The following is a 144,179-nucleotide window of genomic DNA, read 5'->3' as shown; positions in this document are numbered from 1 at the left end:
CAAGGGATGTATCTTTTGAACAGAGCCCCTTTTCTTGAGATAATTTGAGGGGGATTCTGTTCCTTCCTTCCAACCAGATGTGTCTTGGCTACGTCAAAAAGCTGATATGCCAGCAGTTAGAGAAGAGCCCACTGGTCAGGCCTGTATGGGGTCCAGTCACCGGGCATTGCCTCTCCTTGGCTATGGTTCCGCACATTTCCCCTGCTGCCTCGTCACTCCATCAGGGACAACAGGTCTGTGCGTTTGTGGCAAGACCTTGTTCTGACCCTGTTAACTTGTTCATTCTTTTACTGCCACCTTCTCTAGTTAAGAGATGAATTTCAAAAGAGAAGTATTTCCAATACCGCAAACTGAAGAAGGAAGAAGATTTAGCTCTCTGATATAAAAACAACCAGAAAATACAATAAATGAATCAACGGTTGGAACACTAGAGTATATTTGTTTGCAATGTGAATGGCACATCAATTGTGATTTGTGTGTGGCCCACAATAATTTCCAGTTATATATCCACACTAAATAGAGACTAACGTGTTCTATTTAACATATTCATAAAGTGGGGAGAAGTCTAGGAAGAAGTGAATATTAATATGTGACTGTTTAGGTTGTTTTATTGCTTTGGCCTTGTATGGCATCCACACTCAGTCTGGCTCAGGAAGTGAAAATGAAATGGGCAAATATATTCGGTGACGTAGATAACAATAAAGAGAATAGATTCTGCTCAGCACTTGGCGTGTGGAAGTAAAAGAAATCCAAATCCTTTGGGTAATATGCAGTCACACAAGACATACTTACTGAGCACCCATTTTTGTGCAAGCCACCATGGTAGGTGAAGTGAGGGTTCAAAGGTGAGCAAAATGCTGTTCCTTCCTTTGATGCTCCTATAATCCAAAAAAACAAACAAACAAAAAAGCCCTACAATTAAGAAATGGTTTCTTCTTCTTCCTCTGTGTTCTATTAGCTGACTGCTACATTGGCCTTTTTTTTTACTTAAGCCAATGGAATACAACTCTAATGGTGAAGTTTTAGTCCCAGCATCAGGCCAATGAGAGAGGTATTTTTAAAAATTTTTATTTTATTTATTTATTTATTTATTTATTTATTGCCGCATTGGGTCTTCGTTGCTGCACGCAGGCTTTCTCTAGTTGCAATGAGCTGGGACTACTCTTCATTGTGGTGCGTGGGCTTCTCATTGTGGTGGCTTCTCTTGTTGCAGAGCATGGGCTCTAGGCACGCAGGCTTCAGTAGTTGTGACACGAGGGCTCAGTAGTTGTGGCTCACGGGATTTGTTGCTCCACGTCATGTGGGATCTTTCCGGACCAGGGCTCGAACCTGTGTCCCCTGCCTTTGCAGGCAGATTCTTAACCACTGCACTACCAGGGAAGCCCCGAGAGAGGTATTTTTTTTTTCTTTTTTAAAATTTTATTTACTGATTGATTTTTGGCTGTGTTGGGTCTTCATTTCTGTGCGTGGGCTTTCTCTAGTTGCGGAAAGCGGGGGCCACTCTCCATCGCGGTGCGCGGGCCTCTCACTGTCGTGGTCTCTCTTGTTACGGAGCACAAGCTCCAGACGTGCAGGCTCAGTAGTTGTGACTCACGGGCCTAGTTGCTCCGCGGCATGTGGGATCCTCCCAGACCAGGGCCTGAACCTGCGTCCCCCGCATTGGCAGACAGACTCTCAACCACTGTGCCACCAGGGAAACCTGAGAGAGGTATTTTTAATGGACGTTTCCAGTGCCTCTCAGCTCTTATGATGCAGGTGACAGTCCACTCTTAAGGTTAACCCTGTGTCCATCCTTCCACAGTCAGAGCCATTCTGTGCTCAGATAATCACAGCTAACTCTTTTGGCTAAACAATCCCTTGCATACTCCATCAACCCTTACAACCTCCCTGAGGAACTTCTGTCTCAGCCTCTGCAAGGGGCCACATGGAGAAGATATTTCAGGAGCCAAATGGCAAAAATGATACAGCTGGTGAATTGGGTGAGGCATGCTACCCACCAGCCAATCTCCCCACACAGTGTATTGGTGATTAAGAACATCAATGTGGGGCCTCCCTGGTGGCGCAGTGGTTGAGAGTCCGCCTGCCGATGCAGGGGATACGGGTTCGTGCCCCGGTCTGGGAGGATCCCATATGCCGCGGAGCGGCTGGGCCCGTGAGCCATGGCCGCTGGGCCTGCGCATCCGGAGCCTGCGCATCCGGAGCCTGTGCTCCGCAGCGGGGGAGGCCACAACAGTGAGAGGCCCGCATACCACAAAAAAAAAAAAAAAAAGAACATCAATGTGCCAGGCCAGGGGTGGTATGGACTGAATTGTGTCCCCCTCTCATTCATATGTTGAAGTCCCAACCCCCGTGTGACTGTATTGGACACAGGGCTGTTAAGGAGGTGATTAAGGTTAAATGAGGTCATAAGGGTGGGGCCCTGATCTGATAGAACTGGTGCCCTTATAAGAAGGGGAAGAGACATCAGAGGTCTCTCTTCACCATGTGAGGACGTGGCAAGAAAGCGGCCATCTGCCACCTGAGGAGAGAGCTCTTGCCAGAACCCAGACACGATGGCACCTTTGTCTTGGACTTTCAGCCTCCAGAACTGTGAGAAAATAAATGTCTGTCATTTAAGCCACCCAGTCTGTGGCAGTCCAAGCACACTAATACAAGGGATGATTCAGTGAATGGGAGGCAAGATGAGATGGGCAGGGGAGAGAGCTAGTGACTGTGTGAGCCGACGGTGCTGAGGTTTGGTGACCAGGACAGTTCCCAGTGAAGATGAGCTTTATCCTTTTCTTCAAAGAGTTTAAAATCCACAGCTGGGAACCATGACTTCACTTCTTATGGATGGGTAGCAAGAAAAACTGCTTGAGACAAGATGTATATTTAATTTTGGGTGTATTGGCAACAAGATTATTTTACTCTAAACTGCAGAGAAGATGTAATCTTATGACACAGATAATGAAGGAGTCACGTAAAAATAGGTCTTTGGCCTCAGAATTTATGGAAGTTAAAGTTTGAATCCTAAATATTTCTTAATTTTTGACAGCCCCAATAAACTTCACATTAAAATTACAGCTTCCAATCTACTGATCTGATCATTAGGGTTTCCATTTCTCAGGAGTTATTAGGAGGAAAAACAACTCTATCCCAGTTACTAGGAGATGCACAACCACCGATAATTAGAAATAAATAAAATTGATGACTAAATGAACGTACAGTTTACATGCAAAGGTAACCTTTTATTCTTTCCAATTAGGATGTTATTTCTCTGTAGATTTGGCAGATCAGGCTGTATTATAAATAGAAGTGATATTTTGTAGGGTTCTTCTAACTGAAATGTGCATGAGGTCAAATTATAATCAAAGTAATATGTATAAGTAATGAGCTGAGCCCACATTCCCAGGCATTTATCCATTTAGTGGTAATAAATGAGCAAAGATGAAAAGAGTGCTTCCGGACAAACACAGCAAAATAGTTAACTTGTGTGGTTAAAGCACAGCAACTTATCTCTTTGTATTGAATGCTTGCCAGTGATAATCAACTTCATTTGTTAATTGTATTTGTGATATTAATGAGCTCATTAACATAATAGTCACATCCTGTTCTCTTGTGGCCTGAGTCTGGGGAGTCACAAGTTTTGCACACCTTGTTGCTATAGATATATTTATGCATCCTAATTATGTACAAATTCAAATGCCATCTGTATTCACTTTACACAAGGACACCCTCAAATCACTCCTTGCTTGGTTTTAAGGGAGCTCTCTGAGAATTTGGTAGAGATCTTTTCTTCTCAGAGTAATGAGGTTCATCTTTATGATAAAGGTTCAAATTTAGCTCTTGTTATTGGTAAGAATGATCTTTTTCTCTCCTGAATTCTACTCTCCAGTAAGCCTTAGCCATGAACCTGGAATCTGGAAGGAGAAGAAGAAAGTAATGATGGCAAGTCCCAGCAAGCAACGAAAGGGAAATAAATGAAAATTCACCTCTTCTGGCTTGGAGGATTGCGGGGGGAAAGAAAGGAGGCAGGAGGGAGATGGGTGTGTTGGGTAAGACCTTCAGGATGAGGAGCGGTGGTTTGTTTCAATTTTGTTTTGGAACTCTGGAAGGCGACTGGATTATCTTCTTCCCCCAGGCAATCCCTGCACCAAGTTATGTGGTGTGGAGGAGACCCAGAAGTGTCCACGTGTTTCCCCACACCCCAGGGAGGATGGGAAAGGGGACTGAATGAGAGCCACAGGGCCTGCCTTGGCATCTGGCATGGCAAGATGAAGGTGACCCCCTTGGGCCACATAGACCGTCAGCCAGAGGAAGGATGAGGCAGAGCTCAAGTGAGTCAGCCAGGAAGAATCACCAGGCCATCATGGAGCTGCAGAAGGCCAGCCCAGCTCAGCACTGGTTGGGGCTTTTTCTTTCTTTCTTTCTTTTTTTTATAAAGTAAGCAGAATTTAGCTCCTTTATATAGATGACGAAACAAGTTTAGAAAGGACAAGTTATTAATTAGTAGAGTTAGGAAGGAACTGGACTTTTAATTTTATTTATTTATTTATTTATGTTTGGCTGTGTTGGGTCTTCGTTTCTGTGCGAGGGCTTTCTCTAGCTGCGGTGAGCGGAGGCCACTCTTCATCACGGTGCACGGGCCTCTCACTGTCGCGGCCTCTCTTGTTGCGGGGCACAAGCTCCAGACGTGCGGGCTCAGTAGTATGGCTCACGGGCCTAGTTGCTCCGCGGTATGTGGGACCTTCCCAGACCAGGGCTCGAACCCGTGTCGTCTGCATTGGCAGGCAGACTCTCAACCACTGCGCCACCAGGGAAGCCCCCTGGTAGGGGCTTTTGCAGGAGAAACTTGCACCCCTCCAGAAGCTGGCTGCTCCCTAAATGTTATCAGTCCAGAAACAAGCCCAGGCTAGGCATTTTGCAGCAGGGGACACCATCTGGAATGAAGGACTCCTTCCTTTTCTTGAATGTCATCTTGGGGAAGAGAAGAAGCAAGGACATCTGATAGACTGAACATTTATCCAAAAAACATCAAGTTATCTAAGGATTTTGTTCAGTTTTTGGGATTGGACTGAGATTATAAACTTGAACTAAAATGTCTAGTTCCCTCTTCCTGATTGCAAGGGGAGATGGGAACTTGTAAGAGGGATTAATTAATAAGACAATAATGAAGCTTCATTTTCTTGGGATTTATGAGGGTGATGTAAGTCAACTTGGAGCCCTACGACAGATGAAATTGCTGTGAGGAGGCAACTAGTTTTTGTCCTGCTCACCCTCCAGGTCCGTTCTAGTTACTTAGAATGACAGCTCAGTATAACTACAGAAAAGCTAGCAGAGTTGTACATGGTTGTGGCTGTCCTGTTACCATGATCCAAGCTCTTAGGCACAATCTGAAGTTCCTGAGATGTGACCTTCCCCTTGATTATCCCTGTGGTGTCTCCTCACCTGGACCCTTTCTTCCTGATGCTTTTTGGTACCTGGGATTCCTCTGTTTTCCCCTATGACCTTGACTTGGTGGGAAGCCATGCCGTGTACTTCAGCTGGCTGGAGGGGCCCATAGGTCTGCACTGTTCTTGCTGGTGCCATCCCCATTTTACAGGTGGAGCACAAGGAAGCTAGGCAACTTAACCAAGGTCAGACAGCTAGTTGCTTAGCCAGGGTTTGAACTCACATCAGTGTCCATGGACTCTGTGCTTAACCTTACCCTCTACTATCTACTAGCGCACATAAGTCTCCAGATTACTGTACCCAGCCAGGCCCAGCTTTTCCCACCTCTCTTTGGTTAGAAAAGAAGACAGGACACTGACAACTTGGCTCCATATTTCTACCCACAAGGACACATTTTACTTTGAAGCCAATTTCATTGTTACCTAAGTCATTAACTGTTTTGATTGGAGTCTAAATTCAGGGCAGTTTTCTCAGACAGTGAGTAGAACTTCCTCAGGTTGTGGCCACACAATGACAGGCAAGTCTCTTGTGTGATCCCCTGGCTCCATGTGGGAAAAAGGGACAGAAGGAGGTTGTTGTTCTCAGAGTGTTGAGGACTTAAGGTAAACAACTCCAGATAAGGTGCTGTTTCCATACAACTCTCCCTATACTCTTGGATTGATGGTCCCAAAGAGGAGGTGTTTATTCCAGTGCCCAAGGTCACACCCTCCCACAGCTGAGGGGAAATCAAATAACACTTCATAGTAGTTCTGCAGCCCCAAGCTCAGCGTGGTCCATTGAGCCAAGGGTGCCTCTTCCCAACCTGAGGAGTTCCTGACCAAATGGTCCTTCAGCTGGTGGCTGTAAGACTCTTGATCTACAGATAGGAAGGCACTCAGAAATTAGATGTAGTAGGATAAGCCTGGGAGAATGTGTGGGCCAAATGAATCTGCTTGTTCCCTTTTTTGGCTTTCTTTCACTAGGTACTGAATGTGTTTACTGGGTCCTAGGCCCTCTCCATGGTACCTCTCCAAGGCTATTTCACTGGACTACCCTGTATCCAAATGCTTTCTAGTCCTTCCATTAATACCACCTTCCCTGGGCCTTTTTGGCCAGTGTTTTGATGGATGGATGCTGTGATGGTTAATTTTATATGTCAGCTTGGTTGGACCATGGTGCGCAGATCTGTGGTCAAACATTATTCTGGATGTTTCTGTCAGAGTGCTTCTGGATGAGGTTAATATTTAGATCAGTAGACTTTGAGTAAAGCAGATTGCTCTTCATAGTGTGGGTGGGCCTCATCCAATCAGTTGAAGGCTTGGCAAAAGACTGACCTCCCTCCGTCAGCAGGTGACCTTTGGATGTGAACTGCAACATTCTTGGATCTCTAGCCTGATGGCCTTGAACTGCAATATTGACTCTTCCTGGGTCTCCCGGCTACCTGTCCACCCTGCAGATTTTGGACCTGGCAGCCTCCATAATGACATGAACTAGTTCTTTAAAATCTCTTTCTATGCTATTGGTTCTTTTTCTCTGGAGAACCCTGACTAATACAAATGATGATAACTTAATGGCTTTAAAATAATTGCAGTTCATTGTAGGGGTTAAGAACATGGGCTCTGCATAAAAAAGAATGAAATAATGCCATTTTCAGCAACATGGATGGACCTAGAGATTATCATACTAAGTGAAGTAAGTCAGACCAAGAAAGACCAATACCATATGATATCACTTATATATATAATCTAAAGTATGATGCAGATGAATTTATTTACAAAACAGAAACAGACTCACAGACATAGAAAACAAATTTATGGTTACCAAAGGGGAAAGGGGAAGGATAAATTATGAGTTTGGGATTAGCAGATACAAACTACGACATATAAAATGGATAGAAAACAAGGTCCTGCTATATAGCACAGGGAACTATATTCAATATCTTGTAATAAACCATAATGGAAGAGAATGTGGAAAAGAATATACAGTGAGTTCCTTACATACAAACCTTCAAGTTGTGAACTTTCAAAGATGCGAATGTGCATTTGCATGTCCAATCACGATAGTTTACGTGCCTGGCATACATTGTCACATGTGTGCATCCTCTAAAAGTAGTTGTGTTTTTGTGTACTTTACTGTACAGTACTATATAGAGTACAGTAGTACAGTATCTTCATTTCAACCCCAGGATGTCCAGAAGCAAGCGTAAAAGCAGCAATGATGTAGCTGGTACTACTGTACTTTTCAAGGAACTGTAAGATTTAAAATGTTTTCTTGGGCTTCCCTGGTGGCGCAGTGGTTGAGAGCCCTCCTGCCGATGCAGGGGACACAGGTTCGTACCCCGGTCCGGGAAGATCCCACATGCCGTGGAGCGGCTAGGCCTGTGAGCCATGGCCGCTGAGCCTGCGTGTCTGGAGCCTGTGCTCCACAACGGGAGAGGCCACAACAGTGAGAGGCCTGCATACTGCAAAAAAAAAAAAAAAAAAAAAAAAAAAAAGTTTTCTTTATTTTTTGTGTTTGTTTTTTATGTATTATTTGTGTGAAAAGTATTATAAACCTATTACAGTACAGTACTATATAGCTGATTGTGTTAGTTGGGTACGTTGGCTAATTTTGTTGGACTTACAAACAAATTGGACTTACGAATGAGCTCTCGGAATGCAACTCATTCATATGTAGGGGACTTACTGTATATATATGTATAACTGAATCACTTTGCTGTACACCAGGAACTAACAAAACATTTGTAAATCAACTATACTTCAATAAAAAAAGAAAAAGAGAGAAAAAAGAACATGGGCTCTGAAATCAGATGCTGGTGTTCAGATCCCCGCTCTTCTGTGGGATCTAGAATGAGATATTCAACCTCTCTGTGTCCTCTGATGATTAACTGAGACAATACATGTAAGGCACTTAGCACATTGTTGGCAGATAGTAAGTGCTTAATAAATTGCATAGCTGGTTAGTGGTGGAGCCAGAATTTGAACTCAGGCAATATGCTCCAGGATATATGCTCTGTCCCTTACATGATACCTCCTCTCTCTTATTATTGTGATATTATTATTCTTCCCTTGGGAACTTCTTGGCAACTTGAACTGGTTGGGGTCCACTTTCTCCTTACTCCCCTCAGTTGCAGTAGTTCTATTTTAGTCTGTTTTGGATTTCCTAAAATATTTAATTTAAATAAAATTTCTGTGGCTAAAAATATTTGAAAAATGCTGGCATAAAATATTATCCTCTTAGATGACATAGTTGCATTTTAAATTTTTACCAGTTTTCCTGACTTCAGTTACCTCTATTGCAACCTACAAAACATAAGACTCAGTGGGGCAGGTTAAGACCAATCAAGGCTGAACTTCCATGGGCTGAAACTTAAGGGCGTTGCTATGGATAAGCCCCCAGCTTTGCAGGCATGGACCACCTTTTCTATCCCTATGCCAATCAAATAAATAAAAGAAATTTGTTATTATATAACAATACATGTTCTTTATAGGAAAACCAAAAATAGAAACATTTGCAAAAATCTCACTAACACTAATATTTTGGCATGTATCATTCCAGACTTTTTAATTTAAAAAATGGAATCATACTATATATGCTGTTTTGAGACTCACTTTTTCACTTAATAGCTTATAACCATCCTCCAAAATCAATAAACACAGCTCTTCATAATCATTTTAAGGTCTTTATGGTATTCAGTTACATAGGTGTTCCATACTTTATTTAACAAATGCGCTTTTGAGACATTTAGATGGTTTCATTTTTATGTTATTAATTAGGACAATTTAATGATTTACATTGGCTGTTACTTTTCCATCCCCTTTCCTAGCTTTTCCATCTCCTTTCCTAGCTTTTCCATCTCTAACTAGCCTCTAATTACTGGAGACTCCTGATCCTTGGTCTTGCTCTTCTTTCTTTTCTCTCTATATCCCTCCCTTAGGAAGAAAGTGGGAGAAGTTTTAGCATAAACTATAATTATTTTGGGGCCAATAAGACACAGGGAACAGAGGTTAAATAAGAAAGGCCATTTTCAGCCATAACAGTAATATACAGAAGTAGAAAGTCAGTGTGTTTTAGCAAGAATGAATTATTTTCTATGGAATTTAAAATATGGACTATAATGCATAAAAGTATCCAAATCACTGAAGGTTTGTGAGGAATCCATTGAACCTGGAAATTGAACTAGGTTCTCTGCATTTAAAAGTAGAGTAAGCACTAAACAGGCTAAAAAAATTATCCTGGCCCCCTGCCTTCTGTTAGTCTTACATGAAGCTTTTAAGGAATACTCAACTCCACAAAAGCAACATCTGCCTGACAGATTTCCTTTTATCCTGGAGCCCACTATCCTGTTCTCTCCCACTGAGCATGTTTATCTGAAAGTATGAGTGAATTCCAGAGGAAACACAGATGCATTTATTTAACCAGAGCCTTGCTTCTTTGGACTTGCCTGTTCAGATGAAGGCAACCATCTAGGACTGGACATGATGTGTGGTAATGTCCACTTGGGGGACATGTTGAATGATGGATAAAGCAACAGCTGCAATGAGTATTTGGCAGAATGGGAAATATTCTAGATTTAACTCTCTTGCATGCAAGGCCAGATTATGTTCGGCACTTCAGCATGATGAGGTCAGAAGGTCATTTTTAGCCAAAATACTTATGAAGGTCAGAAAGTGAATTTTTGGTAGTCATTGTGTTTTTAAGGGCTAGCACAGGTGTTTGGTTTTTCCTTTTGAAGGTCACTTTCTGAATTCATGGATTTCTGATTGTGTATATGGCCCAGGATAATGGATTTTAGTGAAAATCAAGAAGTTTACATTTTAAAAAAGACATTTATTGATTTTTTTCAATAACTATATCAATTGTTAAGACTCTTTTCTTCTCGCAAATTGGCAGCATTTATTAGGTTAAACATACGTAACTGCCAATATTTGACCATTTTGACCTTAAAAAGGCAATTTTTTTTAAAAAATTTATTTTTACTTTATTTTATTTTTGGCTGTGTTGGGTTTTCGTTGTTGCGTGTGGGCTTTCTCTAGTTGCGGTGAGCAGGGGCTACTCTTGTTGCAGTGCCTGGGCTTCTCGTTGCGGTGGCCTCTCTTGTTGTGGAGCACGGGCTCTAGAGTGCAGGCTCAGTAGTTGTGGCGCACGGGCTTATTTGCTCCGTGGCATGTGGTATCTTTCTGGACCAGGGCTCGAACCTGTCTCCCCTGCATTGGCAGGTAGATTCTTAACCAGTATGCCACGAGGAAAGCCCCAAAAAGCAATTTTATATGGTTCAATTGAATATATATTAGATTTCAATTCAATTCAATTCAATACCTTAACAAATATTTACTAAGTTTCTACTGAGGCACTATGCTATGTGTTGAAGTTACAAGGATAAACAAAATAGTCATGTATTTTGTCCTCACAAAGCTTACAGTCTAGAGGGGGTGGCAGACAATTACCACAGCTTTGATAAGGGAACAACAGTTACAAATTTAGAGCAAGGGAACCTAATCCATTCTAGAAAGGTCAGAAAAATCTTCCCAGCAGAATGAAAGCTAAGGTGAACCTGAAGGGTGAGTAAGGGTTAGGTGAGTGGGATGGGAATGAAGAGATTTAAGGTAAAGGGAATAGCAGGATATGGAGTAAAAGCAGGATACAGTGGGTGTGTGTGATGTGTCAAAAACTGAGCGACATTCATTGTGGCTGAAGCAAAGAGTGGAGGGAAGCTGTGTAGAGAGATGATGCTGGAGGGGGAAGGAGGACGACAACGGTGAAGAGAAGAATCTGGTAATTCTATGGTAAAAGGTTAACCTCTTTAACAAGAAACTGTTGCGCAGGGAGTGACATGATCATAACGGTGCTGTATAAAAAAGACCACACACAAAGGATTACTTCCAGTGGAAAATAGACTGGAATCTGGGAAATCACTTAAGAGGCTGTTCTTGGAATCCAGGTGATAAAGGTGGTGGCTTGTACTGAGGCAGTGAGTATGGGGATGAAATGTGGAAGATGGAAGACTCTGAGAGCTGTTTAGGAAGCAAATCGGCAGGTCTTGGTTATTGCGGGGTGACCGAGAGGTGGGAGGGAGGATTGCCCTTCCATATGAATGTAGGACTGATTTTGGGACACTGGATTTTCACTGGCCTCACCGTCCATTTCACTGAACGACCCAGTGGGCTGCAGTATCACAGTTTGCCAGCAGGTGCCGCTCTCTAACATCTTCTGAATCCCAGATTAAAAGTCTCCAAGGTTTCAGGCTATGTAATAGCTATTAGTTTTTTAGCTTTATCAATTCAAAAAGGTGTGTTTGGAGTATACTTAACGCTGAGGAATACCAGCAGAGTTTTTTTTTTTAACTTAAAACTTGATGATACAAGTTTCAGTTTGTAGTTCAGTCCTATGCACATGGTAAGACTTTGTTGGATTTTTAACTCAGTTCTATTCTGCTTTGGCATAGTCTGGACTTAATTCGGTAAAGACAGACAAGGGGTGCAGCTGGTCCATTAAAAAGTTCTGGATTTTCATTTCACCAGTATCAGCTCAATTGCATCACTGCGTTCAAGATGGATATTTCCCCTAGACAGGGATGATATATGAAGTGAACATTCACTTATTGAGTGCCCCCTCCCCCTCCCCCACTTTATTGTGTCATCTCTGCTACTGCTATTGTGTCATCTCCCCCACACTCACTGCATGTCTTCATGAAAGACACATGATTAAAAGGAAGCTTTTTGATAACTAAAAAAGATTTAGATATCAGTCAGCTATCTTCTACGACATTCATTTAATCACTTATGGTAGCTATCTTATTTAAGTAAGATTAGTAGATTCATGTTGATAATAATCTTGATAAATGAGTTGATAAAAGCATACTATTTCAACTTAAGACATTTTGAAGAGGTTATTTGCATGCTTTAATGGATAAAAAACTACTGTTAGTACAGGACCTTTTTTGGGGCCTTGCTACTCATAGCAGATGGAACCTCATCAATGCAGCTTTCAGACAATGATAATTTGGCCACCAGAGATAAAGGAGCAATGCTTACATTCATAATATAGTGGATGTAGGCATAATATATTGCTATAGGGCCACTGAATGGAAGCTTGGAGGAGGAAAATCTGCTCTTGTGGCAAAGGTGATTATTTGAAAGTGCCTGCAAGGAAAATCCACCCCTAATTCATTTGGAAGCTATCATGCTGTAGCAAGGGGAAAAAAAGGTGCTGGAGTCATTTGGGCCTCCTGAAAAAAGAGACTGGGACATGGCTACCACTTTCAATTCCTTACATAGACTGATAACTATAATAAAGTTCACAGAATCAGGAAAAGATGATATAGTTATAACAAGTAAGACAAAAGAGACTTTAAGAGAAAGAGTATTATTAGAGATGAAGAGTGTTGCCACATAGGGACTTCGGTGGTCCAGTGGTAAAGAATCTGCCTTCCAATGCAGGGGATGTGAGTTCGATCCCTGGTCGGGGAACTAAGATCCCACAAGCCGTGGGGCAACTAAGCCTGCGTGACAACTACTGAGCCCGCTCACCATAACTAGAGAGAAGCCCGCACACCACAACTAGAGAGAAGCCTGCGTGCCGTAACAAAGAGCCTGCGTGCTGCAACGAAAGATCCCACATGCCACAACAAAGATCCTGTATGCCTCAACTAAGATCCAATGCAGCCAAGAATAAAATAAAAACAAAATAAATAAAATAAATATTAAAAAAATTGTATTAGTTAAAAAAAAAAAGAGTGTTGCCACATAATGACAAAGGTTCAATTCACCATGGATATATGAAAATTCTAAGCTAGTATACACTAATAACACACTTTAAAATATATAAAGCAATAATTGACAGAGATGCAAAGAGACAAGAAGTGGAGCTTCCAGGCATATCTGGTAGCTGAGTGGGAGATTTTAACCTATCTCTCCCAGTAATCAATAAATTAAGCAGATAAAAAAAATCAAAAGGATATGGCAGATTTTAGTAACATAATTGACAATCTTGGTCTAATGGACATAGGTAGAATACTGTACCCACAATATTAGAAAAATTTAAAACATAAATCTAAATCTAAATAAATCTAAAAAAATAAATACATCTAAAAAACTTATGGATTAGAGGAGAAATTATAATAAAATAAAAATACTAAACAATAATATAAAGCAAATAATTTGTAAGATGAAGCCAAAATAATACTTTGAGGAAAATATATAGTCATGAATGCACACATGCTATAAAAATAGAGCATATAGCATGTATTAATGAAACAGAAAACAAAGATATCATAGAAAGTATCAAAAGAGACAAAAATTGTACTTTTGAAAGATTAACAAAATTGAGAAGCCTTTTAGAAGAATGTTAAAACAGGAGAGAAGGCACAAATAGCAATTATTTGAAAGGAAAAAATAGACCATCACCACAGATGACGTAGAGATTAAAAAGAAAATTTAAGAATATGATGAACAACATTTTACCTATAAATTTTTTAGCAGAAATAAACACATTTCTTGAAAAATACAAATTCCCAAAAGAGTCTCATGAGAAGATAGAAAACCTAAATGATCTTATAATGATTTAAGAAATTAAATCAGTAGTTTAACATTGTCCCTTAAAGAAAACACCATGCCAGGTGGCTTCACTGGCAAGTTCTACTGAACATTCAAGTAAAAGATTACTAATCATATTCAGACTATTCAAGGAATAGAAAAAGAGGGAATATTCTCAACTCATTTTATAAAGCTTGTATATCTTAATACCTCTGAGTGAAGACACCTTCTGGCTCATAGGGGGTCCATACAGCCAGTGATTGTGAGGTGGTGCTGCAGAACGAGTGCTTTGCTCACTGAGGGGGCACCCTGGGGTTTGGTGCTTGAGCTGTCAAAAGTCTTAGGTAGATGAAGCTGTTTGTCTCTGTATGAGGAATGTCAATAGGAGCTAGAAAACAGGAAGTCCCATCTCCCCTTCTCTTGCCTTCCAATCTCCCATCAGTATCTTTCATTGGCAGAATCTAACAAGAAGCTGGTATCTGGGAAATGTAATATGTAGGTTCCCAGTCTTGGCATCACAAAGCAGAGTATGAAGGGGTGGATCTAGTGAAGAACTGACACAATATTTAATGATGAATGGTTAAAAACATTCTGTTTAAAAGACAAGAATTATGCTATTACACTTCTACTCACCTTTGTACTAGGTATAGTATCCAGTATAACAGGCCAAGAAAAAGAAATGGAAAATACAAAATTTGAAAGGATGTAGGAAAATTGTAATTATTTTTAAATGATATGAATTTTTAACCTCCAAGAATCTATGGAAAATTATTAGAGTTAATAAGAGAGTTTTATAAGGTTGCTGGATATAAAACTATTATATAAAAATCATATGTGTTTCTAGACATCAACAGCAAACAGTTAAAAAACAAAGTTTTAACATCTAACATTTATATTAGCTAACAAAATAAAAGGTACCTAGATATGAACCTCACCAAAGATATGTGGGAATTTTATGGAGAAAATCATAAAACTTTATTGAAAGACATTTAAAAATGAAGAGTCATATTATTGTCAAGGATAGAAGGAATATCATTAAAATGTAATTTATCCCCAAATTGATCAATAGATTCAATAAAATTCCAGTAAAAAACCTAAAAGGAGTTTATGTGAACCTTGAAAACTTACTCTAAAATTTAAATTGAGAAGCAGAGAGTCAGGAATGGCCAAAATATTCCTGAAGAACAATGAGCTGGGAACAGATTCTACTAAAAAACTTATTGTGCAATGTATAGTATTTAGACAACGTGACATTGGTGCATGTGCAGATAAATAGGTTAATGAAACAGAAGAGTCCAGAAACAGACCCATCCATACATGGAAGGATATAACAGAAATGATATATTTCAGATCCATAGTGAGAAATGGAGTATTCAATAGAAAGTGTTTGGAAATTGGCTGTCTTTATTGGAAAAAAATGGATCACTACTTATATCATACACAAAAAATCAATTCTAGAAGAATTAAGGACTTAAACGTTGAAGGTAAAAGTTTCAAACTTTAGAAGAAAATATTGGAGAATATCTTTATGTCCTCAGATTTGGAAAGGATTTTAAAACAAAACACAAAGAGCATATACTACAAAGGAAAAGAAAACACAAAGAGCATATACTACAAAGGAAAAGACTGATAAGTTCAACTCCCTTAAAAATAACTTCTGTTGGGCTTCCCTGGTGGCGCAGCGGTTGAGAGTCCGCCTGCCGATGCAGGGGACACAGGTTCGTGCCCTGGTCCGGGAAGATCCCACATGCTGCAGAGCGGCTGGGCCCATGAGCCATGGCCGCTGAGCCTGCGCGTCCGGAGTCTGTGCTCTGCAACGGGAGAGTCCACAACAGTGAGAGGCCCGCGTACTGCAAACAAACAACAAACAAAAACTTCTGTTTATCAAAAAGCACATAAATAACATGAAAAGATAAGCCACAGCCTGGGAGAAGATATTTTCAATCTGTATAACTGATAAAGGCTTAATTTCCTGAACATATATAGAATTCCTAAAATCAATAAGAAAAAGACAAACATAGGGCCCAGCTCATTCAATGGTTCTGGAAGTGTCCTTGGCAGGCCCCATATACATAAATACTAGAGCAGACTTCGGGTTTCTGAGCAAAGCTCTGCCATCCTCTCCAGATCACTATTCCTTGAGAGAAATACCTTCTGGCCTGCTAGTCAACTGTAATAGAGACTGAACATTGAACATGACCTGAGGTGCCCAGCATGCACACTATAAGGAAGAGGCCACACTTTTGCCATTTCTGTTATTTTTTTCCTGGCAGCATGGTCCTGTGGGTGGAATTTTTTCCCTCATGGTAGCTGTAGTGGAGACTCTTCCCAAACTTGGTGGGTGTTGAGAAGCAGGATGTGGTGGCTTACACAGGTGGTTCTTTGAACACAGCTGTTGAGGTGGGGTCTACCCAATTCCCTGACTTCCTGATCGTGGCAGCTGCGTTCCTTTTGGTGGACCACTTTTGTTGCATCGTTCTGGGAGCTGTTCCTGGAGGCCCAGAGAGTCAGTTCAGGTAGGCTGGGAAGCAGGTGGCAAGATGGAGTTAAATGTGTTAGAGATTTACTGGGGGAAGTGCTTGTGAAGAACCAAGGGTGAGGCAGCCGGAGTGGGCAGGGAGAGCTTCAGACCATGATGAAGTTCTGACATCTAGAGGGAAGGAAGGGGTAGCTTTAGACTGCAGCATAGCTCTGAGAAAGTCTCGGCCAGGCCGATGGGGCGTCCCTGAGCAAAGACCGCTCCTTAGAGGAACCAAGACTGGGCAGGAGGAGCCTAGTCTAGAACCCCACTGGGCTCAGTCAGGGGCTGGGAGCAGCCTGGAGAATGTGTGGCCTCCTGTGCGCACTGCGGTGGACCCTGCAAGTGGCAGCTGTCAGCTAACTACGCTCCTCCAAGTCAGTTTTTCTCAAAGAGACATCTGAGCACACACTCCCTTGGCTGCCTTGCTCAGCCTGGAGCTTTGCTCCAGCTTTGCTCTCTTGTCTTTCCGATGATGTTTTAGGGGAGCATCTAAATTCTTATAAAAATTATTCTCTGCTTAAACTAGCTGGTATAATTTCTGTTATTTGAAGTTTTATACCCTGACCAGTACAACCCCCAAGCTTATCAGAGTATCTGGCGTATTGTAGATGATCAGTACGTATTTCTTTATGAACGAATTTGAGTGGAGTGGCTAATAGTCTTTTAAGAACAGGATATTTAATATTTAATAGCCGACTGTTTGGGTTATTGCAAACAATCCTTTCAGCAGAATGTGATAGACTTGTAGAACCAGGTTTAGGGGTGATGCGAGGGAACAAAGGGGTGGGCATCAAAGGGAGATGTGGCTGTCCCCCTCCCCAGTCCACTGCTGCTGTGTTGAGCAGCAGGTCCAGGGCTGCAGGCTGTGTCTGGCAGTGAATGACAGTTGCTCCTGGTGTACAGAGCAGCTGCAGCTTGAATTCCATGCAGGAGCCGATGAAAGGAAAATTATACTGGAGGGAGGTCACTTTCGAGTGGGTGGGCGGGTGGCAGAGACTGATATCTGGGTTTATATGCAAACTCATGAATTCCGCACATATCTAAGTACATAGCTCTTCCTCTGAGATTTAAAAAACCAACAATAAGAGCCACCTCCTGTTCTCTCTTTTGCTGCCATCCCAAGGGATCTTCCACTTTTTATCACGGCTGAGCAGCCCCCTTAAAAGGAAGGATTAGGGAAATCACCCCGGTTCAGTCTGTCCTTGGGAAGGCTTGATGTGTTTATAAAATCTCAGCTATTTCCTGAGAACTACGTTTAGTAAACTTTGATTTCTACTCTCAGATTCCCAAAGAACAGTGAATATCACACAGAAAAATGTTTCTGAAAGAGGTAGATGTCGACGACGTTTTGCTGAAAAATTCCTGAAGAAAGGTGAAAACATACTTAAAACACTGAGACTTCTAAAATTAAAATTTAGTCAGCACTTGCCTAAAAACACTCACCTTTTTTGCTGAGAAAAACCACAGGAGACTTAGGGGGAAGTTGTAATTTGTCCAGATAATCAACACTTAAGAACAGGAGTGGTAATCGAAGTTTCTCCTCAACCATATCTCAGGCTAATGGAGCAGAGTGTTTTCTATTTGGACATTCTTCACTCCTGCATACCTGGAACCACCCAGGCTGATGAAAGAAACCGATCTAGTATTTAGCTTTGCCAAGTGTTTCATATTTCAACTGGGGAGCTGTGGAATCTCACTGGAAGAGGAGGACAATTTTAAGCCGGTGTCTAATTCTCAGCCTTCCTGTTTTCTTTTCCTTATGGTGACCAGGTGCTCCCTGCAGGCCAGGGCTTTTGTTCATTATTGTGTCTAATTACCACAATTCAGGGACTGTGCCTTCTGTACAAAAACACTTAATTTAAACACTTAGGAAGATGCCATTAATATACTTCAATAAAAGTATTATACATATAAAATTTGGACTTTTATTTATTTATTTATTTTAGAGTTAACATTAAAAAAAATCATAAGATATCCCATGAGTGTTAAAGCCCAATTATCTCTTAAATCCCATAGGATTTTTAGTCTTACAGTTTGTTCAAATCAGGATCTAGATAAGGTCCATGCATTGCGATTGGTTGATGTGTCTTTAAGGCTCTTTTTATCCACAGATTCCCCCCATCCCTCTGTCTGTGTCTCTCTTTGCAATCTATTTGTTGAAGAAATGGAATCATTTGTTCTGTAGATCTTCCATTGTCTGGATCTTGCTGATTGCACCCCTGTGATATATCTCAGCCTATTCCTCTGCTCTTTATTTTCCTATAAATTGGTTGTTGGATGGAGGTTTGATCACATTCACAGCTGCCTTTTGGCAAAACTCATTCATGGATGGACTTATGCTTCCACTAGGACAAGTATGATATCCAATCATCTGTCTTTTTGTGATGTTAGCAGCCATTGGGGATCCCTGACTAGATTCATTAATTCATTAGGTGGACCTGAGTTTTATTTTGAAATAATTATAAACAGAAAGTTGCAAAAATAGTATAGAGAGTCACATGTATCCTTTTTTTTTTTTTTTTTTTTTTTTTTTTTTGCGGTACGCGGGCCTCTCACTGTTGTGGCCTCTCCCGTTGCGGAGCACAGGCTCCGGACACGCAGGCTCAGCGGCCATGGCTCACGGGCCCAGCCGCTCCACGGCATATGGGATCCTCCCGGACCGGGGCACGAACCCGTATCCCCTGCATCGGCAGGCGGACTCTCAACCACTGCGCCACCAGGGAGGCCCCACATGTATCCTTTATCCAACTTCCCTTAGCTATTTAAGTAACATATAAACTAGTTCAATATCAAAACTGGGATATTGACACCACCACAATAATAATACACTTTTAAATGTGCTCTGATAAGAATATTTTTCCTTTAAAAGTCTAGTGAAAGAATCAAAATCAAAACTGTTCATTATTTGGTTAATTATATATGAGTTTCACAGTTTTGTTTCAGCTCAAAATACAGGTTTTTCTCTGAAAGTTAATTTATGAACCTAGGTTAAAAATACATCACAGCTAGCTTTATTTTGGGCTGAAGATAGCATTGGCACTGTCTGATCCTGTTCCAGGAGATTTATTTGTAATTCAACAGTATAAATTTGGATTTTGGGTGTCCAGGAAAAAAATGCCAAAGGCTCACTTTCTTTCCATTAGAGGCAAGAGAAACAGCTTTTCAGAGGTGAGATCACCTTCCTTTCCCTTGAAATTCAGGGAGTGCACTTATGTAATGACTTCATGGAAAAACAGCACACAGTTAACAGGAATGACAGAAATGTTTTTTAGTGCTTTCTAATTTACAAAGGACTTTAGTTAAATAAAGCTACACCTTAATTAGGTGTTGGAGTTTAATAGTCAGCGGAGGGCATATCTTGCTTGGAATCTGGATCCTTTCGTGATGGCAAAAGAAAACTTGGCAATTTTGACATGTTCACAGTGCTGCTTACAATAGTTTAATCATCACTAATTGTTGGGACATTTCTGAGGACTCTTTCTTCTCTACTTTGGCAATTTAAAAGTATTCTTCAGGTTTATAACTTGCAAGAGTTGAGAGAAATTTTAGAGATCACGTGGGCTACCTAGTCATGTTACAGATGAAGGACTGAGGCCTGGAGGGGTGAAGTGATTCCCTCAAGCTCACTCATAGCCATTGCCTGGGTCAGCCAATGACCCAGGGCAGATGAGGAAGCAGGTGTGGAGGTACAGAGGCCAAGGAGAGTGTGCTTTTTTCAGGCTCCTGCAAGGGCACTTTAAGTTCTGTGAGGACTGGGCCATGCCCTCTGGTTCACTCCTGTATCTCTGCGCCTCACTACAGCATTTGACCCAGCAAAGGAGCACATGGTTCTCAGAGTTAGAATACGTGTCTAGGATAGGATTTGTGCGTAGAGAGTGACGGGACATGAGACCAAAAATCCTGGCAGAAACAGATCATCACACACTTTGTTCACCGTGTTAAAGGGTTTGAACTTTGTGTTGGCAGATAATAGCATGGAAGAATTTTAATGTAACATAATCAAATGGCCATTTTAGAAAGGGCATTCAGAAGTAGTAGAAAGATGAACAGCTAGAGGCTGATGAGACTGGAGCAGAGACACCACAGAGTGCTATTGCTAAGGATCTGAACAAAGGCAGCAACAGGGACCGTGGGGTTTGCAGAGTTGCATTTGAAAGATGCTCAGTAGGTAGAATTGGTCAAACGGGGACTCACTGTACAGAAGTGAAGGCTGACTCCCCTGTTTCTGGTGAGGGTAAAGTGGCTGATGGTGTTTTATTTGCTAAGATAAGGAAGGCAGATTTGCTGGGCGAAGATGAGGAGATTAACTCTGGTGATGATGGATGTAGGTCTGGAGCTCAGTAGAGAAATGACAGCCCCACAGGGAAGAGATATAGTGGAAATTCACAAATCTAACTTAATGCTTTTAAAAAGTATTTTGTCTACATATTATGGACTTCAGTGTGTTTCTAGCCTTAACAAGAAACTCACTTAGTTTGCAGTTCCTTTGCAGTAATGATTAAAATAAAAGTGCTTCTCAGCAAAAGACACCATAAACAAAATGAAAAGACAACCTACATACAGAATGGGAGAAAATATTTGTAAACTATGTGACCAACAAGGGTTTAATTTCCAAAATATACAAACAGCTCAAAAAAACAACCCAATCAAAAAATGGGCAGAAGAACTAAATAAGCATTTCTCCAAAGAAGACATGCAGATGGCCAACAAGCACACAAAAAGATGCTCAACATCACTAATTGTTAGAGAAATGCAAATCAAAACTACAATGAGATATCACCTCACACCGGTCAGAATGGCCATAATTAAAAAGTCTACAAATAACAAATGCTGGAGAGGGTGTGGAGAAAAGGGAACCCTTTTCTCTTCGGGTGGAATGCAAATTGATGAAGCCACTATGGAAAATAGTAGGGAGGTTCCCCGAAAAACTAAAAATAGAGTTGCCATATGATCCAATAATCCTACTCCTGGGCATATATCTGGACAAAACTATAATTAAAAAAGATACCTGCACCCCTATGTTCATAGCAGCACTATTCACAATAGCTAAGACATGGAAACAACCTAAATGTCCATCAACAGATGAATGGGTAAAGAAAATGTGAGATATATATATATATATATATATATATATACACACACACACACATGCACACACACACACACAATAGAATACAGCCATAAAAAAGAACAAAATCGTGCTATTTGCAGCAACATGGATGACACTAGAGATTATCATACCAAGTGAGGTAAGTCAGAAAGAGAAAGACAAATATTGTATGATATCACTTATATGTGGAATCTAAAATATGACACAAATGAACTTATCTATGAAACTGAAACAGACTCACAGACATGAAGAACAGACTTGTGGTTGCCAAGGGGGAGGGGGTTGGGGGAGGGATGGATTGGGAGTTTGGGGTTAGCAGATGCAAACAATTATATATAAGATGGATAAACAACAAGGTCCTACTGTATAGCACAGGGAACCATATTCAATATACTGTGATAAACCATAATGGAACAGAATATAAAAAAAGAATGTATATGTATGTATAACTGAATCACTTTGCTGTACAGCAGAAACTAACACAACATTGTCAATCAATTATACTTCAGAAAAAAATAAGTAAACCAAAGTGCTTCTACGACAACTCTCTCTCCTGATGCTTTGTCCCCATAGTTTGGAGGAGAGGCTGAGCTGCACAGAGAGGAGAGCAAAAAGGCAGGACCACCAGGGGACAACATCTTCAATCACACACACCACTGAAGGAGACCGCAGCGCGGGTTAGGGGGTGGTTAGCAACTCACCGCCTGCCCGCAGTCAAGTTGCTTGCTCCAGTTCTCATCTCCTTCTTTCCCTAACCCCCTTACTCTCCCAAGTCTGTCTTCCAACCTTACATATTAACCTTGAGAGGAGTTCTGGAAAATACAGTTTTCTGTCTCATTACATTTCCACCCTTTTAAAGCTGGTTATCCATTTGATTAAATTCATCTATTTTTACTTCTGTATTTCTTACCAAATTACAAGCTTTTTGTGGGGAGGAAGTGCAACTTACTCATCTTTTTGGAACCCAGCTTCCAGTTTCGTTCCTAGTTCATCTCTTAATAAATGGAATTGAAATGAAAAGTATTTTATAGTTTCACGTTTATAATTATTTTTACAAAATAAAGAAGTTTCTATAAGAATTATTTTAAGGACTTTTATAAAAGAAACAAGTTCCCTACTCTTTCTCATTTATTTCATATAGAAAATTTTCTTACATTGTAAAGAATGCTCAGAATATAGAAATACATTCTATAAAAGCTATTTTCTGAACTATACTGTCTATTTTTCCAGTGATCTTTAGATTTGGTAACATCTTTGATTTTATACACATGGTTTTTAAAATAAAGAATGATTACATTTGAGGCAGATTGAATTTATACAAAAGTGCCTAGGTCTCTCATGGGTGTTGGCAAGGGTGAGTATAAGAGAATGCATTTACAACAAACAATTCAAACAATAAATAAGCTGGCCTCTGAGTTGCCCAGTTAGGAAGGCTGAGGTGTGTGGAGATCAATGCTGTGTAGTCTAACATTCTTAATGAAACTTGTTAACAAGAGAAATAGGACTTTACAAGGATTTTCAGTTTTAAAGGCATGGCAATGGCCAAGCAAAGTATCTTGTCTGAGTGGTTTTGTTTTCTTCCTAGGAGCCAGAAATTGATTGGATTATAGAGAAAAATCTTTTTTTCTCCCTTTGAATAAAAAAAAAAATACAGACCTTCTTCTAGCTCATATTCTCTTTCAGTGTTCAGTTTTCTCACTTATACAGCTTTTATTTTTTTATGAAAAGTAAATTTTTAAAGAAGTAATCCATAAATTATTGTGTGTTCTTAAGAATTCAAACAATTCAGAAATAAGTTCATAGAGCAACTAGAGAAGGTCCTTTTAAACACAGCCTCTTTCTAAACCACCTCTTCCTCAGCAGTGACTGCTATGAAAGAGTTTGATGTATATTTTACAGACCCTTTTCTGTGTATTTATGTATATACGTATGCACCCAAACTTGAATTTCTTATTTTTTAAACAAGTGAGAATATTATATGTATTGTTTTGCCATTTGCTATTTGTTTTGAATGATCATCTTAAATTTTTTTTCATGTTACTACATATAAATCTGCCTTATTCTATTTGATCTTTGCCCAGTATTACAGGGCAAACTGTGTGGTAGACAACACAGTTATACATGCCTTGCCAGTAACCTCTTGATTTGTCCATGTAGAGGGCAGGTATCTCTTGATCTCAGGGAAAGTAGACATTTTCTCCAGCCAGTGTTGGTCCCCTTGGCAGGTATTTACTTCCTGCCCTTTGTAATAGCTAGAGTGACCATGTGACACTGTCTGGACTATAAGACGTAAGGGGAAGTTGACAGAGAGGCTTCTGGGAAATCTCTTTATTCCTTGATAAAAAACAAAAGCATCGGGCTTCCTTGGTGGCGCAGTGGTTGAGGGTCCACCTGCCGATGCAGGGGACACGGGTTCGTGCCCCGGTCCGGGAAGATCCCTCATGCCTCGGAGCAGCTGGGCCCGTGAGCCATGGCCGCTGAGCCTGTGCGTCCGGAGCCTGTGCTCCGCAACGGGAGAGGCCACAACAGTGACAGGCCCGCGTACTGCAAAAACAAAAAACAAAAGCATCACAAGGAGGTTACTCTCTGCTCTGGCCACCCTTATCACATCCCCAACTTCCTGCTTTGAAGACGACTGCAATTTCTGCAGCTTGAAACTAACTTGAGACCACAAGGCCATGGGCATAAGGATGGAAAGTCAACATGCCAAGTTTATTAGTTAATTTTTCTGTCTAAAAACAACCTTGAAATCTCAGTGGATCACAAGGATAAACATTTGTTTTCTTGCTCATAGGTATGCGAGGTATCTCTGGCTCTGCTGGGCTCACCTGAGATCGGCTGGGCGTGGCTCCAAGCTGTGTGTTACATTCAGGTCTGTTCTATGCATTTCCTCATTTTTCTTGCATCACTGGCTCTCTGAGGTAGTTCTTCTTATTATGGATCACAGGAGTGCAAGAGAGTGAGTAGAAACATGAGATAACTCTTAAGACCTTAGCTTAGAACTAGCACACACAGAGTTATTTCCACCCACATTCAACTGGCTGATCCAGGTTGCAAGGCCAAGTCCTACATCAGCCCTTTCTAGCACACTGCAAGGTTATACTACAGAGGAAGAGAATGAAGAGCTGAGAACAATAATCCAATCGGCACTCAAAGGTGGAGGAGCAGAGGGATGAAAAGATGCTGCGTCCTTGGTGACAACATGGAGCAGCTGAGCAAACAATGGCATGAGTTTTGTTTTTTTTTTTTTTTTCTTTTGCGGTATGCGGCCCTCTCACTGTTGTGGCCTCTCCCATTGTGGAGCACAGGCTCTGGACGCGCAGGCTCAGCGGCCATGTCTCACGGACCCAGCCGCTCCGCGGCATGTGGGATCTTCCCGGACCGGGGCACGAACCCACGTTCTCTGCATCGGCAGGCAGACTCTCAACCACTGCGCCACCAGGGAAGACCTGGCATGAGTTTTATTCAGAGCTTGTTATGTGATTAAAAAAAGAGCCCCTATTTATTTAAGGCACAGTTTCTGCTTGTACCTGAAGACATTCCAAAATGATAAAACGCAGTTGTGTTCTAAATAAACTATTTCTTTATTGATGGGCATTTAAGCTGTTTCCAATTTTCCATTATTACAAAGAATGCTACAGTGAACATTTTATATACAACGTGACCAAAATGTATGTGTATTTCTATCAGATAGGTTCTTAGATACAGAATTGCTGAGCAGAAGAGTATTTACATTTAAAATTTTGATAGATAATATCAGATTGCCCTCCAAAAGACTTTGTCAGTTCATTCTTCATACCTTACTAATCCTGCTATTATCACATTTTAAAAAATGCTTCCAGTTTGATGGGTGAAATATAGTTCTGTTTCATTTGCACTGGTTAGTGAAGTTAAATGTCTTTTCGTATATTATTGGCCATTTGTATTTCTTATTGTGTGATCTGCATGTTCTTATCCTTTGCTCATTTTTCTATTGTGTTTTCATTTTCTCTTAGTAATTAGTAGAGGATCATTTTATTTCGTTTTTAAATTTTTTCTGTTTTACATGTGATAGATATTTTCTGTCATTTATTTGCCTTTTCTTCTTTAAAATTTTTAAAATTAAATATTTCAGAGATATAAAACAGTATATATGAAATATGTTTAAATGCCAAAGAATGACAATAGAATAAATTCCCAGGAATTCATGACCCAGTTAAAAAACTTGTACTTTCTCATTACTCATGAGGTCTCCTGTGTGTCCCTTTCGTTCCACCCCCTTCTCTCCACATTCAGAGTGATCACAACCCTGAACTTTGAGTTTATCATTCCCTTGTTTTTCTTCATTTTTAAAAATTCTATAAAATTCTTTTTTTAAAAAAATTTTTCATTGGAGTATAGTTGATTTACAATGTTGTGTTAGTTTCAGGTGTACAGCAAAGTGAATCAGTTATACATATACATATATCCAGTCTTTTTTTTTTTTTAAGATTCTTTTCCCATATAGGCCGTTACAGAGTATTGAGTAGAGCTCCCTGTGCTATACAGCAGGTTCTTATTTGTTATCTATTTTATATATAGTAGTGTGCATATGTCAGTCCCAATCTCCCAATTTATCCCTCCCCACCCTTATCTCTTGGTAACCATAAATTTGTTTTCTACATCTGTGATTCTACTTCTGTTTTGTAAATAAGTTCATTTGTACCCCCCCTTTTTTGATTCCACATGTAAGTGATATCATATGATATTTGTCTCTCTGTGACAGACTTATTTCACTCAGTATCACAATCTCTAGGTCCATTTTTTATGGTTTTACTACATAAATCTCTGTCCACAGATAATATACTATTTAGTTTACATGTTTCTGACTTGTATATAAATGGAATCATAAGGGTAAGCATACTCTGATGACTTCTTATATCCAACATGTTTCTAAAGTTCATCCACTTTTTTGCACGTAGCTGTAGTTCATGGCAGCACAGAATTCCATTACATGAAATAGCATAATATATCCATTCCTCTGCTGATGCCCATTTGAGTTAGTTCTGGCTTATACCTCAGCAAACAGTGGTGCTCTGAACATTCTCGTATGTGTTACTTGGTGCCCATGTGCAAGAGTTTCTCAAGTTTATCTAGGAATGAAGTTGATAGGTCCTATGTTGTGTATACCTTCAGACAAACTAGGTAATGCCACAGTGATTTTTTACCAATATACACTCCTACCAGCAGATATAACTGTTTCTGTTATCCCACATCTTTGCCAACACTTGATAACATAATCTTTAAATTTTTGCAAATCTAGCAGGAGTAAAGTCATATATTATGGCTCTAATTTGCATTTTTCTAATTACTAAAGAGACTGGTATCTTCTCCTGTGCTTGTTGAAGGTTCTTATCTTCCTCTTCCATGAAACCTCTGTTCATATCTTTGCCTATTTTTCTATCAGATTGTTTGTCTTTTTCTTATTTATTTGTAATAGTTCTATGTATAGTCTAGATCTGAGCACCTCGTCATTTTGTCAGTTTCTTACTCTATGCCTTGCCTTTTCACTCTCTTAACGGTATCTTTTGGTGAACAGAAGTTCTTTTTAATGTACTCAAACTTATCCATCTTTATGGTTAGATGTGGGTGTGTGTGTATGTGTGTGTATACAGGTTTATGTGTACTTTACTTAAGAAATCCTTCCCTACCCTAAAGTCATAAAGATAATCTTTGAGACTTTCACCTAAATATTTTATGGTTTTGCCTTTTACATTTAACTTTTTAATCCATGTAGAATTGAGTTTTGTGGGTGTGGTAAGATTCCTCACCCCCTTTTTAAACATGGATAACTAATTGTGGCGGCATAATCCAACAGAAGACCAGCTTTCTCACACTGCCCTGTGCTTCCGCATCTCTGCTATAAATCACATTCCAAACACATGGGTTTTTTTCTGGGTTTCTATCCTGTTCTAGTGGTATATTTGTCTATTCCAACACAAATGTCACAATATATCAATTAATATAGCTTTATATGTAACTTAAAAAACAACTTCTCCCACCCAGTTCTTCTTCAGGCATACCTGAGGCTTTATGGGCTGTTTTCTCTTCCATATGTATTTTAGAATCAGCTTGTCAAGACTCATAAGACTCTCCAGAGTTTTGACTGACTTGAATCTATAAATTAATTTGAGGAGAACTGACACCTTTATAATAATGATTCTCTTTATACATTAACATGGTCTCAATTTATTTAAGTATTTTCAATGTCTATTAATAAAGTTTATAATTTTTTCTCATAAAGATCTTTTGGTATACTTATTCCTAGGTTAGTCACATTTTTAAAAATTTTTATTTATTTATTTATTTTTGGCTGTGTTTGGGTCTTCCTTGCAATGTGCAGGCTTTCTCTAGTTACAGTGAGCAGGGGCTACTCTTTGATGCAGTGCTTGGGCTTCTCATTGCGGTGGCTTCTCTTGTTGCGGAGCATGGGCTCTAGGTGTGCGGGCTTCAGTAGTTGTGGCTCGCGGGCTTAGTTGCTCCGTGGCATGTGGGATCTTCCCAGGTCAGGGCTCGAACCCATGTCCCTTGTGTTGGCAGGCAGATTCTTAGCCACTGCACAACCGGGGAAGTCCTATTCACGTTTTTAAATGCCGTAAGTGATACCTTTTTCAAAAAGTACACTTTAAAATTCTTTGCTGTTGTTGGTTTAGAAGGACAACTGATTTTACATTCAGATCCCATGTTAAGCTCTACTATTTATTCAAAAAATCTATTGATATTTTTTGAGAGGTTTCTATATAGATAATATATCATACGCAAATAAAGTTATGTTTCTTCCTTTCTAGTACTTAAATTTATTTCTTTTTCTTGCCTTACTTCACTGGCTTAGATCTCCCACTGTATCTCACTTTATCCTCTTTGTTTTTTTAACAGCTGTTTCATATTTTCCATTTCTTTGTCTCTCTGTTCTACATTCTCGCTAATTTCTTCAGCATTATAGTCCATTTCATGAATTCTCTTTTCAGTGGGTCTAGTCATATAGTAAACTTGTTCACTGAGTTTTAAATTATGATATTTTTAATTTCTAAGGATTCTATTAAAATTTTTTCTAAAGTCTTTTTCTTCCCTTTTTTTTGAATGCAGAACACTTTATTATAGCAAGATATAAAACAAATATAACTTTAACCTCATTTTTTTTTTTTTTTCGGTACGCAGGCCTCTCACTCTTGTGGCCTCTCCCGTTGCAGAGCACAGGCTCTGGACGTGCAGGCTCAGTAGCCATGGCTCACGGGCCCAGCCACTCCGTGGCATGTGGGATCTTCCCAGACCGGGGCACAAACCCGTGTCCCCTGCATCGGCAGGCAGACTCTCAACCACCGCGCCACCAGGGAAGCCCAACAAATATAACTTTAAATGTTCATAACCACACTAGGCATTATCATGACCGATGGTGTTATTTGGCTTGCTCAAATCTGGGGGAATAGTTATAGATAACTCTTGAAAGTCACTGGCCATCATCATAAAAACATTATGAATTGGGAAGTTTCAGTATGGTATTGAAATGCATGTACATGTTTTTGTTAAGATATATAAATTTTCTCTTTCCTGACTTTATTCACAATCTCAACATTTTCATACATCCTCAGTGAATTAACCAAACTCGAGGCCTTTTATTACTAAGAGAACCAGCACAGTTCTATGTGCCAGTGGCAACATCCTTAAAGGTTAATCAATAACAACTGATAGGTCACCAACAGGTTTTGACCTAGTTCCTCCTTCCTTTAGAGCAAAGTAAACTTTCACCTCGGTGTAAATATCCTTCAAACAACTCCTTTAAAAGCACTCTAAAATAGCATTGACATATACACACTACCAAATGTAAAATAGATAGCTAGTCAGAAGCAGCTGAATTGCACAGGGAGATCAGCTCGGTGCTTTGTGACCACCTAGAGGGGTGGGATAGGAAAGGTGGGAGGGAGACACAAGAGGGAGGGGATATGGGGATATATGTATACATATAGCTGATTCACTTTGTTATACAGAAGAAACTAACACAACGTTGTAAAGCAGTTATACTCCAATAAAGATGTTAAAAAAAAAAGCACTCTAAAAAACAAAAAAAAAACCCAATCAAAAAATGGCCAGAAGGCCCAAATAGACACTTCTCCAAAGAAGACATACAGATGACCAACAGGCACATGAAAAGATGCTCAACTTCGCTAATTACTAGAGAAACGCAAATTAAAACTACAGTGAGGTACTACCTCACACTAGTCAGAACGGCCATCATCAAAAAGTCTACAAAGAATAAATGCTGGAGAGGGTGTGGAGAAAAGGCAATCCTCCTACATTGTTGGTGGGAATGCAAATTGGTGCAGCCAGTAGGGAGAACAGTATGGAAGTTCCTTAAAAAATCTAAGAATAGAGTTACCATATGATCCAGCAATCCCACTCCTGAGTGTATATCTGGAAAAGATGAAAACTCTAATTCAAAAAGATACATGCACCCCATTTTCATATCAGCACTACTTACAATGGCCAAGACATGGAAGCAACCTAAATGTCCATTGACAGATGAATGGGTAAAGAAGGTGTGGTATATATATAATGGAATATTACTCAGCTACAAAAAGAATGAAATAATGCCATTTGCAGCAACATGGATGCAACTAGAGATTATCATACAAAGTGAAGTAAGTCAGAAAGAGAAAGACAAGTACCATATGATATCACTTATATGCGGAATCTAAAAAAATGATACAACTGAACTTATTTACAAAACAGAGGGGACTTCCCTGGTGGCACAGTGGTTAAGAATCTGCCTGCCAATGCAGGGGACATGGGTTCGAGCCCTGGTCCATGAAGATTCCACATGCCGCGGAGCAACTAACCCTGTGTGCCACAACAACTCTCTAGAGCTCGAGAGCCACAACTACTGAGCCTGTATGCCTAGACCCCGTGCTCCACAACAAGAGAAGCCACCACAATGAGAAGCCCACGCACTGCAATGAAGAGTAGTTCCTGCTCACTGCAACTAGAGAAAGCCCGCGTGCAGCAACGAAGACCCAACACAGCCAAAAAAACCACAAAAAAAACAAAAAACAAAACAAAACAAAAAAACAAACCAGAAATAGACTCACAGACATAGAAAACAAATTTATGGTTACCAAAGGAGAAAAGTGGGGGAAGGATAAATTAGAAATTTGGGACCAACAGATACAAACTACTATATGCAACATAGATAAACAACAAGGGCTCACTGCACAGCATAGGGAACCATATTCAACATCCTGCAACAACCTCCAATGGAAAAGAATCTGAAAAAGTATACACAACCAAATCACCCTGCTGTACACCTCAAACACTGCAAATCAACCATACCTCAATAAAAAAAAATAGCACTTTAAACAGCCATTTCCATTTTAATAGTGGGATGGGGACTGTAGCCTTCAATCTGAAAGTCTTCAGCCTTGAAGTCATAAATTTTCTCAACTTTTCCAAGGATTTTGAGCTTTGGGAAAGGCCTTGATTCTCCCTGAAGCTGCATTTTCAGCAGCTCAATGTGATCCAGGTAAATATGTGCATCTCCCAAAGTGTGTACAGAGTCACCTGGCTTCAGGCCTGTGATGTGTGTGATCATGTAGGTGAGCAGGGCATAGCTGGTGATGTTGAAGGACACACCCAGGCCCCTATCTCCTGACCTCTGGTACAGCTGCAGGACAGTCATGGTTCACCATGTAGAAGTGTCAAAGGGCATGGCACAGGGGCAGGGTGGTGGGGTATGAGAGGAAGATCTTTTGATTCCAAGCACATAGAATGATTCTTCTGTCTTCAGGGTTGGTTTTGATTGTGTCAATCACCTTTTGCAGTTGGTCTACTCCTTGGCCTGAATAAATTTAAATCCACATCTTTGTGTTCGGCCACCAAAAGCCTCCACTGAAAGCTATAAACTAGGCCTAAATCCCCTTCTTCTCTGGTGGAGAGTACCAGGCTGTCCAAGAAGTCTCGGGACCCGTAGGCATCCCAGATTTTCACTCCCTTGGAAGACAGCTCCTTAGCATTTGTGGAGCCCTTGATCAACCACAGCTCGTCCCAAATATCCTTCCAGAAAACACTTTTCTGTCAGCAGAAGAAATTCATCTCTCAAGCTGTAGTGCGCCTGTGAGAAGAGCATCGTCAGGGAGCCGGTGTGGGTGTGGTCATCCTTCGGAAGCCGCAGCGGAGGACGTGCTAAATCTGACCCCGGTACTGCAGCTCCCTGAGGGTGGGGATGGCAGCAACTCAGAGCCTGGGGGATGCGGGGACCCAACGGTGACAGCGGCGGGCAAGGTGGCCCTGCCCTTTCCGGTGCCTGTTTTCCCTCCGTCTCTCAGGAGACCCCGGCTCTTCCTGTGACCACTGAAGTCTTTTTCTTCTTAGTCACAGTTTCAGTCTCCCCTTTTATTTATTTCTTTTTTTTTGCAGTACGCGGGCCTCTCACTGTTGTGGCCACAGGTCCCCTGCATCGGCAGGCGGACTCTCAACCACTGCACCACCAGGGAAGCCCTCCCCTTTTATTTCTTAAACATAGTAAACATACTTGTAGGTTTCTTCCAGTATCTGAAGTTTATAGGTTAGTTCATGTCACCTGCTGTTTCTGCTGACTCTTTCACGGTGAGTTAAATCCTTCCCGTGGTTTGGGATTTTTGACTCCGACTTTGTAATTTTTACCCATGGGAATTTTTTTTTTTTTTTTTTTTTTTTTTTTTTGCGGTATGTGGGCCTTTAACTGCTGTGGCCTCTCCCGTGGCGGAGCACAGGCTCCGGACGCGCAGGCTCAGCGGCCATGGCTCACGGGCTTAGCCGCTCTGCAGCATGTGGGATTTTCCCGGACGGGGGCACAAACCCGTGTTTCCTGCTTCGGAAGGCGGACTCTCAACCACTGCGCCACCAGGGAAACCCTCAAACATTTTGAAAATCTTCGGAATAATAAAGTCACGTGGGAGAAGAGCGTCAAGATGGCGGAAGAGTAAGACGTGGAGATCGCCTTCCTCCCCACAAATACATCAGAAATACATCTACATGTGGAACAACCCCTGCAGAACACCTACTGAACACTGGCAGAAGACCTCAGACCTCCCAAAAGGCAAGAAACTCCCCACGTATCTGGGTAAGGCAAAAGAAAAAAGAAAACTGAGACAAAAGAATAGGGCGGGACCTGCACCAGTGGGAGGGAGCTGTGAAGGAGGAAAGGTTTCCACACACTAGGAAGGCCTTTCGCGGTGGAGACGGCGGTGGGGGTGGTGGAGGGCGGGGAAGCTTTGGAGCCACGGAGGAGAGCGCAGCAACAGGGGTGCGGAGGGCAAAGCGGAGAGATTCCGCACAGAGGATCGGTCCCGACCGGCACTCACCAGCCCGAGAGGCTTGTCTGCTCACCCGCTGGGCGGGCGGGGCTGGGAGCTGAGGCTCGGGCTTTGGTCGGAGCGTAGGGAGAGGACTGGGGTTGGCTGTGTGAACACAGCCTGAAGGGGTTAGTGCGCCACGGCTAGCCGGGAGGGAGTCCGGGAAAAGGTCTGGAGCTGCCGAAGAGGCAAGAGACTTTTTCTTGCCTCTTTGCTTCCTGGTGCGTGAGGAGAGGGAATTCAGAGCACCGCCTAAACAAGCTCCAGAGACGGGCGCGAGGCGCGGCTATCAGCGCGGATCCCAGAGACGGGCATGAGACGCTAAGGCCGCTGCTGCCGCCACCAAGAAGCCCGTGTGCGAGCACAGGTCACTCTCCACACCGCCCCTCCCGGGACCCTGTGCCGCCCGCCACTGCCAGGGTCCCGTGATCCAGGGACAACTTCCCCGGGAGAATGCACGGCGCGCCTCAGGCTGGTGCAACGTCACGCCGGCCTCTGCCGCCGCAGGCTCGCCCTGCACTCCGTACCCCTCCCTCCCCCCGGCCTGAGTGAGCCAGAGCCCCCAGAGCAGCTGCTCCTTTAACCCCGTCCTGTCTGAGCGGGAACAGACACCCTCCGTCGACCTACACGCAGAGGCGGGGCCAAATCCAAAGCTGAACCCCGGGAGCTGTGCGAACAAAGAAGAGAAAGGGAAATCTCTCCCAGCAGCCTCAGGAGCAGCGGATTAAATCTCCACAATCAACTTGATGTACCCTGCATCTGTGGAATACCTGAATAGACAACGAATCATCCCAAATTGAGGCGGTGGACTTTGGGAGCAATGATATATATATATATTTCTCTTTTTCCGTATGGATGACAGGGTCTTGGTGCTCTGGCCTGGCATCAGGCCTGTGCCTCTGAGGTGGGAGAGCCGAGTACAGGACATTGGTCCGCAAGTGACCTCCCAGCTCCACGTAATATCAAACTCCGAAAATCTCGCAGAGATCTCCATCTCAACGCCAAGACCCACCTCCACTCAATGACCAGCAAGCTCCAGTGCTGGACACCCTATGCCAAGCAACTAGCAAGACAGGAACACAACCCCACCCATTAGCAGAGAGGCTGCCTAAAATCATAATAAGGTCACAGACACCCCAGAATACACCACCAGATGTGGACCTGCCCACCAGAAAGATAAGATCCAGCCTCATCCACCAGAACACAGGCACTAGTCCCCTCCACCAGGAAGCCTACACAACCCACTGAACCAGCCTTAGCCAGTGGGGGCAGACACCAAAAACAATGGGAACTACGAACCTGCAGCCTGTGAAAAGGAGACTCCAAACACAGTAAGTTAAGCAAAATGAGAAGACAGAGAAGAACACAGCAGATGAAGGAGCAAGGTAAAAATCAACCAGACCAAACAAATGAAGAGGAAATAGGCAGTCTACCTGAAAGAGAATTCAGAATAATGATAGTAAAGATGATCCAAAATCTCGGAAATATAATGGAGAAAATACAAGAAGCGTTTAACAAAGACCTAGAAGAACTAAAGAGCAAACAAACAATGATGAACAACACAATAAATGAAATTAAATGTTCTCTAGAAGGAATGAATAGCAGAATAACTGAGGCAGAAGAACGGATAAGTGACCTGGAAGATAAAATAGTGGAAATAACTACTGCAGAGCAGAATAAAGAAAAAAGAATGAAAAGAATTGAGGACAGTCTCAGAGACCTCTGGGACAATATTAAATGCACCAACATTCGAATTATAGGGGTCCCAGAAGAAGAAGGGAAAAAGAAAGGGACTGAGAAAATATTTGAAGACACTATAGTTCAAAACTTCCCTAATATGGGAAAGGAAATAGTTAATCAAGTCCAGGAAGCACAGAGAGTCTCATACACGGTAAATCCAAGGAGAAACACTCCAAGACACATATTAATCAAATTATCAAAAATTAGATTCAAAGAAAAAATATTAAAAGCAGCAAGGGAAAAACAACATATAGCATACAAGGGAATCCCCATAAGGTTAACAGCTGATCTTTCAGCAGAAACTCTGCAAGCCAGAAGGGAGTGGCAGGACATATTTAAAGTGATGAAAGGGAAAAACCTACAACCAAGATTACTCTACCCAACAAGGATCTCATTCAGATTTGATGGAGAAATGAAAACCTTTACAGACAAGCAAAAGTTAAGAGAATTCAGCAGCACCAAACCAGCTTTACAACAAATGCTAAAGGAATTTCTCTAGGTAGGAAACACAAGAGAAGGAAAAGACCTACAAAAACAAACCCCAAACAATTAAGAAAATCATAACAGGAACATACATATCGATAATTACCTTAAATGTAAATGGATTAAATGCTCCCACCAAAAGACATACACTGGCTGAATGGATACAAAAACAAGACCTGTATATATGCTGTCTACAGGAGACCCACTTCAGACCTAGGGACACATACAGACTGAAAGTGAGGGGATGGAAAAAGATATTCCATGCAAATGCAAATCAACAGAAAGCTGGAGTAGCAATTCTCATATCAGACAAAGTAGACTTTAAAACAAAGACTATTACAAGAGACAAAGAGGGACACTACATAATGATCAATGGATCAATCCAAGAAGAAGATATAACAATTGTAAATATTTTTGCACCCAACATAGGAGCACTTCAATACATAAGGCAAATACTAACAGCCATAAAAGGGGAAATCGACAGTAACACAATTATACACCCCACTTTCACCAATGGACAGATCATCCAAAATGAAAATAAATAAGGAAACACAAGCTTTAAATGATACATTAAACAAGATGGACTTAATTGATATTTATAGGACATTCCATCCAAAAACAACAGAATGCACTTTCTTCTCAAGTGCTCTTGGAACATTTTCCAGGATAGATCATATCTTGGGTCACAAATCAAGCCTTGGTAACTTTAAGAAAATTGAAGTCATATCAAGCATATTTTCCGACCACAATGCTATGAAACTAGATATCAGTTACAGGAAAAAATCTGTAAAAAAATTTTACACACGGAGGCTAAACAATACACTACTTAATAACCAAGAGATCACTGAAGAAATCAAAGAGGAAATCAAAAAATACCTAGAAACAAATGACAATGAAAACACGATGATCCAAAACCTATGGGATGCAGCAAAAGCAATTCTAAGAGGGAAGTTTATAGCAATACAATCCTACCTTAAGAAACAAACAACATCTCAAATAAAAAACCTAACCTTACACCTAAAGCAATTAGAGGAAGAAGAACAAAAACCCCCCCAAAGTTAGCAGAAGGAAAGAAATCATAAAGATCAGATCAGAAATAAGTGAAAAAGAAATGAAGGAAAAATAGCAAAGATCAATAAAACTAAAAGCTGGTTCTTTGAGAAGATAAACAAAATTGATAAACCATTACCCAGACTCATCAAGAAAAAAGGGGAGAAGACAAATCAATAGAATTAGAAATGAAAAAGGAGAAGTAACAACTGACACTGCAGAAATACAAAGGATCATGAGAGATTACTACAAGCAACTCTATGCCAATAAAATGGACAACCTGGAAGAAATGGACAAATTCTTAGAAATGCACAACCTTCCGAGACTGAACCAGGAAGAAATAGAAAATATGAACAGACCAATCACAAGCACTGAAATTGAAACTGTGATTAAAAATCTTCCGAAAAACAAAAGCCCAGGACCAGATGGCTTCACAGGCAAATTCTATCAAACACTTAGAGAAGAACTAACACCTATCCTTCTCAAACTCTTCCAAAATATAGCAGAGGGAGGAACACTCCCAAACTCATTCTACAAGGCCACTATCACCCTGATACCAAAACCAGACAAAGATGTCACAAAGAAAGAAAACTACAGGCCAATATCACTGATGAACAGAGATGCAAAAATCCTCAACAAAATACTAGCAAACAGAATCCAACAGCACATTAAAAGGATCATACACCATGATCAAGTGGGGTTTATCCCAGGAATGCAAGGATTCTTCAGTATACGCAAATCAATCAATGTGATACACCATATTAACAAATTGAAGAATAAAAACCATATGATCACTTCAATAGATGCAGAAAAGGCTTTTGACAAAATTCAACACCCATTTATGATAAAAACCCTCCAGAAAGTAGGCATAGAGGGAACTTACCTCAACAGAATAAAGGCCATATATGACAAACCCACAGCCAACATTGTCCTCAATGGTGCAAAACTGAAACCATTTCCTCTAAGATCAGGAACAAGACAAGGTTGCCCACTCTCACTACTATTATTCAACATAGCTTTAGAAGTTTTAGCCACAGCAGTCAGCGAAGAATAGTAAATAAAAGGAATCCAAATCGGAAAAGAAGAAGTAAAGCTGTCATTGTTTGCAGATGACATGATACTATACGTAGAGAACCCTAAAGATGCTACCAGAAAACTACTAGAGTTAATCAACTTTCTTTCCTTGTTTCAGATTTAAAAACCAAAACTATATAAACGGGTGAAATTTTCTGCCTCGAGAACTGATCAAGGCTATTTAAAATGGTGGGTTAGATCCAAGGCAATTTGCTTAATATTCTCATTATCTGTATGAATTGCTGGTCTTTCTTCTGTAGTTGAAGTTCCTGTTACTTTTGAATGTTAATTATTGAGATTGCTTCAGTTTGTGTATGTGAATGCATATGTTAGATACATACGTGTGTGTATTATTTTGGGGTGGTATCCATTCTGCCCTCCTATATTTCTTTCTTAATCTTGATTACAAGCTGCAAGACAGATCACCTGGGAGCAGTTTCCATCCATCTTCCTCTGGTTCATTCATTCGAAAAATATTGGAGTTCCTTCCTTGAGCCCAGTGCTGTGCTATGTGCTCCTTCAAATTTATTTCGGTCAATAATTATTGTACACTCTATATTTGGTAGATACTACCTGGATGAATAATGCACCCTCCCTGGACCCAAGAAAATCAGTTTTGTTAGATAGAAACATTTAAATTTTAGGAAAAATCATTTGGCAATTTTGCATCGATAAAATATGGAGATAGCTTCTTTAACTTGCTGCTTGTGAAAACCTCATCTTGTGTATTTATAGATTCTATTTAATCCAAGTGAACTAGGAAAATGTTACTTTTTTGCATTTTTTTAAAATTTTACCTCTTTCTGAAACACTTTAGGGTCTAATGTCTCCTTTCCCTTTAGCATTTAGCAAATAAAACATAAGTATGATTTCCCATATACATAAGTGATCCATGCCAAAAATGAAGGAATTTTATCTTGTGTCCTCATATTGGGGAATGTTGCAGGTAGTCATATTTTCCAAGATCCTGTAAGGATTTGACAGGACATAAAGGAACAAGGCCCAGGTATTTGCTGGATAGCTTAGGTTTACTTTAAATATAGAAAAATACCACCAATAGAAAATAAGTGGGGAAAACTGAAATCTAGAAATTTTTTTTTTTTTTTTTTTTTAGGACTGCAGTGTTCTTATTTTCAAAGATACTTAGTAATGTGAATGAGGCAACATGATACTGCCTGCTCGAGGTTGTAAGGAAATCTGCTGGAGTGATCGAGATAGAACTATGAGCAGTTCATAACTTATTTGTTTTAAAAAAAGGATGCTTTCAGATTATAATACCAATAGTAATAATAAGTTGTACCACTGAGTGTTTAGTGTGTGCCAGGAACTTCTCTAAGTACATTGTTAACTCTAATCTTCATGGCAATCTACTATGAAGTGTGTATTATTATGATCTGCATTTTACAGATAAGAAAATGGAGGCACAGTAAGGTTAAGTAATTTGTCCAGGTCACAACAATGGTGAGACAAGATTCGAACCCAGAAGGACTGACTCTATAAAGTCTGTGGTCCTAAGCTTTACTACCTCCTGTTTGCCTTTTGATTACAACAGTATGCACATTTGCGCTATCCATCTTGTTTTCCATAATATTTTTAATCTTTTAGTTCACTTAGAAAATCTTATTTTTTTAATAGATTGTGAAAATGCCACCCAAGACATTGCCCAATATATTAAAAGATAAGTGGAGTCCAAATTTACAAGTTGCAAGATGGGATGTTTTTATTGATGGTGATTTGCATTCTGAAATAGTTATACTGTTTGCATATATCTAAAAAGTATTATTAAAAAAGGAGAAAGAGAGAGAGAGGGCTTCATATACACACAAAACTCCACAGTGATAAATTGGATAATTCACAGTGATGTCTAATCTTCTTAGGGAATGGACTGTTTTCTTCTAGTCTTTGAATGTTCATACTGATATTTAGAGTAGTATATCCTCATTAACCCCTTCCATTAGATGGTGGTCTAAAATTATGCTTCCGTTGTGCTTCTGTCCTCCCTCGGGAAGCGAAAGATGATGAATTCAGCATAAAGCTGGACCTTACTGTATAAGTACGTAGCCTGACTGCTGGGCACATCAGGATAACTTTCATGATACATAGAGGTAACACAATGGAAATCACAGTTTAGAAATCCAATTTATCTTGCTGGGAATAGAATTGCCTCCAATCCTGATGACAATTAGTTTTGTTCCATAACACTGTTATAGAAATGTGACATTGAAAAACTACTTGTAATCTACTGAAGCATTCGTCTACCATGAGTTCATGCCATGGAGGGAAAAAAATCCCCATATAAGTGTTAATTCCACTTATGAGAAAAAACATAAAAGGGTTTTTCACAAAGAGCGGCCACAAGGTCAGGGTATGACTGCTGAGGTAATGAAGTGAAGGCTTCCCTGAAACTTTTAGTTGCTTATATATTCTATTAAAGCTGCAAAATTCTGCTGATTCTTTTTTCTCAAAATCACTGGGGTTGTGGCTCAGTCACATTATAGATTAAGCGGGGAGTGATGCCAGCCTTTAATGTTTCCTGGAACTGCATAGAGCCTGCCACTGATGCTCTTGGCTGGCCTTGACTTTCCTCTTTGGTTCCAGCATGCTCTTTCTCTTCTTCTGACATTGCCGGTCAAGTCCATTCAGTACTTATACTATTGTGTTGAAAATCCTCAAATTGCACTTTCACATTCACTGTGAGAATAAAACGCCCCCTGGTATAGAGTACTCTAGAAAAAAAAACCCTGAAATATGGGTAACTTATTTGCCTCTGTAGGCAAACATGCATCAAAAGAAAAATCTGTAGTTTGATAAGATTGGACTCAGACATCTTACAACTCAACTGTATGTGTGTTTATTGGTCACTACAGGAGCTTGGAGAGATCTGGAGCGGGGCTGACTTGGGTGGGAATCCAAGTGCCACCATTTACCAGCTGTGTGGGCTGGTGCATATACTTATTTGGCAAATATTTCTGAATTTGAGTTTCTTCGTTGGTAAACGGGGGATAATAGCTATCTTGCATGGTTATTGTGGAATTAGATGTTATGTATACAGTGTGCTTAGTATATCCTAAGTGTTAAGTGCTAGCTGTTATTATCAGGCTATGTGACTTTGTTCCCACCCTTAAGGAGATTGTTCTGGAAGAAGAGAGAAAGCATGTGCATAAATATCTATGCTTCAAGGCAGAAGGGGTGAAGGCCATGAAGGAGCCTCAGAATGTCTTGATGTGGGTGCTATGGAGAGAGCCTATTGGCTGGGATATGGCAACAACCTCTTAACTGGTCTCCCTGACTCTTATCTTGCCCCCTCCAATTTACTCTTCATAAAACAGCCAATGTGTCCTTTCTTAAATGCAAATCCTCCCATGGTTTCATATTCCCTTTGAGATAAAGTGTTCAGTATATGAACTCTGCTTAATTCTCCAACTTAGTCTCTTTCCCTCTACCTTTCTCATTCCCAAACATACATTTCATCTGCTAGCTCTACTAAGTTTTTTTTTAGTTCTGTATTAGCGTTCTCCAGAGAAACAGAACCAAATATGTATATACACATACTCACACACATTTATTTTTATATACACACACATACATGCAACATGCAGTTGACCTTGAACAATGCAGAAGTTAGGGGCACCGACCCTTGCACAGTCAAAAATCCAAGTACAACTTCACAGTCAGTTCCCCATATCCTCAGTGCCAAATCCCCAATTCAAGCAACCTCGGACTGTTTAGTGCTATAGTATTCATTGAAAAAAATCCCGATATAAGTGGACCCATGCTGTTCAAACTCATGTTGTTCAAGGGTCAATTGTGTATGTATGTGTGTATATATATAAATATGTATATATATAATAAATGATGATGATGATGATGATGATGGATTGGCTCACATAATTATAGAGGCTGAGAAGTCCTCAGATCTGCAGTCATCAAGCTGGAGATCCAGGAGAACCAGTGCTACAGTTTCAGTCTGAATCAAAGGCTGGGGAACTAGGATAGCTGATGGTGAAATTTCCAGTCTGAGGGCAGGAAAAGAGTAATGTCTCAGCTCAAAAGGTCAGGCAAGTGAAATTCTCTTTTACTCAGCCTTTTTTGTTCTATTTAGGTCTTCAGTTGATTGGATGAGGCTCTCGCACATTAGGGAGGGCAGTCTGCTTTACTCAGTCTATCAACTCAAATGTCAATCTCATCTAGAAACACCCTCACAAACATAGTAATTTTGGCCAAATATCTGGACACCTCATGGCCCAATCAAGTGGACACATAAAATTAACTATCACAAGTTTTAAGAACATGGCTTGTTCTCATTTACTGCTGTTCTTTTGCACTTGCTGTTCCCTATGCCTGGACTACGCTTGGTCTCCCGACCCCTAGCTCATTCCTACTGGATCTTCAGGTCTCAGTGCACAAGTCACTCCTTCCAGACTGAGGTAGGTCCCTCTCCTGTGGTACTCTCCAGCTTCCCTATCATAGCTTGCTTCTCTGTGCACTGTAATTTCCTGTTTACTTGTCTCTGTCACAGAGAACTTGTCAAGAGCTTGTCTTTATTGCTTCTATAATATATCTCCTGTGTCTAATGCAGGATCCAGCACATTGAAGTCACCCAATAGTTGTTCATTGAATGAATGAATAGATTTAGTGAAGGAGGTGGAAGTTGGTTTGAGTCTTAGGGGAAGGAAGATTTCATAAGAAGTATAATGTCCAATTTGGGAAAAACAAGTACAGGGAATACCAAAATACTCACCAGGGAATTAAGACTTCAGATGTTTGTAGAGAGATTCTGAAAGCCAGCAGTCACTTTCTATACCCAAAATAATTGTAGTCATCATAAAGTAGTCTCCAGGAGGCAAGGGGCTTTGTTTTTCATCATATTTTAAGAAACTTTACTCTTAAATTTTTATGTATGAAAAATTAGGAGATACAGAAGTTGAAAAATAGTATAATGAAGCTCTGTATACTCACCTTAAACAATTAATAACATTGCCACATTTGCTGCTGCTTCTTTTTTTTTGGATGAAGAATTTTAAAGCAAATCCTGGACAATCTGATATTTTTTGCCCCTAAATATTTAAATGTATTTATAAATATTTTTATTATTTATTTATTTATTTATTTTTGGCTGCACTGGGTCTTCGTTACTGTGCCCGGGCTTTCTCTAGTTGCGGCCAGCGGGAGGCTACTCTTCATTGTAGAGCACTGACTTCTCACTGCGGTGGCTTCTCTTGTTGTGGAGCCCAGGCTCTAGAGCGCAGGCTCAGTAGTTGTAGCACAGGGGCTTAGTTGCTCTGCGGCATGTGGGATCTTCCCGGACAAGGGCTTAAACCCATGTCCTCTGCATTGGCAGGTGGATTCTTAACCACTGTGCCACCAGGGAAACCCTAAATGTATTTATACATCTTTAAAAATAATATCTTCTTCTTTTAAAAAAAATTAATTAATTAATTTTTGGCTGCATTGGGTCTTCGTTGCTGTGCACAGGCTTTCTCTAGTTGCAGCAAGCAGGGACTACTCTTTGTTGTGGTGCATGGGCTTCTCATTGCAGTGGCTTCTCGTGTTGTGGAGCCCGGGCTCTAGGCACGGGCTTCAATAGTAGTGGCACGTGGGCTTCAGTAGTTGTGGCTCACGGGCTCTAGAGTGCAGGCTCAGTAGTTGTGGTGCACGGCCTTAGTTGCTCTGTGGCATGTGGGATCTTCCTGGACCAGGGCTCGAACCCATGTCCCCTACATTGACAGGTGGATTCTTAACCACTGTGCCACCAGGGAAGTCCCAAGCATATTTTCTTAACCACTGTATCACATAATAATGGCATATATAATGGCATTATAGCTCCCCCCCCAAATTAGCATTATTTCCTTAGTGTCATTTAATATCCAGTCCATGTTTGAATTTCTCAAAAATGTCCTTTTTTATTTTAACAAGTGGTTTGTTTAGGTAGAATGCAAATAAGGCACACACATCTGATTGTTATGTCTCTTGAGTCCTTTAAAATCTTTAACAGTATCCTTACCCACCCTTTTTACTCATGTCATTGACTTGTTGAAAAGTCCAGGTTAGTTGTCATGGAGAATAGCCCTCATTCTGATTTGTTTGATTGTTTCTGAATGGTGGCTTTTAACCTGTTCTTCTTTCCCTTGTATTTTCCATAAACTGGAAGTTAAAGTCTTACGTTCAGATTCAACATTTTGACAAGAATATGTCATAGGTGGAGTTGGGTACTTCATATTATATCAGGATGTACATATTGTCCTCTGGTTTTAGGGATGCTAAGAGTGATCATCTGATCCTTATAATCGGTGAGGTGTTACTTTGGTACCCCATGGATATCTGGTTATCATTATCCTTTTACCTAATTGTTTTGCCAACTATTGATGGTTGCCTGAACAATAATTCTATTAAGGGTTACAAATGGTGCTATAATTCTAATGCTATAATTCCTGCTATATTTATTAGTTGGAATTCTTCTGAAAAGAGGAGCTTTCTCTCATCAATTAGAGCTATTTGATATTCCAAAATAAAGTCTTTTTTTTTAAGACAGGCAAGATAAATTCTAAATTTATTCTCTTCAAAGGTCTTCTTAAAAAGTTTGATCATGGATTTTTATATATTCATTGTATTTCAACCAATTGCAATCATTATTCTCTTTGATGTTAAAATTGTCCCATTTCTGGCCAGAGTTCCCTTAAGTTGGTTTCTGTGACTTGTTGACAAGTCCCTTTAAACTTTGATGGTTTCCTCGCTTTCTAGAGCAACAAAGTGTTCCAAACTCATCTTGTATTATTTCCTGCCCTAGGCCTGGAATCCGCTTTTCTCCAAGGAGTCCTGGTTCTTTTTAGTGGTTTGTAATATTTGAGTCCCAAATACGGTCGGTAGGGGTGCTCATTACTGGGCTGTTGTGGCTTTCAAGCCTTTTCAGTAGACAAGAGCTGAGTAATGTGCATTGAAAAAGCCCATGAGTTCATTCTGAAATTTCCAATTCAAATTTAACTTTGTAGAGTTTTTACTTAAAAAATTACACATTTGGCTCTTTTCTGAAAACCTTGATTCTTAATAACAGCAATATACTTTTCTATAGCATTATCATACTACATATATGAATAGTTAAAAATAACTACACCAATATTACTACCAGCAATTAGATTACTAAATAGAGGTTAAGGGATTTTTTTCTTTTTGTCTTTAGAATATATTTCATTAAATAAGTATGGCCAAATACTGTGTTTTAAAGCCATTTAATTATTTATTTTCTCTGGTGGTAAATTATCTTTCCTAATGACTTATACACCACTACTAATGAGTCTTCATTATACTTGAATTCTAATAGAATTAGTTCCTGGGGGGAGGGGCACCGGAGATTAGAGTTGCATTCTAAATCAGTTAGAGCAACACAAAAGCAGAGAAAAAATCTGTTATGTAAATATGTGGTCACACAACAGATTCAATCTTACCGAGCCTTGTCAGGGAGTGGAGAACAGCAGATGTAGAATTTTCCTGCCAATGTGAATTATTTGGCTTCCTGGGTAATATCAGACTTCTGCAGGTTTCTTAATACACACCAAACTATGGATACTACCAGATTTCCTTTCACCTACTTGGTTTCCAGGTCATGTTGGTGTAAGCATGTACTGAACAAAAGGTTGGGAATGTGGTTAGGTTAGAAGCAAAGAAGGCAGTTGTCTTTCACTAGTGTTGAAAGTGGGAATGAAGAAGATGCCTGGTGATTTTGCTGCTTCAGTGGTGTACCCTTTGAGTACAGCTAGGGTAGGAAGAATGAGAGAGAAGTCAGATTAATTTTAGGGAAAAAGAGATGGAAAGAAAGGAAGGAGGTGTAGGAAGATAAAAATTACAATAGTACTTCTCTACTGTACCAGACACTGGCTAGACAACTTAATTAGTTTAAGTAGTTCTCAGAACTCAGATCACTTTCACACTATCTCTTTAAAATGGACCAGAGGGTGTATATTGCCAATACCATTTTAGCAAAAGTTTTTAGCCTCTTCTTGGGTCTGGTATAACATAGTGATCTTTTGAATTAAACATTTTCCTAGACTAGATGTATACTTTGGGTTGAGGCTGAGACCAAGTCTCTCATTCAGTGTTTTTGCAGAGAAATAATTAGGAACATCAGTATTATAATCACTTTCATTTTATTTTCCCAAGCCCCTAGCCTAGGGTCTGGCACATAATAAGTGCTCAATAAATGTTTGTTGAATGATTGAATTGCCCAAGTACTTTTAAAACCCTTCCAACCCCAAGATGGAAGGGGGAACTAAAAATATACTCATGAAAATTTTATCCAGGCACACAATTAGATAAAGAGATATACCGATTGGAAATGCTGTAAACGTTGAAATAAGTGTATGCTCTCTACTAAAGTAAAAGGAAATATCACAAAAATCTGTGGATAATATAGTAAGCTTTCAGTGCTAAAAGGAGCCTTGGAAATCATCCAAATCCTCATTTTGTAGATAAGGACCCTGAGGATCAGACATGATTGTGACTTGTGCAGGGCCTCACCCTGGTAAGGGGCAGAGTCAGCTGGACCTGGTTTTCTGATTCCTCCATTCAGGCACATACTCCAGCCTAAGATCACGCCTAATGTCCAGGCGAGGACAGAGAGGAAGAACTGACTTTCACATTCACTGAACTCCATATAATTAGCTTGAGAACCCTCGGAGAAATCTGGCCATTTCCCGAGATGAGAATTAAGTCCATAAGTTATGCATTTCAGAAAATAAATGAGAAAATACAGCAGATCAAAATACGCCGGTTTAAACTGAGAACTACATAGAGAATGGTCTCTCAGTAGACCAAATAGAACCTGCAATATTAGAGACATTTTTGCAACGATGACATAAAACTATTGGGATGTCTGGGAGAGAGTTAGTCTTCCATCCCACCAAGAGGTTGAATAGAATGACTGGTTCTATTCTCAGTTTCCCTCATTTTCATTATGTGTTTGGGATGGACAATCACAATCTTAATTATTTCTGTTTTGGGAAAGGGTGGAGGACAAAACTAATGATGTCATCAGAGGAAGCACACAGAGAGTATTTACCATCCTGGAGCTCAGTCAACTGAAAAATTTGCTAGCACATCACTCCTAGGGTGACGAGCTTGGTGGGAGCTGAGAGTAGCAATGAGTTGTGCCAGCTACCCACTGAGGGTGACAGTTTAAAAACAATGGACTGAAAAATGTCATAAATTTGAAAAACAATGAACTGTCTGGTGTCAGGGTTTAGAGATTGATGGGACTGGTGCCTGGAAAGCCAGAAAGAAGGAGTGTAGAAATTCACACCATTTTAACATTCAAAATGTCCCTTGCAAATGGTTCACTAACAGCCATGTAGATATATATGTATGTATGTATATATACACGTATACACACATGCATACATTATTTATATTGTTTTCTATCTGTGTTTAAAATGCTCAGGAGCTGAAACTTGTTTGGAAATGTTCAGTCAAACGAAATGGTTCCTTCTGCAATATGCAGTTAGTTTTAGTAGCTCAAACTGCCTTTAACTTTCCTTTCTCTTTCTCCCTGTGTAATTAAAGGTGAAGGGCAAGCAGGAGAGACAGGGTTTTAACTTATTCTGGTGCTCTCCCAGCGGTACTGCTGCATGCAGCCATAAAGGCTCTGCACTGCACGACATAGATTATGATGTGATGGTGCTCCCACCCCTCAAAGTGGTGCAGTGGGGCTGCCCGTCTAATGTAGCCGGAGGGGGATTTGGGGTTTGGAAGTGTATCCGTTAGCTATTGCTGCTTAATAACTCCAAACTTTGTGGTTTCAAACAAAAACCATTTATTATATTTCATGAATTTGGTGCTGCTGATCTTGATTATGTGATCAGCTGGTGGGTAGGCTGGTGGCTGGGGCGCCTAGGATGACCTTGACAGGGACAGTTCATCTGTCCTTCCTGTGTTTGTCACATTCCTCCAGCAGGTTAGCTCAGGCTTGTTCTCATGTTAGTGGCAGTTCATGTATAAGTGGTTTTTTAGCTTCTGCTCAGTCATATTTGCTGCTTTCTCGTTCTCCAAAGCACATCACATGGCCAAGTCCAGAGTCAATGTGAGAAGGCAACTACCAAATGGTGTGGATACAGGGAGGTGTGAAAAATTGGGACTCAATGCAATCAGTCTAACGAAGTGAGTTAGCAAACCAAAGGCTCAGGAGAGACTATTGTGGATGCCAACAGTCATTAATGTTCAAGTCAGTCATGTATTACTTTGGAGTTTGTGTTTATTCATTTATTCATCCATCCAACATTGATTAGGGGACTATCATGTTTAGACACTGTTGTAGAGGCTGGAACAAACTTTGTATTTAAAATGGTTACCTGACAGGACAGGATTTTCTTTGCAGCTGTCACCTTCTATTTCTTTTTGCATCTTAGGTATGAAGGGGATCTTTTGTAGATTGGAATAAAGAGGTAGAGATTTTATTAATGTGGTAATAAGTTTGCTCTAAGATATTGTCAATGTAAACCGAGGAAGATTTGAAGGTCCTGAAGTCTCTTTACACAGGAATGTTGGCCCACTTGTGTGGAGCTGGGACTTGGAAGGAGGGGAAGGGGGTAGAAAAGAACCAATGAGGTGCAGTGGGGCAGAGAGAGAGGGAAGAGGGAGGAAATCCAGAGAGAGAGAGTGGAACTTTAGATGCTTATCTGAGGTGGACTGAATTCACTGAAGGATGACATTATGGGAAAGCAAAGATGTTTTGCATCTTCCTCTGGTTTCCGTGTGTGTGCATACTCAGCAAATGCTTTTCTGTAATGTGTTGTCTTAATGTGATCTCCCAGACACTATGGGGATAACTAAGGCATTTCATTATGTGGGAATATTGAAGAGTTAATCATTTAGCTTGCTCTGTTCTTCCACTCACATCCCCTTACACCTACTGAGACTTCCCTTCATCCTTATCACTTGTCAGTCACCATCAACTTTCTTTGGCTTTAGGGGTCTCCCCCTTAACCAGGACCTTGATTATTAGTCATTTTAATTTGCCTCTGTAGAATTCTAGAATTCTCATCTACTTGATCTTTATTCTTCAACAACCTTCACACATCCTAGCTTCCAGCAGATTATCTTGATTCTGATTTCATTCTTTCATGGGACATTTAGGGAGCTCCAATGATCATGTGAGGCAGGGTGGCTACAAACAATACTATGCAAATAATAACAATTGAGTGCTTATTATGTAAGCACTCAGTAATCATTACTATTCTAAGCACTTTTGCTTGTATACACTCAACCTCACAACAATGATGATTATCCTCATTATAGATGAGGAAATGGAAACACAGAGAGGTCAGATAACTTGCTCGAAATAACGGAACTGGTGGCAGAGCTGGGATTTGAATCCAAGTGGTCAGGCACAACCACACTCAATAAATAAGGGCCACTCCTGACTGCAGGGAGTGACAGTGCCTTCATTTTCTCTTCCTTTTTTCTCTCACCATAACCTCTCATTGCTTCCAACATTTTCTGCCTTCATCCATTCTTAAGAAAAGCTCCGTTTAGGGCTTCCCTGGTGGCGCAGTGGTTGAGAGTCTGCCTGCCGATGCAGCCGACACGGGTTCGCGCCCCGGTCCGGGAAGATCCCACATGCCACAGAGCGGCTGGGCCCGTGAGCCATGGCCACTGAGCCTGCACGTCCGGAGCCTGTGCTCTGCAACGGGAGAGGCCGCAACAGTGAGAGGCCCGCGTACCGCAAAAAAAAAAAAAAAAGAAAAGCTCCATTTATATATGTGATGTTTTAATTCCTGTCTCTACCATTTCCTTCCCTCCTGTCCTCACCTCCTATGAGACCTCGCTCTTTTCATTAGCTTGGCTTTTACTTCTATCTTCTCTCAATTCATCTCTGCTAGTTCCTTCCCCTCAGTCAGCAAATAGACTTAGCATTAGAAAACAAGCTATCCTCTAACTTGTTGCTTTCTTGAATGACAAAATAAAAAAAATTGAACCTTTAATAATCCACCACTTGATGGAATCTCTCTCCTGGGGCCTCTGAAGATGACATCAAAGCTGACCATCTTTCCACAGTCATGCTCCCTCCTTCACGTCTCTGAATATACATTCCTACTTCTCTGATTGTGTTTTCCTGTTTCCATAACTGTTTTTATTCCTTCTCTTCTTACCTATCAGTGGGCACTGCCCAATGTTCTGTGCTGTGAGCTTTTCCCTAATCTTTTTACTTTCTCCCTCAGAGATAAGTATCCATTCAGCAAGCCTGTGTCTTTTGGTTGGAGCATTTAATCCATTCACATTCAATATGTATGTTCCTATTACCATTTTCTTATTGTTTTGGGTTTGTTTTTGTAGGTCCGTTTCTTCTCTTTTGTTTCCCACTTAGAGAAGCTCCTTTAGCATTTGTTGTAGAGCTGGTTTGCTGGTGCTGAATTCTCTTAGCTTTTGCTTGTCTGTAAAGCTTTTGATTTCTCTGTTGAATCTGAGTGAGATCCTTGCTGGGTGGAGTAATCTTGGTTGTAAGTTTTTCTCTTTCATCACTTTAAGTATATCATGCCACTCCCTTCTGGCTTGTAGAGTTTCTGCTGAGAAATCAGCTGTTAACCTTATGGGAGTTCCCTTGTATGTTAGTTGTCATTTTCCATTGCTGCTTTCAATAATTTTTCTTTGTCTTTAATTTTTGCCAATTTGATTACTATGTGTCTCAGCCTGTTTCTCCTTGGGTTTATCCTGTATGGGACTCCTTGCGCTTCCTGGACTTGAGTAGCTATTCCCTTTCCCATGTTAGGGAAGTTTTCGACTCTAATCTCTTCAAATATTTTCTCGGGTCCTTTCTCTCTCTCTTCTTCTGGGACCCCTGTAATGCGAATGTTGTTGCGTTTAATGTTGTCCCAGAAGTCTCTTAGGCTGTCTTCATTTCTTTTCATTCTTTTTTCTTTATTCCATTCCGCAACAGTGAATTCCACCATTCTGTCTTCTAGGTCACTTACCCGTTCTTCTGCCTCAGTTATTCTGCTATTGATTCCTTTTAGTGTAGTTTTCATTTCAGTTATTGTAGTGTTCATCTCTGTTTTTTGTTCTTTAATTCTTCTAGGTCATTGTTAAACATTTCTTGCATCTTGTAGATCTTTGCCTCCATTCTTTTTCTGAGGTCCTGGATCATCTTCACTATCATTATTCTGAATTCTTTTTCTGGAAGGTTGCCTATCTCCACTTCATTCAGTTGTTTTTCTGGGGTTTTATCTTGTTCCTTCATCTGGTACATATCCCTCTACATTTTCATCTTGTCTCTCTTTCTGTGAATGTGGTTTTTGTTCCACAAGCTGCAAGACTGTAGTTCTTCTTGCTTCTGCTGTCTGCCCTCTCTGTGTCATATTTTAGATTCCACAAATAAGTGATATCATATGGTATCATATGGTATTTGCCTTTCTCTTTCTGACTTACTTCACTTAGATGATAATCTCTAGTTGCATCCATGTTGCTGCAAATGGCATTATTTTGTTCTTTTTTATGGTTGAGTAGTATTCCATTGTATATATGTACCACATCTTCTTTATCCATTCATCTGTCGATAGAAATTTTGTTTGTTTCTGTGTCTTGGCTATTGTGAGTAGTGCTGCTGTGAACATAGGGGTGCATGTATCTTTTTGAATTATAGTTTTGTCTGGATATAAGCCCAGGAGTGAGATTGCTGGATCATATGGTAATTCTATTGTTAGTTTTTTGAGGAACCTCCATACTGTTTTCCACAGTGGCTGCACCAGCTTACATTCCCACCAACCATGTAGGAAGGGTCCCTTTTCTCCATCCCCTCTCCAGCATTTATTATTTGTAGATTTTTAAATGATGGCCATTCTGACTGGTGTGAGGTGGTACCTCATTGTAGTTTTATTTATTTATTTATTTGGCTGCATTGGGTCTTCATTGCTGCATGTGGGTTTTCTCTAGTTGCAGCGAGCAGGGGCTACTCTTAATTGTGGTGCATGGGCTTCTCATTGCAGTGGCTTCTCTTGTTGAGGAGCATGGGCTCTAGAGAGCAGGCTCAGTAGTTGTGGCACACGGGCTTAGTTGCTCCATGGCATGTCGGATCTTCCTGGACCAGGGATTATACCCGTGTCCCCTGCATTGGCAGGTTGGTTCTTAACCACTGCACCACCAGGGAAGTCCCTGTAGTTTTGATTTGCATTTCTCTAATAATTAGCAATGTTGAGCATCTTTTTACATGTCAGTTGGCTATCTGTATTTCTTCTTTGGAGAAATGTCTATTTAGGTCTTCTGCCCATTTCTCAGTTGGGTTTTTTGGGGTTTTTTTGTTGAGTTGTATGAGCTTTTTGTATATTTTGGAAATTAAGCCCTTGTCTGTTGCATCGTTTGCAAATATTTTCTCCCATTCTGAGTGTTGTCTTTTCGTCTTGTTTATGGTTTCCTTTGCTGTGCAAAAGCTTGGTAAGTTTGATTAGGTCCCATTTGTTTATTTTTGTTTTTATTTCTATTGCCTTGGGAAGCTGACCTAAGAAAACATTGGTGCAATTTATGTCAGAGAATGTTTTGCCTATGTTGTCCTCTAGGAGTTTTAGGTGTCATGTCTTATGTCAGTCTTGAAGTCATTTAGAGTTTATTTTTGTGTATGGTGGGAGGGAGTGTTCAAACTTCATTGATTTACATGCAGCTGTCCAACTTTCCCAACACCACTTGCTGAAAAGACTGTCTTTTTCCCATTGTATATTCTTTCCTCCTTTGTTGAAGATTAATTGACCATAGTTGTATGGGTTTACTTCTGGGCTCTCTTTTCTGTTACATTCGTCCATATGTCTGTTTTTGTGCCAATAGCATGCTGTTTTGATTACTGTAGCTTTGTAGTATTGTCAGACTGGATAGTTTCAAGGCTTATTGTCAAGGTCATGGATTCTTTCTTTTGTATACTCAAATATGCTAAATGCTTTACTGAATTTTTCATTTCAGTTATTGTACTTTTCAACTCAATAATTTCATCTTGGTTCTTTTTTATAATTTCTGTCTATTGATATTCTCTCTTTGGTGAGGACATTGTTCTTCTACTCTTCTTTAGTTCTGTAGATATATGTTCCTTTAGTTCTTTTAACATCTTTATTTAAGTTAATTTAAAGTTTTTGTCTAGTAAGGTCAATACCCAGCTACCTTAGGAACAGTTGATATTTATTGCCCCTCACCACCCACATCCTGTATAAGCCTTATTCACTTGTTTCTTTGCATGTCTCATAATTTTTTGTTAAAATTGGGACATTTAAAATAATATAATATGGGAATTCTGGAAGTCAGATTCCACCCTGTACTCACCCTCGCCTGGGTTTGTTATTGCCCTTTGTTTTTGTTGTTGCTGCCGCTTTTTTTTTTGTTTGTTTGGTTTGTTTGTTTAGTGACTTTCCCGAACTAATTTTGTAAAGTCTGTATTCTTTGTTGTGTGTGGCCACTGAAGTCTCTGCTCAGTTAGCTTAGTGGTCAGTTAATGATTGGACAGAGATTTCCTTAAATGTCTTGCACTGATAAGTCTTTCAGCCTCTGCTGATGGAGTGTATGTTTGCGTGTGTCAGGGAATGTCTTCAATGCTGTGGCAGACAGTTTAGAACACTACATTAGCCTTCACTTCCTGCTTGTCCAGAGCTTCATGGTCACCAGAGGAGAGAATTATACTCAGCCCTGCAAAAGGCCTTCTAAATATCAAGAAATAGTCCACAACCCTTCAAAGTCCCCTGTGGACATCCTCTTCTCCAGTTTTTCCTTTTACATTTTTTGGTTCGCTTCTCATTTGTCCCAGCTGTTATTGCTGCCTCAGGTAGCTAATATTAAACAGTTGCTGCTTACTGTTTTTGAACAATGACTCAAGGGGAAAAGCCTTTTTTTGCTGAATGAGCTATGAGTCAGGAGAAATAAAGATGAACCTTGGAAGTGGGGGTTTTCAGGGAAGTGCCAGATAGGTTAAATAGTGGGATAGGACTTTTGGGGAACCCTAAATTCATTCTACCCCTTCTAGTCGTTGCTAGGCTGCTGGTGTTCATGACTATTGTGATTGCAAGGCTGTTTTTAAGATTACTGCAGAGCTTGGGAGAGAGGGATGGGAATAGGGCAAGTTAAACAAAACTCCCTGTTGCTTATGGAGATTCAGCTACTCTTTGAATAATCACGCCTTGGATTGTTAAAAGCCTTTGGCTAATTTCTAGAGTTCCAAAAAAGATGATTTTGACAATTTTTGCTAGTATTCTCATTGCTTTTATGGGAGGACTGGATTTTTAGAGTTCTTTACTCTGTCATTCAGAAGTCAGAATCCTTGCATAAAATGCTTTGAGTTTCAGTTTCCATGTAATGAAATTCTATTAATTCATTCTGAATTTCTAAACCTCTCCCTGACCATAGCAGCTAAAAGAGACTTTTTCTTTTTAAAATTTCTGCAGTACATTGCATATATCACTTATACCATTCTCCTGAAACTTTGGAGTTCATACAAAGAACTTACAGAGATCTGGGTTCAGGAGAGTAGAGAAAGACTAGAGCATCTACATTTTAAACAAGTCCTAGGGAATTGGGGTGCTCACTAGCTCATGGACCAAATTTTAAGGAACACTGACCTAAATGGCATTCTTAGTACTTAACATCTATCTATCTATCTATCTATCTATCTATCTATCTATCTATATTTTTTTGTGGTACGCGGGCCTTCACTGTTGTGGCCTCTCCCATTGTGGAGCACAGGCTCCGGACGCGCAGGCTCAGCGGCCATGGCTCACGGGCCTAGCTGCTCCGCGGCATGTGGGATCTTCCCAGACCGGGGCATGAACCCATGTCCCCTGCATTGGCAGGCGAACTCTCAACCACTGCACCACCAGCCCCTCAATATATATTTTATATATATTTATTATATTATTTTATTTTTTGCATATCTGTATCTCCTCTACTAAAATGAAAACTCTTTGTGTATGGTAACAATGTCCTGCACTCTCTGAATCCTCAAAGATTCAATATTATAGGCATATAATACTGAATTCTAAAACTTTGCTGAATGAATCAATAAATAAGAGCATTGTTTTCATGGGCAATAAGCTCTTAATTCCACACTAGGACTGACCAAGTAAAACTACTGGAATTTGGAAACTCATTGGTAAATTGAAAATTGCCAGCAATTGCTTTCTTAATTAAGAAAGCAGTTAGTTTTGTAGAGATTTGAACCTAGAAAAATGACTCTAATTGTTTTCACAAATTATTTTCTTGAAAAGTGCTAAGTAGTAAAACCCTAGTGAAATGTGTAAATGAAGAAACTTTCATCTTAGATGCTTTGGGAGAAAGGAGGGAAAACATTGAACTGCAGAAAGATACATGTGCTGTTAGTTATTCATTTCTTTTTCACTCGAGATGATAGTTTTAGGTGAAATGTCAGCAGCTTTGTCATCATTCATCTCTTGAGTCTCAAAGCTGATAATTTACAGACTTTCTACTTTCCCTGGCATATGACCATTTGCCTCTTGTGCATATAACAGGCATGGGTTGCCAGGACTGGTGACTCTGGCTCAGACAGATGGTGAAGTTATCCCTGGTCTTATCCCAAAGATGGTCTTTATGGTCTGTGGTGTGAGGTAGTTTCCTGGTTGGTAAATTGACATTCTCTTGCCCAGAGAAACTATGAGATGTTAAAGGAGTCTTGTGGGAGAGAAAGGTGCTATAGGATGTTAAAACATATGGGCACCACTCTAGTTCTCTGCCAGAGAGAAATAGATTAAGTGAGCTCAGCAAGTTTCTGTTCGAATTCAGTTAATTGTCCTGCCCCACATGAAAGAAGCTTATTAGAAATTTGTTAGGTGATCATAGATTCTCTCTCTTAGTGCACTGTATAAATAGAGATTAGTTTTGGCTTATTTGAAAGGAGGTCTTTTCCAAACTTGTTTAACTGTTGGACCATATTTTCTTGGAGCATCTCTTGGGGTTGGTGTTCCACAGACTACATGTTAGGAAATGCTGTGGTAGAGATACATACAAACGCAGAGTTTAGGTTACTTTCTAGAACACTCCACCAAAAGCCTTTCAAGCCAAGATCCAGGAAATTTTCTTTTCCTCTTTATTTCCTTTTCTAATTTTCATCTCTAATCATTCTTCAAGTCCTTGCCGAACAGAAATTCTGATTCAAGCACTTGATAAATACCATGACAGTTAAAGAGAAGTAAGACAAGTTATTTGTTTGGTCTGGGCCTCAGTTTATTCACATGTAAAGCAAGAAGGTTGGATTATGATTATTAATGTCTCTGCCAGCTCTTTAATTCTGTGCTTTTTTGATTCAGAAAGCACGATCCCTGACCCCAAGTTACTAACTATCTAGCTTGGGATACAAGGCTAATGCAAATGACATAACTAGCAAGCAATTCAAAATGGCACATATCTCTATGCCAAATAGTGTGGTGCAGATTAGAGGGGCTATACAAGCGCAGACAGGGGAAACCAGTGAGGCCAGAACACTTCTAACTCTCTCTGTTTTTTTCTTGCTACATTAGGCACTCAACAGAGCCCCTAAAACAATGATTTAATGAGAATGTATTCGTTTATGGAGATATAAAATGCATTTACTACATGGAAAGCCTTTGTTCCATGTCTACTTAGGCTCAATTAATAACAGTGCAGAGATTAGCTACAATGTGAGATTAATGAAAACACCTCTGTTGATAATTTAATACTTATTAAAACAATCATTAGGTCACCAATGCTTTTTGCAGAACCTGAAGACTTGAACTAAAAGACGTTCTAGGCTGAAGGCATGAATAGGATCCTAGAATGTTAGAGCTAGAAGAGTCCTGAGGGAGCACCAAGGTAAGGGGTCAGCAAACTTTTTCTGTGTAGGACCAGACAGCAAATGTTTTAGACTTTGCAGGCTGTTAGATCACTGCTGCAACTATTCAGCCATACTGTTGACGTGCAAACTCAGCCATAGACAGTATGCAAATGATTGTGCATGGCTGCATTCTGATAAAACTTTATACACAAAAACAAGAAGCCTGTGGGCTCTAGTTGAAGATGAAGACCAGAGTAGTTAGGCGTTTGATCAAGATCATATGGACTGAATTGTGTCCCCCACCCTCCAGTTCATATGTCGAAGCCCTAACTGCCAATGTGACTATATTTGGAGATAGGGACTACAGGGAAGTAATTAAGGTTAAATTAGGTCATAGGGTGGGTCCCTGACACAAAAAGTTTAGTGTCCTTGTAAGAAGAGACACCAGAGAGCTTGATCTCTTTCTCTCTCTTTTTGTCTCCACCATGTGAGGACACGGTGAAAAAGTAGCTGTGGAGTAAGAGAAAATATAGTTGTGTCTGCCCCTGGTTCCTGTCACAGAGCTCCTGATATGCCTTGGAAGTTTTCCTGGTGATAGGAGCATCTTTTGTTCTAATGAGGCTACTCTTGGTGGGCTCCTGGATGGGAACTTGTCACCAGAAAGAGCAAGCCATGATTAGAAGCTTGGAACTTTCAGACCCATCCCTCATTCTCCAGAGAAGGAACAGGGACTGGAAATTGAATTAATAAGCTATCATGCCTATGTGATGAAGCCTCCATAAAAATCCCCAAAGTACTGGGTTCATAGAGCTTCCAGGCTGGTGAACACATCCACATGCTAGGAGGGTGGCACAGCCCGACTTCACAGGGAAAGACCCTTGCAGATCTCACCCATGTATCTCTTCATCTGACCGTTCATTTGTATCCTTTAAAATATCATTTGTAGTAAATTGGCAGTAGTAAGTAAACGGTTTTTGGAGTTCTGTGAGTTACTCTAGCAAATTCTCAAACCTGAGACAGGGGTCATGGGAACTTCCGATTTATAGCCAAGTCAGACAGAGGTCGTGGGTAACCTGGGGACCTACTACTTGTGATTGACATCTGAGGTGCAAGGCAGTCTTGTAGGCCTGAGTCTTTATCCTGTGGGGTTAGTGCTAGCTCCAGTTAGTGTCAGAATTGAATTGTATTGAACTGTAGGACACTCAGCTGGGGTTGGAAAATTGGTCAGGGAAAATCCCCATGTATCTGGTATCTGAAATGTTGAGAACATGAGAGTAAAGGAAAAAACAGTGAATTTCCCTGACAGTGGCCATCTACAGGCCAGGAAGAGAGCTCCCACCAGAGCCTGACCATGCTGGCAACCTGATCTTGGACTTCCAGACTCCAGGACTGTGGGAAAATAAATTTCTGTTGCCTAAACCACTAGGTCTGAGTATTTTGTTATGGCAGCCTGAGCTGACTAACACACACAGCAAGTTTAGAGCAGAGTGAGGGCTGGTGTTGAGATCTGATGGCATTCCAAGCAGCTTTGGGTAGAGAAGAAAGAATATATTGGCTTAGGTTTGAAAAGGAAAGTGATAATTTTTTTCCATTTCACCGTTTTATACTTTGGTCCAGTATACAAATCAATAGATTAAAGAATTAGATCTTCATTTTGGAAAGCTGAAGTGTTGAGTAGGATATAAAATCTGTTCGGAGATTGAAGAAAGCATGAATGAGGATTTAGACCACATTTCCTAACTTTGCCTCCGAATTAATCTCTCCCTTCTCTGGGTACTTCTGTTATTCATGTGCTTCTCACACCTTGTCTGTTACTACATGTCTGTTTTCATCTCCAAATCTTCTTGATGCTAGGGTCACATTTAGTTACTTTACATTACCATAGCACCTAGCTTGTGCTATGCATAGAATGTGAATGCAATAGAATAATCATGGGTGTTGCAACACATTCATTCAGTCAACAAATATTTGTTGGACATGTATTAGGTGCCCAGCTCAATATTAGATGATGACGGTGATGGTTAACTAAGAAGACACCACCCTTACCCTCATGGAGCTCGTAGACTGGTAGGAAAGCTTGATCCAATAATATAAGCATTCAATTTAAAATATATTCACAAACTTTGATGAATTATATAAAGGAAAGGTACAATGCAGCAAAGCTATAAAACAGGGAAACCCCCTAAACTTGACAGCTATGTGCAAAAGAATCATACTGGACTACTTTCTCACACAAGATACAAAAATAAACTCAAAATGGATTAAAGACTTAAATGTAAGACCTGAAACCATAAAACTCCAAGAGGAAAACATAGGCAGTATGCTGTTTGACATTGGTCTTAGCAACATTTTTTGTATCCATCTCCTCAGGCAAGGGAAACAAAAGCAAGTAAACAAATGGGACTATATCACAGTGAATAGCTTTTGCACTGTGAAGGAAACTATCAACAAAATGAAAAGGTAGCCTACTGAATGGGAGAAAATATTTGCAAACGATATATCTGATAAGGGTTAATATCCAAAATATACAAAGAACTCATATAACTCAACATCAAAAAAAAACAAAGAACAAAAAACTTGATTAAAAAATGGGCTGAAGAGCTGAATAGATGTTTTTCCCAACATCCTTACAGATCGCCAACAGACATGTGAAAATACGCTCAACATCTCTAATCATCAGGGAAGTGCAAATCAAAACCACAATGAGATATCACCTCACACCTGTCAGAATCTCTATCACCAAAACAGACAACAAAAAGCAAGTCTTGGTGAGGATGTGGAGAAAAGGTAATCCTTGTGCACTGTCGGTGGGAAAGTAAATTGGTGCAACCACTATGGAAAACCGTATGTAGTTTCCTCAAAAGATTAAAAATGGAACTACCACACGATCCACTGGGTATTTTTCTGAAGAAAAGAAAAACACTAATTTGAAACGATATGTACACCCCTATGTTCATTGCAGCATTATGTACAATAGTCACGATATGGAAGCAACCTAAGTGTCCATTGATAGACAAGTGGATAAAGAAGACATGGTACATATATATAATGGAATATTAGCCATAAAAAGGAATGAAATCTTGACATTTGCAGCAACATGGATGGACCTAGACAGTAGTATGCTAAGTGAGACAGATAATAAGTCAGACAGAGGAGGACAAATATGGTATGATTTCACTCATATGAGGAGTCTAAAAAATAAAACAAATGAACAAACATAACAAAACAGAAACGGAGTCATAGATACAGAGAACAAACAGGTGGTTGCCAGAGGGGAGGAGGGTAGGGGATGAAAAGAAAAAAAAAGTAATTATGTGAGGTAATGAATGCTTGATTGTGGTGATCATTTCAGTGTATACTTATATGAAACTATCACATTGTACACCTTCAATATATACAATTTTTGTCAATTATACCTCAATAAAGCTGAAAAAAGATTAAAAATTTTTTACAAAAAGGGAAGGAAATCCTGACATGTACTACAACATGGATGAACCTTGAAGACGTTGTGCTAAGTGAAATAGCCAGTCGCAAAAGGACTATAAGATACTGTAAAAAACCTCTATGATTAGATCATATGAAGTACTTAGAGTAGCTAAATTCATGGAGACAGAAAGTAGAATGGTGGTTGCTAGGGACTTTGGGGAGGGGAAAATGAAGAGTTTGTGTTTAATGGGAATAGAGTTTCAGTTTTTCAAGATAAAAATAGTTCTATGGATGTTTGGTGGTGATGGTTGCACAGTGATGTGAATGTAGTTAATGCCACAGAACTGTAAGAATGGTTAGTATGGTAAATTTTATGTTACATGTATTTTATCACAGTTAAAAAAAAGAAAGTTATACCTATGACTGAGGAAGCAGGGACCACCCACAGCCCTAAGATATGGTATGTCCCTTGCAATATTTGGGATGTACTTATACTAAAAAATGGTTTGTTATTTATCTGAGATTCAGATTTTAATTGTCATGCACTTTTTATTCGAAAACTCTGGCAACCCTACCCAAGAAGCCACACTTCCCATTTGAACCAGAACTTGCTTTGAGTGATGAAAGCTAGCAATAGCATTCTAAGAAATGTAAAATACCAGAGAACTCTATCTTGTCCTTTTTCACCTGTGTTACTTCCCTGCGTTAGCCAGCTACTTACACTGAGAATGATGACATACATAAAAGGAAAGACCAGGCAACCTAGAGTTCCTATTCCTTTCAGTCCTTCCTTAGTCATCAGTTAGCCTAAGGTAGAGGGTTGGTTGCTAGAATATGCATGTATCAAGAAGTGAAATAAAAACAATTGAATTAGTTTTGTGCAGTGTTTCCACTGTTTTCATAAGAGTTAAATGAATATACAAGCTATGAGAAAATAAAATAGGGAAACCCAAGAAAACTTTCCTAAGGAAATGGTGTTTGTGGTGAGATCTGAAAAATGAGTAGGCATTAATCAGGTGAAGGCAAGATATGGGGTGTAAAAATAAGGGCAGAGACCTTAAGATGAAAGGAAGCATGATGATTTGAGGAATTGATTGGGGCCGGGATGGCTGGAGCACAGATATACAGATGAGTCTGGAGTGAGTAACATGGCCTGGCCACTCAGAACCCCGTAGGCTGGATTAGTGGTTGTCCTAAGCATATCGAGAAGCCACTGCAGAGCTTTAAGCACCTTTAAGACTGTTCAGGCTGCAGTGTATCGCAGGAGAACAAAAGTGACTGTGAGAAGGCCAGTTCAGAGATACTTGCTGTACGATGGTGCTTTGAATCAGAGATCTCAGTGGTGGTTGAGCTGGAGAGAAGCAGATGGAATTGAGGGTTTTAGGAGGACTTGATGAGGGTTAAATAAGGAGCGACAGTGTGCAAGGTGTTGGATAATTCCTAAGTACCTGGCTTGTGAAACTTGAGAAGTGAGGGTGTTGGTCCTTGGGTGGAGGACACTAGGAGAGAGCTGGGTTTCAGAGAGGACAGGTGGGAGTGGGTTGTGATTGAGTTTGGGGCACTCGTGGAGGTATTGGTTAGGCAGCTGGGAATGTGGACCTTGGTTACACTCCCCCTAACCACAATTAAAATTTGTGATACCTTTCAAAGGTAAAGGGAAAGCAAAAGTATTTTGGATGAAAAATGAATACAGAAGGACTAACTCGCCTGCCTCTGATTTATGATCCTGGGCAGATACCCCGGAGCTTTGCCTGATAGGAAATCCCAGTGCTGGGGGTGGCTTGAAGTAAAATGATATAGACCAGGATCATCTTTCGTAAGTTTTATAGATGAGACGGTAGCTTCTTCAGACTGTGATACCACATGCTTTGGTATCTTCCCATCCATGTTTAAAAATCTGAGCTTCCTTCTTACAAGATCTTGCAGGACTTGGCCTCAGTCTACGTCTCTAACGTCATCTGGCTTTCCTCTCCCTCGATTCTAGCCAGGCTGGCTCCCTGCTTGTTCCTTTCACGAACCAAACTTGCTCTGCCTCAGGCCTTTTGAACTTGAGTTCTCTTCTTGGTGTGCACCTCCCTTGCTCTATTAATGACAGCTCCTCCTCTGCACGAGATTTAAGCTTAAATTCCTCCTCCTCAGTGGAGCCTTCCCTGTTCATCCAACCTAAACACTTGTGCTCATCACTTTCCATTCCATTACCCTGTTTTATTTTCTTCATTTATCTCACACTCGCCGAAATCGGGTTTACGTATTTTCTCATCTATTTCTCCCTATTGAATGAACTCTTATGAGAATGGCAACTGAGTCTACCTTGTTCAGTGCCTTCAGACCTATCACAGTGTCTGTTAAGGTGGAGGTGCTCAATACACTTTTGCTTAGGGCATGAGTTCTATTAGGCATTGGGAAAACACAGATAAATGTTGAGTAGGAATCTAAGTCTTGAGGGCTGCAAGTGTCAGACTTTGGAGAAACATTGGTGCTCTAGAGAAGGGTAGGGTGTGGGGGACAAGTTCTGTGCAGAGATACTAAGGCCAAATAGTTCTGAAAAGTCCACTAGAAACATTCTTAGCCCTCCTCAGACTCACTGACCTATATTAACCCAAATCCCCTTCCCTATGAAAACGTAGGGAAGCACCTCAAACACCACAGCTTGAAGGTTACTGTCAGGTATACCTGGTACTGCTGTTGCCAGCAGGTACACTGTATATAGAAACAATGTAAGCTCCCTCTTTGAGAAAGAAAATATAAAATCAGAAGCATGAGTTTCCTTTAAGAGGAAAATCATCTTTAATTAAAGGAAAGCTAGTAAACAGTCTGCTTGGACCTAAAATTGCTTAGTTTCTGTATGCTATTAAATTGGATTTATGATCTAATAAAATAAACAAAGGGCTTTGGATAGCTGAACAATAAACTAAGATGAAAATTTTTGAGAAAGATTAAAATCTTTCTCAAAAAATTAAAACCCTCTGTTCTCTACAATAAGGGACAGATTTCTTCGCTGGATTTTTCTTCCATGCAATATAAAGAGATAGGGACTGTCTTGCTGTCAAATTGTCTTGCTACAAGACTACACTTCTATGCTTGTAAAGCTTATTTTAATCACTGCAGAAAATCATAAAACATGGCCAGTTTAGGAAATAATCACAGGTTAGAAATTTTACCCACTTAATCAACTCAGTTATAACTGAACCTAAAGTAAACTTTCTAGCAACAATGTAGAGAATGAGGGCCTCCCTGGTGGCGCAGTGGTTGAGAGTCCGCCTGCCGATGCAGGGGATACGGGTTCGTGCCCCGGTCTGGGAGGATCCCATATGCCGCGGAGCGGCTGGGCCCGTGAGCCATGGCCGCTGGGCCTGCGCATCCGGAGCCTGTGCTCTGCAACGGGAGAGGCCACAACAGTGAGAGGCCCGCATACCGCAAAAAAAAAAAAAAAAAAAAAAGAGAATGAACCCCCAAAATGAAGAGTTGGTTCTGATCTGAATCCTGAATAGCATCAGTCAGTGACAGCCCGCTGCACTTGCCCCTAGTATCGGCTGGGGTCATCTCCAGGGTCATACCCCAGATGGAACTTGGAAGGTCACTGCCAACGTCTGCCTCTCTGATCTTCTAGCTCATTTTTTATATGCTTAAGTCCTTGATCAACCCTCTTATGATTGAGATATTCTTTTAAAAACACCATTATTTTTCTGAACATAAAAGTTACATGTATATATTGTAGGAAGTACAGAAAAATATAAAGGAGATAGAAATCCCTGTATCATATCATCAAAGGGAAAAAAAGGTTAATATTTTGGGGTATTTTTACCTGGGCTAAGTTGTTTTATTTTTTTAGAAAATTTTTCTTATAATGTGTTATTTCCTGCTTTTTCTTTTTACTTAACATATCATGAACATTTCCCCATGACATAAACTGTTTTTTTGTGAAAATAATATTAATGGCCCCATAAATATTCCATTGTATAGATTACCATTCCCCTACTTTTATTTATTTATTTAATACATTTATTTATTTATTGGGCTGCCATGGGTCTTTGTTGCTGCGCACTGGCTTTCTCTAGTTGTGGTGAGCGGGGGCTACTCTTTGTTGTGATGTGCGGGCTTTTCATTGTGGTGGCTTCTCGTTGCAGAGCAAGGGCTCTAGGCACGTGGGCTTCAGTAGTTGTGGCACACGGCTCAGTAGCTGTGGCTCACAGGTTCAGTAGCTGTGGCTTGCAGGTTCAGTAGCTGTGGCTCGCAGGGTCTAGAGCGCAGGCTCAGTAGTTGTGGTGCACAGGCTTAGTTGCTCCACAGCATGTGGGATCTTCCCAGACCAGGGATCGAACCTGTGTCCCCTACATTGGCAGGTGGATTCCTAATCATTGTGCCACCAGGGAAGTCCCTCCCCTACTTTTATTTATTTATTTATTTATTTATTTTTAAAACTTTATTAATTTATTAATTTATTTTTGGCTGTGTTGGGTCTTCGTTTCTGTGCGAGGGCTTTCTCTAGTTGCAGCGAGCGGGGGCCACTCTTCATCACGGTGTGCAGGCCTCTCACTGTTGTGGCCTCTCTTGTTGCAGAGCACAAGCTCCAGACGTGCAGGCTCAGTAGTTGTGGCTCACGGGCCTAGTTGCTCCGCGGCATGTGGGATCTTCCCAGACCAGGGCTCAAACCCGTGTCCCCTGCATTGGCAGGCAGATTCTCAACCACTGCACCACCAGGGAACCCCCCCTCCCCTACTTTTAGACGAGTGGATTGTTCCCAGTCTCTTCCCTCTCTATCTTGTTCCCTCCCTCCCTGCCTTCCTTGAATTTTGTAAACCTCAATTAAGCTGTTACTTCTTTTCAAGATGGCAGATTGAGTTATATAGTTAAGTCATAACTTGATAATCTTTAGTAACATACCACATTTAATTAATTATTAATAGTCACAGAAAAATGAAAAGAATGTAGAGTTGGGAGAGATGGTTGAGTAAGTATTGCCAAATACCAAAGTTTTATTTTCAGTGAAGGCAAGGTTTAGTTTTAGGACCAACATTATACAGAGAAAGGTTTCACTGTCATATAGACTAGTTTCCATTCAGACTACAAACTGCTTCCTGCTCTCTCACATAAAATGAGATGCATTTATGGAAACTTCTTTGTTTGCAGCTTCAAATCTGAGTTGCTCTTGGCATTTGTCTCCTTTCCTGCCAGGCAGAGGTGCTCTGCACAGTTTCTGCTCCACACCACTGGCTACGTGACTCTGTTTCTCTCAACATGTTATATATTCTACATCAAGTTCTGGTAGCCCATGTGATTCTTTGCTTCCTTGTATTCTTTTTTTTTTTTTTTTTTTGCGGTACGCGGGCGTCTCACTGTTGTGGCCTCTCCCGTTGCGGAGCACAGGCTCCGGACGCGCAGGCTCAGCGGCCATGGCTCACGGGCCCAGCCGCTCCGCGGCATGTGGGATCTTCCCAGACCGGGGCACGAACCCGTGTCCCCTGCATCGGCAGGCGGACTCTCAACCACTGTGCCACCAGGGAAGCCCCTTCCTTGTATTCTTTATCATGGTGCCATTTTGGGCAAGAATCCTTCAAGACCGTGAGGAATATTTTTCTTATGGACATCAAACAGATAGTGGGGCATCTGAACCGAGGCCTGTTACTTTTTCCCAATCAGTGAAATCCTGGATGTGCTTATCGAAGCGAGCTTCACTCATCTAGCTAGGTGAATAGTTGCCCACTGGATTTAGCAGCTGATTCTCCTAGAGATGATCCATATTCTTTTAGTTACAGGGATAAGCAACAGAATGTTGTGTTGGTGGAGAAAGTGGTTGCAATAACGACGGGGATATTTTTGAGTAGAAAATATACGATGAACCCAGTGTAAAGCATGCAAGGTCTGTATTCCAGGTTTAGGATGAAGCTGGGAAAAATTCTCAGGGTTTCCTCGTGAAGAACTTTTCTTCCATGTTCAGGAAGAGGTGATAAAGGATCAGATGTGATACCCCCTTGGTCTTCTTTACTCCTTTTCCAGGGAGAGCTGCATTCTTCAGAGAAGGAGCTGCAGCAGCAGTGGCAGGAAGTGCCAGGTAGGTCAAAATAGTGAGAGTCCCAGCAGTGAGTAGCCTCAGTGCACTGTGGTCCAGATGGCAGAACTAGTCAGCTGTACTGCTAAGAAGGTGGCTTCTAATTTGTTTTTATCAGTAATTTTTTATGAACAGCTTTGTTGGATTAGAGTTCTAGAAGTATTTGGGAAGATGTAAATGCTCAATCATTTTTCGTATGAAAACTCAGTTTCTTTTCTGTTTCTTTTTTTAAGCTGTGTTGGTGGAAGTCACACAGTCAGTCCTTGGAAGAGTCTGGGAGAGTTCAGGTCACTGGCCGGAGTTCACAGAGTCTCTGAGGATGGCACTGGGGTCCAGGCTGCTTCTCTGCATCAGTAGTGACATGCTAGGCTGAGGTCTCTGCTTACACCTAACATTTCTCTTTAGAAAACATCTTGCCTCTCTCAGGATTTCAGGTCTCACTGCTGCGAGTTCAGGAAGAGGCAGTGTAGTCAGGGTGGAAACAGGTACTTGGGGTCGCCTCAGGAGTGAGCAGTAGAGGGCTGTGTGTATGGTTGCAGGTGATGGCATTCTCACAGGATTGATTCTGTATATTGATGGAAGTCCTGGCTGACCACGTTATTATTCATGGCAACCATTTTAGGTAGTTAATTATTTATGACATCCTTTCCCCCTAGTGGATGTAATGGAACAATTATCTTTATACCAGGGCTACACAAGTGTTGTCCTTCTACCTTTTGTAATGGAAGGCACTTTTGCCAGTTTAAAGATAATTGCTATCATTAAATATTGATAGAGACCTTTTTTTTTTTTAAGTTTCTAGAAGTAAAAATGAAGGGAACAACTCTGGGAAATACAATCCATGTGCCCTGGACTTTTCATCCAATGAGACCTGGACCTCAAGGAGGAAGAAAATTATGTGGAAGGAGGATGCCTTCCTATTTGTTTTTTAACAGCAGACCTCCCACGTTCTAATTATTGCCTGAGATGTGAGCAAAAGGAGACATTTTACAAGGCAGAATATAAGAAAGAACTAGCACTTTACTACTGTTATCAAACCATAGTATAACTGTGTGTCTTCTATAACCGAGGGCGTGCTGCACCGAAAAGAGTTCAGAGGGAAGTTGTTAAGTGTAAATTGGCCTCAGCAATAGAAGCAAGGCTAATTAGAAGAAGGCAAAGGCCTCTGACATCACTATGCAGAATGGAGTCTCAGGCTTGAACAACTGAAACAATGGCAGGCTCTGGACAGATGAAAGCAGAGGAGATTGTGAGCGGGAATGGACCTTGTCTTTAGCAGTAGAAGGAACAGAGCAGTCAAACCCTGGAGCCCTGTCCTGTAGGGCTTTGGCTGCCTTGAGAAACGCACATGCTCTACCTTTTTCCTCCTGTCCCAGGTTACCCTCCAATGGTATTTACTTTTATACGAATAAAATGAAGTTGCTCATTCACTTTCTCTTTCCAAAAAGGATTTGAAGAAGTTAATGGAACATCAAGGGTGAACTCAAATAATTTACAAATAGATAATGTGGAGTCTCAAGCGGGAGATTGTGCCTGTGGGATGAGGGAGGGGATGGGTTTGCCTAGTAGCAATGACGATGGCATGCTATGGTGGCTGTGCGGAGCTCTTTAACAGAAGATTGCTGCGTGTGTGTGTGTGCGTGTGTATGTGTGTGTGTGCACGTGCGTATGTGTGTTTGTGTATGTGTAGGGTGGTCATTTTAACCTCCTACTACTGGGTCAGCCTGCAGCCACTGTTGAGGCTTCACAGATTTGGAGGGGACGTGTGTTTCATTTGGGGAAATTTAAAGGTCTCCCTTAACATTTAGCCACCCCTGGAGCCCCCAGTCTGGTTATGAATGTTTCAGTGGGTGAATGGCAGAGCTCTTCGGCACTGGCCGCTGGAACCTTGCACACACACACTTCTTCCTTCCTCTGATTGTGTTAAGTCAGCGTAGACCTCGGACCCCATGGCTGGCAGTCCGGGGACGTCCCCCCGTTGGTTTTGTCAGGGCAGTATTGGGATTTTTTGGTGGCATCTTTTACCAGCTCTCAAAATTTTCTCAGATACATCTTGATGAGATGAGACCTAGAAGAAAAAGGGAAATCTTATTGGGATTGAACAAAAAATACAACATTTGAAATAACATTTTGAAATAAAATTGGCTGTAGCAATGGAGAACTTAGGACTGTGGATAGTGGTATGTTAAAATTCACATGCCTCACACAGATGGGCAAAGCAAATGGAGTTTCTTTGTTTCCTAAAACCGATGTGATCTTCCTTTACCAGACCACACTCAAGCTGGGTGGGGGTAGGTAGTGGGAGGTGTGGAAATTAACTTTAAACTTGTCAATTTATGCTATCTCTGTACCTTTGGGTTTAAATAGTCTCTCTTGGTTGACTAAGTCCCCTTTGGGTAAATATTCAGTCTTTTAGATGCCCATCCCCCCTGCCTCTCCCACTCTAAAATGGTACCTAGATAGATGGAAGGGTAGGGTGTGTGTGACCTCGTGTGAGCAGGGGAGAGATGGGAGTTTCAGACCCATGCAGTGTCCTTTGGTTCCTCATTGATCTTCACCGGGCCATGGCTGATCTGCCTGTTCCCTGTGCTACTGTTGGAGAGGGCCTACCTGCTCATTTGGAGGTCAGATCCCCAATATTGAGTTCTTGCTTTAGGCTCTGATCATGAAGCCCTTGACTGCAGCAACCATTTTGTCCTAATTGCAGCCCCTCACAGGTCCCCTCTGGTCTCTGAACCCCTGTTCCGGAGCAGGTGAGAGGTCCCAGATCTCTTGGATACCTTCTTTTTTTTTTTTTTTAAACTTAAAAAAAATTAATTAATTAATTTTTGGCTGCGTTGGGTCTTCGTTGCTGTGTGCGGGCTTTCTCTAGTTGTGGCGAGTCGGGGCTACTCTTAGTTGTGGTGCGCAGGCTTCTCACTGTGGTGGCTTCTCTTGTTGTGGAGCACGGGCTCTAGGCACGCGGGCTTCAGTAGTTGTGGCTCACAGGCTCTAGAGTGCAGGCTCAGTAGTTGTGGTGCACGGGCTTAGTTGTTCCGCGGCATGTGGGACCTTTCCGGACCAGGGCTCGAACCCGTGTCCCCAGCACTGGCAGGCGGATTCTTAACCACTCCGCCACCAGGGAAGCCCTTGGATGCCTTTTTAAAAAATTTTTTTTAAATTGAAGTATAGTTGATTTACGTTGAATTAGTTTCAGGTGCACAGCAAAGTGATTCAGTTATATATATATATATTTTTTTTTTTTTCTTTTTTTTTCAAATTCTTTTCCATTCTAGGTTATTCCAAGACACTGAGTATAGTTCCCCGTGCTATACAGTAGGTCCTTGTTGGTTGCATGCCTTGCTCAAGCCTAGGGCAGCCAGGAGCACTGCCAGGGCTCCTCTGTCTGGGCTCCTCCCTCTACCAGGGCTACACTTTTTTCCCATGCTGCTTAGGATGAAGCCCTCCCTGTAGCCTCCCAGGCTTCCCAAGCTCTGCCCAGGAAAGCACACCAAATCACAAATCCTACCAAAAGCTCCAGTGCTTCTCTGTGTCTGTCTGTGTGGATGTTTCTAACATGCCTCCTGCTCCCAGAGCCCCACTTCAGAGTGGACAGTGAAATCACGGGCATTTGATCTCTCCTCCCCGTATTGCACTGGGATTTGGAAGTGGAAAGCTTTCCAGTTTCTCTTCCTGTCTGGAAGGGCCTTTCTCCACATCACATTCCCCTCCTTCCTGATGTGGCATTGACTTTCGCCTCCTGTTGCACCATCATAACGGAGTGGCTGCCAGGGAACAGGAACCATACATCAGTAATAGTTTCACAAATATTTTCCCAGTTATGTGCATATTAGGAGACAGTGGGGAGCCCCTGGCATCCTTACAGTTGTTGTGGAAGTTTTCTGTTGTAACAGTTGTTGGGAATGGAAGAGGAGTGGTGGTTGATCAAATACTATGTATGGTTTTACTAAACATTAAAATCATACATGTGGGAACTGGAAACCTTTTGCCTCTGCAAATTGAGCATCCACAGTTTTGTGTTAGAAACTGCTCTTAAAACTCCCTGCTTTCAGAACTTGGATGCTGTAAAGGTCCTGAAAAAAAATTGCAGTTTGCCTGGAAATGTTCATGCTTGGTTTCAGCACATTCACAGAACATTCACAGGAAATAAGGGCAAGTTCACACAATATGATCTGTGTGGGTGTGATTCAGATCAGCTCTCAAGAGCACAGAATGAAGGCACTCAGCCATTTATGCAAAGAAACATTAAAATAATGATAAAAGGATCCAGTATGATTGAGGGGAGTGGAAAAGAATTAGATATTAAGGCACAGGTTTTTATCTTTTTGGGAATCAAAAGCTGCTGGGCACACCAGTGGATTTGAACTTCTATTGAGAAGTACTCTTAGGGTTTTAAGGACTTGAGTCGTGTTAGTTTTGTTTGCTGAATCCTGGTCATAATAACATTTCATTTTGTGGGGGAATAATAGGAGGCAGGAACAATGAAGGAGCACAGAAGGGGGCTTAGTCTTTATAAAAGAAAGTGTGAAAGATTTGAGACTTGACTCTCACCAAATGGGGAAGAAAGTATCTTTGTGCAGCCAATCATGTGTCCTGAGAGACCTCTGAGTACCGAACCTTGATCTGAACACTGTGAGGGCTAAGTGGAAAGGTGGAAGATGGGACCTGACCTTGAGATTCATATAACCTATTCTGGGAGGTAGAACATTCTTACATGGAAGTATGGCTTCACAAAACTACATACAAGTTAACACCAATTAAGAGGTGCCCAAATGAAAACAGAAATCTGAAAACATGAACCTGGAAGACTAGAATCATGTATATAAAACAGCTCTATGTATGACTAATGATCAAATATAGGATAAAGACATAAATATATAGTTCAATTTAACCATAATTACAGCTCACATCTGAGTTGTACTTGACAGTTTTCAGAGCATTTTCAGATACTTATTTTCACATTTTTCACATACAGTTGTTACAGCATGGACTCACCACTGCTGTTCTCCACCACTGGAACCATGCTTAACATGTAGTGGGCACTCAGTTTTTTTTTTTCTTAATGACTTAAAACAACAAACATTATCATCTCACACACCTTCTTTGTGAGAGGCCTCACGACAGCAGCTAGCTACCTCCAGGGTGAGCAGTGCAAGAGACAGCAATGATTATTTGTTGAATGAATGAACTATAGAGTTTCAAGGAGCCTCAGAGGTATTCTGGATCCTCCTCCAACTCAAGCAAGTCTCTTCACTGACACTGTTTAAACATTTCCAGTGATGGTGAGCACATGGCCTCTTCAGGTGGCCCATTCCATCGTCAATAATGAAATCAGCTACCACGCTGGACATTATGCTAGGTCATCTTCCTACCACACTGTGCTCCCTCTTGTCAAATACCTCTGATTATAAGAAAGCTCTTTCTTGCTTTGAGTTGAAATCTGCCTCTTACCACCTTACTCCACCTGTATTCATTTTGTTCTCCTAAGCTTTAGATGGGGTGCCCATCAGGACACTTTTGAGAAAAATTAAGAGTTTTGAAAGTGAAAGGAGCTACAAATAATTAAAATGAATGTGTTTTGATGTGTTTTCTAATTCATTAGCAAAATTTTTTTTGATTATACACCAACTTTATTAAAAAATTTTCAATTACTGTAACCATGTATATAAATTAAAAAATTAGTAAATTTTACCATTGTAGTTACATTTTTATTGGTGGAATGTTGCAACTTATTTGGACATAATTATAAATTATGTTGTACTGTAACCAATGCCAAGTCATTTCTGCTCCATAGGTTGTACCTATATATATATTTTTTGTTTGTACTAGGAAATATATCAGACTTATCAGAACAGCCATTGACACAGCATGATTAGAACACATGGATTTTAATCAAGGTTTTCTTTTCGGCTGTTCTCTCCATGGGTTCCTTAATTTAGTAAGACTATTGCTTTGACCATGACACTGTGCTCTGAAAATTATATTTCCACCATAGAAACTTTAATATCCACTGTTGAACTTCTTCGTGAGATGAGTAGAAATACTGAAAATATTAGAGCTATTTTTGGAATTAACTGATTTTCTCTTTGAAACTTCAGTGCTGATCCTAATAGAAAACTGACAGTTTTTAACTGTGAAGTTTTTCTGCTTACAGAGTCAATCCATACAGCCTTCTCTTTATTTTTGGTATATGCACAGAAACATTTGGAATATAAAATAAGTGAAATTAATTTAGAAGAACAGTCATTTGATCTAGATCAAAAGTTGTGTCTCAGTGTGATATATAAATAAATCTTGTGCAGTTGACAGTGTTAAACCTTTATCTTTGGGCACAGTCTTCTGAAAATAACTTTTGAAGTAGACGCTGACTCTTTTCAGAGATTCGTGTCTTCAGGTTTTCATGTGGTCAGTGACATCACTATAGCCCCCATGGTGGATGGTAACTCTTAACATTCTTGAAAAATAGAAATTTAGTACTTATTATTTTATTAATAAGCACTTAAAAATCATTGCTGCGAAAGGTTTATTACAAAATAAAAAAGAATTACCAAATAATAAAACTCCCTACACTAAATGGCAAAAACACTGGAGTAGGGTGTTTAGACTACTTTCTGTGTTGTAGTCTATGGCGGGACAGGCCAGAGTCCACTTTAAATTTCCCACATTTCCCACTCTTTGGTGCGGTGGTTCCCAGCCTTTTTGGCACCAGGGACCGGTTTCGTGGAAGACATTTTTTCCACTGGCGTGGGTGCGGGTGGGGGTGGGGAATGGTTCGGGTGGTGATGTGAGCGATGGGGAGCGATGGGGAGGGACAGATGAAGCTTCGCTCGCTCGCCTGCCCGCCGCTCACCTCCTGCTGTGCGGACCCTTCCTAACAGCCCCAGGGTCCAAGGCCTGGGGCTTGGGAACCCCTGCTTTGGTGAACTGGGGGGTGTGCCGTCTTTGTGCATCCAGACATCTCAGGGGCCAGTCCCCCAAGCTGCCAGTAGAGGGAGCAATACTGAATCTGTCTTCCACACCTGAGATGGGTAGTTTCTCCTGTGTTTGTATATGAATGTCGTTTATCATATGGGTGAGTGAGCACCCTGCATGCAATTCTTGAAAGGGAGGTACTGGTTACATTGTCTCTGGAAAGAGTCTGGAAAAGAGAGATGGGTTGTTAATCATCTTTCAGTTGGAAACAGTGTGTAAAAGTTAGATCTCTGTTCATTGCATATAGGTCTTACACAAAGTTAAATGAGAATTAAGGCAGAAGGCGGAAGTACAAAGTGGAAGTCTACCAAATCCATTCTGAGTTATCTTAATGCAGCTTTAATAAAAATGTTTCCAATAGGACGAAGGCTAAACTGGCCCTGGGTCAACAGACAAAGCCAGTACCGTCCTAGGGACAATGAGAGATATGTTCATTCTAGTTAAGGAGAAGTAACTGCTTTCCTTCACCATGGCTTAGCCCTTCTCATGTTCGAAGCTTCCTTCTTTGCTTCAGTTGACCTCTTCTCTAAGCTAAGCATCCTCAGTTCCTTTCTCTGTTCATCCTATGAAGGAGATGCCTGTATGTCCTCTCTCTGGGTGAAGGGTAGGACTATTCAGTGTCCTTACTTTTACTTCATGTTTGATGAGCTGATCAACCACCTATTCCCACCTATGTGGGTCAACTCCTCTGGCACTGCCCTTGGACATGATGGGCTATGTGCGGTATATAGGAAAAAAGAATTCCCGGACAAGATAGGCAGCCATTTCATGCTCCCAGTTCTGCCCAGAGGACAGACTGTGTTTCTCTGCTTCCTTCCCCCCACCTCCATTCATTTTACCTGTCCTGTGTTGTCTTCTCTGCCAGCCTCTTCTATGCCACTTGCTTCTTTAGAAGCTCGGCTTTGAATCTGGGTCTGTCCTAAGTTATCTAAAAGCCATTGGAGAGGATGACGAGTTGGCCTCTTCTGTCTTATCACAGTGGTCTATTCTTCCTTTAACCTATGACATTCACATGCTTACTACACCTGGCAGTTCTTATAAAATTCGTGTGTACATAACTTGTTACCTTAAATGAGCACTTTTTTTTCATGGTAGAGGAAGAAGAGGAACACATTATCCTGGAGTCAGAATTGAACTCAGTTCTCAGACTTTGTCTACTGCTTATTTCTGCCAAACACATTATGTGCCCTTATAGAACTGCTGGTTGCTCTTTAATTTAGATGCCTATTGTGTAAACCATCAGGCATGAGGAACACACCCTCAAGTCTCCTTCTAGAGAACCTCCCTAGATCTCCTTTTCCTACCTCACCTGTGCTCATTACATTCCTGCCCACATTGCTCCAGGCAGAGGGTGAAAACATTGGAGGGCGATATCAAGGCAGTGAGCGCAAGGCTGGACAACTTTACAAAGTGATCAGTCAGAGCAGAAGACTGTAGATTGTGGTGTAAGTGATTCCTGTCCCACTGTTCACCCATAAAAATGGTGCAGGGTTTAGACTTGCTAAGGGGCTCACAGAATGCTATTGCTGGTCAGAATCTTTGCAATCATATGTGTCCAATCCTTTCATTTTACAGAAGAGAAATCAGAAGTTCAGGGAGATGTCAGTCTGCGAGTAGAATATGCGTCTCTTGACTCTGCTCATCACAGGGTCTTCTTATTCATGGGTACCTGGCATAGTAAGAGTTGGGGGACAGAAGAGAAAAGACCAGGGATTTTGGAAAAAGCATTGGTCTGGGAGTTAGGAAATTTCTGTTCTAATACCATTTCTGTCATCAAATATCTGCATGATTTTAGGAAGTCAATTTCCTTCTTTAAGCATCAGTAACCTTATTTATGAATTGATAATGTCTAATGTCTCTTCCATCTCTAAAGTTCCACTGTGTGGTTGCTTTTCTTCTAGCATTTGCTGAGACTTACTATGGGTTAGATCCTGTGCTAAACACATATTTAACCTGTAAACGATTCTGAGGTACGCTCTGTTATTATCCCATTTTACAGATGAGGAATCTGGAAAACAGAGGTTAAATAAATTGCTCAAGTTTCCAGAGCTAATAAGTGGGAGAGTTTGGAACATAACTCCAAAGCACACCCAGTGAGTGGAAGATAAATGTATGCGTGTGTGTGTGTGTCTCTGTGTTTGTGTGTGTGTGTGTACCAGTAAAGGAGTTCCTGAATCTGCTGTATTTACTGGGGCACCAAGGAGGTGTTTAGTATTAAAGGCTGAGAAACATTGAATTGAGTCCTAGGAGCAAATGTAAGATAATAGGTTTTGGGTAAATGTGTTGCCCACTGATGTCAGTTGAAGTCTTTGTGCAGATTGTTGAAAATGAAAGCATTTTCTTATTGAGCTACCGGACACGTGCCTCATAGCTCTTAGTTCATTGATCTCAAAGCACTTACCAGTCATTCTGGCTTCATAAAATGCCTTTGTTCGCTGTCATTTGCAATTACATTTCCCTGATTGCCTCCTCAAGTTAAAATATTTTTCTCCACTTTTCATAAAAAAGAGGCTAAAAATAATAGGCAATATTATAATAGTCAATTCATCATCAGAGAATTGATTTAAGATCTATTATGACAGGCAAGCAAAAGTGAAATTTTAATGAAGACTCTTGAACAACACTTTTTCCTCTTTGATTCTTTAATAGACTGACAGTTTGTCATTTTTAAAAGGGTTTGTATTTTGCACTGTCGTTATGCTGGGTATAGCACCATATATTCTCTCTTATGAGGTGACGTCTCGAACAGAGCAATACTCCAGTTTTCCCATCTCCCAAGGGAAAATGTGTATAACATTACTTCTTGAAGTGCATGGTTTTTATATAGCAGTAATCCTCAAACTTTTTTCTTTATTGAAGAATAATTTACATGTAGTAAAATGCACAGATCTTAAGTTCAATGATTTCTGATAAATACGTACACCCGGGTTATCATTCAAATAGAGATATGAAACATTTTTTTAATCTTTGAAAGTTCCCACGTGCCCCTTTTTAGTCAAATCCTCCCACCCAAGACAACCACCGTAGATACATTTTTTCCAGCCTATTGTTTGACTTCATATAAATGGAATAATTAGTCAACATATTGTTTTGAGATTCATCCATGTTGTTCCATGTATTCATAGCTTTTCCCTTTTTATTGCTGGGTAATATTCATATCCCATTGTATGAACATACCACAGTTTATTTACTTGCCTGTTGGTAGATGTTTGGGTTGTTTCCAGTTTTTGAGTATTATGAATAAAGGTGCTAGAAATATTCACGTGTAACTGTGTGTCATGCATGTTCATTTCCCTTGGGTATAAACCTTGGAGTGAAATTGCTGGGTCATAGGGTATGTAAGTATTTAACAGTCCTCAAACTTTTGAATCCTGGTCCTACCAATGAAAAATAGTCTAAGAGATTTGCTAATGTAATATGTATCTCTCTGGGGTATGATGTTCCTGATACTCAAGAGCTGATTTATTTTGGGGGGAGGTTAACTTCGAGTCTGCTCAGATCATGAAGACATCCCTTTACCTAGACAGCTGTTTACTTTTTGATTAAATGATAATTAATAAATTTATCAGTAACTTGTTTAGAGTCTAAGATATCTAAGTCCTGAATGCTAGGAATACAAAGATGTGTGATCCCTACCCTGCAAGAGCTCACGGTCAGGTGGGGAAGACAATCATGTGAACAAACAATTGCAGTCTCACGAAAATGCTGCAATGGCTAGTGTGTCGGAGGAGCATTTATCTCTATCTGTGGAGATCATGAGAGGATTTACAAAGGAGGAGACATTTGAGCTGAGTTTTGAAGGATGTCTGGAGGTCCAATAGGTGGCAGGGATGTGAGCCATTGCAAGGGGTGGAACATACAGCTTGACACACGAGGGGAACTGCACATTCGAATGACTTATATGGACTTCCAAAGGTGGGCAAAGGTCAGATTCTGAGAGGTTTTGCAAACTCTTTGGACTCATGATTATAGAAATAGTGATTTTTTCAAAGGAAAACAGTATCACAAATTACTGTTGGCTGCACTGGTAAAGAGAACCCTTTACAAACCCAGACTTTTGAATTTCCACCACGTCACTTTGGATTACCCAAGGTGTCAAGAAACCTTATGTTCTATGGCCACATTGGGGGCTCAGGAAAAAGGTCCCCTCTTTTGGGATCACTGGTCTCCATGAGGACAATCCTGCCTATGTCTCCTCCTCCAAGGAGCCTTTTCCTCAGTTATCCTCTCCTACTCACATCCTTGGTATTAGCACGGAGTGTGAATAAGGGGGATCCTTGTCTCCAACCCCTACTGACACTACCACAATTTTCCTTTCTTCCCTACCTTCTCCAGAACAATAATAGCTCCCTTTCCCCCTTGCCAACTAAGGAAGGACAAAATCTCTTTCCAGGTTATTTTCTTTTTCCATTTTCTTGTGCTCAGTCATTAAATCTGGCCAACCTCCCACTCTCAGCCCCCAGGAGGTGTGTTCATTTCCCAGGTTTGCCAGGCCACTCGAGAAGTCGAGTCTCTGCAACAATTCACTGGGAATTATAAAGACAAAACCCACAGCTCATTAGCAAAACTGCTACCCAACTCCTATTGGGTTCTTTTGGTGACACCTTCCTCTCTGCTTCTGCCCTGTCCCCAGTGCATTAGCTGCCAGTTTGAGAAAGAAAGGGTGTTAAAGGGTGACCTCTGAAGTGGACATCCTTCTTATTGCCTTTCCTGGGGTGACCATTCTACAGCCTGAAGCAAACCTGGGAATCTTCCACAAGGTCAATGAGGCATAGATGGTGCTGACTTGTTCTCTGTCTTCACTGAGGACCCAACAAAGGGAAGTGGCTCAAGTTGTTGTAGAAAGTGTTAAGTCAACCACATATAGGGCCATGTAATCATCTACCCAAGAGCAGGATAAAATTACCTTCTCAAGGGAATCCTGGAGCTTAAAAATACATTTCAATGATAATTGCAGAGCATTTATTTACTCATTCATTCATCAGATATTTTTTAAGCTCCTGTTGTATGTCAAGGGCTTTTCTAAAAAGGAAACAGAAATCAGTAAGATTTGATTCCTGCTCCCAGTCTAGCTGGAGACACACATGCACACACAGGTAATACCTCACAACATGTTGAGTCTTATTACAGAGTCATGTACAGCAGGGGTCCCCAACCCCTGGGCTGCAGACTGGTACTGGTCCATGGTCTGTTAGGAACCGGGCCGCAGGGCAGGAGGTGAGCGGCGGGCAAGCGAGTGAAGCTTCATCTACCGCTCCCCATCGCTCCCCATCTCTCGCATCACCTCCTGACCCATCCTCCCCATCGCTCACATTACCAGCTGACCTATCTCCCCTGCCCTGTCCGTGGAAAAATTGTCTTCCACAAAACCGGTCCCTGGTGCCAAAAATGTTGGGGACTGCTGATGTACAGGGTACCTGAGAAGCAGCACAAAACTACCTGGAAGGTTTAAGCAAAGTCTCCCAGAGATGGTGATACTGAGTTGACCTTGAGGACGGGTAGGAGTTCACCAGGTGGGCCTTAGTGCAAAAACCCTTTATCCTTATTCTCCTGATGTCAGAGGCACTGAGGCCTACGATGGAAGAGGTACCATTAAAGGTGGGAAAATGGGAGAGAGAGGACACAGTTTTTCTCATTAAACACTTGTGACTGATATTACTCCAGGTGAGAGTGAAGTCAGTTACCTGTCGTGGGCAGAAGTGGCAGGAGATTTTGTTCAAAGTAAAAATCAAGCTGATGCAGAATCTATATCGTGCCAACTCTGGTGAGAATTTCGGCGGCCATTGCTCTTCACTTAGGGCTCAGAACTCCACTTGAGTTCTGAGGTTCACGGTACTGATCATTGACCATGATGTTGGAAAGGATGTCAGCAAGGGATTTTCTAGTTCTCCAATTTCTTTTGTCACTTTAATTCATTAGTTTAATTAATTAATTAATTTTCTTAGTTCTGTTTAGATGTAATTGATATATGTCTCCAACTTTATAGTTGAAGAAACTGACTTGTTCAGTGTCACACTACTGAGGTGGCAGTGGTGTGCATGTCTTCGTGGCTAACAGTCTGAACTGAAAGCAGCAGTAATAAAGGCAGATGACTAGCCATTAGGTCTATGGCACCTCCAGAGGGTGAGGGAAGGCGGGAGAGGGGCCAGATTTGATCATCACTACTTAGGATAGGGTTGAGAAGGGTGAATCTGGCAGGGACTCACACGGACATCAGCAACACACAGGGCTGTGCTCAATGTGGGCAGGTGGGCTGTAAAGCTGGATCCCTGCTCTGAGCCAGAGGGTGACGAGAGTTACCTCTTTGAGATCTCAACCACACCTTTTGTCTGGCTAATGCCCTTTATCTCCAAATAGTAAAGCCATATCTGGAGCCCTGACCCTGCCTGGCTCCACACTGCTGCAGCCTTCCTCTTGCAGCTGGTCTTAGGGAGTTTTTGCTGCATTTCCTGGGGTGGTGACCTTAAGCCTCCCTGGTGGGTGGACTCTTATTCTGAGCTCACATTATGTGGGGGCAACAATAGGACGATAGCATTTTAGAGCTGGAGGCCGGACCACATGAATGTAGATACACAGGAAAGGAAGAAGCTATAGGTTTACAAGATGGGTCGCTCAGGGTACATTTGAGAAGAACCTGGTTTGCTATCTGTTTGCTGAGCTGCGACGACAGAATTATATAGAAAACCAAAGTATACCCACGAATTACACAAGATAGAAGCTTGTTTGCCTTTCTGGTAAAGTCTGGGCGGCTGGATCAGGAATGTGTCACTCTGTAGTGTCAGAGACCCCTCCTTCTGTCTTTCTGCTTGACTGCGTGTGACCACAACTGCATGGTCCAACATGGCAACCTGGCCATCTAGCTTGCAGGAGAAAGGGATAAAAAGAGGCAAAACCTGCACTCGTGAGGATGACTGAGTTAAAGGTGGTGAATGAAAACTACCACATGCTACAGCTGTCTGCTTCCCATTGGCCATAATGTAGTCCATGCCCACACTTAACTGCAAGGGAGTCTGGGAAATAGTATTTATTCCAGGTAGCCAAGCATCTACCTAAAAATTGGGAGTCCTTATAGCAATCTCTGCCACATATACATTATCTTACTTGATCCTTGCAGTGACTCAGATGGGTGTCATTTGACCCCTTTTTACAAAGGGAAGTAAACATCAAAAGGCCACACAGGTGGAGGTATCAGCACTAGACCCCAGGTTGTCTGATTACTAATGCTGTGTCTGTCTCAATATGTTACGTCCCACCAATGTTTAGCAAGTGCTTCACACATAGTAAGTTCTCAGTAAATGACAGTTATTTCTATTTCTGCAACCATACGTAGTATAAAATAGAGCTCTGCTATTTCTTTGGATGATTTTAGGCTGCCTTTTAGTTCCCAGGGTCCCAGTTTTCTGCACTGTGTACCCTGTCTTGTACTGCAGGATGATTTCAGCCCTGTGACAAGACCATTTTTCTCCCAGGGAAAAGAGTCTACTGAAATATTTGAATTGCTTGGATCTGTATTGCTTTCCAAAGTGAATCAAGCCAATGGTGTATGAAGGGCAGTGGATACACCCAATTCTTAATAACTGGATGGGTCTTCTCATTTTGGTCTTGTTAGTCAATTCAGTGCAGTCCACTTAAATCAGGAGAGAGGGGGCATTCGGTTAAATGGCTTTGTTCCCAGCCTTTAGCATCTCTCTTCTGCCCTGGAACATTGTTGGATGAGAGATTTTCTTTTTTTTTTCTGCCTGAGGTAGCCAATGTGAAGTGGCTTAATTGATTTGTATAAGTTCCATTTCTCTGGGGCCAAAGGTTATGAGATCATATGAGGAAAAGCGTTCATATAGGTGGTTGAATTATTTAATTAATAGACTGATTAACTAATGTAAATCCGGCCCTAGAGGTAGCTCACAACGATTGAGTGTTATGTGAACTGTGCTATCTCCTTATTTTTATTTTATTTTATTTTTTTAATCTCCTTATTTTGCTTTTAAAAATCATCTTGTCCTGTGCCTGAGAATGTACCATGGACAGCAAATTAAATATTAATTGTCTGCAGTTCAAATGCATCGTCTTACACTTGTTAATCTTCCTATAGCAGTTATATATTATCTGACTAAAAGAAAGGCCTTGAGGTCTATATATATTTAAAAAGTCACTTTATTATGGTCATAACATTTTCTCACTAAGATTTTTCTCTCCTCTTTATTTCCCCTCTAGGTCTTACCAAAGAAAATATAACTCTAGAGTGTTTTGTACAAAAAAGTACACGAGCATACAAACAGAACGTTAATTTATTGAATTGGATAATTTATCTCTACATCCCCAAACACTTTGCTAAGAAGTGTGTTATTTCCAAACCTCAGTTAGTAAAGCTGCTTCCAGAAGCCTTGGTCATTGCTCTACTCAGAGACAGTGGGAGATGTGAAAACAAGAGCCTGGTCTCTGAGAGGGGGTTGGTTGTAGGTGGTGGTTGGGACCCAGCCCTTGTCACTAGCCTGTCTGCCTTTAGATCTCAGATTTTCTATTTGCCAGCCATGTCACCTTAGGCAATTTACTTAATTTCTCTGTTTTAAATTACTATCTGTAAATTTGGGCTGACAGTAATAATACCTAATGTGTAGGCTTTTGAGGATTAAAAATAAACATGTATTATATTTATACAGTGCCTGACACATATAGTAAATGCTACATTAAGTGTATACTATAAACATTTGGTCTTTTTCTCTAAGGCATGGTTTTTACTTGACATGAACATTAATAGGAGACATATAGCATCTCCAAGATGGCCTGAAAGACACACAACACCACTGCAAATGGCCTGATGCAGCTTCTGATTTGGCCATTTATCTCTCAGGATGGCTCAGGCTCACGTGAGTTGAGGCCAGAGTGGAGTTGTCATGAGCAAAGGCTTTTGGAGTTTAACAGGTAGGGATTAAATCTTGGCTCTGCCACTTGTCAGCTGGGTGACCTTAGGCAGGTCCCTTATTTCTTCTGAGTCATGGTTTCTTCACCTGTGAAGGATCACTGAGGAGGGATTAAAAGAGGCGAAGTATGGAAAGCACTTTGCACAGTACCTTGTTGGTCCATGGTAAGTGCTCAATAAAGGCTAGTTTTTTTTAACCTTTAATATTTTATTTTTAAAATTTTACTTTTACATTCTTTATTTTTACACAGTTTTAAAGGTTATTTTCCATTTATAGTTATTACAAAATATTGGCTGTATTCCCTATCTTGTACAATACATCCTTGAGCCTATCTTACACCCAGTAGTTTGTACCTCTCACCCCCATCCCTATATTACTCCCCCCATCACTAGTAACCACTAGTTTTTTTTCTATATCTGTGAGTCTGCTTCTTTTATGTTATATTCACTAGTTTGTTATATTTTTGAGATTCCACATATAAGCGATATCACACAGTATTTATCTTTCTCTATCTGACATATTTCACATAGCATAATGCCCTCCAAGTCCATCCATGTTTCTTCAAATGGCAAAATTTCATTCTTTTTTATGGCTGAGTAGTATTCCATTGTATATATTTACCACATCTTCTTTATCGATTCATCTATTGATGGACACTTAGGTTGTTTCCATGTCTTGGCAATTGTAAATAATGCTGCTGTGAACATTGGGGTGTATTTATCTTTTCGAATTAGTGTTTTTGGTTTTTTTGAGTATATACCCAGGAGTGGAATTGCTGGGTCACATGGTAGTTTTATTTTTCGTTTTTTGAGAAACCTCCATAATGTTTTCAACAGTGACTGTACCAATTTACAGTCCCACCAACAGTGTACAAAGGTTCCCTTTTCTCTGCATCCTTGCCAACATTTGTTATTTGTAGACTTTTTTTTTTTTTTTTTTTTTTGTAAATTAAAGCAGAACACATTTATTTCCACAAGCTAAGTAGAGCCATTATAGAAGCCAAGTTACATTTGATCTTATCTAAAGATATTTTATAAATAACCTTATGTACTTTATTTGTTTATTTATTAGTAACTGTTTTATTTATTTATTTTTGGCTGCGTTGGGTCTTCGTTGCTGTGCGCGGACTTTCTCTAGTTGTGGCGAGTGGTGGCTACTCTTCGTTGCAGTGCACGGGCTTCTCATTGTGGAGGCTTCTCTTGTTGCGGAGCACGGGCTTTAGGTGTGTGGGCTTCAGCAGTTGTGGCTAGCAGGCTTCAGTAGTTGTGGCTCGTGGGGTCTAGAGCGCAGGCTCAGTAGTTGTGGCACATGGGTTTAGTTGCTCCGCGACATGTGGGATCTTCCTGGACCAGGGCTTGAGCCCACGTCCCCTGCATTGGCAGGCAGATTCTTAACCACTGTGCCACCAGGGAAGCTTGATAACCTTATGTACTTTAAACTATTGTGTTCACAATACTGTAGAGAACTCCTTACTCTAGCATATATAAATATTATAAATGGAATCCACTCTTTAGTTTCTGAGTCTGAGTTTTACTGCCTGAAGCCTTTCCCTGGATAATTTTTTTTTTTTTTTTTTTTTTTTTTTTTTTACAAATTTAATCAGTTATACATATACATATGTTCCCATATCCCCTCCCTTTTGCGTCTCCCTCCCACCCTCCCTATCCCACCCCTCCAGGCGGTCACAAAGAACCGAGCTGATCTCCCTGTGCTATGCGGCTGCTTCCCACTAGCTATCTACCTTACATTTGGTAGTGTATATATGTCCATGCCGCTCTTTCACTTTGTCACAGCTTACCCTTCCCCCTCCCCATATCCTCAAGTCCATGCTCTAGTAGGTCTGTGTCTTTATTCCTGTCTTACCCCTATGTTCTTGATGACATTTTTTTCTTAAATTCCATATATATGTGTCAGCATACAGTATTTGTCTTTCTCTTTCTGACTTACTTCACTCTGTATGACAGACTCTAGGTCCATCCACCTCATTACAAATAGCTCAATTTCATTTCTTTTTATGGCTGAGTAATATTCCATTGTATATATGTGCCACATCTTCTTTATCCATTCATCCGATGATGGACACTTAGGTTGTTTCCATCTCCGGGCTATTGTAAATAGGGCTGCTATGAACATTTTGGTACATGTCTCTTTTTGAATTATGGTTTTCTCAGGGTATATGCCCAGTAGTGGGATTGCTTATTTGTAGACTTTTTGATGATAGCCATTCCGATAGGTTTGAGGTGATACCTCATTGTCGGTTTTTTTTAAAAGATAAATTTATTATTTATTTATTTAATTCATTTTTGGCTGCGTCGGGTCCTTGTTGCAGCATGTGGGATCTTCATTGAGGCATGCGGGATCTTTCGTTGTGGTGTGTGGGCTCTATGTTGCAGCATGCGGGCTTCTCTCTAGTTGTGGTGTGTGGGTTTTTTCTTCTCTAGTTGTAGTGCATAGGCTCCAGGGTGTGTGGGCTCTGTAGTTGTGGTGCGCGGGTTCCAGAGCTTGTGGGCTCTGTAGTTTGCAACACACGGGCTCTAGTTGACGCGTGCAAGCTCAGTAGTTGTGGCATGTGGGCTTAGTTGCCCCGCGGCATGTGGGATTTTCCCTGACCAGGGATCGAACCCGTGTCCCCTGCATTGGAAGGCGTATTCTTTACCACTGGACCACCAGGGAAGTCCCTCTCATTGTGGTTTTATTTATTTACTTATTATTGCTTCAGTAGTTGTACCACGCGGGCTCAGTAGTTGTGGCTTGCGAGCTCTAGAGTGCAGGCTCAGTAGTTGTGGCAAACGGGCTTCTCATTGCGGTGGCTTCTCTTGTTGTGGAGAACGGGCTCTAGGTGCGTGGGCTTCAGTAGTTGTGGCTCACGGGCTCTAGAGCGCAGGCTCAGTAGTTGTGGCGCATGGGCTTAGTTGCTCCGTAGCATGTAGGATCTTCCCGGACCAGGGCTTGAACCTGTGTCCCCTGCACTGGCAGGCGGATTGTTAACCACTGCGCCACCAGGGAATCCCCCTCTCACTTTGGTTTTGATTTGCATTTCCCTGATGATTAGCGATGTTGATTTAAGTGCTCAATAAAAGCTAGTTTTTTTGTTTTTGTTTTTTTAATCATTGTGACTAAGTCCCAGAGGGAGACAATCCAAAAGCTTAGATTAAGAAGGGCCGAACAGCATTTTCTGCCTTTATGTCTTTATTTTCCCTCGGTGTAAAGTTAAAACAAATCCTTTGCTCAAAAAATGTCTCCAAAAGCTACTAATGTTAGCTGCATGTTGACTAGTTAAATTCAGTTATTCAGGATAGGTGGGAAACCTTTTGATAAACTGGACCAAATTACCGCTGAACTTTCCAATTCATAGCACATATCGAAATTTCACTGTAGGGCTGTGTCTGTGTACGTAAAATTAAAAAACCTACATTCTTCTCAATCACCATTTTGATGGAATTTTTAAACTTTTCAAACAGTTGTTTTTCTGCCATGTTATAAGAGAAGGAAAAAATTAAGCTATATACACATTTAAATGCAAAAATCACTACTGTTGATAATTTGCCTCCAATATTGTACAATACAGTTGTAACTATTGTGAGGTGGAGCATAATTATATGAATGGTGTTGAATACAGCTGGCTTGTAGCTGTAACAATCACTGTTTGCTATTATAGTTTTCATATTTTGGATAACATATCACATCAACAAACATTTATTGTATTTTATAAGCAAAGGAGCATGATAAACTCAGAAAGAAACTTAAAGCAAAGCCTTGAAAACTTGTCTTAAATAAATGGCTTTTTATTTCAACCCAGTTCTAATATTTACCCAAGAGTGAAAGAAATTCTCTCTGATGGGACATGATGTGAAAAGTGATGGGGAAAGTAACTGAGTTCCAGAAGCCTGGGAACAAAGCTGTGGCCCTCGCCCCTCCCTTTGCTTCCCTGGGTACCATCAGTTCCTGTCCTGGAAGATACATCAGCTTCTTGGAGAAACCACCTGTTCACTCTTAATGACTCCGTGGTTTGCTGGTGGTTTGAGAGAGACGTTAGTGCCAAGAGTTTGTTCAGTCCATCTAGGCTGTTCAATAAATATCAATTAATGATCAGAAGACTTTATTAAAGAGATCCCAGCTTTCAAAATTGACTTCACTGTAACTCTTTTTATTTAAAAAATAGATCTTTTTATTAAAAAATATTTACATAAAAACTATTCAAAATAAAACAGATTAAAATGGTTTATAGTGAAAAAATTAGAAAATATTACTATAGTACAATCACTATATTGTACACCTGTACATTTAATATTATACATCAACTATACTTCAATAAAAAATAAAGTAAATTGAAAAAATAGAATAAAAAAATAGAGGGCCTCCCTGGTGGTGCAGGTGGTTGGGAGTCCGCCTGCCGATGCAGGGGATGCGGGTTCGTGCCCCGGTCTGGGGGGGTCCCATGTGCCGCGGAGCGGCTGGGCCCGTGAGCCATGGCCGCTGGGCCTGCGCGTCCGGAGCCTGTGCTCCGCGGCGGGAGAGGCCGCAGCGGTGGGAGGCCCACATACCGCAAAAAGAAAAAAAAAAAAATAGAAAATATTATAAACATAAAAAGGTAAATAAGACCCAGCGTCACAAATTGATTTGTAAATCCTATTAATATCATGGTGTATATCTTATTATAAGGACTTTAAAAAACATATAGTCTGGGAACTAAGAAACTAAGGAAACCTGGAATGAAACTATATTATTTTAAATGAAAAGTGCTGAAACGGAGCACTCAGGATTAACTGGTCTCCAGTTCTAGCCTTTTCTGTTCTCCAGTACCCTTTTCTTCACATCACTTTGTTCATGTTGCTTTCCTTACTGTCTCCCAATTAAACATTTTAAGTTTAAATCTAACTTGCTATCATGACATAATAGGAATAGTAATAATAACAGTTACTGTTTATTGTTAGCCAACTATATACTAAGCACCATGTTGGGTTTTCTAACATTCCATCCTCACAACTACTATATGAGGCATGTACCCTCGTTTCACAGATTAAAAAAAGATGAAATGCAAGGAATTTATTATCTTGTCCAAAGTTGCACGTTAAGTGGCAGACTGGCAAAATCAAATTGCCACCTGACATTTAAGGTCTTCTTTCATCTGGACCATACTTCTATTAAGTGTTTCTTAATAGAAATAGTAACTATAGGTCTATTTACTGCCCTCTAAACTCTCTGTCAGGGTTCTGTGTACTAATGTTCCATTCCATGAGAGCCAGTTAAGTCCTATCTTCATTTATCCATCCATCCATTCATTCCTTTAACCTTTATTGCACACCTCAGTATGCCAGGCATTGTGCTAGGTGCCACTGTGGATCATTTCCCAGTTTTTGTTGACTGGTCCCTGATTGTTAGGTCGTGTTTGTATATTTTGTATATTTCTCCCCAGCTAGATTGTAACCAACTAGCAGTGGGAACCTTTAGGGAACATTTGAGAAGGGAATGCCATCTTTGTTATTATAATGACTGTGATGTATGTTATAATGAAGTGCCACTGGTATTAGTGCCTGGAGGCCTGGGATATTAAATATTGCACAATGTATGGAATAGTGCTGCACAGTAGAGCATTGTCCCACCCAAAATGACAGTAGAGCCCTCCTCCAGAAGCACTGCTGCAAGTGGATCTAAGGGCATATGTCTTTCTTTTAATAAGTTCTCTGTATCTTTATCAAGCCTGGTATACTACTCATTGAAAGCATTGGTTTTCTGTAATGACAGTGTTCTCTTGATTAACCAAAAAGTTTAAGTGAGACATTCAGAGAGATGAATTCATGGAGACACGGAATGTGATGATTTCTAGGACTGATTTATTTTTTTATTTTTGCTTTAAAAATAATTTATTAGTTTTGGATCACAAAATATAGGGAAGACACAAGGGCAATGCCTGTGACCCCTTGGGCCATACTTCCCTTCCATAAACACCTTTTAAAACCCCAGACTCGTGCTGCCCAAGCATTCTCTCACATCCTGTGTCCGCTGCATTAGCACACAGATCCTTAACCACTGCACCACCAGGGAAGTCCCAGAAGAAGGAGTATAGTACCTGACCATGTGCGAAGCTTAAATAGACTCTCTAGGACTGATTTAGACGAAAGAAAATTATGCTTTCTAAAGCAAATAGGAAATTTCTCTTCACCCATATGTGAAAACTTGAGACTATAGGAATGTAGAAACTCCTTCCTTGACTCATGAAACATTCCCCTCAAATATTTTTATGTACCTCCTAAAGAAGATGGTAGAGTTCACTGCTGTTACTAAGGTTACTTGTTTTCTAGTCACCAGGCTGTGAGCCAAGGCCACAGCCCCTTCAAGATCCATTGATTTTAAGCAGACTAACAATATGCTTTGATAAATGGTATTTGAGAGAAACAATATCCTCATCTGTAGTGGATATTTGTCATTTTTGTTTGGTGCCCCAGTATTTAAACTTCTTTCTTATTCTTGGGGAGTCCTTGATCAGGTGTAGTCTTGGTGGAAGGCAGGATTTCCATCTCACCACTTCGTAGCTGCCAGGACATGAGCACGGGATTTAGCGTGGATGATCAGGTACTGCGGCCCGGACCTTGGCTCTCAAGTAAGTGACTCAAAGACGAAAGGTCAGCTAGAATTTATTCCTGTCAGTAGGAAGCGATGCCTGGTGTTGGTGGTGGCGGTGCTCTGCAGCAGGGGTGGTGGTAGCCTAGCTGACTGTTCTCGTTTGGAGATAATGTCTCTTCTGCTTCTTGTTCCTCTAGAGCTTCCTGGGGTCTTTGTCTGTTTGGGCTGCTCTAACAAAATACCATAGACTGGGTGGCTTATAAACCATAGAAACATTTCTCACAGTTCTGGAAGCTGGAAGTCTGAGATCAAGGTGCCAGCATAGTTGAGTGAAGGCCTACTTCTGCGTTCCAGACTTCCTGTATCCTCACATGGTGGAAGGGCCTAGGGATCCCTGTGGGTCTCTTTTATAAGAGCATTAATCCAAAATTCTGGAGGGCTCCACCCTCATGACCTAATCACCTCCCAAAGCCCCTGCCTCCTATTACCATCACATTGGGCATTAGGACTTCAAGATATGAATTTCAGGGAGGACACAACCATTCAAATCATAATACTGGGTTACTGTGGCAGAGACTACCAGATTCCTCAATATCCTTTCTCTCTTTTTTTATTTTAAGAAAAAGACCCCCTACATCCTAAATTTTAGCTTGGTATTGAGCTACCTAGCTGGAGACTAGATTTTTCCAGCTTCTCTTGCAGCTAGGGGTGACTAGGTGACTGATTTTGGCCAGTTGCCAGTAGGTGGGAGTCATGTGCACAACTTTCAGGTCACATCTTTAAAGGAAGCTGTTTATTCTTTATTGCCTCTTTCTCCTTGGCTGGAGCCTGGATGTGGTGCTGGTAATGCCACCTTGCAGATTAAGACAGTGTCTTAGAGAATGGAAAGCCAAGTGGAAGAAGCCTGGGTAGAGCAGCCTACACTCCTGTTTCCTTCTCCCTACACAGGAAAGAAACAAATTTTCTATGTTGATTAAGTCACTGTTGTCTGGCCTGTGCTAAAGAAGAAGGATCCGAATCCTAATTAGTAGAGAGACTGCCCATTTTCTAAGCCTAGTCCACCAACCTCCTGTTGTTCCATAAGCCCTCAGTACTTTCCAACAAATTCCCTTTTGTTTAGAATTGTCAGAATCTATTTCTGATTTTTTGCAACTGTTAATAGGAATATTTTAGATAGATAACACCTAAAAAGGTGGAATTGGCTGATCCCAGGGAGCTGAGTGGAGAGAACGAGGTCTCACTATCCAAGTCTGGAAAATCATCTGTTCTTACTACTAGTAGTGGAACATCTGGTTGACCTAAAGCCTGACCTATAATTTAGTTCTTCGCTCTTTTGCCTACAGGGGCAGCAGCATTAGGAAACAGTAGAAAAAATTAAGGATGTTGGCGTATTTTGACTCCTTCTTGCAAACTTTAGTAAGGTCTTACTGAAAGGAGTTTGCTTACCTGTAATTGAAAAGAGAGGGAAAAACCTGGCAACTTTGCAGAGAGGCCTTTGATGTAGTGATCTATAATCCAGAGTGGTTTAAGGTCTAGCAGGTTTCAAAAATCTCTTTCCCAAGCTAAAGTTAGTACAAGCAAAAGCAAGGAAGTAAAAGACTCAGCTGCAGATAAGGTCAGAGCTGAGAGAAGCATGATTCCCCCAGACTCCTCCCAGGCACCTCCTGCTATGTACTCCCTGCTGGAGAGCAGAAACAGATACTGCTCTCAGGAAGGCACAGCTGGGACTGGACCCTTGGAGAGGAGTCTATTAATGGTGCCTTCCTTGCACAGTCTGCTTGGAATTGCCCCAAGGTAAAGGCCACTAAATCAAGGGCAGATCATAAGAAGAAAAAAGTTCTTAGTCTTAGACTTAAAGTCTACAATATAACAAGATATATGTCTTGCTTACTAGTCACATTGATTGGCTCAGGGATAAGCACAGGATTCCCACAATTGAGAGTTAAGGAGATGTTTCTAGAATCTTCTGGAAAGGGAGATTTCCTGAGGTTCCTCGGGTGGTACTAGAAAACTGCCCTTTGCCCCTGAGCTTGAATAAGGAAGCATGTAACCCTGGGACCTCCCTGTGACTATGAGAGAGCCAGGCCTAGGATAAACCTGACCCTCTGGGAGGCAGAGAAGAGAGATGGAAAGACATTTTTTTGTCTAATACGGTTGAGTGGCACATCAAGTCTAGCCTGAAGTCTCTTTATCTCTGGACTTTTTAGTTAATGGAGCTAATAAGTCTACTTGGCTATTTAATCCAGGCTAAATGGAATTTTCTTTTAGTTGCAACAGAAACTAAAAGTGATATCTTTTTCTCAGTCATCTAACTTAGCAGTTTGGCCTTTTAACATTTGAGAATCTGCAGGGTCAATACCAGTATTACTGAAACTAGTTTATGACAGGTCTTGCCAGTGAGAGATTCTTGTAAGTGCTGAATATCTAACACTAAGTTCAACCTTCTTCTGGGACTTCCCTGGTGGCGCAGTGGTTAAGGATCTGCGTGCTAATGCAGCGGACATGGGTTCGAGCCCTGGTCCAGGAAGATCCCACATGCCGCGGAGCAACTAACCCTGTGTGTCACAACTACTGAGCCTGTGTTCTAGAGCCATCGAGCCACAACTACTGAGCCTGTGTGCCACAACGACTGAAGCCCATGTGCCTAGAGCCTGTGCTCTGCAACAAGAGAAGCCACTGCAATGAGAAGCCTGCGCACTGCAACAAAGAGTAACCCCTGTTCGCCGCAACTAGAGAAAGCCCGTGTGCAACAACAAAGACCCACCTCACAAAAATAAATAAATAAATAAATAAAGAAGTTCAACCTTCTTCCAAGAATTCAGTACCATCTTAGTTAAGATCTGAGTGGCTCTTCCAGACATCGCTAAAACCCCAGGCACCTCTCTTCCACCTTTATGGTTAGTCCAGTCAACTGTGTCAATAATATTCCAATTTTACGTGGTACCTGGGGCAGAGCACTTCCCAAAGATTTGCCTCAAACTTTCTACTTGCAGCAGGAGCTTTTGTCATCATTTCTTCCAGCCTTTAGTGAAGTCATCATAACAACCACCATATTTAATGTTTCTCTTCCTTTGCCTTGGGCAAGATTTGGAGATAACAATTTGTTCTTGCATAAATAGCACCAAAACTGGTATGCACCTTTCTCAGAAGACAAAGTTTACATTATTGCACCAAATGGGATATTTATTCATGCAAAATTGCTGTGAAAATTATTGTTTCAAAAATGGAGCCAGATTGTTCTTTACTGTGGTTAGTAAAGGTCAGTGAGGAACCTGCTCATTTAATAATTCTTGAATGGGGTATTTGAGTGATGACTGAATTTCATCATAGCCAATCATTTCTGTCCAAAAAGATTACAGGGGCACTGGGTCATTTCCTCTTTAAAGCAGTCACCTGTCTGAGGGCCAAACCTTCTACGTTTACTTACCAGGGTGAGAGGTCCAAATCTGCATTGTTCATATGAAAAAAGAATCTGCCTCATAAATGACCCAGAAAAGAGCAGTAACACCTGAATGCTGCATTTTTTGTGTTTTTTGTTTCTTTTTCAGTAGACAATTAAGGACAGAATAACTGATGACTCTCTCTAGGTCTTTGGTCAGTTTAGAGATTTTCTCCTCATTGCATGTTTTTAAGGAACCTAAAATTAGGTCTAACCGAAACAAGGAAATTACCCCAAGTTGTCGCAAGTGCCTGTTATGCTAGTGAAAATCCTCTGGCAGTGGAGGTGATGCTCTTTCCTAATCCTAACAAGTAAACAATGAACCACGGATGCTGTTTACTTTCTTTTGGGGCTCAGCAAAGTTAGTTTTTATCCAGTGATTTCAAAATGACGTGATGAGAATACTCTTTGGAGTAAGTCATAGGATGTGCAGAAAGGAAATATATTTTGCTTTAACGCCCCTTCTGTTCAGAAACGATGATCTGTGCCCTAGGCTATCAAACATCGTGCACAAAATTATTCACAAAGGGTTTATGGTTCAAGTGGTAAATTCAGGCATTTGCAAAATGTTGACCCAAGTGAGTCAGCATGGAAAGCTTGATCTTTCAGTTTGATGAAAATGTAATTTTATGGACATCAAGTTGAAGTTCAAAAGTGACATATCATGTCACACAGATAAATCGTTTTGCCAAAAACAATGCCATAATTCATGAGCACTTGTCTGGCAGTGGTACCTATCTGGCTGATAAAGCGAAATACTTGCTAGTAAATACAATCTTTATCCCATATTATACATTTAGTCTTTTCTGAATAATAAAGATTGTCCTATTTTTTTGATTTTTCAAATTGTTAATTCAATTTTTTTTATTGTTTGAATTTATATTTTATTTTATTTTATACAGTTCTTATTAGTTATCTATTTTATACATATTAGTGTGTATATGTCAATCCCAATCTCCCAGTTTATCCCACCACCACCACACCCCCTTGCTCTCCCCCCTTGGTGTCCATATGTTTGTCCTCTACATCTGTGTCTCTATTTCTGCCTTTCAGACAGGTTCATCTGTACCATTTTCTAGATTCCACATATATGCGCTAATATACAATATTTGTTTTTCTCTTTCTGACTTCACTCTGTATGACAGTCTCTAGGTCCATCCACGTCTCTACAAATGACCCAATTTCGTTCCTTTTTATGGCTGAGTAATATTCCATTGTATATATGCACCACATCTTCTTTATCCATTTGTCTGTTGATGGGGATCTAGGTGGCTTCCATGCCCTGGCTATTGTAAATAGTGCTGCAACGAACATTGGGGTGCATATGTCTCTTTGAATTATGGTTTTCTCTGGGTATATGCCCAGTAGTGGATTGCTGGGTCATATGGTAATTCTATTTTTAGTTTTTTAAGGAACCTCCATACCATTCTCTCCATAGTGGCTGTATCAATTTACATTCCCACCAACAGTGCAAGAAGGTTCCCTTTTCTCTACACCCTCTCCAGCATTTGTTGTTTGTAGATTTTCTGATGATGCTCATTCTAACTGGTGTGAGGTGATACCTCATTGTAGTTTTGATTTGCATTTCTCTAATAATTAGTGATGTTGAGCAATTCTTCATGTGCTTCTTGGCCATCTGTATGTCTTCTTTGGAGAAATGTCTGTTTAGGTCTTCTGCCCATTTTTGGATTGGGCTGTCTGTTTTTTTTAATATTGAGCTGCATGAGCTGTTTATATATTTTGGAGATTAATCCTTTGTCTGTTGATTTGTTTGCAAATATTTTCTCCCATTCTGAGTGTTGTATTTTCATCTTGTTTATAGTTTCCTTTGCTGTGCAAAAGCTTTGAAGTTTCATTAGGTCCTAATTGTTTATTTTTGTTTTTATTTCCATTATTATAGGAGGTGGGTCAAAAAAGATCTTGCTGTGATTTATGTCAAAGAGTGTTCGTCCAATGTTTTCCTCTAAGAGTTTTATAGTGTCCAGTCTTACATTTAGGTCTTTAATCCATTTTGAGTTTATTTTTGTGTATGGTGTTATGGAGTGTTCTAATTTCATTCTTTTACATGTAGCTGTCCAGTTTTCCCAGCACCACTTATTGAAGAGACTGTCTATCCTCCATTGTATATCCTTGCCTCCTTTGATATAGATTAGTTGACCATAGGTGCGTGGGTATATCTCTGGGCTTTCTATCCTGTTCCATTGATCTATATTTCTGTTTTTGTGCCAGTACCATATTGTCTTGATTACTGTAGCTTTGTAGTATAGTCTGAAGTCAGGGAGTCTGATTCTTCCAGCTCCATTTTTCCCCTCAAGATTACTTGGCTATTCGGTGTCTTTTGTGTCTCCATACAAATTTTAAGATATTTTGTTCTAGTTCTGTAAAAAATGCCATTGATAATTTGCTAGGGATTGCATTGAGTCTGTAGATTGCTTTGGGAAATATAGTCATTTTCACAATATTGAGACTTCCAATCCAAGAACATGGTATATCTCTCCATCTGTTTGTGTCATCTTCGATTTCTTTCATCTGTGTCTTATAGTTTTCTGAGTACAGGTCTTTTACTTCCTTAGGTAGGTTTATTCCTAGGTATTTTATTCTTTTTGTTGCAGTGGTGAATGGGATTGTTTCCTTACTTGCTCTTTCTGATCTTTCATTGTTAGTGTATAGGAATGCAAGAGATTTCTGTGCATTAATTTTGTATACTGCAACTTTACCAAATTCATTAATTAGCTCTAGTAATTTTCTGGTGGCATCTTTAGGATTCTCTATGTATAGTATCATGTCATCTGCAAACAGTGACAGTTTTATTTCTTCTTTTCCAATTTGTATTCCTTTCATTTCTTTTTCTTCTCTGATTGCTGTGGCTAGGACTTCCAAAACTATGTTGAATAAGAGTGGTGAGAGTGGACATCCTTGTCTTGTTCCTGATCTTAGAGGAAATGGTTTCAGTTTTTCACCATTGAGAATGATGTTTCCTGTGGGTTTGTCATATATGGCCTTTATTATGTTGAGGTAGGTTCCCTCTATGCCCACTTTCTGGAGAGTTTTTATCATAAATGGATGTTGAATTTTGTCAAAAGCCTTTTCTGCATCTATTGAAGTGATCATATGGTTTTTATTTTTCAATTTGTTAAAAATGATGTATCACATTGATTGATTTGTGTATATTGAAGAATCCTTGCATCTCTGGGATCAATCCCACTTGATCATGGTGTATGATCCTTTTTATGTGCTGTTGGATTTTGTTTGCTAGTATTTTGTTAGGATATTTGCATCTATATTCATGAGTGATATTGGTCTGTAATTTTCTTTTTTTGAAGTATCTTTGTCTGGTTTTGGTATCAGGGTGATGGTGGCCTTGTAGAATGAGTTTAGGAGTGTTCCTTCCTCTGCAATTTTTTGGAAGAATTTGAGAAGGTTAGATGTTAGCTCTTCTAGAAGGTTAGATGTTAGCTCTTCTCTAAATGTTTGATAGAATTTGCCCGTGAAGCCATCTGGTCCTGCACTTTTGTTTGTTGTAAGATTTTTAATCACAGTTTCAATTTCATTTCTTGTGATTGGCCTGTTCATATTTTCTCATTCTTCCTGGTTCAGTCTTGGAAGGTTATACCTTTCTAAGAATATGTCCCTTTCTTCCAGATTGTCCATTTTATTGGCATAGAGTTGCTTGTAGTAGTCTCTTAGGATGCTTTGTATTTCTGTGGTGTCCATTGTAACTTCTTTTTCATTTCTAATTTTATTGATTTGAGTCCTCTCCCTCTTTTTCTTGATGAATCTGGCTAATGGTTTATCCAATTTGTTTATCTTCTCAAAGAAACAGCTTTTAGTTTTATTGATCTTTGCTAATGTTTCCTTTGTTTCTATTTCATTTATTTCTGCTCTGAGCTTTATGATGTCTTTCCTTCTACTAACTTTGGGTTTTGTTTATTCATCTTTCTCTAGTTCCTTTAGGGGTAAGGCTAGATTCTTTTTTGAGATTTTTCTTGTTTCTTGAGGTAGGATTGTATTGCTATAAAATTCCTTCTTAGAACTGCTTTTGCTGCATCCCACAGGTTTTGGATCGTCGTGTTTTCGTTGTTATTTGTCTCTAGGTATTTTTTAATTTCCTCTTTGATTTCTTCAGTGACCTCTTGGTTGTTTAGTAACATACTGTTTAGCCTCCATGTGTTTGTGTTTTTTACTTTTTTTCCCCCGTAATTGATTTCTAATCTCATAGCGTTGTGGTCGGAAAATATGCTTGATAAGGTTTCAATTTTCTTAAATTTACCAAGGCTTGATTTGTGACCCGAGATGTGATCTATCCTGGCGAATATTCAGTGTGCATTTGCGAAGAAAGTGTAATCCGCTGTTTTTGGATGGAATGTCCTGTAAATATCAATTAAATGTATCTGGTCTGTTGTTCATTTAAAGCTTGTGTTTCCTTATTAATTTTCTGTCTGGATGATCTGTCCATTGGTGTAAGTGAGGTATTAAAATCCCCCACTATTATTGTGTTACTGTCAATTTCCTCTTTTATAGCTGTTAGCATTTGCCTTATGTATTGAGGTGCTCCTATGTTGGGTGCATATATATTTATAATTGTTATATCTTCTTCTTGGATTGATTCATTGATCATTATGTAGTGTCCTTCCTTGTCTCTTGTAATATTATTTATTTTAAAGTCTGTGTTATCTGATATGAGTATTGCTACTCCAGCTTTCTTTTTTTTTTTTTTTTTTGTGGTACGCGGGCCTCTCACTGCTGTGGCCTCTCCCATTGCAGAGCACAGGCTCCGGACATGCAGGCTCAGCGGCCACGGCTCACGGGCCCAGCCGCTCCGCGGCACGTGGGATCCTCCCAGACCGGGGCACGAACCTGCGTCCCCTGCATCGGCAGGCGGACTCTCAACCACTGCGCCACCAGGGAAGCCCTCCAGCTTTCTTTTGATTTCCATTTGCATGGAATATCTTTTTCCATCCCCTCACTTTCTGTTTGTATGTGTCCCTAGGTCTGAAGTGGGTCTCTTGTAGAAGGCATATATATGGGTCTTGTTTTTGTATTCATTCAGAAAGCCTGTGTCTTTGGTTGGAGCATTTAATCCATTCACATTTAAGGTAATTATCAATATGTATGTTCCTATTACATTTTCTTAATTGTTTTGGGTTTGTTTTTGTAGGTCCTTTTCTTCTCTTTTGTTTCCCACTTAGAGAAGTTTCTTTAGCATTTATTGTAGAGCTGGTTTGGTGGTGCTGAATTCTCTTAGCTTTTGCTTGTCCATAAAGCTTTTGATTTCTCTGTTGAATCTGAATGAGATCCTTGCTGGGTAGAGTAATCTTGGTTGTAGGTTCTTCCCGTTCATCACCTTAAATATAGTGCCACTGCCTTCTGGCTTGTAGAGTTTCTGCTGAGAAATCAGCTGTTAACCTTATGCGAGTTCCCTTTTATGTTATGTGCTGTTTTTCCCTTGTTGCTTTTAATAATTTTTCTTTGTTTTTTGATTTTTGTCAGTTTCATTACTATGTGTCTCAGCATGTTTCTCCTTGGGTTTATCCTGCCTGGGACTCTCTGCACTTCCTGGACTTGGGTGGCTGTTTCCTTGCCCATATTAGGAAAGTTTTTGACTATAACCTCTTCAAATATTTTTTCGGGTCCTTCCTCTCTCTCTTTTCCTCTGGGACCTGTATAATGCGAATGCTGGTGTGATTAGTGTTGTCCCAGAGGTCTCTTAGGCTGTCTTCATTTCTTTTCATTTTTTTTTCTTTGTTCTGTTCTGTGGCAGTGAATTCCACCATTCTGTCTCCAGGTCACTTGTCCGTTCATCTGCCTCAGTTATTCTGCTATTGACCCCTTCTAGTGTATTTTTCATTTCAGTTATTGTATTGTTCATTTCTATTTGTTTGTTCTTTAATTCTTCCAGGTGGTTTTTGTTTAATTCTTCTAGGTCTTTGTTAAACACTTCTTGCATCTTCTCAATCTTTGCCTCCATTCTTCTTCTGAGGTCCTCGATCATCTTCACTATCATTATTTTGAATTATTTTCCTGGAAGGTTGCCTATCTCCACTTCACTTAGTTGTTTTACTGGGGTTTTATCTTTTCCTTCATCTGGCACATAGTCCTCTCCCTTTTCATTTTGTGTATCTTTCTGTGAATGTGGTTTTCGTTCTACAGGCTGCTGGATTGTAGTTCTTCTTGCTTCTGTTGTCTTCCCTTTGGTGGATGAGGCTATCTAAGAGGCCTATGCAAGTTTCCTGATGGGAGAGACTGGTGGTGGGTAGAGCTGGCTGTTGCTCTGGTGGGCAGAGCTCAGTAAAACTTTAATCTGCTTGTCTGCTGATGGGTAGGCTCACTTCCCTCCCTGTTGGTTGTTTGGCCTGAGGCGACCCAGAACTGGAGGCTACAGGCTCTTTGGTGGGGCTAATGGTGGACTCCTGGAGGGCTCATGCCAAGGAATACTTGCCAGAACTTCTGCTGCCAGTGTCCTTGTCCCCAAGGTGAGCCACAGTCACCCCCGCCTCTTCAGGAGACCCTCCAACACTAGCAGGTAAGTCTGGTTCAGTCTCCTATGGGGTCACTGCTCCTCCCCCCTGGGTCCTGATGTGCACATTACTTTGTGTGTGCCCTCCAAGAGTGGAGTCTCTGTTTTCTCCAGTCCTGTCGAAGTCCTGCAATCAACTCCTGCTAGCCTTCAAAATCTGATTCTCTGGGAATTCCTCCTACCATTGCCGGACCCCCAGGTTGGGAAGCCTGACGTGGAGCTCAGAACCTTCACTCCAGTGGGTGGACTTCTGTAGTTTAATTGTTCTCCAGTTTGTGAGTCTCCCACTCAGTGGTTATGGGATTTGATTTTGTTGTGATTGCGCCCCTCCTACCATCTCATTGTGGCTTCTCCTTTGTCTTTCTCGATGTGGGATATCTTTTTTGGTGAGTTCCAGTGTCTTCCTGTTAATGATTGTTCAGGAGTTAGTTGTCATTCCAGTGTTCTCACAAGAGGGAGTGAGCGCATGTCCTTCTACTCTGCCATCTTGAACCAGTCCTTCTCCAAGATTGTCCTATTTAAGAACTGAAATCAGAGCTAGAAGTCAATATCTAACATAAAAACACATTTGTTTCTTTTTTTTTTTTTCTTTGCGGTATGCGGGCCTCTCACCGCGTGGCCTCTCCTGTCGCGGAGCACAGGCTCCAGACGCGCAGGCCCAGCGGCCATGGCTCACGGGCCCAGCCGCTCCGTGACATGTGGGATCCTCCCAGACCGGGACATGAACCCGTGTCCCCTGCATCAGCAGGCGGACCCTCAACCTCTATGCCACCAGGGAAGCCCCTGTTTCTTTTCTGCTTCTTTTGCCCTCACAAAGATTAACTTTAGAACAATATAAAACCATAAATTGTGAGTATCTGACAGTACTTCTCTCCTTATCTCCCCACAGACCAACTGGATAACAATGCTGGGGGTAAAAAAAATGTAAAATAAATAAATAAATAAAATAGCTGTTGTTCTTGAAGTGCATTTAGTGCTGAGGAGGAAATGGAAGTCTTGTACACAAAAGACTTTCTTTACATTCTGGCCCAGATCTGCTTTCAATCAGATCTTCTGTAGTCCCTGACACTCTGATCTCAGACTCTGGAAAGCCCCTGCTCTTTTCTACCATGGAGCCCTGCAAACTTTGCCTGGTTATTATGCCTGGTGTGGCCTTCTCTCCCACTCATCTCATGGAGACTTTGTTCCTCTCTCAACACTCAATTCATTTTCTGCCTTTTGAAAACATCTTTCACTTGCCAGGTAGAAGTGTTTTTCTGTTGTAACTTTATTACACTGTTACCACACTCATTACATTATTTTTTTAAATTGAAGCATAGTTGATTTATAATATTATACTAGTTTCAGGTCTACAGTATAGTGATTCAGTATTTTTACAGTTCATACTCCATTAAAAGTTATTACAAAATATTGGCTATAATTCCCTATGGTATACAATATAACCTTGTTGCTTACCTATTTTATAAATAATAATTTATATTTTTTGATCCCATACCCCTAATGTGTCCCTCTGCCATCCCTCTTCCCAGTGGTAACCACTAGTTTGTTCTCTGTATCTGTGAGTCTGCTTGTGTTTTGCTACATACACTCATTGGTATTATTTTTTAGATTCCATATATGAGTGATATCATACAGTATTTGTCTTTGTCTGACTTATTTCACTAAGCATAGTATTCTCTACCTCCATCCATTTTGCTTCTAAAGGCAGAATTTCATTCTTTTTTATGGTTGAGTAATATTTCATTGTATAAGACATAGAGAATGGACTTGAGGACCCGGGGAGGGGGAAGGGTTAAGCTGGGACGAAGTGAGAGAGTAACATTGAGATATATACACTACCAAATGTAAAATAGATAGTTAGTGGGAAGCAGCTGCATAGCACAGGGAGATCAGCTTAGTGCTTTGTGACCACGTAGAGGGGTGGGATAAGGAAGGTGGGAGGGAGATGCAAGAGGGAGGGGGTATGGGGATATATGTATGCATATAGCTGATTCACTTTGTTATACAGCAGAAACTAACACAACATTGTAAAGCAATTATACTCCAATAAAGATGTTAAAAAATTTTCATTTTATATATACCACATCTTCTTTATCCATTCATCTGTTGATGGACACTTGGGTTGTTTCCATATCTTGGCTATTTTAAGTTATGCTGCTATGAAACTTGAGGTGCATGTATCTTTCCTAATTAGTGTTTTCATTTTTTCCAGATATACGCCCAGGAGTCTCTACTGGAGAGCATATGTCTCTACTATTCTCTCTGAAGACAGGATTCAGGTATTTTATTTTTTATATTTACAGTGCCCAGTGCAGTGGCTGGCACATACTAAGTAGTGAATGAACAATTGAGGCTTAAATAGGGTGGTGAGCAGAAGGTCATTCTAGGAAAGCAAGGTTCTGAGAAGCTACCTCCCTCTAGACTCTATTCAAAATTTAACTTGTTCAAAAATCTTTCCCAGATTACAGCCTGCCTGCTCCCTAATTCGACAACTTTATCATTCATTTATTTATCATTCTTCCATGTTAGAGACATTCTTTGTATCAAATGATTTTGCTTTTGTACATATACTACTTTGCATCTTAGCCTCATCTTATTAATAATTTTGCCTGTTTAGGCAAATTCTTCAGCCTCCTTAATAAAATTTTTGCCTTCTTAAGTGGAAGTCACTATTTTGTATATATTTTTTCTAACTCTCCTCTCTCATGTTATATGTGTACACTGCCCTGCTCATAGGAGGAACTGAGTACATACCTGTGGAAGAAATGAAATTAAAGAGATTATCTGGTATATTGAAATTCCATTTTTGATCTTCTTCTCTCATCTCATTATTCAACAAGAAATCAAAATGGTAGTCAGTAAACCTTTAATTTTAACAAGTTGATTTATATTCAATAAGTTAGTGTGGTCTTTATCTTGAATTTATAAGGACAGCTGCTCTTTGAATTTCCGTGAAAAGTAAAGGTCAAACTATAAATAAGTGTATTAATATTGGCTATTTCTGTCAGTCATGAAACAGAGTGGAAATGTCTATATTTTCTATGGAAAGAGATTTTGATCACAAATCACTCTTTTCAGACATCCTTGACAAATTGATAGCAAGGACATCTTTTGAAAAATGGATTTGCTGATCTTTTCTGTAAGGATTTCATTTGGCTCATTTCTGGAAGTGATACAGGTGAGTTTCTTAATTCCTAAGTGATGTGACCTTTGAAGGTGCGCAACAGCTGGTGAGAAAAGGAAATGATGAAATGTCATCATCAGGAAAATACTTTGTTTCTTTGAATTTAGGCAATTTGATATTAATACACTTCTCTGGCACACTGAAAATGCATATCTTATGCATTCATATCTGCAGCTTTGGTACACATCTGAGGCTTTCTTACAAATAACAGTAGAGATGCTTCTGGAGCACCAAACCCAGGCTACCCACTGACAACACAGACTTTGTACTCACTGTGTCATGTCTGCTAACTAGGTATTGAGAAAGTCCCATCTCCTTGGCCTAATTCATCTCTTATGTAATTCTTGTTCTCTGACCTTGTTTTCAACACTTGGGATCTCATAAAAAATACATTTTTGGTAATAGTTCAAATAGATTATACAGAAGCATTTCCACTTCAAGAGAATGTTTCTTTTATACTATCTTTACTGATTAACTCAATCACCTGGGCCACAAATCTTCACTGGATCACGAAGCTCCCGGCTGGGCTATTTTGGTGAGGGCCATGACAATACATCTATAATTCTGGAATAGATCCAGCTTCTCACCAGTTTCACTGTCCCTCACAAGGATATTATTTATTTATTTATTAAAAATTTTTATTTATTTTTATTTTTTGGTTGTTTTGGGTCTTCATTGCTGTGTGCAGGCTTTCTCTAGTTGTGGCGAGCGGGGGCTACTCTTTGTTGCAGTGTGCGGGCTTCTCATTGCGGTGGCTTCTCTTGTTGTGGAGCATAGGTTTTAGGCGCGTGGGCTTCAGTAGTTGTGGCACACAGGCTTAGTTGCTCCGTGGCATGTGGGATCTTCCCGGACCAGGGCTTGAACCCGTACCCTGCATTGGCAGGTGGATTCTTAACCACTGCGCCACCAGGGAAGTCCAAGATGTTATTTCATATTTGTGATCCTTTATTGTGAATGTGGACATACTAAGGAGGACCTTTCAGTCTCAGGTTTTATCCTATCCAGAACCTGTGCTTTGCTTTCAGTTCAACAAATGTTATATTTTGGTTGATCCTCAACATGTTGATCTTGCCTCTTTCTTATTTCCAAAGAATACTGTGAGAGAGATTTAACTTTTTTCTTTGCCAAATTTCTCTTCAAACAATCTTCTGCTATTTGAAAAGTCCCACATGTCGATTTTACCCAACAAAACATTTGATTAGGGAGTAGATAGCAAGAAGTGGAATCGAAATAGCTCAATTTGTCATTTTTGGGGGAAGGGAACCTTTTAAAGTTGTTTGAATTCTACCTGTATCTTTTTTCCTGACATGTTCCCCTTTCTTTGTGTGTTTTGTTAAGTTGCTGTTTCTCACGAAGTATGGAATCACTCAGATTCATTCCAGCATTTTATTTTGTATTATTCACTTCATCACATTGATTAGAGCATGAATTCAAGGCTCTCTGGGCTGATTCAGTGAGTAGGTCTTTTTAATCAGATGGGAAACAGTGTGCTGCTGTGAAATCATTGCCTTTCCTCATTTGTAGGTCTCTCCCAGTCTCGTCTCTAAATTAAACCTGCCCCAGGTCTTTAGTGACCTACTGAAGACTCTGCTAGCAAAAAGATAGTCATGAAGCCAATTGCACCTAGTGGGAATAAAATATTACAAATCACTCATATCCACCGGAGGATAGTGGAAAACTCTCTTTCCAACTATCCCTCTCCCTGTCAAAAGAAAATCAAAGTAATGAAATGAAAAGGAAATACATGCATAGCCACCACAAAGCCAAGTAAAGCTGACACATAAAGAAGGCAAAGGAACTTATTTGTTCAGCTTAATCCCCGTCACCAGAAAGTGCCCACTTGGCACTTGGATTTGACACCTTAGAAGGCAAGTATGAAGAGCATGGTTTTTGTCTTCCTTTGGGGGTTTTTAACGTGTAAACAGATGTGCAAAAGATTAGCTAAAATTAAATAATGAACCTTAAACAAGTAGAGGAATAAATATTCATATTTTACAAATAGTAGCTAATGATGGACTAATGCCATTAACATCTACAGCATAAAAGTGCTTTAGAAATATTTTTCTACAGTTTGGTTTTAGAATTCTGTTTGCTAGCTTTAACCAGAGCATAGTTAGAAATTCATCTTGCCAACTCTTTCAGGGGGTTTACATCTGGCTTTATTTGTATTTAACATATGCCTGTGTAACATTGATCATGTCCCAGGCTATTCTTAGCCCATTATAAGTAGTAACTCATTCAATCCTCATAACAACCCTAGAGGTAGGTAGCATTATTTTTTCTTTTTCCATACATGGGGAAATTGGGACACAAAGCAGTTAATCAACTTCCCAGGTCACTCACCTCATGAGGGGCAGAGCCAAAATAGACCCCAGACACTCTGGGGCTCAGGAGGCCAACACTCAGCCACTATGCTCTACTACCTCTCCATGTTCAGCACATTTCCAAAAGATGAGTTCCAAAGCTGATGTCGGCATTGCCAACATCAATGTCAATGACACTATATGCGTTATTGATGTCAAAGACTTAAGTATGTGGCCCCCCAAAAAGACCACACTGATTTTGCTGTTTTCCTGTCATTGAAAAAATCCATTTTATTCCTATCGGGATGTGGCTTATATTTGAATTCAATTTATTATGTAAACTATTTGAGGTATCAACCACTTTAGTTGTTGATGTAAAATACAAGCCAAATAAAATTCTTGTTAATTCAAACACAATTTTGACTCATATGATAATGATAAAAAGAAAAGATTATTATTGGCAATAATTATTGATCTGGATGCTCACGAGTCCTATGACCAGACGCAAGACCTTCCATCTCTCCATGTGTAAAATTTGGTTATTGGATAGACGATCTCTAAACTGTCCTTTCTAGAACTGATGCTATACTAGTTTATAATTCTATGTACAAATATTATTTGCAAATCAGTGTTCCCTACTGTCAACCAGAATGCACAGACCTATGTGTATTTAGAATCTCTATCTATCCCCCTCCACATATATTTATAATTTATAAACACACACACACACACCTCACTTTTTAATGGCTTCCAGTCATTTTCAGGATAAAGTTGAAGCTCCTTGACTTGGCACACAAGGTCCACAATCATCTACCCCTTGTCCACCTCTCCAGTCTCTTCTCTTGCCATGCCCCCTCCTCCTATGCCCTACAAACACATTGTTCCATCAAAATGGATTTTTTTTTTTTTTTTTTTTTTTGCGGTACGCGGGCCTCTCACTGTTGTGGCCTCTCCCGTTGCGGAGCACAGGCTCTGGACGCGCAGGCTCAGCGGCCATGGCTCACGGCCCAGCCGCTCCACGGCATGTGGGATCCTCCCAGACCGGGGCACGAACCTGTGTCCCCTGCATCGGCAGGTGGACTCTCAACCTGTGCGCCACCAGGGAAGCCCAAAATGGATGTTTTGACACAGTTCTCTGCCTTTTAACATTATTCTCTCTCCCTGAAAAATTTTCTCCTTTTTTTCCCACCCAGTAAACTTTTCTCTCAAGATTCAGTTAGGTTTTTGGGGAAGCTTTCTTTGAATTCCTCTTTCCCCTCCCCTCTGTAGAATGAATCAGGAGCCCATCCTATGTGTCCCCATAGGACCCTGTGTACCCTTTTTATGGCACCTGCCACATTGGAAATCTCTGGATTTCTTACTTGTCTTCCCCATTGGGCTGTGATTGGAACAGACAATATTTCACCTGTGTCTGTCTGGTGGTTACAAGTGTTTGGCAAAGTGACGATCCTCAATGCATGTTAACTGAATAGAAGAACAAATGAAATACGAAGGTCAAATTGTTCCTACAGGATGTAGTTAGTTATAATAGTCAATTGTCTTCAGTTTAGTTCAGGAACTTTTGTGGAGGTGGAATGCCTAGAATGGATTCAATGTTGAGAGAGAGAGAGAGAGAGAGAGAGAACGAAAGATATGAATGGAAGAGAATGAATGAGAATGGAATGGTGGTGGTGGTGTTGAGTCCTGATATACTTACAGAATGAATATAATGTAAAAAGAAAGACCTGAAGAATTTAAGGAACAACCCATAAATTCTTTTGTTGACTGAAAATTATTGTTCATTTTTTCAGTCCAGGCATTTAGAGGACACTGATCAAGAGGAATGCACATAGTTTCAGTCCTCTAGAAGTTCTCTAACATGGGAAAAATGATAATTTTAGATCAAAACATATGAATATTGGCAATTTCATCTGTTTAACCTATTTAAGGCAGAGTAAGAGGATATATGGTAAAGTTCGTCCATGGGAGTTCAGGGGAGAATGAAATCTTATTCAGTTGGAGGGAGTTCAGGGGAGAATGAAATCTTATTCAGTTGGAGGAAGCAGAAAGGTCTTAAACAGGAGACAGTCTTTGAGATGAGTCTGAACAGGTGGGTAGGTTATCAAAGGGAGTGATAGCATCAAAGGGGGCCAGTTCTTCAGAAGTGAGAACCACCAGGGCATGTTTGGGAAAGAACAGTAATCTATTCTGGCTGTATCCACAGGGGAGCGAGGAGTTATTGATGAGAGTTTTGAATGCCAGGCCAGTGGCAGGCAATATGGAGCCCTTGATGACTTCTGAGCACAGGAGAGGTTTGATTGGAACTTCATTGTAGGAAGAATCTGATGTCAGTTTTAGACTGGATCGGCACACCCTGTCTGATTCCTCTGCCCATGCCTTCCCTGTTCCTTCCAGCTGGGCAGGCACATGAATATGGCACATAGCTACTGAGCCTTTGCCCCATGGATACTGTGCTAGGTTCTGGGATATAAAGAAAGTGAAATCTAATTATCTGTGCTCAAGAAGCTTAAATGGATGTCTATCAAGTCTGCTTTCCAAACCAGTGCTTTTCTCTGGTTTGCCCTCGATCCAGTTAGGTGGGTATTTACATGGTGTTTTACAGAGCTGTGCTTTGGGCAGCTATTTACCTGGTGTCTCCCTCGTGTTATGTAACATGCTGGCAGTGCTCCCAAGCCTTGACAAAAGCAGTCATCTCTGGTTCTGAGCCCATCACTGCTGGCTTGGGCTTGACACAGACCCACAGGTAAATGTGGTGTGGAGAGAATTCTAAACCAGGGGAGAGACGGTCTGTGCTCAGCCTCACTCCATCACTGACTAAAACTGTGACCTCCTGTTCAGGCTTTAACCTCGCTGAGACTCAATTTGCTCATTTTTTTTTTCACATCTTTATTGGAGTATAATTGCTTTACAATGGTGTGTTAGTTTCTGCTTTATAACAAAGGGAATCAGCTATACATACACATATATCCCCATATCTCCTCCCTTTTGCGTCTCCCTCCCACCCTCCCTATCCCGCCCCTCTAGGTGGTCACAAAGCACCGAGCTTTGAGTGATCTCCCTGTGCCATGTGGCTGCTTCCCACTAGCTATCTATTTTACATTTGGTAGTGTATATATGTCCATGCCACTCTCTCACCTTGTTCAGGTTACCCTTCCTCCTCCCCGTGTCCTCAAGTCCATTCTCTACGTCTGTGTCTTTATTCCTGTCCTGCCCCTAGGTTCTTCAGAACCATTTTTTTTAGATTCCATATATATGTGTTAGCATACGGTATTTGTTTTTCTCTTTCTGACTTACTTCATTCTCTACGACACTCTAGGTCCATCCACCTCACTACAAATAACTCAATTTCATTTCTTTTTATGGCTGAGTAATATTCCATTGTATATATGTGCCACATAGGGTGTGGAGAAAAGGGAACCCTCTTGCACTGTTGGTGGGAATGTAAATTGATACAGCCGCTATGGAGAACAGTATGGAGGTTCCTTAAAAAACTCAAAATAGAACTACCATATGACCCAGCAATCCCACTACTAGGCATATACCCTGAGAAAACCATCATTCAAAAAGAGTCATGTACCACAATGTTATTGCAGTTCTATTTACAATAGCCAGGACATGGAAGCAACCTAAGTGTCCATCGACAGATGAATGGATAAAGAAGATGTTGCTCATTCTTAAAATGGAGATAATACCACTGGCTCTCCCTACCTTGCTGGGCTGTAGTGGAATAAATGAGCTACGTGTAGGTATTCATGTTTAGATTGTTATAAAGTCCTGTGCACTTTTATTGGCTCTTTTATATTAAACACTGGAGAAGATTCTTCTGGAACTTACCTGCTGTGTTTATTACATAAACAATATTGCTTAATTTTAAGACTTAAAAAAATATCTAGTAAACCAGCCAGAAAAGCCTAATTTTGCCTCCAGTGTCAGCTGCTCAGACTCAACAACAACAACAACAAAATTAGAGATTTAAATCAAAACTAGGCCAAAGCTTAGCCCAGTAACAGGCTTTAGGACTTTAATGATAAGGCTACTGTAGCTACTTTTCCTGCACTGAATTTGCTAAAAGCAATTTCCGGTTTTTAACCCAAGTAGACAGCCCCAGTCCCCCAGGGGTTCATTAGCTTGGTGTTCCACGGGCAGTCTCTTTCCTGCTATTTGTCTGAAGCGTGAAGGTACAACAACAGATGGGGAAGGTTTAGCCCCACCTTTGTGGTTAATGCTTATAATCTTATTAAAGGCTAAAGAAATACAGGATCAGCTAACTCTTTGTACCACTAAAAACTGATTTACCAGCATCACATCAAATATTTACTTTGCCCTAAGCTACCAGTAATTACAAGCTGATATTGTTCAGGCTCAAACAAACACAGAGGAATGAATTTCTGCTAATTATTAGGCACTGATGAAAAATGTGATTTGCCCACTCCCAGATTTATTCCGGCACCTCATCTTTCTGCACGAGGGAAAACTTCAATTGATATGAATATATTCAGTGCTGCTGGAAAGCACTTCAGTGATGTCAACCAGAAGTAATTACCATTGTGTCTGGGAAAGTGAGTAAAATGGTTTAAAATTAAGATTTTGGTTTGCTATAGTTATTTCTATACAAATACACCACATTTTTCAACTGACATGGGTGTCTTAATTAAAAACAGGCTAAAGCTGTAGAATAACAAAAGATTTTTTAAATTCCGCCAAACCTCACACTATAAAAAATAATGATTCCAGCCTTAGCTGCAAATGAAAGTAATCTTTCTCCTCATTTTAGATTTTATTGGGCTTTTTAAAAAGTTCCACTGCAGACTGTTACTGATTTGGGTATTTCCTGATGGAATACTCAAATATTTCAGATACTTTACTTTGCATCCCCTTTGTTCAAAAACAGGAGAAGAGTGCGTCTCTTGTCTGTCTGCCCCCTTGGGTAAGAGTCAGATGATGCCTTCTTATATTTTCCTACAGTTGGCACCAGCAAGGGACCTCCAGAGATGACTGATTTTTTTCCTTTCTAACTTGAAGAGAGAGGGGAAAGAGTATAGAAAGCTACATTGGGCCCAGACCCCAGACCTCACCTTGAGGCCCTCCTCTTTCTTTGCATTTCCCATTTCTGTTTCTCTTAAACTCTCCAATTTAATCAGATATGGAGGGTTCAAAAGGTATATCAGGGGACCTTTTAATATTCTGTAATTTTTTCAGGCCCAACCTGAGAAATCAGTTATAGACCAAGGTTTTTTAAACCCAATAGGTAGCACCTGTTTTCTCCTTTCCTTTCCCCTCTCCTTTTTGGAAATTATGTTCTCTATGGCTGTTTTCTAGGTGGTTATCCCAGCTCTGTTAACTTGTATACTTACAGTCTAAAGTTATATAGATAACATATGTAGTACATCAAAATGCTTTTGGTGATTTAATCCAAAGCAGAAGTAATGTGAAAATTCTAGGAGTTAAAAAATTTTTTTAGGAGTTGTTGTAAGATCAATAAGGAGAACATTTTAGGGCCAGGATCTATTTTTCAAATTGCACTGGAGAGGGAATTCCCTGGGGGTAGGGATTCCCAGTGGTTAGGACTCGGTACTCTCACTGCCGTGGACCTGGGTTTGATCCCTGGTTGGGGAACTAAGACCCTGCAAGCCGCATAGTGTGGCCAAAAAAAAAAAAAAAAAAAAACTGCACTGGAGAGAACTTCTAATAATATCAGTTCCATCCTCAGTCTTCTTCTCTCCCTCTCTGGGAAAATTTTTTAATGCCCAGGACTTCAACTATCCCTTATATGTGCTAATAGCTTCCAAAGCCACTTCTTCAGTCTGGACCCCTCTTGTGAGATTCAGACCCTGTTGTCTGCTGGCTATTGCCACCTCAGTGTCACCATGTCTAGAACTGTATCTCTTCCTCACCCTTGCTCCCTTTGGCCGATCACCCACCTGCCCATATCCTGAAATCTTAATCTTGGTTATTGTGCTACTATCCAGAGAGCGGCTAGAGCCAGAAACTGGAGAAGCATCCCTGACTATTTAACATTTCCTGTTCCGCATCTCTCCAAGTTCTCCTGATATTCCTAACTACCTTTCAGTTCTGTCCCCCATGTCTTCCGTACTCCCTACCCCCACATCTCCAACTGGCACTGCTTTATGTCTGTGTTTCACCATGTATTGCTTGGGCTAATTGTCTCCTAACTCCCGTCCCTGAATTTCCCCCTCTAACCCTCCCAACATGTCTTTCCATCCATTGTCTTTCTGTCTCTTGCCTGGAGTCTTCCATGATCATCCACTGCCCACAGATAAAGTCGAAACCTCTAACCATGATGTGGTGGGCATCAGATTGTGCCCTCCCCACCCCCAGCATCTATTCATTCTTCTAGTATCAGTAGCATTGTTATGATTCTGTCTTTATTGAAAACTGGAGCCACGGTGGAGCCTGAGGCAAAAGGAAAAATCAGTAATACTGATCTTGTCTTTATTTAAAAATTTGATATTTTGTTCATCACAGATTGCTTTTTGAAGTTTTAAAATATTGCAGTAAAATATTATTTATCTTGATTACTGAGTTTTTGGGTGACCCTTTAAATTTGTGCCTGAGGTGGTGAGTGCCTCCCTCATCCTACTCTAGTATGGGCCCTGGGTGGATTCTGGAGCTGATTCTGGAAATTTTCATGTGAAGTCTGAGGATGAAGCCAACTCAGCAGAAGGCTGGGGGGAACCTGAGCCGTACGGACATCATTTGAATTCTGAATCTAGTTATGCCTGAAGCCTACACCTGGATCTTTCTGTTGTTGTTCTTCTTCTTTTTTGTTTTTTGTTTTTGCTTAAGCCAGTTGCAATTAGGTTCTTTTTCACTTGTGGCAGGAAAGTTCTTGAATGATAAAAGGGGCATATGAGGCTCCTGATGACATGGCCCTCCTTTTACTTCTCCAGCCTCACTCCTGACTGTTTATAAGAGCATCCCGTGTCTCTGTTGCACTGCACAGCGTGCTGTGCTCCTCTGTGTATGGAATCCCCTCTTCTTGGAACATTTTTCCCCACCTGGTGAAAACCCACTCATTCTTTATTACGATGTTTAAATGCTACCATAGGTGGGCCTGAATAATGTCTATGGTTATTTTCTTTGTTCTGGAGTTTTTTTCTTTAAATTTTCAAACATATGAAATAACAACTCATCCAGTTGTAGTGCTGTTAAATTCCCTACTCAGCCAATTTTCTTTGCAGAGTTAGAATTTTTCATCCCCAAATAATGTCCCATAAAATATAATGCAACTTAAAATGGAAATTAAAAACTTGGAACACTCCAATAGGTAAGTAGTGTCAAATTCTAGTTGTCTCTTCAGAGAGGCCCTCAGTACCTTTTCTCTCTCTCTCTTACTCTCAGTATACACTGGCCCAATAATGGAAATTTTCTTTTTATAAAATAAATATAGTATTTAATAACATAGATGGTAAATGCTGGGATTTCTTTATCTTAGCCAGTCTTAAAAGCCTCATAATTATGAAAAGAAAATGAACAAAGGAAATAGTTTAGCAGACCCTAGACTTCTAAGATTTAAGCACCTTCCCCCATGGTATTTTTTTGCTGCATGAATTCACAATTAAACACAGATTATAAACTCCTTGGGACAGCATATTTCCCTTTTAGACTTTATTTTACACTGCATGCTCTATAGCTTCCGAACAAATGCTACTTCAACTTCCATATGGGGGAGAGGAGTCATCTCTTTACAAGGTTAGAGCCCAAAGTACCATCCCAAATACAATGAGTCCACCTTCTTTCCCACTTTATGCCCTTGGATTTCTTAAGTTATGCCCTTGGATTTCTTAAGTTATAAGAAAAAAGGTACTGAAAACTTAAAAGACAAAAGCAAGCCTGACAGTTGAAGGTCTTTCCAGTGTCTTCAGAGACTTAAATTTGAGCATAAAAGTTTCTGCTAAATGATGCACATGCTCAATTAAGGCCCCCAATTCCCCAATTCCCAGGACTCAAAGGTCCTGGGCTACTCAGTTAGGACTCTCTTGATCCTTTCCTAGAGCCTCCTACCCATCACTGCAGGTAATGAATAAGAGGGTACGCAGGATCCATTGAGATCTAATGGCAATATAGGGGTAGGGGATTAAGAGGTACAAACTATTATGTATAAGATAAGCTACAAGGATATATTGTACAACACAGGGAATATCTTACAATAACTATAAATGGAGTATAACCTTTAAAAATTGTGAATCACTATATTCTATACCTATAACATCTATAATATTGTACATCAACTATACTTCAATTAAAAAAAGATTTAATGACATTGGAATTGGCTTTGGAAAGGTGAGTTGGGGAGAAGTGACAGCATTTACCCTAGGGAGTATTTTAGGGTAGACCCCTTCCCATATTCCTCTTTGTGTTTCTGTTTCTTTGCCACTTATGAGTCCCCTTTGCCCCATCCTCTCATGCTGTCTCCCGCCCGTATAAAGCTCCCCACTTTCCTCAAAGATGCCCATGCTCCCTCCTTTCTGGAGCAGCCGTGCCCGTTAGTGACAGAGACCTAGGGACCGTCTTGCCAGTCCAGTAACAGATCCCATTTAGGGTAATACTACCTCTAGTTTTTGATCTCCTTAACAGGTTAAGAATGTGGATTGATGTTGAATTTTATAAAATTATGGCTCAATGTTGAATTTTAGGAAATACATTTTCTGCACTTTTTAATACCATGGTCACATGGCATTTCTCTATTTTTTTCAAACATTTTTAATTGCCTTAAATTTTTTATTCTTGAAATTTCAAACATATACAAAAAATAGATAATCAAAAAATAAATTAAAAAATACATCTATATTTTTATTCTTTTCTTTGTCTAGGATTCCTATTATCTGGATATTAGCACTTCTACTGCTAGCCTCCATCTTTGTTAGCTACTATTTTATATTATCTATTTCTTCATCCTTTCTTTCTTCAGTTTGGGAGGTTTCCATAATCTATTCTTTCCATTCTCTGATTTGTCCCCTGGATATTTCCATTCTGCCATTTATTTATTCCATTTACATTCTATGTATATTTTATACTTCACATTTCTTCTTGGCTTTATCTTTTCTCCTCACCCAACAACTTGCCAGGTCAGAGTTTCACCCTTTGCCCTCCTCCCCAAGAGGAAGCAATCTTGGGATGCTCTCATTTGCATGGTTATTCACCAGCCCTGGGGCTTGGATGTGGGCAAGGGTGGAGAAGCAACGGTCCAGGGTTAGTTAGTCCTCATTTATGTTCTTCAGCTCTTCACACAAGCACAGGATTTCCATCCTGCCCTGATCTCACTCTGGAGGACAGCTGGACCAGGTGTGGGTCAGGCATTGTTCGTCCGAGGGTAATGGCAAGGAGCGTGGGATAAGCAGGGCCCAGACTCCCATAGTTCTGTTCCTATTTCATCCTTCCCTCGCTGTGCAGGTTACCTTCCCCTGCCAAAGCCACCATCCCACACGAACACTTATCAAAGTAGAACTTCACCTCATCCTCACCCCACAGCTCTCAGGGTTTTCTCCACTTTCTCTCAGGAGATGCTGCTCTTGGAGGCTGGAGCCAGCAAACATGCTGGTTTAGCCGTTTGGTCCATTAGCTGTTCCTTTGCTTTGCCTGAATATCTAACTACCTACAAAGGGGCTCGCCCAGAGGTTGGGAAAGGTCTCAAGCCAATTTTTTAAAGCTCCTTCTATGTTAAGAGATGAAAAAATAGCAAAATAAGACTCAGAAAATTGGGCTCCATTTCAAAAATTTACTATGGATAAATTAACACTTTCAATATAACTAATACACTGATTATACCTTATGCTTAATTTAGAGAGCACATAAATGTAAATTTGGGTTTTTTGGTGGATGTGAAATAGTTCTCCTGTCTTCACCCATGTTAACCCTGCCCCAGTCTGGTTGGAGTCTGGTTTTGGGCTGCAAAATTAGGACATTTTGTTCTCCCTTTTTACTAAGTCTCAGCTGGTGGTATTTAAAAAAACTTAGGCCCACTTTTAACTTATTACAGCTCCTTTATCTGGGGGCAGTCTGAAGATTTTCCTGGGGGAACATGAGAAGGCAGTTTGAAATTGAGTGTGCCTTTCTCCTGTCAAAGTTCTTCAGTCCCTGGCAAACAGTAGCTCCAGACTGAGACTGTTCACTGAACTTTCTCTTCCCTCCAGTGAGTTCTTTCTGCCCTATGTATAGCAACCAGGAGATTATTTCTTCATGGCTTGTGGGTCAGATACCTGGGCCAGTATCAGTCTAGTCTGATGGGTCACTGTCTTTCCCAGGCTAAAGAGGCCTCATACTAATAAATACCTGACTTGGCCTGACTCAAGGACTTCCCTGGATTTTCGGTAGATACGGAAACTAGGCCAGGGCTCAAACTCATATGCCCAAAGAGGCAAAGTTTGCAGAAAGCTAGTAGGGTCAAACAATGGCTGTTATGAAGACTAGTTTTGCGCAATGCACTGCCATGTTGTAATGTCTGAAACAAGGGCTCTACACAATAAGAAAACTGAGGCCCAGAGAGGTCGGGACAGAGCAAGAAGAAAAACCCATGTGCCAGAACCCAGATCCTAAAATAACTGGATGTTTTTCCAATCACATTTTTCTGTGAGCAAGAAAAGATCACTCAAAAGGATTATGTTGGAAGGCCCATCTAATTTTCCCAAATAGATGAGAAAAAGTACAAACTACTCCATATTCCTAAAACTGCTGACTATTAAAATTGCATCTTGTTTATTTGCTGATAGGGAAAAACTCAGGAAAATTTCAGGGAGAAAAAGATTTTTCCTTAGCTCTTAACATTTCTAAACATTCCAAGCATGAAAAGTTAATAAGCAGGCAACTTGTATATAATCTGTTTTATATTTCTGCATTTAAACCATGATTTTGTATCTGTGTTGCATATATATGTCTTCATTCACAAATTTCAACAAAAAAATTTAGTTTTATCTTAAAGAAATCTCTTCCGCTATACACCTATGGTTTCCAAACTTTACTCTTCCTTCTCCTTTATCAAAATCCTTCTTCTGTTGACATATCTAATATAATCTGATAAAACAACCTTAAGCTTCCTTTGGACTATTCCCCTTGGCTAATGGGTCTCTAAATGGGTCAAGTACCTCTCAAATGGTGAGAAGGTCTTGTGTGTATGAAAAATATATAGGCATTGATGCTTGAGTTATAGACAGGGTTTTGGGGGAGGCCTTGGAACAGGATTTCTCAATTTTGGAGCTATTGACATTTTGAGCCAGATAATTTTTTTGTTGTCAGGGGGGCTGTCTTGTGCAGTGTAGGATGTTTAGCAGGATCTCTGGCCTCTACTCAATGGATTAGTAGATGCTAGGAGCTGTTTCCCCACCTTCCAGTTGTGACAATCAAAAATGCCTGCCAAATGTCCTGGCAGATGTGTGTGTATGTACACAAAATCACCTCCAGTGGAGAACCACTGCCTTAAAGTATTTTTTTTTTGGTAACAAAACAAAAATGGCAGCAGTACTACTTTATTGAGTACATCTCATGTAACAGGTGCTATATTAATAAGCTCCCTCTCTCTCTCTCTCTAGATATATGTATATATATGTTTGTGTGTGCATGTATGTGAAATCTCAGTGGTTCTCAAAGTATGGTTCCCTGTTCAGAAACATCAGCAAATTGTAGGCCTCATCTGCTGAGTCAGAAACTAAGTCTGGAGCATTAAGAGTGGGGCCCAGCACTCTGAGTTTTAGCAAACCCTCCAGGTTATTCTGATGCTTGATTCAGTTTGAAAGTTTGAGAACCCCTGATATATATATAATCTTGTTTCATGTTCCTGTGTAATCTAATCTGATTGGTATTTAGGGTACCTTATAGATGTTGAAACTGAGGTTCTGAGAGATTAAGTAATTTGTCCCAGATTACCAGGTAGATAACCAACTTGTCCAAGGTGACATAGCTAATATCCGAATCTATATTTAGGGGTGTTTGAGTATTCCAATAAATAACATTCCTCTTACCTGCTTGAGTTTCAGTTAAATTAAGAATAAAACAAAGGAATCAAACGGAAGCCAACTGATCACCTTAATTACCAGTAAAGTCAGGGTTAGAATATACGGCTTGGTGTGAGGGCCGAAAAGCCTGATGACTGAATCCCCAAACTGGAGAGAGCGGCCCTCACAGTCATGGCAGCCTCTGTGTCTGAGGGAAGAGCAGCAGAGAACACAGACTCCGTCAAGTATCCCCATTCCTGAGGGAGACAGGGCAGAGCTGCGCAGGCACGCCTAGTTAAATCTCCCCAAGTTACCAACCAGAGCCATCACTCCAGCTCCTTGGGGACAGAGAGAGTCCGAGATTTATACCTTTGAACTCCCTTCCTGTGGGTGGACTAATTAGGAATGAGGGAGGAGTGTTTCCCCAGCAGCCACCCTGGCCTAACATAGGCTCTTAACATTGGCAAGATACTGACTCAGTTTCTGTTCTCTTACTCTGTTAAATATTTGCCTCTCTTCCTTTTTTTTTTTTGCCAACTGACCTTTTGTGTCAAATATTGTTTAGATTCATAGCAGTAGCTTTAGATTTATAGCAACTAATTGGGGTGTATGTGTGTGTGCATGCACGTGTGTGTGTGTGTGGTGATGGTGGCGTGATATTGTCAAAAATACATGGGAAGCATCCTAGGATCTCTGTTTCACTTCTGACTCGGTGCTTTTCTTGTAAGTTACTTAATTTTTTTTTTTCTGATTCTTTTTATTTATTTATTTTTCGTTTTTATTGGAGTGTAGTTGCTTTACAACGTTGTGTTAGTTTCTGCTGTACATAAAAATGATTTACTTAAATTTTTTGAGGATTAGTTTTTTTTTTGTTGTTGTTGTTGTTTTTGCAGTACGCGGGCCTCTCACTGCTGCGGCCTCTCCCATTGCGGAGCACAGGCTCTGGACGCGCAGGCTCAGCGGCCATGGCTCACGGGCCCAGCTGCTCCGCGGCATGTGGAATCTTCCCGGACAGGGGCACGAACCCGTGTCCCCTGCATCGGTAGGCGGACTCTCAACCACTGCGCCACCAGGGAAGCCCTGAGGATTAGTATTTTATTTTTAAAATCTAGAAATAAAGGGGCAGTAATAATGAGACAGCACAGTCTTTTATGAGAATCACATTAGACAAATACTAATATTAACATAGCTATCTGTCATCCTGTACACCTCTCCATTTCTAAATGGCCACTATGCTAAGAGTAACAATTGTTGTATTAGTAAATGTGTAGTCACAACTCTACAGATGTGCTTCCTTGTTGATGTAGTGTGATTGTTTTCCCACAATTTAAAACAATTCAAGGGAACAAAGCAAACCCATTGAGAGAGGGACCCTGGGGATACAAAGATGAATGTGAGCTCAGAGTCCATCCAGGCGACCCCAGGCAGACATGACAGTATGTTTGTAGACATTTGGAGATGACAGATAAAGGTGTGATGTGGACGAGCCTCCCAGGGAAGTGTGTGAGTGTGTGGGGTGCTGGTCATGGGGATGTGTCCTCTGCTCTGAAAGCCCAGACACTCACTCTTTTTTTCTGGCCGTGCTACGCGGCATGTGAGATCTTAGTTCCTGGACCAGGGATTGAACCTGCATCCCCTGCATTGGAAGCGCAGAGTCTTAGCCACCGGACTGCCAGGGAAGTCCCCAGACACTCACTCTTAATGATGACAGCACTTCACAAACTTTACCATATTTAATTCTCCAGTCACTCTATGTGGGAGGAATTATTATACACATTTTTATCAATGTGTAAAGCCAGGTTTAGGGAAGTTAAAACTTGCTTAGAATCACACACTGCCTTAGAAAAGCCGAACTGGCATTTGAACCCAGGTCTAAGTGACTTAAAATCTCGTAATCTTTGGCACCTACCTCTTTTATGAGTGCTGGGAGATCATCAAGCACTGGCGGCTGACCTATACTAAGTAAAATGTACATGGGGCTGATTTAACACCAAAATGTTAATTTAGGAATTTAGAGTGAGAAAGAACTTCATAGGAACCAGAATGAGCTGTCTGATTAGGGCTATATGAGCAGGTCATTTTCCCCTATTCCTTACCAAATCAGTGAGTAGGTCAGAATGAAAGGGATTTAGTTAACCTCAGGAAAAATCCTTTAACAAAGTCTCTCTAGAGCCACCCCACCTCTAGGGCAAGCCTTCAGTTGGGCCCAGTATATTCTGAGTATGCTGGCTGGGGCACCCTAGTCTAGGCCAGTGTCTGCTTTGCTTTTTCCATGGGGCAGTTCTGAATATTTTCCATTGCTTCTCTCTCTCTGTATCTCTGCTCTGTGGACTTTAGGTATTCTACAGCTCTAACATGATAATAAATTTTGTTTTGAGTGGCCCTCAGATTACTTAATTTGAGCAAGTTCTTCAGCTCTTCAGCCATTATGGTGGATAACTTCTCCCAGTAAGGTTCAATTTTTAGTCTGTCAAGGGAGATCTTATCTCTCTCATTTCCAAGTTCTTGGAAGATAGCTTTCTGTAGTCCTCTGGTATCAATAAGAGATTAATGAACAAAATGTAAATATAATTATATAACTCAATTAAGAAAGCATACAGGGCTTCCCTGGTGGCGCAGTGGTTGAGAGTCCGCCTGCCGATGCAGGGGACACGGGTTCGTGCCCCGATCCCGGAAGATCCCACATGCCGCGGAGCGGCTGGGCCCGCGAGCCATGGCCGCGGAGCCTGTGTGTCCGGAGCCTGTGCTCCGCAACGGGAGAGGCCACAGCAGTGAGAGGCCCGCGTACAGCAAAAAAAAAAAAAAAAAAAGAAAGCATACATACTATGACAATAATGTCCTATAAATATTAATTCTGCTTCAACAAATTCTATGTGAACAAGGGTGTACAGAAGAAAAAAATCCAAACATTTAGTGAGTTTTTATCAGCACTGATAATTTAGCCAGTATATTGTGGTATATTCCTACTAAAATTTTATAGCTGGTGTTTGTTGTGATTGTCGGGTAACCACGCCATACTGGTGGTAAAATATTTTGAATATCGTCCCTGGCTTCTACCAGGTTCTGGGCACGGTTCTAGTGCTTTTACATATTAGTCAATTGAATCTCAAAGTATTAAATTCCATTTGCTCTGCAGTCCTGATAGCTAAAGCTCTGGCACCTTTGAAAGTTTATCATCTACTGGAAATCTAAAGTAGTTGAAGATCAAAAGTCAGGAATAAGGATGCACATGCATGGAGCGTGTGTGTGCCTGTGTGTGTGTGCGCATGTGTGTGCGTGTGCGTGTGTTTATAGGAGTACCAAATACGTGACAGTTTTAAAGGAAGCATAAGGCTCGAAGGGACCTCCAGAGAGCCTCATGTCATCTCTCTGCTATAGAAAGAGAAAGCTTGATATATTTTATATTATGTGCTGACCAACCTGTGACATAATAAGAAATATATATTCGGTGTCTTTCTCCAGTTCCTGACACAGAGCTCCTAAAACCTTTACAGTTTCCTGCAATGGGAGTGATAGGAGCATCTAACACAGAACTCCTAAATCCCTTGGAAATTCTTGGGTGATAGGAATGTCTTTTGTTCTAATGAAATGACCCCTGGTGGGCTCCTGGATGGCTTCAGGATGGGGCTGGTCACCGAAGACCACGCCATGATTAGAAGCTTGAAACTTTCAGCACACTTCTCATTCTCTTGGGGGAGTAAAAGGGCTGGAGATTGAATTAATAATCGATTGTGGCTATGTGATAAAGCCTCCTTAAAAATGGCTAAACTGTAGGGTTCAGAGAGCTCCTGGGATGGTGAAAGTACCCATGTGCAGGGAGAGTGGTGCACCCAGTGGGGGTGGGGTCTCCCCAACCCCATGGGGACAGAAACTCCTGCACTCAGGACCCTTCTAGACCTGGTCCTACAGTTCCTATTCATCTGGCTCTTCATTTGTATACTTTGTAATCTCATTTGTAATAAATCAGTAAACATATGTAGTGTGTTTCTCTGAGTTCTGTGAGCAATTATAGCAAATTATTGAACCTGAGAAGGGATTGTGGGTATCCTGATTTGTAGCTAAGTCAGACAAAAGTGTGGGTAACTTGGGAGCCCACTACTTGAGATTGGCATCTGAAGAGGGAGGCAGCCGTATGGGACTGAGCCATTAACCTGGGGGGGTCTGTGGTAGCTCAGGGTAGTTAGTGTCAGAATTTAATTACATTTTAAGAATCGCAGTTGGTGTCTGCAGAGAACTGGAGAATTGCTTGGTGTGGAACACCCACCTACACATTTGTGCCAGAACTGTTGTGAGTAAAGAAACAGTTTTCCTTTACCACCCTAGCTTCAAAATGCTTGAGGGGTTGATACCGCACTTAGAGGCCCATTAAGAAGCATTTCCTCACATACAGACCCATCTCTCTTGCTGAACTCTTAGAGTGCATTCAAAGTATATAGTGGAATTTACATTTTCAGTCCTAAGCTCTGGAAACAAGATTGACATTTGGTTGCACAAGAATCTTCCCCATCAATTTGCAATGCAAAAGCTGTCAGCTAACTTATATACAGTATTCAAAACAAGAAATCAGATTTTTAGAGACGGTAAGGGTGGGTTGTACCACGTGGTGGAATTGCTTGACAGCCTCCCTATTTTCTCTGAAGACAAAACAGCCTTTCTACCAGCAAGAAAGTTTCAATGGGGATGGTAATAGCCATAGCTATATTTCAAATTATAGTTGATGCAGTTATTTTTCTCCAGCTGAATTTAAAGTATGCCTTTATTGATTTAAATTGTCCTCCTTCTCATATTATTTGGATTAAATGATTAGCTTTTCAAAACATGGGAGAAACAGTCTAGGAGGCCTTAATGGGAAATCTCAATGTGAAAGAAACAATGTCATTTGAACTGATGTGTGAGCTAGTCAATCACAAACACCCCTTCTTCAATGCAGTTCACTGAATTGAAGAGGGTAGCGAGGGGTAACGATTCAAAATGTTCTTATCAATATTTTAATTATTTTAAAATAATTTATAAAGATTATATTAAATCACTATAAAAATTAAAACACTGAAAGGCAGTTTAAGTAGAACAAAAAGTGATCCCTATTTTACCTTTATTCCTTCACTTGTTAGGGTAACCACTGTTAATAGTTTGGTATAAATCATTCCAGTTCATTCTGTAGGAACTTGTAAATTGTGTGCACATTTATCAGTATGTATGTATGTATTTATGTATGCATATTTTATTTGTATAAAAATGAAATTACTCTATATATTTAGTATATCCTCACTAAATGTGCAAAAAACAGGTGTAGGATGGTTTTCAAGATCCTGGACACCAGACAACAAAGGCCAGGGATCCCTGAGAGACAGGAATCAAATGAAGTGAGTTCTATGATTGCACCAGCTTATTGCCTTTTGCATCCGTTCAGACCTTTAGCCCATTGCTGAGCTCAAGATATACATGTAAATGTTGAATATACTAGAAGGATGTGTAGGAGGAAAATTTTGTTATATTGAATGAAGAAGGCCTTTCTTAGGATGTCCTGGAAAGCAGAAATATTAGAAGGTAATTGAAAATTTCTGTAGAATGAAATAATTCACAAACAAACTTAAAGAACAAAAGAAGTATCCAGCAAAATGCGGGAGCCTGTGACCCACCTCTAAATGCTTCAGGACTCAGATCTGGGCCCTCTTCCCCTCTTAGTTCCATGAATTTAAATACCGTATATGTGCTGATGACTCCCAAATCTATATCTCTACCCCAGTTTATACATACAATATCTACTTGGCACCCATCTTGGGCACTTGGATATCTTATAGGCATATAAGACTTAAAACGTCCAAAATGCTTGATTCTTAATTACTTGACCTCATCCCCAAATCTTTCCTTCTCCATCCCCTCAGTCTTCATTTGAGTAAATGATGCATCATCACCTAGCTGCTCAACCAAAATATCTAGTGGGAGTTTTTGATTCCTCTTTCTCTTCCTGCCCCATGGTCAACCTATCAGCAAGTCCTATTGGCTCTACCTTCAAGATATATCTCAACTTCAGTCCCACTTTTTCTGTCTTCACTGTCCAAGTGGCATCACCACTTACTTGGCCTATGGTAATAACATCTAACTGTTCTCCTGCCTTCCACTTTCTTGCTCTGTTATCTATTCTACACAGAGCAGCCAGAATAAATGGTCTCAGTGTTAATTCGAGTCACTGTTCTTCCTTAAAAACTATTAGTGACTTCCCAGTGGACATGTTGAGATATCATTTGTCCCTCTTCTTTCTCTATTAGACAAGTTTTTGTTGTGTCTTGTCTGGGGTTATTTCCTATTCTGTTATTTTTGTCTCTGCTTTTTAATACCTTTCTAGTCCTTGGCAGTCATTTTACTGGAATTTAGGAGAGAGAGGAGTATATAAGGGCCTGTTTTCAATTAACTGTGTTTATCCAGTCCCTTAATCTTGTGTTTATTGTCTACCCCTCCCCCATATAAATACTTTGAGGGTAGGGACTTTGTCTTGCTTACTTTTCTGTATCAGGCCTCTAGCAGTGCCTGGCATAGAGGGGGGCCTTAAAAAATACATGTTGAATGAATGGATAAAGGAATTTCACAGTTATGGTTACCTCGTGACTTTATTTTAAAAAACATGTTGAGATACAACTCACATATCATATAATTCACCCATTTAAAGTGTACAGTTCAATGGTTTTTAGTATATTCACAGAATTGTGAAACCATCACCATGATGAAGTTTAGAACATTTTCAATAACCCAAAAAGAAACCCTGTATCTATTAGGAGTCCCTCTCCATTTTCCCTAATCCCTCAGTCCTAGGCAAACACGAATCTACTTTCTGTCTCTATAGGTTTACCTATTCTAGATATTTCATACAAATGGAAAAGACCATATTTGGTCTTTTTTAGCTTGCTTCTTTCACTTAATGTTTTCAAAGTTCATCCACGTTGGTGGGGTTGGTCAATACGACAGCATAGGAAGACCCTGAGCACACCTCCTCTTGTGGGCACACTGAATCTACACCTGCATATAGAGCAATTCCTCCTGAAGAAGACCCAAGCGGTGATTGAACAGCTACTGCACATAGAAGGACCACATAGAAACTGGTAGGAAAGCTGGAGACATGGTATCCACAGGAACCCCACCCTGCCATGGCAACCCGCAGTAGGGAGGGATAGTTGAGGGGTCTGAACATAGACTCACCCACCCTGGGACACAGCGGAAAAGCAGCAATTTAAAGCGTACCTAGACTATATGGGGAGAAAAGCCATTTACTAACCTTAGAGCTTCTGCCAGATGACAGCCCCCCCTGGGGTTGGAGGCACTGGTGAATGCCGTTGTTTGAGTTCCCCTGGGTTGTCTCCCCAGCCCATGCGCACTCCATCCCCAGCCCCAGCTGCCCCACCAAGGCAGCCTCAGGGGCGGCGCTATCCAGGGACGACCGGGGCTGCTCCAGCTTCTGTCAGCCTGACCAAGCCACCAGGCACAAGCAGTTTACACAAGGGATGCTCCTACCCAAGGCCGCTCCTTCAAGACCAGGAGAGGCAGCTGTTTTGCTTAATTCATAGAACCAAAGTCTGAAAGTCACACAAAATGAGGAGAAAGAGGAATATGTTCCAAATAAAAGGACAAAATAAAACCCAGGAAAAAACCCTAATGAAATGGAGATAATTTACCTGATAAAGAGTTCAAAGAAACAGTCATAAAGAGGCTCACAGAACTCAGGGGAAGAATAGAGGAACTCAGTGACTAAACAAAAGCAAAAATAAACAAGTGGGACTATGTCACACTAAAAGCTTACAGGAAACCACTAACAAAATGAAAAGGCAACCTACCAAATGGGAGAAGATATTTGCAAATGGTATATCCAGTAAAGGGTAAATATCCAAAATATGCAAAAAAACTTGTACAAGTCAACATAAAAGAACAAAGACTTTTATTAAAACATGGCAAAGGATCTGAAAAAACATTTTTTCAGAGAAGATATACAGATGGCCAAGAGGCACATGAAAAGGTTCTCAGCATCATAAATCATCAGAGAAAGGCAAATCAAAATCACAATAAGTTATCAACTCATATCTGTCAGAATGGCTATTATCAAAAAGACGAGAAACCGCAAGTGTTGATGAGGATGTGGAGGAAAGGGAACCCTCGTGCACTGTTGGTGAGAATGTAAATTGGTGCAGCCACTATGGAAAAAAGTATGGAGGTTTCTCAAAAAACTAAAAATAGAACTCCTGTAAAATCTAGCAATTCCACCTCTGGGAATATATATATATATATATATATATATATATATATTAATATATATATATATATATTAATATATATATATATATATATATCTGGAATTATATAATATATATGGTTGAGTACACTATATATATATATAAAATGAAATCTTGCCGATTGTGACCACGTGGATGGATGATATGATTTCACTCATATGTGGAACTAAAAAACAAAACGAACCAACAAAAGAAAATAGAAGTAGACTCATAGATACAGAGAACAAACTAGTGGTTGCCAGAGGGCAGTGGGGCTGGGGGACAGACAAAATAGGTGAAGGAGGTTAAGAGGTACAAACCTCCAGCTATAAAATAAATAAGTCACAGGGTTGTAATGTACACCCAGGGAATATAGTCAATAATATTGTAACACCTCTGTATGGTGATGGATGGTAACTGTATTTACAGTGATGATTATTTCATAATGTATAAAAATATAGAATTACTATGTTGTAGATCTAAAACTAATACAATATTGTATGCCAAGTATAACTTAATTAAAAAACCAAAATTTATCCATGTGGTAGCAAGTATCGGGCCTCTCACTGTTGTGGCCTCTCCCGTTGCGGAGCACAGGCTCCGGATGCGCAGGCTCAGCGGCCGTGGCTCACGGGCCTAGCCGCTCTGCGGCATGTGGGATCCTCCCGGACCGGGGCACGAACCCGTGTCCCCTGCATCGGCAGGTGGCCTCTCAACCACTGCGCCACCAGGGAAGCCCAGGACTTCATTTCTTTTTATGGCAGAATAATATTACGTTGTATGGATAGGTCACATTTTATTTATCCATTCATTAGTAGATGGACATTTGGGTTGTTTCTACTTTTTGTCGATTATGAATAATGCTGCCATGAACATTGATGTACACTTCTTTTTGTGTGGATATGTTTTCATTTTTCTTGGGTACATACTTTGAAGTGGAATTGCAAGATCATATATGGTAACTCTATGCTTAACTTTTTGAGGAACTGCCAAACTGTTTTCTAAAGTTCTTGAACCATTTTACATTCCCACCAACAGTGTATAAGTGTTACAATTTCTTCATATCGTCTTACATCCATACTTGTTATTACCTTTTTATGTTACAGCCATGCTTGTGGTTGTAAAGTGGTATCTCATTGTAGAAATTTGTGACTTTTTTTTTTTTTTTTTTTTTTTTGCGGTACGCGGGCCTCTCACTGTTGTGGCCTCTCCCATTGCGGAGCACAGGCTCCGGACGCGCAGGCTCAGCGGCCATGGCTCACGGGCCCAGCCGCTCCGCGGCATATGGGATCCTCCCAGACCGGGGCACAAACCCGTATCCCCTGCATCGGCAGGCGGACTCTTAACCACTGCGCCACCAGGGAGGCCCGAAATTTGTGACTTTTAACTCAAATAAACATTTGCTAAGTGCCTAATACAGGCCACACACTGTGCTCTAAAAATTTCGAAAGCAAATGAGTCAAGAACCTGGCATCCTATAGGGATGGCAAACGCAGGGCATTTGAGCTGGGTCTTCCTGTCCCATTTTCAGTTCTTGCTCAGTAACCTTTTCTTCTTTTGCTCCTTTTTCCTTTCATTCATAGCTAAATCCCATCTTTTTTATGACTGAGGAGCAATGAGCAGTGTTAGTGAGATATCTGTATTAAGCAAAAAGGGAACCTCCACATTCTTAAGTGAAATGAGAAATAATTAGTCCCCAAGAGTGCTCAAATTTTCATCAGAATAGCCTCAACACGTTTCTGTCTACTTTCTGGAGTGACATTGCTTTCTTCATCTTCCTGTCAAACTCCTGCTTATCCTTTGAGGACTGGATCAGAAGTTGCCTCCTCTGCAAGGGCCCTCTTAATCTCCCCAGGCGGTTGCATTCCTTTTGCACCTTAGGACATGTCTCTAACCTTCTCATTTTCTTTGTTTTCTTGTCCCTTCCAGGCTTCTGTAGCTTCTTAGAGGCAGGCACTTAATCTGGTGGTACCCAGAATATTCTTGTTAAATGAATACTTATTAAAACTGCTTTTCTTTAAGCATCAACATTCAACATAACTAAGCACGGATAACTTACTTTGTAATGGATTGGTTTTATATTTTTTTCTTAATGGTTAATTGCAAGAATTGCAAAAGTATTTGCTGTCGATTATATCTTCTGTAATACTTATGGCATTGAAGTTTTATCCTAATTTAAATATGTTTCTGTGAGTTGTCTTGGCACCAACCCACCGTTTCTAATGTTGTTTCTATGGGAAAAGTAGAGTTCAAATTCTAAACCACTGATTTACAAAGATTTTGAATACAGCTTGGTTGTAAATGCAGAGGTCCTTATCAGTTAAACCAGGGTATTGAGCATAATATCCTTTTTAGTAGAAAAAGGATAAGCCAATCTTCCAGTACCTGGAGTCCTTTAGTACCCATAGTGAGAGGCTGCACTGGGAATGGCATTTCACTTAGCAAATTTCAATCTGAAGTCACTGTCGTTTAGTGGAAAGAGTATTTTTAAAGGGAGAGGTGACCTTGGGCAAGTCACCAATGCTCTTTGGATCCCATTTTCCTCATCTGTAAAATGAAAGAACAGGATGAGGTGATTTTTCAAAGGACTCTTCTAGCTCTAACAGACTACAGTGTATAAAAGCCAAAATTACTGTGTTAACTTGTGAGTTTTCATTCTAAGTTTAAGCTCTTTTGTTTTAATAATTGAGTCTTCATTACTCAAACAGACTCATAAAAACACTACCCAAGGTAAACTCCGACTCCAGCTGAACTGAGGTCATAGCCTACTGTAGAAAGTCGGAGCTGTTGGAGATGTTCCATTTATCTGCTGGAAGTACTTCCTCCAGGTTTATCCTTGAAGTCATTGGACTGCTGACAAAAGTAATTAAATCCAAGTGTACAGTTCACCCAGTCTACTTTTCCATAATAAAAATGAATAGTTCTTTTCCATGGATGGACTACACTGATATATTTACCTCATCCAGGAAAGGGCACGTTAGGGATGTTAACTAAATAAATCCTAAGTTTGCAGCCACAGACTGGGGTTCCAGAGCACCAGAGTGCTGGGTATCGAATGGGGGTGTGGGCTGAGGGTCTTCCTCTGATACTGTGGGTGTTTTCAGGACCTATTGGAAATGTCCATTAATGTTGTGTCCTCAGGAGTAGGAGCCTTTGGGACATTTTTAGCTGCATTCTGTTTTCCTCTGATGGAAGGTTGAGGGGGTTTAGAAGGAAGGTGGCTTTCTGTGTTGCAGCTGTGTTTTGTTAAACTGCTAATTGTACTCAGCTTCTTCCCCGAGGAAGTTCGTGGACTTTGGCTTGGCAGATGACAGTTAATTTGTCAAAATGTTTGGACGCTTCATGTAAACAAGACTGAGACTCTATTTGTACACAGATCACATTTCTTGCAAAAGATGGCATTTAGTCAAACACTGTGCTCTGGTGACATCCTTGTTAGTGACCATTTGCATTTTGGTTCTTTGACTCAGTGCAACCATTTCTGTAGAGTAGCCTAAAGCAGCATTAAAAAAATTTCCTTGGTGGTCATTCTTTTCATTTTCTAGAGTCTTTAGCTCTGGGTAGTTTCAGAAAAGCCAAGGTACAGTGGGATTCTAACACTAGGTACTGAATTCAAGTCACTGTCAGAAGAGTCAGGGAGCATATGGGTTAAATGTGGCCCCGCCCACAGGGGCAGACACAAGTCCCATAGTCCTTATTTGTTTTAAACAGCGTTTTTGCTCCACTTCTCCAGGGAAATTGTCTATTCCTGATCCTCCTGGGCAGCTTCTGCCCCAAACCAACCTGACCACTGTGACTGCTGACGTCCCCACCTTTCCCAGGGAGAGGGGCGCATTCTGTCTCACCAGTGCTGTCCAGCCTTTATGCGTCCTGGAGGTCTCAAACCCGTGATGTCTTTTAGATGTTCCAATAATAAGATAGGATAGGTGTGAGTTGTGCTTCCCAATACCGCTCTAATCAATGTGTGTGTGTCTGTGATCAAAGCCCATCTTTTCTGGTACACATACATCTGCTTTTCACATCCTTGGAATCTCACTTCAGTTAACTTGGCTTTTTCTAGTCCTGCACTCTGGATGCCAAATCTCCACAAAAATCAATCCTTATATCTTTCTACTCTCCCCTTCCCACATAAGTGGGGCTTGATTTCTAACTCTTCCCCAGAATGGCATTAAGGTACTCATCATAGGGCTCTGGGGAAGGTTCTTCCTTATAAAAAAACCCCAATTTTTCTGATTCTCTCTCTCTGTCTCTCTCTCTCTCACACACACACACACACACACACACACACACACTGGGGTAGGGAGGATTTGTGTCTTCCATTTTCTGAATGCAGCAGAAAGTAGTGTAGCTGACCTCTACTTCCATGTCATGTTATTGTAAAGTTATAGGTGATAATAGAAGTCCTCTCCAGGGCTCACTGGGCTAAGTTCTTTTTCTTGCATCATCTCATTTCTTCTCTCCAAGAACCCTGTAAGGCAGTACTACTAGCATTTCCATTTTACAGACAAGAAAACTGAGGGCCAGAGAGGTTGAAACTTGCTCAGGTTCCCACAGCCAGTAAGTGTCTACCCAAACTGGCATCTATCTGATTCCAAATTTATGTGTTTAACTACCATCCTCACTGCCTGTGGATCTATTGAATCCCTGAGAAACCTGGAGCCTCCTTTATCCTCACCAGTTGACCTTCACCTTTTGCAGGGGAGTGTGAGTGGTGGGGGAGGGCCATGGCTGTGTGTGCAGACTTCCTCCCATTTTCAAGATCCATTGATCCCTTCCCTTGGCCAGTCTCCTGCTACTAACACTTCCTGCCACCACTTCAATTTCTTTCTTCCTTCCTTTGTTTATTTTACTTTGAATGTATCACTAATTAAATCTTCCAAGGAGGATAGGAAGTGAGAAAATGACTTGTCAGGTGTTGAATCGAGTTTCAGATGTTGGCAGCAGCCTGTCAAGAGGAAAGGAAAGAGTGGGAGGATAGGCCACTGCATTCATGAATGCAAATCACACTTTGTGGTTTAATTTTAGACCTTTCCACTCAATGGAAACAGCTCTTTCAAAGGTCAACTGTTAGACACAGAATCCTCATTGTGATGTGCCAGGCCCTCCACAGTGTGGTATCCATCAACAGCCCAGGAAACCAAGTGACTGTTCTGGAAGACATCCACCCTGTTATGCCTTTGCTGGTGCCCCACCTCCACCTGTTGACATCCCACCCACCAGCCTATCCCAAATGACACCCACAGGGTCATTGTTGTTGCCTTGGAGCACTTCTAAATCTTTCTTTATGACATGTATGATGTTACCTACAGGTACAATGATTAGTGTATTTGCCTTATCTCCCACCTTATCTCCCTAGTTAGACCTTGAGCTCTTGGAAGGCCAGAACTATTTCTGAGTCAACTCCAAATCTCCAGTGCATAGTACAGGGTTTCCTACTTGCCAAGTGCTCCAGGGATTGGAGACAGGGATTGAATTAGGAAAAGCCACATTGTAACAAGTGTCTGATTGTGCCTTTTATTCTAGGACCACAGCCCTTCATTCTCTATATTTCCCCTTTCTGCTGGTTTTAGGTATAGAACAGGTATGTAGGTATAGAACTGATGCCTCTACTATGTGTCTAAATTTTAGTATCTGGTTTACCTTCACAGAGGAGGTGGCATTATATCACCCTCAGCAGAGACTTATTTTATTCTATTTTTTTTACATTGCTTTTGCTGGTTGTTTTCAGTAGATAATTGTTCTGGAAAATGCCCTAGAGTTCATCATATACTTAGAAGAACAAGTACTATAAATCACTTTGTGATTCTGTAATTCTATGCTAAATTAGATATTTTGTAAGTTTTTATCTATGGCTTCATGACTAGGTTGAAATCTCCTAGGATCTTGTGGGCTAAGTGTTGGAAAAGGCATCAATCGTCTCCTCCTATCTTCTTGCTCTCTCCTGAGTGTCACATTATCTCTGCCCTCACAGACTTGTTGACAAGAGAGGCTTAATTTAGGGAGGCCACGTGGTATAGCGAAAAGAGCATGGCCCTTAGAGTCGGGCGAATTATGAACTCCAGTTTAGCCACTGAGGAATGTCACTCTGAGCCTCAGTTTCCTAATCTGTAAAAAAAAAAAAAAAAAAAAAAAGAAGGAAAGTAAAATACTCACTGTATGTGGTTATGCAGTGAGACAATATGTTAAAAGTGACTGACAGACTCAAGTCAGTGCTTAATTGATATAAATCCTCTTCCTCCTAATCAGAACTAATATCTTTCAGTATCTAAAATGTAAGAAATTCATCTGCTACATTAAAATACTAGCATTTACTTGGCCCATCATAATGCTGAGGAGGATTTATGTGAGGATAACACAAATTTAAAAAACCCGAGTTTACCTTATGAAGGTAGTATTTAAACCTTTAATAAACTTTTCTGTGGGTACATATAAACCCATGAACGGGCTGTTCTTTCCTACAGAAAGTGTTGAATATCATGAGTTGCTTGTTCTTATTATAGATTACATTTTAAAAATTGTGATTGTTTATTTTGTAAAGATTTAGCATTTTTTACTCTTTCAGAATAATGGTGTTAATCAACATCTGTAACCATTAAGAAGCATAACGGTAGTAATCAAGGATTTGAAAAAAATTTTTAAAAAAGAAAGAAAAAGCTAATTTAAATGGCCAGCTAATGTGAATATAGACAATGAGCTAATTCCTTATTTTGGGTGCTTTTGAAGGTGAACACTACACACATTAGTCATATAATAGATTATAGATAAGAGAAATCTAATTTCCTAGAACTAAACTAAATCAGAAACATTAGAAAATAGCTATCTTACTGTTCAAAAAATAGTGTAATATGGAAATGATATTAATTACTTTCATTTGATAACTACATATATTTTCTAAGTCTGAAATGAATCAAGAAAAAATGTAGAAAACAATCTACTTTAGCTCTTTCATTTGAAAGATTTGGTAGTGCAGTAATGAAGGAGAAATAGTAAAACTGGTATAAAAGCTAAGCGAAAACAGTAGAACAGGGAGAAGTGCAACAGTGAGAAGATTCATTTCCCAATTATGAGCAAGCAGCCTCATTTCAATGTTGGCAAAAATTATTTGCTATCATTAGTTCCAGGTTAAAGAAATTTTCTTTAGAACTCTACAATATAAGGATGCTGGAAAACCATTCCTTGGCAGAACTGGTTAGAGCTAGAGACCTATACTAAAATGCACTGAGTACCCTATTTTGGGTTATACCTGGAACTGGGATGGGTGTACCCTATACTCTGCCTGTCCAGCCAACCTGGGCATCCAGAAATTAGATAACATAAGAACTCTGTGCACTGTTGATGTGCTGTGACACACATACACACACACACACATGCGCACACACACACACTGTGATTTATATAAACATACTATGGAGGTTTTGAAGGGGGAAAGGTCACCCTTTAATAAGGGTCTTCAGAGATGAGATGAGATAGGAGTTGGTATCATTCAGCTAAGCTGTTATAGTGGGAGGGCTTTTCTTGCAGAGGGAGCAAAATCAACAAAGGTAAGAAGATGGAAACACACTTGAATATTTGGAACAAAATGTATTTAGAAATGAAAAAGCTGCAATTTCATAAAATAAGAAGATTACAGGTTTCAATTTGTGAGTTGAGTGCTAAAACGTGTGTAGTGTCAAACAGCTCGAAACCCGTGCTCTGGGGCGGTGGTTACAAGAGCCATGAAGTAGACGCAGGAAAGCAGAGGGTTCTGTGCTTACTTCCTGCATGCCCAAAGACTCCTCATACTTTCTCAACACCCTAAGGCTCCTGTTTCAGGTGTCGGAGCTGTAAGTTCAGGTAAAGTTGTAAAGTAGGTTAAGATTGTCTTCAGTCAACCCCATGTCCTTTCTTTCCAGAGCCTTCCTTTTTTCCTCTCTTTCTCACAGATACCCACTGTTCTGTGATAACTGTCCAAACCCTCTCTCTGGCCCGTTCACCCAACTCTGTCCTTATTAGCAGTACTGCGTCTTGGATGTTTGGTTATGGGCAAAGCTATCACTCAAAGATTGACTCCTGTGTGGCAGGCCACTGGAGGAGACAGCTTTGGCTGGTGGGGAGGAAGCTTGTGGGCTTTCCCTTCGCTCACAGGACACCGTCTTAAAGCCAATGGTACATTCAGGGGAATGTTGGGAATCCCCCTGGGAGGAAGTGATGGTCACAGCGGGTGCTGCTTGCCTTTCCACGTCATGGGAATGAGGCTGTTCATTCCTTGGGGAGAAGTTAATCATCCTCCTAAATGTAGTTATATTTTGTGCCTCTCACATGCAGTTCTCTGAGCCTGATGGTGAGAGGGGAAAGCTAAGAGCCTGGAATGGAACTTGTCACCTTGAGAATCCAATCATAATTGATAACCAGAGTGCACTTTGCATTTGAGACCGATTTGATGTCTGAGAGATTTTGGAATATAAATGTCTTCCAGCTCTTTGTCTTAAGAGACTGAGATGATTGATATGTGATGTCTAAGGAGATAAAATGAGCAAGGCTACAACGTGTGGAGTTTTTCTGACAGGGGACTTTTAGAAGGCATTAGAGAAGCATGGATCTGTTTCTTTAACTGACACCTTAATTTTCTGTGTTTCACCCTGACTGACAAATTAGAGACCTCCCCATCTCCTCGCCAAAGTGCTCTCAGGGGAATAAACTGATTGTGTGTTGCAGTGGCTGTGGCTTAGGTTTAGAATCTTGCTTTTAAATCAAGTGGAGCGTTAGTTTCAGTTATTTCACTGTGAAAACTGAAAAACTGTGTTTGGAAAATATTGCCTTCCTTCTATTTAAATTAGACTTGTTATTTTAGAAGAAAATGATTTTCAAGCCTCATGAAATGAATTCTGATGTTTGCAATTCTATGACTACTTCACTGGGGATTAAAATCTCTCATCTTGTAAAGAAACTTCATTAACCAAGATAACAGTCTTGGTGGAAAGCTTTTGAGGCACCAACTGAGTTCATGATTATTAGCAAGAAACTTCCTTTCAAGGCTTCAGTCATTTTAGGTGTAGCTGGAGAGATGAGCAACACTGCCTGTTCCTTTTGGGGTTCTCCCAATTATGAACTGGGCTCGTGGTCTTAGATTTGGGAGAATATTATAATATCCTACTTTAATTTGTTGTTTCTGTGTGGGATAAACGAGATTCCTGAGGGCCTCTGTTTATCATATTTCTTGGTTATATTAGTTATAATCCTTACTACCCCCCCCCAAAAAAAGTGCTTTTATGATATTTTCCCAGGGAGACTATAAAACTCCTATGGAAGCTTTCACATATTCATTCACTCACCAAAGAAGTTGTTGGGTACTTTTATTTTGCTAGGCACTGTGATAAGTGCTAGGGGAAAGAAAGAAGAACTGGGCACAGATTTGTCTACAAATGATTTAAAGACTGGAGGTAGACACACACACACACACACACACACACACACACACATACAGGCATATCATATTTACACAGCCCTCTACTTTATTCTGCACTGAGTTGGACTCAAGGCAGTTGCTCAATCAATGCTTTTTGGCTGAGAGTTAACTAGAAGAGATTGTGGATATCATCCTGTCCAGTTCATCCCTATCACTGGGGAGGAAAATACTCAGAAAGGTTTAGCCCCATGCCCAAGGCAACGCAGCTAATTAGAGGCCAAGCCAAAGATGTCTGATTCCGAATCTGGGGCACTTCTGTCTTCTAAAGAAGCTGCATTTCCTGATTTCACTGCATCCAAATTCATACTCCAGATTCATAACCAGACTTAACTCACTAACTTCCCTTGAGGATTTTGCCACGCCCAGAATAAAGTTAGAAGTTGGGGGCTCTGGATTGAATTAACACAAAGAGATCACATGTGGCTCTTTTTTTTTAATTTAAAATTTTATTGGAGCATAGTTGATTTACAATGTTGTGTTAGTTTCAGGTGTACAGCAAAGTGAATCAGTTATACATTTATATATACCCACTCTTTTTTTTAAGATTCTTTTCCCGTGTAGATCATTACAGAGTATTGAGTAGAGTTCTCTATGCCTTACAGTAGGTTCTTATTAGTTATCTATTTTATGTATAGTAGTGTGTATATGTCAATCCCAATCTCCCAATTTATCCCCCCCCACCATCCCCTGGTAACCATAAGTTTGTTTCCTATGTCTGTGAGTCTGTTTCTGTTTTGTATATAAGTTCATTTGTGTCATATTTTAGATTCCACATATAAGTGATATCATATGGTATTTGTCTTTCTCTGTCTGACCTACTTCACTCAGTATGACAATCTCTAGGTCCATCCATGTTGCTGCAAATGGCATTATTTTGTTCTTTTTTATGGCTAATCTTCCATTGTATATATGTACCACATCTTCTTTATCCACTCCTCTGTTGATGGACATTTAGGTTGCTTCCATGTCCTGGCTATTGTAAATAGTGCTGCAGTGAACATTGGGGTGCGTGTATCTTTTCGAATTATGGTTTTCTCCAGGTATATGCCTAGGAATGGGATTGCTGGGTCATATGGTAGTTCTATTTTTAGCTTTTAAAGGAAACTCCATACTGTTCTCCATAGTGGCTGTACCAATTTACATTCCCACCAACAGTGTAGGAGGGTTCCCTTTTCTCCATACCCTCTCCAGTGTTTATTGTTTGTAGATTTTTTTTTAGTGATGGCCGTTCTGACCGGTGTGAGGTGATATGTCATTGTAATTTTGATTTGCATTTCTCTAATTATTAGTGATGTTGAGCATCTTTTCATGTGCTTCTTGGCCATCTGTATTTCTTCTTTGGAGAAATGTCTATTTAGATCTTCTGGCCATTTTTTGATTGGGTTGTTTGTTTTTTTGATATTGAGCTGCATGAACTGTTTTTTTATTCTGGAGATTAAACCCTTGTTGCTTGCATCATTTGCAAATATTTTCTCCCATTCTGAGGGTTGTCTTTTTGTTTTGTTTATGGTTTCCTTTGCTGTGCAAAAGCTTTTACTTTTAATTAGATCCCACTTGTTTATTTTTGTTTTTATTTTCATTAGTCTAGGAGGTGGATTGAAAAAGATCTTGCTGTGATTTATGTGAAAGAGTGTTCTGCCTATGTTTTCGTCTAAGAATTTTATAGTGTCTGGTCTTACATTTAGGTCTTTAATCCATTTTGAATTTATTTTTGTGTATGGTGTTAGGGGATGTTCTAATTTCATTCTTTTACATGTAGCTGTCCTGTTTTCCCAGCACCACTTATTGAAGAGACTGTCTTTTCTCCATTGTATATTCTTGCCTCCTTTGTCACAGATTAGGTGACCATAGGTGTGTAAGTTTATCTTTGGTCCATTGATCCATATTTCTGTTTTTGTGCCAGTACCATACTGTTTTGATGACTGTAGCTTTGTAGTATAGTCTTAAGTCAGGGAGCCTGATTCCTCTAGCTCTGTTTTTCTTTCTCAAGGTTGCTTTGGCTAGTTAGGGTCTTTTGTGTTCCATACAAATTGTAAAAATTTTTGTTCTAATTTTGTGAAAAATGCCATTGGTAATTTGATAGAGATTGCATTGAATCTGTAGATTGCTTTGTGTAGTATAGTCATTTTGGGAATATTGATTCTTCCAATCCAAGAACATGGTATATCTCTCCATCTGTTTGTGTCATCTTTTATTTCTTTCATCGCTATCTCATAATTTTCTGAGTACAGGTCTTTTACCTCCTTAGGTAGGTTTATTCCTAGGTATTTTATTCTTTTTGTTGCCACACCTGGCTTTTGTATGTTACAAAGTCTCATTCAAATATGTAACAGTTTCTCCTTTTCTTCAATTTGGGTTTTTTTTTTTTTCATCTCACATTTTTGTCCTCAGAGATAGAATTGGTAAGAGGACTGAAGATGCCAGTTTCAGGCCTGCCAGCCCTGCTACCAAAGCTAATTATTTTTCAGTGTGCAAATAATATGACTGTGGCGGGGGAGTGTGAAGAGAAGAAGGAAAAGCATCACAGGAAGTATAAGTATTTGTAATCATATCCACATTTTTTTTGCCTTTAATTAAAAATCAGGTTGAAATTATTCCTGGTTTGCAATCAATCTTCTTCATTGAGCAGTTATTGCTGAATTATCCGATTTCAACTTATTTTTCTTATAGGTGTCACAGTTGGTCCAATGCTAGACTAATGTGTGTGAAGTAGATTTCTGACAACTGAAACACCTAGATCCATTTAGGAAAATATATTTTCTGTATATGCATGTTTTCCCAAATGTAACACAAAACCTGTATATTTAAAATACATAAAAGACAGCTCCAAAGTACATTGCAAAAGTAGAAAGAGGGAAAATCAATACTCTATTAGCTATAACATTACACAGAATTTCTATTCATAGATAAGGAAAAAAACCCCTTTGATTTCATCTTTTGTCAAAATAACTAGCTTTATTTTAAAATCAATTTCCCCCTTTTACATTTAAGTTCTCAAGTCTTTAAAACTGTATACCAAATGACAAAACAGGAACTGAAATAATTAATACCATCAATAAATTGCAATTATCATGTGCTGCAGTTTTTTTTTTTTTAAATCAATTCTCTAACACTGTCTCTGGTGGAGTGAAATGCACAGTTTAAATGAACACATTAAATTCAACACAACCTTGCTATTTGAGAAGTTAATATGGTAAGGACTACTTTTCTTTTGTTGTCAAAAGAAAGTGGCTGTCTAATTAGAGAAAAAGGGTGTCCAGAGAATATTGTCAAATTATTGCCTAAATAGGCCATTGTCTCCTTCTGTCTTAACTCAGATTGTCTTCACAGAGAAGAATGTAGGTTTGAGTGGTGGGGTGTAGGAGAGAAATGCAGTCTTTGCACAGCTTTCAGCCACCTCCATTTATCCCTCTTCCCTGCTTCACGCCTGTTCTCTTTTTTCAAAAGTGTGACCTGGGTTAGCTGACTGACTGCACTTGGCAGGGAAAGAGAAACAGAGGGAGCAACTCATGGTTCTTCTCATTCTTAGATTTTCAGCTTTGGGAGGAATCTAACAAAGTAGCTTCTGAAATCAGTTATGAACATAAAGAAATTTATTTTTCAACATGTTTCTGCTACTGATTTCTGCCAAGGTAAATACTTATGGATATTTGCATATTTGATAATTTGGAGAGATAAATCTTTTAAATAATCATGTTTTGCTTTTGGTAACACCTTTCCTGTGAATATTTTTCAAAATTCATAGTAATTGGAGTGAAATCCCATGGAAGACCAAGCTCTACCTTAGAGCTCAGTTGGATCATTTAGAAGGCCCTGCAGGGGTTTGCTGAGAGGTCTTATAACAGGACAGAGGTGCCCAAGGCCAGCCGGGTGTGCTCTCACTTCACACCACATCTGAGTGCATTAGAGAATCTCATGGCAGGAAGAGGTGGCACCCTCATCTCCAGGACAGTTGAGGTAATCAATTCCCAATCATTGTGGTGTTCCATGCCAACTATTGCATGAGGACAAAAGAGCCCAAGATAAGAAACAATTAAAATAATACAAATGCTTTATGTGTGAGGGGGAAAAGATCAGCAAAAATATTCTGAAAGTGCTAATGTTTTATCTTTTCTTTGAGTGGGGATTTGTTGTTGGGACTATTTTATTCATTGGCTATTGAAAAAGTACTTAATGGACTACAAGCTTTTCAAGGGCCTACAACGTTTGAAATTTTAAATTCCTTTTCTCCAAAATTAAAAAAACCCCAATTCTACAAAATTGAAATTAATTAATACTTAATTTCAATATCTTTTTTTTTTTTTTGAGCGGAGAAAGTTTTATTTCAGGGCCAAGCAAGGAGAATGGGTGGCTTGTGCTCAAAAAACACTAACTCCTTAATTTAACTATCTTTAGAACATAACATTATATCAAGTAGTCTACTGCAACTCAACCAGTAGAGTTTTAAGTAATTTGCATGACTTGTTTTAATATGTTTGATAAATTATGGTGGTAGTACCTCTGAAGTAAGAACTCCTAAATCTTTCAAGAGTCTTAAAATTCGATGTGTGTGCATGGGGGGTGGTGGTGGTGGAGGATGGGTGGGAGTGAGGGTGGCATAGGGTGAAGAGAGGGGATGAGGTTTTGGATGGAGGGAAAACTTCTTGAAAACTATGGCCAAAGTTAAAAGCCATGGTGTTAAATATGATAATTTCTGAGAAACTCATATGTGACTTCAAAAGTGCTTCTTAAATACCAAATTGTTTCCTTTTGAACAAAGACAACAACTTAATTTTGAAATGATAAACAGGATTAAATAGAAGTTGTGATGCACAACTCAGGTTTCAGAATTGGCAGCCATCATTCGCGGAGCAATGAACTAGAAAATCTACTCTTAATGACCATAATAAGCCTAGTGCAGATGTGTTTTTCTTGGAAAACCTGATATACTGTAATTGGAATTCACAAAATAGATATGTCAAGGAGTTGCTTTATCAAATGATTCTTTGCTTTATAAAAGTGTTTTATTGCAAATTAGTTTAAGGACATGCACATACTTGAAACATTTGTTTAGAGACCACTGTCTGTTTGGGGGGCTGATTAGAGAATCATAAAGCCCAAACCCAACATGTCTGTTTTAGTCTGTTTGGGCGGCTGTAACAAAATACTGTAGACTGGGTGGCTTATAAACAGCAGCAATTTATTGCTCGCAGTCTGGAGGCTGGAAGTCCAAGATTAGGGTGCCAGCATTGTTGGGTTCTGGTGAGAACCCTCTTCCTGGTTCCTCTTCAGTTTCTTTTCGCTGTGTCCTCACATGGCAGAAGGGCCTAGGGAGCTCTGTGGGGGTCTCTTTTATAAGAGCACTAATCTAAATCAGGAGGGTTCTGCCCTCGTGACCTAATTACCTCCCAAAGGCTCCATCTCCTAATGCCATCAACCTGGGATTTTAGCATATGAATTTGGGGGTGGAGCACACAAACGTTCAGACTATAGCAATGTCTAAAACTCAATCCATTACCATCCCAAGTTAAACCCATTGTCACCCTTCCTCATAGCCTCTACTTGTCCTTGCCCACCTCCGTTCAAGGCATCTTTGCTCACTCAGTTGCTGAAGCCAGAAGGCTCTCTCCCATCAACTAGTTCTTCTCATCTTGCAGTCACCAATTAATTCTATTACCTGTGCCTCCTCCTTGTGTATTGTCTTGGAAGGAGATCTTTTTGTTTTGTATTTTTCTTTTAGCAATTCTTATGTCTGTGGAAGGATTTTTGCAATGAGTCAGTCAGATGCTCTATACATTTTCTATGTGTCATCTTAAAATCAATCCTTACAGTTCTCTTGTAATATACGTTATCCAGATTAGGAACACAGGCAGAGAGATTAGGGAGGATGAAGGTAGGGATGTGTGAAGAGATAATAAACTAGCATTCACTGAGCCCCCATTATGAGTCTGGCTTTCTGCTAGGTGCTTCATATACGTTATCCAGTTTCTTACATCCACCCTTGATGTAGAGATTATACTTATTTTTTACTAATGAGGATGCAACTGAGGCCCGGGGGTTAAAGCATGTTCAAGCTCACAAAAGCGGTAGGTGGTGAAGTAAGCCTTGGGAGCCAGGCTGGTTTCTCCTCATTATACCATTCTCCCTTAACTGTATTCCCTGGCAAGGAAAAAAGTGCTTAAAGTTGAAGTCTTCTGATTTCTAGTCTAGTTTCCAAATGCCCTTCTTCTAGGATATCCTTTTAACAAGTTAATATAGCTGACATAAAAGAATAGAATACATGTATATAATTAGTGATAGTTCTAGTGATAGAGGACTCTAAGGCATTTTGAAGAACTCTAAGGCATTTGACTGTTTGCCTGCTTTACTTTTTAAAAATATCTTTTAGTTCTTTTTAAAGGAATCTTGCTTCTCCAAAAAGAACCCTAACAGCTCCATAGAAATTGCAATTTTTGACACTTAATGGAATGTCAATGGATTTTCAGAGGAATTTTTAAATATAGGAGTTAAATGTATGAGGGCACAGCCAAAGCTGAGCAGCCTGGAAGCTTTCCTTACTAGTCATGGTGCTGATCACCTGTACAAAAAGGCTCAGATTCATAATTTTGGACAACATTAATAGAGCTGAGAACTTATCAACAGTGGAATTTGTATAGCATAAATATAGACAAAAAGTAGAAAAATACCAAAAAGTGCGTCAGCTCATGAAAAGCAGTCAAAAATTGATTACTTATATATAGTTTAAGATCCCATATTAAGTGTGTTGAAGAGGCCTCTTGATTGTTTAGAAAAACTGGAATTAGGAGAAAATATGCCCCTTTTGGGTCAGTGAAAAGATCCTGGATTTTGGGAGTTTAGGGGTTTGTACCATCTCTGCCGTTAACTCACCACGTAAAGATGGGTGAGTCTCCTACAAATAGAGGGGTGAGACTAACTAACTCTCTAAGGCCCTTCAGCTCTCCCAATATACACTAAGATTCAAATTTTTTGCGACAGTTCTCTCCACCTCATAAAGAGAAAGATAATAATTCACTCTTTTCCATATTCATGAAGATTAATGTCATAACAGCTCTCAGTCTTCACATTCGTTCTCTTTATGAATGGCAATCCCAGAACTTGTGCTGTGCTGGATTCATGGAAAAACAAATGACTTCCATGCATAACGAGGTTCGAATGTTGCTAATCTGTCTTGTAGAAACGAAGTCCCCAAGGTATAACAATCATTCTTAACTACACATTTGTTTAGATTTCTTGACATGCAACTGTACTTATTTAAAAAGAGGCTTATGCTTTTATAATTCTGGAGTAAGACATTGATTTGTTATTATTACTTTCCCAGAAATGATTCCATCTATTTGCAAAACCACAATTGAACTGGATCACCTTAAGTAATATAAATAGGTATCATGAATAAGGCAAAAAATTCAAACTACTCCTTAGAACATGCCTTATTTTCTAGTAAATTTATGTTGATATGCCAATTAAGATATGAGGTCAAAATTTATTTCAGAACCCCAGAAAAAAGCTAAGGAATCACTGTAGCTAGAAGGGCAAACTTCAAGTATAAGCTCTGACCACTAAATGCACACCCCTCCCCGTCTCCCCTCATTTCTGGTCTCCATGCTGGGTCATTGCCACTCTCCACGGGGGAGGAAATGAAAGCTGTCAAGTCCCAGGCAGCCCTGTGGAAGCTGCTTCATAGGTCATTTCTGAGGAGATTTTGTTTGTGAGCCACAAAATTGGATCCATAACAAAGCAGGTGACTGAGGAGCAGACAAAAAGCCAGAGATTTACAGGGCAAACTGAAGTGCCTGAAAATTCTTCAAGGAGGGAAAACATTTTATGGAGTTGAATGAAACAAGGTGTAGAAGATTGGGCCAAGTAAAAAGTTTGAAGTGTAACTTAGCCTTATTCAATTTTTAAAACAGATTGATCCCTCTAAATGGTGGGCAACTAAAAAGGAAAGGTTCTCTTTAGGAAGAGGAGCCATTAGCAACTCCATTCTAGGAGGGCCATAGCTGGGTCTGGGTGAGTTGCTGGCTGGGTTTCCCATCACCAGCCCCTCGGCCTTGCTCCATTAGGGGTCTTCCTTCTCATCTTACACTCTTTCACATTCTCCCTACTTTCCTGTTTTTCAATGCCACCCTCCATGAACATTCCTAATATTTTACAGTTTATCAAAGAACCCTTCATGTCGCTTTGCCGGAAGATTGTGTCTGCTTGTCAGCCACGTTATCTACCAAGGGAAGCTATTACACTTTAATTGTTTTCTTATGAGTATGACATGCAGCATGTAGTCTGCAGAAGATAAAGGTCCCTTGAAACTGAGCTCAAAGAAACCTTCTTTGATGGTTTCTCTGACCTCCCCAGGGAGAGGAACAGTAAATGTTAACATTTATTAAGGAGCTTATGGTGTGTCAGGCACCATAATTTAAATGCATTAAGTCACTGAATCCTTACAATGGCCTCATGAGAGTACTACAGGCAGGCCTCCTTTTATTGCGCTTTGCAGATATTGCCTTTTTTTTTTTTTTTTTTTTTTTTTTTTGCTGTACGCGGGCCTCTCACTGTTGTGGCCTCCCCCATTGCGGAGCACAGGCTCCGGATGCACAGGCCCAGCGGCCATGGCTCACGGGCCCAGCCTCTCCGCGGCATGTGGGATCTTCCCAGACCGGGGCACGAACCCGTATCCCCTGCATCGGCAGGCGGACTCTCAACCACTGCGCCACCAGGGAAGCCAGATATTGCCTTTTTTTTTAAAACAAATTGAAGGTTTGTGGCAACCTTGCATCAAGCAAGTCTACTGGTGCCATTTTTCCAACAGCATTTGCTCCCTTCATGTCTCTGTGTCACATTTTGGTAATTCTCGCAATATTTCAAATCTTCCACCAGCAGAAAGATAATGACTTGCTGAAGGCTCAGATGATCATTAGCATTTTTTAACAAGAAAGTATTTTTTTTTTGCTGTACGCGGGCCTCTCACTGCTGTGGCCTCTCCCGTTGCGGAGCACAGGCTCCGGACACACAGGGTCCGCGGCCATGGCTCGCGGGCCCAGCCGCTCCGCGGCACGTGGGATCCTCCGGGACCGGGGCACGAACCCGTGTCCCTTGCATCGGCAGGCGGACTCTCAACCACTGCGCCACCAGGGAAGCCCAAGAAAGTATTTTTTAATTACGGTATGTATATATATCTTTAGACATAATGCTATTGCATACTTAATAGACTACAGTATACTATAAACATAACTTTTATATGTGTTGAGAAGCCAAAAAATTCATGTGACTGCTTTATTGTGATATTCGTTTTTTTTTGGTGGTCTGGAACCAAACCCACAATATCTCCCAAGTATGCCTGTATTTTTGTTTCCATTTTACAGATGGGGAAGCTGAGGTACATAGCTGGTAAGGGGTAGGGCCTAGCTGTTCCACTAGGCTGGGTTAGACTCCTTCCCTTTCCTCTGCCACCTGGCTGCTGGACTTAACTCTTATGTTTAGTCCAGTGTCCACCTGACTTGTTATCGGAAACTCCTCTCAGTTTTGGTGACGTAGATGACTGAGTCACTTGGTTCATGGGTCCCACGTACACTTGGATTTGTTTTCAGATCATTCTCCTGGCTTGGTGATACAGCCTTCTCCATTGCTAAAAGTGAAAGTGACCCCATTTCCTCCTCTCTTCTCCCACAGCTCCATGTTATTGCCTGGCCATGACTATAAGGGAGCAAGTTTGGATGGGATCCAATGACAGCACCTCCTACGGCAGAATGCCGGCAAGAGCATGGTTTCAGAATTGAACCAAATGACTTAGAGTTGAGGATAGGAGCTCCAGTTCTAGAAACTATCTTCCTGAATGAATGCTCCAGGAGGACTGGACCGTTTCAGTTCTGTTTGCCTCTAGATCCCCAGCACCAGCATGGTACTTGGCACATACTAAGTGCTCAGTAAATATATATTGAAGGAAGACATGAATTCATGATTATTCGGATAGGAGAAGGCAGCGGTACGGGGCCGACTGTGGAGTGGGAAGTCAGAGCAGGGACGCTCAGATGTTCAGGCTCCATTCCTCACACACCAGATGCTGGGTGTGCTGGATAAGATCCACAAGAGCCATGACAATCCCCACCAAATGGTGGCACGGAGGCCACAGATAGACTTGCTGCTTCCTTTGCGGTCTGGCTCAGTAACTGAGAAGCAACTGGTTTGTGGGTAGATTCAACAGGGAGCTAGCAAAGACAAAGTCAGGAGGATTGGCCCACATTTTCTAGTCTGCCATTGCTGGAAGCAGAGGTCTGAGGCAGGTTGGCTGCTGCTGTTTTTCTGTCTTCCGTCAGCTTGTTTCTGGACAAGGCTCACTGTGTGTTTCGGGGTTTCATACAAGCCCAGAGTCTGTCTGCACACACACAGGGTATCGCTGCAGGCACACGAGTCCCCTTTTTTTCATAACTAACTCCACAAGGCACTGTTTACTGGGGTCCTTGGGCATTTTCCTGAATCAGCCTCTATCCATACGCCGTCCAAAACCCTCACGGCTACCATTCTTCCTGTTTGTAGCCTCTCACGCTCTCCGCATGTGTCATCTCATTTGTATCCTCAGTGGCTAGCACAGTGCCCGGCATAGGGTTGATACTCAAGAAATGCTTACTAAATGAATAAATGGACGCATGAGTGAGATATAGGACTTGAGCACATATTGATAGGGTCAACAGGGAAGTGCCCAGCATCATGTAGCTCTGACACCAATTTTTTGCATGCAAACATCTGTCTTCATTTTTTTTTTTTTTTTTTTTGCGGTACACGGGCCTCTCACTGTTGTGGCCTCTCCCGTTGTGGAGCACAGGCTCCGGATGTGCAGGCTCAGCGGCCATGGCTCACGGGCCCAGCCGCTCTGCAGCATGTGGGATCTTCCCAGACTGGGGCACGAACCCGTGTCCCCTGCATCGGCAGGCGGACTCTCAACCACTGCACCACCAGGGAAGCCCAATTTTTAATCTATTTCCCATCTCACATTCTAAATTGAGTTCTCAGGACTTTGCATTTCTTGTATTTCATTACTATGTGTATATTGTTTCATGTTTGAATGAGGCAGACATTTAAGGTTTTGACAAGCATTTAAAAATTTTTAACTACAGTTTTTTGAATGAAGAGTGAAGGCTTTGTACCTCA

At 40.6% G+C, this 144,179-nt stretch overlaps 1 pseudogene; it reads right to left on the bottom strand.

Moving 5' to 3' along the window:
- Nucleotides 1-30,938: 30,938 nt before the first annotated feature.
- LOC132499504 (thymidylate synthase-like) lies at nt 30,939-131,859 on the bottom strand (annotated as a pseudogene).
- Nucleotides 131,860-144,179: the final 12,320 nt, after the last annotated feature.

The sequence above is a fragment of the Mesoplodon densirostris genome, chromosome 11, assembly GCF_025265405.1.
Source record: "Mesoplodon densirostris isolate mMesDen1 chromosome 11, mMesDen1 primary haplotype, whole genome shotgun sequence".
NCBI lineage: Eukaryota > Metazoa > Chordata > Mammalia > Artiodactyla > Ziphiidae > Mesoplodon > Mesoplodon densirostris.
Note: the sequence above shows the minus strand (reverse complement) of the source record. Positions and strands in the feature narration are given on the sequence as shown.